General features: G+C 37.8%; 2 protein-coding genes and 1 non-coding gene across 8 annotated transcripts; 2 read left to right on the top strand and 1 right to left on the bottom strand.

Moving 5' to 3' along the window:
* Positions 1-785: 785 nt before the first annotated feature.
* On the top strand, positions 786-120,859 carry LOC131434774 (E3 ubiquitin-protein ligase RNF19B-like). 5 transcript variants are annotated; one of them, XM_058601907.1, is made up of 9 exons: positions 786-897; positions 54,388-55,454; positions 64,450-65,119; positions 74,099-74,380; positions 74,452-74,549; positions 118,312-118,477; positions 118,541-118,715; positions 118,778-119,084; positions 119,152-120,859. In XM_058601907.1, exons 2-9 carry the CDS (start codon positions 55,236-55,238, stop codon positions 119,728-119,730), a joined length of 2,496 nt encoding a protein of 831 aa, XP_058457890.1. In that variant the 5' UTR covers positions 786-897; positions 54,388-55,235; the 3' UTR covers positions 119,731-120,859. The 5 variants fall into 5 exon arrangements, with proteins under 5 accessions (XP_058457890.1, XP_058457880.1, XP_058457908.1 ...); XM_058601897.1 differs by having other exon boundaries at positions 786-1,172; XM_058601925.1 differs by having other exon boundaries at positions 789-1,172; positions 64,450-65,092.
* On the bottom strand, positions 85,195-99,801 carry LOC131434787 (uncharacterized). 2 transcript variants are annotated; one of them, XM_058601936.1, is made up of 7 exons: positions 99,656-99,801; positions 87,225-87,380; positions 86,944-87,150; positions 86,679-86,864; positions 86,489-86,617; positions 85,953-86,425; positions 85,195-85,892 (listed from the first exon to the last, which is right to left on the bottom strand). In XM_058601936.1, exons 2-7 carry the CDS (start codon positions 87,336-87,338, stop codon positions 85,751-85,753), a joined length of 1,251 nt encoding a protein of 416 aa, XP_058457919.1. In that variant the 5' UTR covers positions 87,339-87,380; positions 99,656-99,801; the 3' UTR covers positions 85,195-85,750. The 2 variants fall into 2 exon arrangements, with proteins under 2 accessions (XP_058457919.1, XP_058457928.1); XM_058601945.1 differs by lacking the exon at positions 99,656-99,801 and adding an exon at positions 92,764-93,108.
* LOC131426705 (U6atac minor spliceosomal RNA) lies at positions 109,633-109,761 on the top strand. Its single transcript, XR_009229140.1, has one exon. It is a non-coding gene; the product is annotated as a U6atac minor spliceosomal RNA (small nuclear RNA).
* Positions 120,860-121,201: the final 342 nt, after the last annotated feature.

The following is a 121,201-nucleotide window of genomic DNA, read 5'->3' as shown; positions in this document are numbered from 1 at the left end:
TCGATCAACTGTGTTTCAATTGAAATCTCTATGAAAAACAATGTGACATATGAAATTCATATAGAATCAAGAGGTAACGATATATCTTATCGTTTCATTTCGTGCATCTCAGATAAATGTAACACGATTGCCACTAAATATCAACAGGTTTCATACTAATTTTATGCGTTAAGTGTATGTTTTTTTTATAAATTTCATGTGTTCTAAAAGTAGTGATAGTTCAAATGCTTTGCACATAGCATCATAGCGTGCAAATTATTTTCAGTGTACACTAAGGTCTTTTTTTATGCAGTCTTTTTATGCGGTTTTTGTATGCGACTTTTTTTATTCGAAGTTTTTTTTGCGAATTTTCAGAGTTCTGCGTTTTTTTTATGCGAATTTTCAGAGTTATGCGGTTTTTTATGGCAGTAGTGAGCTACTTATTTCCATTGTATAGTAAATTTGAAATTTACACAGTATTTTGAAAATTTTTTATCGAGCCTGTATATCTGTTATCTGTGACATACAGATCTTTACACATAGCAAAACATTTATCGAATCGAAAAAAAGGAAAATCTCATACAATCTATAAAGAAATCACCAGTTTTTTGCTTGATTTGGGAATGTACATTAAATGGTACCTTCAATGTACTAGAAACAGTGTATAAAAATGAATGAAAATGTTAGCCTAACCGTACATTGGATTCATGAACTAACTCTAAATGTGGCAACACTGACTGCAAACGAGGGAGCCAGTGGTTTTTTCTCCTTTTTCGTCGGTTTCATCAGTTTCAGTTTGCGCTTGCTGTCGTGTAGTCGTAGTCGGTCGGTCGATCGGTCGTATTTGTGCGTAAACCGTAGTTTCGAGTGCCCATTCATGGCCAGATGTGGATGGTTGTAGTCCGCTAGATTCTTCCGGTTAGTACCCATCGCCAACTTTCCGGACCTGATACGAATATTCTGTTGAGATAACCTGCAGGTGCTGAACAGTTCAAAGAAAAGATTTCAGTGGCTCGAATCCGCTGGTTGATGCGTGTGTGTGAGATTTTGTTACGGTTCCGTGGCAGCTTTTCGTGGTGTAGCTTTGAAAGTGTCTCTCTTGTTCAATGGTTTCTGCGATAGTGATTTTGGGAATGGAAATCGAGACACAATTCGGTGCCGCCGATGCTGTGATTTGAAGTAGTTTAAAATTGGTGTGTTAATTTGCATTCTTTATCGCATGATTTGATAATGGGAGTATGAAGATTAAATGAGATTCGACAGATTTGTTCAAATACCAGTACTCTACCGTGCACAAAAGAAAGATGGAGAAAGGTATGACTCAAGTTGACCAGAATGGCACAGAGAAGTACGGATGTGGGAGCAGCAAAAGAAATATAACTAAAAATCTATCACAATCGCTAAATGGCTGATGTGCGAGGCATCTGAGAGATGTGCTCAGCAAAGATCTATTTTTAGTACGCAAACAGGATGAGATTTTATGTACAACGTCGGCCGGAAATATCTAGCGACCAACAATACTTTGAACACATTTTCTTGATGTTTCTGTTCGATATGGCTTTAACTGTTGCCTTCATCACAGCAAGCTGGCAGGTTTTTGTTTGGGTTGTTTGCTAAAACCCAGCCAAAACCGTGGCTACATGATGGCCCCCTTATTCATACAAAAAAAATAATTCGGTTCTCTTTGTTTACGCCCGTACCGTGAGCTCTTGACATTTCCCCTAGGGCTGCAGATCCGAGGCCATCCGTCGTCTACTTGTTACGCTTCTCGATGTGCCGGTTGAAGCCTGCGCCGAATTACGTCGCAAAGACACGTCTTTTATTTTACCACCTTCTCCAGCGGACCTGTCTTATAGATTTTTCATTTCATAAGCTTTGGAATAGAAATGTTCTCGTTTAAAATGATAAAATAATGTTTTCTTCTATTATAACCAAGATCATTTTAGGAATGAGTTAGTAATATTCCTACAAATAAAGAACTTTGCTTGAATGCATAGATGAGTGAAAAATGCACCTGTAGCGGGAATGCCACAATTTTCGATTTTAACCAATTTTTCAACTTAAACATTGAGCTACACGTGATTCGGAACGACGTGTGGATTTTTTGGTATTTGTAAATAACTCGTATTCGAAAGACTTCAAAGAAACAGCAACGAACTTCAGTTTTACTGTGGGTAATGCATAGCTAATGCCCATGAAGGGCCATTCATCGCCAACGAAACAAAATCTGGTTCGCAGCGACTTCTCAACCAGCATCATTCCGACTGAGTATGCATACAAAGAGATGTTGGATATTTTTTCTCCTACTCTGCAGCAGCATCCTACCGAGTCTCCGTATGCAAGCTTTCTGAGTCAAATTTGCATTTAATAACAGCTCAACCAGTTTCGCCAACACTTCGATTACCGCGACTTGCACACGGTAGAAGCTAGGTAATTGAAGTTGTAAATCCGATGTTGCTGTTTTGTTTTTATAATGTTTTAACAGCAAAGATGTGATACGAGATGAGATATTATCGATCCGGTTGAGTAGGTGGTCATGATCGGCACTGTTTCACAATGACTTACGACGGATATTTTTTTCTCGACATCATATACGTTAATTATCTAATGTGTTGACTGGAATGGAGCAAGCTAATTTCTAGGAACTGCTGTTCTTGGCAATTATTTTTCATACGTAGACTGATTTACAAAATTGACAAAGTAACAGCTCGAATAGACGGCAAGAGAAGCGATCAAGTAAAGCGGTTTACAATTGGTAGAGAACACAATGCGCGCTCGGTATGATTAATTCTATGCTGGAACACGCCACCGTCAGTCGATGATCCAAGCTGATTGATGTAATCAATCGAATCCACAAAGCACGAGCCCAGTGAAGAAAGCTGGCGCGTAGTTTTCACACTCACTTCGTTTGCTACCACCGATGGATGAACGTGTGTAGGTACAGACAGAAAAGTAACACAAACAATCGACAAATTAAAACAAACGTGTTATCAACGAATGATTACAAAGCACACCCGGGCAGCAGAGATAGACATACCACTGCCTGCACCCTTAGAGTTTGTTACGAGATGGTTGCGCTTGTTGTTTTTCATTGCGGCTGCCATACTCGACCGAATGACGTGCGGATTGGTGCTTGTAAAATTAGGAATACACGAACCGTGTTCGTTGCATGATCTAGCGATACCAAGTCTGCTGAATCGAGGTCTAGAAAGTCCGGGCCGAGCAAATCTAGCAGAAGATTCCCATTTGAAAATAATTGACAATTTTTGTCGACTCATCAGTGCATTAGCAGTTTTTGTTGAATTACTAGTGCTACCTCGCCTCTCGACATAAACCGCTAAGTAAACGCAAAGTTAATGCTATTTGCAAAACACTGTTTCCACACCGAACGTTCCGATTTTTAGTTCGTCAACAGATAGTATTTTAGTGATAAAGAGGTTATGTTTGATTGCTCATGTAGAGCCGCGATGTGGTATTAGTAGCTTAACACAAACTGCTAAGTCGAATGATGAGTCGAAAACGAAACGTTAAAAGAAGATAATCGTTTCAAAATTTTGCCCAATTGGAAATTGAAGACTACCTAGGAAAAGAAAAAAATTCTACGCTCAAGTAACTGTCACAATGATTTTTTATATTTCTCAGAAGTCTGATGGTGCAATACCATAGTGTTCTGTTTCTAGAGAACTAAATAGACAAGGAATAAATGTTTACGAACACCCGGTGGAAGTTTTTTTGGGTAGATAGAGTGGAAGTAGCTCATTAGAACCAGTGCTGTAAAACTTCATTCAATTCAATTAAAACCGAATGTGTGCACGAGCACTCTACTGCAGTAAACTTCACATTCTGTCGCACCTAATGGACATCATCCCGTCCTTCATTCGTTTCTCTTTCTACCGAAGCTCAGTTGACCCACCGTCAGTTTATCTCTGGAAGTAACAAAATATCTCTTACAATTGAATGAGAGAGCGGCCTTCAAGTGAGGTTCATGTAAGCATTCAAATTGGTTCAAGATAATGGATGAAAGGTAAAATAAATTTTAAAAAAACATTAATTAATTGTTCCCTCTTTCATTTTTCATAACACATCTCAATAATTGAAAACTCAAATGAGAACCGCCTCTCTCTATTTATCATAATGGTCGGAGAGAGTTTTGTGTTATCGAGTTAATGTTTATGCCTATTCATTCACACTTGCTCACTACCCACAGTGAAGACAATCAAACAGGTAGACTACTTGGCACTACAAACTGAGCAAGCGAAACTTCAAGTGCAATTCAATTGACGATGAATGCTGGGAACAAAAGTTAAACGAATGAGAAAGGATATGCAGACAGTCAACGGCCATAAAATATTCGATAGAAATGAAATAGTTTTACCGCACTGATCAGAACCATCATGACGGCTTTCACTACGACTAACGCATGAGATTTTAAAGCATGGCATTGGAAGAACATCTCCCTATACTCTCTTGGAACAAATGTGTAAAATGATAACTCCAATAATCGAAATACACAGAAACCATCTATATACTTTTTGGTTCTTCAATGAAGGGTCTTGTTGGTCTCGTTATTTTGCTACAATAGATGCAAGTAACATATCATACATACAATAAAGCACTATTTTGGACGAATTTTGCTCTATACCACTATTCTTGAAGCGTGCTACAACGGTATGAAGCTATTTTGGCGCATTTTCTTACCCTTACTCGATCAGATGCTCGAAACAAATTTATCACAAATTGAGATATTTATTTCAAATAAAAACTGTTTTAAATTTGGCTGGTTCGCATTGAACAAGTTACAAATAAAAAACGCATAAAAAGAGACTTGAGCATATTCAACAACTTTATTAAAACCTGTCAATTTATGTTTTAAACTGAAAAATCAGAAAGTCCCACCAGAGAATCGATGTTTTTTTTATCAATTGACAGAATGCTTCTATGGGTATATGGTTCCACAGATATACCGGAATAAGTGACGTATATGACATACCGTATTTTTTCTAATTCCTAACCGGGGAAATTGTATTTCCGGAACATAATACCTTCCATTAAATCTGAGTTTTCGAAGACGTTCTAGCCGTCTAGCTGAGAAATCGGTTTGGAGCACACGAGCATCGCTACTTTCGGAACCGGGGTCGAAGATCCGGTATACCGAAAATCAATGTCATGTATAAAAACACGCTCCTGAAAATCAAAAAAAGAAAGGTGAGAAAAGATAGAATATCCTTCAATTTTACCTTCCCATACACAGATTCATCTATGAAGAACTAAAAACCCGAATACGTAGTTGCGTCAGTGCGGGACAGTTACATATCAGATGTTATGAAGTACGCAATTTGCAAGCTGCACCAGTAGCTGGCATGTTTGGATGCAGTCCAAGAACAAATCCTGTGCTTTTGTCCAACTATTTGACAGTGATAAATCTGGATCTTTCAATCTGAAGCTCCGCAAGGGCAAAGCACACAAATGTCCCATGTCATCGGCACGGAAATACACCTTGATTTGCGAGCTCCCGTTTTAGTGGCCTTTTACGACATGGAACAGGAAACCAGAGGGATCAATTCTTAGTTGAAATAATTCCGCCGGATGCCACACGGCTTATCTGTTTGGCGGACTTATGCCACCGGGACAGGTGGACCGTAGTGTTGTTCTTAGCCAGCTGAGAAACGCCACCGACACTACACGGCTATCTAGGCTGCTCAGAAAGAGAAGTTGACATTGGAGATCAATTTCCATTGGTGGCCGAGCAGCTAAAAAATGAGAAAGGCATCATAACACCACTAGGTTTTTATATACCACTTTCTTTATTGTCTTCTATTACAATTAACCTAGCGCACAGACATTGACTATATAACTACACACTTATCTTAACTTGAAATGAGTTTTTTTTCAGCAGCATGGGGCAATCGATGTTATCATTTAGTGAATCGAAAACAAAGAGCCCGTGAAGCATTAAGTACGATTCAGACGGTCCGGCTTCTTCCGTCACCATCACCGGAACGTCAATGTCCGTCACCGTCATTCTGATTCACACGATCCGGTTTCCTATCCGTGTCCGTCATGTCATTTTCTTACACGCAGAATTTGAAGAACTTAGTTTCGCACAATTTTATTCCACTAATACAAAATCTGGGAGCTTTTGAAGCCAATCGATCTGTTGCTTTCCTACCTTTTAATCGAATAAATAACTTCCAAAATTAACTAGAAAGAGGAAAAAACAAAACAATCAGTTCCACTTAACAACGTAACGTATTTTGCAAATCTACTGATAAGTTTAATTACTTATATGTGGTATATTTCGTTTAAGAGTGGGATCTTGACACCGAATACATGCATAACAAACGTCAGCTCAATACCGTAATCATATGAATCGTGCATGTGTGCGATAATCACAGTCCGTCAAATATTCTTTCGGAGAAATGTTGACGGAGCTTGCCGTTGACGGACGTTGACGTTCCGGATCTCTGCTGGATCGTGTGAATGCGCAAAGGGAAAACTCATTTGACTAATTTTGACGGAGGCTGACGTTCCGGTGACGGTGACGGAAGAAGCCGGATCGTCTGAATCGTACATTACTCTTCTGTTTTGCAGAGTGGATAAGTTGGTGAGAAAAAAGTAATAAGCGATTCTCTTTACGTGGCGAAGGTTATCGGCATTACACAAGACAATAGATTCCGACATAATCTGTATCTAAGACAAGACCTGAAAACTGGCTTCTTATTCTTCCTTCCGAGTCACCCTTCTGGTCATTTCGCCCTGTAGAATAAATATTCACTGTCTGTTTACGTATCGGCTACAGTGTTGCCATATTTTCAGATTTTTAATAACATTATGCTGAGAAAAAATATTAATTTAATTTAAATTTTTAGGCTAGGTCTTTGATATGAAATTAACGTGAAAAATATTTTAATGAATGCATTTTTGGTTATTTACGTTTAAAAAAGTTAAATTTGTTTCGCGTTGTTTTTTATCCTCTCCTGTCTTCAAATGAAAAGCTACAAATCGCTTTATTAAAGAATGTTTAAATTGTAAATTCGGTTTTCAAAGGAAGATTCATTATTCGCACAAGTCGAAGACATAGATAGTAATAAATTGTTGTCGACTTTTTCCACCTCAACATATTCATCGCCATATGGCACTTTTATCGATGGAACATTATTAACACTTTCGATTACACTTTTGTTCGCTAAAAAGAGAAACAGCTTGATGCTGATTTTAACTGCTCAGTGCTGCCATTATACATATTTCCTACAGCTGAGGTTGAAAAACCCGTGAATCATTCTCTGAAAAATTTACACATTACACACTAAACTTCATTCGGGGTTTTTTTCGTCTTTTGACGAGTTTAGAACAGCCGAACTACCGAACATTCTACTGATATATCAGCAAAAAAAACATTTGCTGACAGCAGTACCTTAAGGTACCGCTGGGATGAAATGTTAGTTTTACTGAAAAAAATCAGCTAACGAAGATGGAACAGCTGACATCGGTAAACCAATTTAAGTGTGTGGTGAGCTAAAATTATACATTACATAAAAATTGTTTTTTGTCTTCCTCTATTCTTGGCGTCAAAATTTTCTTTTCACAATGTGCGGATAGCAATATCAAAATCAGCTAATCAGAAACTAGTCCATTCTGACAAAAAATTGGAACAAAAATCCAATTGAAAAAGGGGTCGCTAAATCCAAGCCTGTCGAGCTTTGCAATTGCAATTTGATGGTTAATCTTGTCGAATGCAGCAGTGAAATCTGTATAGATGACATCAACTTGAAGCCGGAACAGAATAATGATTTCAGTTTCAAAAATGCATTGATGAGGAAAAAACGATGAACGAAGTGGAACATTGCTGGTGGCCAAGAGAATATCCAGCGTAGACAAAGTTTCTTTGGAGAAAACACTGCTGAAGTAGTTGCGGAATAGATTTCAAACATATTACTTGAAATGACGACAATTCACTGTAAAAATCATTTACGAATAGTACGAAAAGCAGTGATCCGAGATGGCTTCCTTGTGGAGCACCCGATGTAACTCAGGGAGTATTGTTCCAGCTAGTACAGAGCCACTACAATCCGTGGCATACGACAAAATCCAATTAGTTAACCAATTAGGGAGCCCGAATAGCCACAACGAGCTGATGACTTGGAGACCTCTATTTTCCAAACTCATTTCTTCGATGATCTTGCAACTGAGTCTAGTGTTAACGAATATACACCCACGCGTTACATATCGATTTTCGATATCGGTAAATTTGTACTGATTGTTCAACAACACCGGTAAACTGCGTTGTAAATCGAATAAAATAGTTACCTGCTGGACAGTAATTACTGCAACCGGACTTGCCAATCAACATCAATCAGTGGTTCAGTTGGCCACAAAATTCAACCCCGCCTCGAAACCATTTTCCACACAATTGTTTAACCCCCTTCTCGAAAAAGTGCTGGTGCTGGCTGGTAGGTATGGTATGGTATGTACTCCGATGTGCAACGGACTCCGTCAAAAAAAAAACCGGGCAGTTACTCCGGACCATGACCGATCACCGCAACAACGCGAGCGGTGCTAGAGAGGGAAAATAAAAACGGTTCATAACTAATTCTGCGCATGATTTCAAACATAGGGCCACAGGAGCTAACTTAGCTGCCAAACTGCACGGGTTGCAAAGCTTACACAATTCCACCCGCTTTATCGCAGATCATTTCTCCTCCTTCTTCTTGGTTTTTTTTTCACTTTCGACATGGCACTTAGCTGACTCCTTCCAATATTCGACATTGTGGTCGTTTACCAAATGATCTCATCGGTGGCGGTGGGTCCCAGTCTATGTTGTGTGAAAAACGTACCACCTGCCTGAAATTACATTCATTGATTCAGCGATATTTGCGCGTGCCTAAATCGCCAAACACTTTTCGATTAGAAAGAAAAAGAGAGATAGAGAGAGATAATGCAAGCTGTTATGTAACTGATCGGCTCTGATCGATTAATCGATCAAGTGGCGGACCACGAACGGTTCAGTACAAAGTCGGAAAATCATGTGAAAAGCAATTGGAAATTTTCCGAAACGGCATTCAATCCTGAACGGCGTTTTAAAAAATCCGTTGGAACTGCCTTTTTGGTTGTTTATTGAATTTCGACTACGAAGTTGGGATCGAAATAAAATTGCTCCAAGACAGAACGAAACGCACCATCAAGTTCAAAGCTCATCAATTTGTGACGTGAATTGCTTCGTGGTCGAATCAATTTGGCACAAATTGACACTCGCAGTCTTCGTTGTGCAGTTAATTTGAGTCTTTTGTAGTAATAAAACCACTTGTACGAAATAGTAGACTACCAGCTGCCTGCAACGGAATAATCGGACACTGGCTATTAAAATGTACGCAGTTTGGATTTTTACTCTGATCTGGTGTTGATTTTCGTTTATACTGGAAATCAAATTTGTATGATTTCGAGTATTAATGGTACAATACCTGATGCCTGTTGGTACTTCGAAAAGATTTTCTCTCCCATCACCAACCGAGCTATAGAAAATTTCGTTTGTTGCCTCTGGCTCCCATAACTCTTGGTTCTCAGGGTGCAACGCCCAAAGAGATCACATTGCGATCTCTTTAACCTACTGACTTACTAATCACACATAACATAACGAATGCGACTATGCCAAGTACAAGAAAGAAGCATTCATCAGCAAGCAGTTCCATTTTCCCCCTCTCCCGCTCTTCGGTTGCAAATTCCATTGTCTGCAATTCTACAGTATGCACAACAATTCCGCGAAAATATCAAACCCCAGTTCCAGTTCAAGCACCGAACTCCAGTAACCATTCCCAGAGCACCTCTCGCTAGCTAGTAAGCAGCTAATGGCCTTGTCGTGTAATAAGAAGCGCGTAGGTATCAGCCAATAAACACGTCTATAAAAATAGTTCTTTGGAGTGTGCAACCTTGCGGTGGTTTCGTTTTCTTTTCTTTCGCTTTATTTCATTTTTTTCTCGCTTGTTGCTCTAAATCAGTCTGCTTTCCATCAGTCGTCGTCGTCGTTTTTGTTGTTGTCATCATCATGTCGGCTTTCCAGCTTTCCATTGGTTTGGCGGCTGGTTTAACCTTTCTTTGGTGTAAATCCCCTACGCAGCTACGGATTTTAACTGCCCTGCTAGTTTGGTTTGATCAGCTAAAAAACATAAACATAGTCTACATCAAAGAAACGATTCACGAAAACAGAGAATCGGCACTATCGGTTGAGCTGCGTTCACTTGATAAACTGGTAGAAAATATTATTTGGAAATCAATGACCAACTCAAGAAATGTGTAGCAGTTCGTCATCAGGATTCAGAACTAATTGGCTCAAGAGGCACGTTTCCCTAGTCATTCAGAGATTTGTGACTTGCCATGAAGGGCATTGTGAAGTGCGTGAAGAGGGATAACTCCACAAAACAAAACGAAACAAATCGTTTTGCATCCCCGAAACGATGCTGAACGATCCGAAAGTACCAAAATGCACATATAATAAAACCCCCAACCCCCGAGAGGATTTAGAGATTTTACAAAAGCGACACCATTCTGCTTTCCTGGAAGAATGCAGAACGATTCGCAATATGTATGAGCAGAAGTAAATTCGGCACCCAATAAGGGATGCCAAACAATCTGCTACAACCTTTTAAGCTAGAAACAGAAACGATTCATTCACTGCAAGAAGAATTATGAACCCTTTTTCATCAAGACAATGCACCCTGCCACAAGTCGATGAAAACAATGGCGAAATTGAACGAATTGGGTTTTGATCTGCTTCCCCACCCCCATACTAGCCAGATTTAGCCCCCAGTGACTACTGGCTCTTTGCTGATCTTAAAAAAATGCTCCAGGGAAAAAGATTTGGCTCAAATGAGGAGGTCATCGCTGAAACTGAAGCTTATTTTGAAGCGAAAAATAATTTTTTTTATAAACATGGTATTGAAAAATTGGAAAAACGTTGGAACCATTGTATCACCCTAAAAGGTGATTATGTTGATGAATAAAAAAAAATTGCGAAAAAAATGTTGTTTCCATTGTTAGTCTCGGGACTTATTGATCCATGTGTTACTTGTCTTCACTCTTTTTTTTATCTATTCAGACAAAATATGAAAATCGAAATTCAACTAAATGGGCTACCAGAGGAAGTTTTTGCTACATTTTTTTGAATTTTAATTATTAATCGATTCTAGATACCTATTGATTGCTCCGTATCTCCAAGAAGTAGATCTCTCCAACAGTGTCGCTATCGGTGTCTCCTTTGTAAGTGATGACATTTAAGACAGAGGAGTCTTACTAATATTTTCTTTATTATAGTCTAATTCTTTAAAATTTATCTATAAAGTGTACAGACACAGCTTCTGTTTCGTTTGTGTCATCGATGTTGTTTTCACAATCAGCAAGCGAACATACAAACAAACAACAAAACAACGATCATATAACCGAATTCACGTGAGTATGGATCTTTACATTTCTGAAGAACGGTCTCTTCCATTAGATTCGGCACAGCAGGAGGACTCTGAACACAACAGATCCGTTGTTGGCCAGGAAGTGAGGAGCGTTTGCATATTTTTTAGAATTAATAAATTGTAACACGTTAAATTAGAGCACATCTGTACGGGTGCCATTTCAGGTGTTGTTTTGATTCAGTAGTCACTTGCCTATCTATGCGTACGGTAAACAATGTCGGGCGATAACGTTTGCTCCCACCAGCTGTGAAATTCACGCTGAAATAGGATTTTTTTGTGCTGAATTTCCTTCATTATCGCTTTGAGAAAGACAAGGCTCTTAAGCACGCAGTTGAAAAAAGATTCAACTCGCAGGTGGTGCAGGTGGAGCTGATGTGCAGAAGGATTCAGGAATCTGATGCAGCTGTATGAAATATGCTCGGAAGTGAGCGACAATTTCGCGAAAAAGACAGATTTGTAGGGAGCCGAATGGACTAGTAAACTCATATACTGCTTTTACTTTCCGAATATTTCTAAGATAAATGTTTATGGAAAAATCTTCAGATGGATACATCTATTTGTTCATCATTTTCTTAAATTGATGAAAAATTTCACAAAAATCTCAAAATTCAACTCCCTCAAGTATCTTCCCGGCGCCGACTACCGACCAACAGCTGAGTCAGTAATTTGTTTTGATTTGTAAACAATTGCCACTTATGACATAGGCTTGCATTGGAATCGTCACAATTTGCATCCTATTTGAATAGCAGGCGATATTTGCATTCGCATTTACGTTCACCCTTCGATAGCCGATAGAAAAGGCTGTAGCATTTCCATGTGCTGACTGACTGACTGACCAGAAATAAAAATAGAAATAGAGATTTTTTTTCCCACGTAGCGAATGTCCAGCGGCGCCAGCTGGATGCCCACGACATTCGACACCAACCGATACTAGTTCATTGCATTAAATACTCGAGATATGTTGAATGAACTCTCGGACCGTCTGAAGAAAATAAAACCATATTTTGTCATTTTCAACGCGACCACAGATGACGTACGTAGATGTACAGTGCTACAGTTACAAGTACATGATGGTAAACAGCATTTAAGTCTTTTCATGTGATATTCAATAACGCCCCCATAAGGTGTCATATCAGCTGAAAACAGAAACTGAAGTGTAAACCCAAGTAACAATTTTTGTTACGCTAGCTTGTTTGTGACTAGTTTGCAACTAGATATTTGAGTGATTATTACTAATATCTAACCACTTGCATGACTCAAAAAGCGCAGTTTCTACTAGTTGTTAAGTCGGCTAAAAATATGTTGTCGTTACGTTGTAATGCCATACTGAAATAACTTATCTTTTCATAACTTGAAAATAACTTGTTTCCAAGTAAACTAGTTGAAACTTAGTCACCATCGACATTATAAACATTGAATGAATCCAGAATACTTTTCTATCATCAATTAAAAAGCAGAAGAGTACTTTAAGTCACAAACTTGATACAAGGTACAAATTTCACAACGATCCAAAAACTGTCGAGCGGAATTCAATTTTACTTCACTGTTTTTTATGCGCCTTCAATCCAAATCTGTTTATAAAGATATAAAAATTAATCAACAAAATAACCCTATGTTCAGAATGCTCAAAATTATTCCAAGCAGAGTGATTTCTCATCATTTTTAATTCATATATCATGAGAACTATAATATAATCACAATCGATGCTCAATCCCTATATTATTTTCTTCGTGTTTATGACAGTGCATAGAACAAAAATGACTTTTCTGCCTTTCACTATTTTCGGCAAAAAGTAGTTTTAAAATAAGTAATATCCTGGTTTTATTTACGTTTCATACACTTCTTGAGACTCCATATTGTGTTCGCCATATTCAAGCCAACAAAGGTTGTTTTGTGTGCATTTTCGTTTTCATAACGTTGGGAAAACCTACCGATAACTGTCTGAATCAATGAAGAAATTATATGTTATAATCTTTTAATATCTAAGTTATTGCTATATCAATTCACAGTAACGATTCACATATACGTTAACGTATTTATAATGGTTTCGCAACGGAAAATAAACCTATTTTCAACTAGTAGCTAAAAACATAGCTATGATTAAAGATATGTTAGAATCAAGTAATGATAACTTACAAATGATAGTTAGTTTAATGTTTACGTTATAAAGAAACACTGCTGTCACCTTGTTTTAACCAGTATAACATAAAAAACATGTTCGTGCTCTTGTTGCAACACAGTTGGGTTAAGTGGTATCAAAACTAGTTACGGGTTGCTACTATTGAAGTCAAATAAACTTATTTTCAACTAGTGGCTAGAAGCATTGTTGTGATTAAAAATATGTTTGGATTAAGTAACGATAGCTTATAAAATATATTTAATTCAATATGACACAAAGATGTTATGATTGGAAACCTAAATAACTATTTCGTAACTAGTTATGTTATGATGAAACATTGCTGCCACCATGTTTTAACCAGTATAACAAAAAACACATATTCGTGCTCTTGTTGCAACATAGTTTGGACTTTGTCGTATCAGAACTAGTTGCGGATTGCTACTTGGGAAGTGAACAATGCACAAGCATAATATTTTGCTATTTACTCTGATCGGGCTGTAACAGGAATCCGGTAACTTGGACGTGATGGATCGGAAAAAATGCCGCTATCTCTATTCATAGTTATTTTCTGCGGCGATAAAACTTCTCGTTTGCTTCGCCGCAAGCGATGACGCATCGAAAAAGGTTTGTTTGATTTGCGGTAATCTGAAAGAGATAGCAATAGCAAAAATAACCCTGCATGCGTTCCTTCTATCTGCGCTGCACGGTAAACCTAGTGATACATTGTATGATAACTAATCTGCATAACTAACAGTCGGTGTTGAACAGTCGTTCGCACCGCACGCGTATAGCTCTTGGCTCCTGGAATTTTTTTTCTGGCTACCTAGAGTTTCATTGATTCAAGGCTTCAGTCTTTTTCAAGGCTACCTGAATCACTAACTAAGTGACTAAGTGATACAAAGAGTGATATTAGAGTGACTAAGTGATACAAAGAGTGATATTAGAGTGACTAAGAAATTAATCAGCCTTTTTTAAGGCTAGCTAGGAGTCTAATCGAAGACTAATTTAGCCTAGTTAATTTAATTTAAAATTTCATTCATTTCAAAAATGCCTGCGTCCAACCGGAAAGGCAACAAGCCTAAGGCTAAAAATAATTCAATACGGAATAAATCACAATCCGTTATTCAACATTTTTCTAATAACATTCACGATCTTATAGAATCTGAATGTGAAAATAAAAGACAACGGACGGATTTCCCTTCCGTTGATCCTATGCCGTCTAACAATATTTACGAGATTCTTCCTGAATCCGATTGTAGCGACATAGAAGAAAATTCTTCAAAAATTCCCAAAATGGACGCTTGTCGTTCTGGGAAGAAACAACAATCTATGCCACCAGTGACGGTGATGATTTCCGACTTCAAAGCATTCCGTACTGAGCTTTCTACTTTTCTCCCGGAAGTAAAAGTCTCATTTCAAATCGGACGAAGAGGAGAATGTCGAGTCTTGGTGGATGGATTGGAAGATTACGAACGTCTTATTCGATATTTGTCCGAGAAACTTCATAAATTTTATTCATATGATATAAAATCAGACAGACCCTTCAAGGCTGTCTTGAAAGGATTATCAAATGATCAAAGTATTGATGAAATTAAAAATGAATTAAAAGAATTGCTTGGTTTTGCCCCTTCCCAAGTAATACTTATGAAAAAAGAGCGAATGGTACTTCTAAACCACGCTCTGGAATTTCCCATGAACTTTACCTAATACACTTCAATCGAAGTGATGTAAACAATTTGAAAACTTTAGAAAAAGTACGTTTCATTTCCCACATTAAAATTCATTGGGAACATTATAAACGGCATAATCGTATTGCAAACTTAACGCAATGTCGTCGTTGCCAAGGCTTCGGTCATGGAACCAAAAATTGTCATATGGATATACGGTGTTTGAATTGTGGTAAATCGCATTCGAAAGACGTTTGTCCAATGAATGAAACCACTGATAAATTTTCATGTTCAAATTGCAATGGAAATCATAAATCCAATTATTTGAAATGTCCTGTCAGGGAAAAAATTTTAAACGCTCGTTCGCTTCGACAACAAGTCAAATCAACGACCTTAAATTTACAGAACATACCTGATAATCAAAAAACCGTTTCAAATGCCACGCCTAATTCTTTTAAGGCACTGATTTCTTCGAAACAAAAAACAGGTACGCCTGTCAATTTGTCTTCTAACGAAAACAATTTATTGACAGGTAGATCGACCTCGTCATCATCTTCTTCTAATGTCAGTTATGCTGGTATATTAGGTAGAAATCTATCACCTATTTCTTCTAATGTAAATAATCAAAACACAGGACCGCCTTGCAGTTCTTCTTTTAACGAAAACAATTTATTAATAGGTAGCCCGGCCAAATCATCTTCTTCTAATGGCAGTCTACCTACAAATATTCCTTCAATGCCATTCGCTTCTTTAAATGAAGTCGATTTAGGCGATATAACTGAAAATAAAATGATCTACCTACAAGATCAACTCTTCCAAATGATCATCCAAATGAATTCGACTTCATCACTTTTTGAAGCATTTCAAATCGGATGGAAATTTGCAAATAATATTATAATGAATTTAAAATTTAACAGTGATGTTAAATAATTATTTGAATATTTTAAATTGGAACGCTCGATCTTTGAAATCGAGTGAAGATGAATTTTATAATTTTCTCAAAGTTCACAAAATTCATATTGCCATTGTGACAGAAACTTTTCTTAAACCAAATGTAAAATTGAAAAGTAATCCACATTATGTGGTTCATCGATTTGACAGGTTTACTGGAATGGGTGGTGGAGTTGCCATTTTTGTCCAACGGCAAATTAAACATCGAATTTTACCTTCTTTCAATACTAAAGTTATTGAAAGCTTGGGAATCGAAGTTGAAACCATTCATGGAATTTATTTCATCGCTGGAGCATATTTGCCATTCCAATGCACCGGCGAACAATTAAATTTCTTTAAAGGCGATTTGCAAAAACTTACAAGATATCGATCGAAATTTTTCGTAATAGGGGACTTAAATGCTAAGCATGTCCAGTGCAATTGTAGGCAAAATAACAGTAATGGTAAAATACTTCATAATCAACTCTCAGCTGGTTACTTCACAGTTCTTCATCCCAGTAATCCTACTTGTTTCTCTTCCGTGAAAAACCCGTCTACAATTGATCTGGTTCTAACAGATCAAAGTCACATTTGTAGTGAACCGATTACACATGCTGACTTTGACTCAGATCATCTTCCTGTAACATTCAGACTTTCCAACGAAGCTATAATTAATCCAATTAGTTCTATTTTCAACTATCATAGAGCTAATTGGTTGGATTACAGATCTCACATTGAAAATCATGTGGTTCATGAAACTATTTTAGAAAATTCCGCGGACATCGACACAGCAATTGATAATTTGAATCATTATATTATCGAAGCTAGAAATCTTTCAGTTCCCAAAGCTTAAACTAAATTAAATTCTCCTATCATCGATGACAATCTTCAACTGCTCATTCGGTTGAAGAATGTTCGTCGACGACAATATCAACGTTCTCGTGATCCTGCTATGAAAAACATAGTTAAGGATTTACAAAAAGAAATTAAACATAGATTTACTCTTTTGCGAAATGAAAATTTCGCTAAAGAAGTTGAACAAATTAAACCATATTCTAAACCTTTCTGGAAACTTTCCAAGGTTCTTAAGAAACCTCAGAAACCAATTCCTGCTCTCAAGGAAGGAAATCAAATACTTCTTACAAATGGTGAAAAAGCTCAAAAACTAGCTCAGCAGTTCGAGAGTGTCCACAATTTTAATTTAAACGTTGTGAGTCCTATTGAAAATGAAGTCTCACTGAAATATGATCATATTTCAACCCAAGTGTTATCACACGATGACATTATTGAGACGAATTTTGATGAAATTAAATCAATTATTAGGAAACTCAAAAGCATGAAGGCTCCTGGTAATGATGGAATTTTTAATATTCTTATTAAAAATCTTCCCGATGTTGCCTTGAGACTCCTGGTTAAAATTTTCAACAAGTGTTTTTCATTAGCTTACTTCCCAAAAAGATGGAAAAACGCTAAAGTAATTCCTATCCTAAAACCTGATAAAAACCCAGCAGAAACATCAAGTTATCGCCCAATTAGCTTACTTTCTTCTATCAGTAAACTTTTTGAAAAAAATTATCTTGTTGAGAATGATGTCTCATATAAATGAGAATTCAATTTTTTTACCAGAGCAGTTTGGATTTCGTCATGAACATTCAACTACTCATCAACTTGTCAGAGTAACGAACATGATAAAAGCAAATAAATCTTCTGGGTTATCCACTGGAGTTGCTCTTCTAGACATAGAAAAAGCATTCGACAGTGTTTGGCACAAAGGTTTAATAGCAAAAATGTCTGATTTCCAGTTTTCTATTTATTTGATCAAAATGATTCAAAATTATTTAACTGATCGTACTCTTCAGGTTAGCTATCAGAATTGTAAATCTGAATTGCTACCCGTACGAGCCGGTGTTCCGCAGGGTTCGAGTGTAGCTCCAATCTTGTATAATATTTTCACTTCTGATCTTCCAAATCTACCCGTTGGTTGTCAGAAATCGTTATTCTGTGACGACACAAGTCTGTTAGCCACAGGTAGAAATCTAAGAGTGATCTGCAGTCGCCTACAAAGAAGTTTAAATATTTTCAGTGATTATCTGTCAAAATGGAAAATTAAACCAAATGCAGCAAAAACGCAATTAATTATCTTTCCTCACAAGCCAAGAGCTTCGTTTCTTAAACCAAACAATAATCACATTCTCAAATTGAATGGCTTGGAATTGACATGGTCTGATCAAGCTAAATACTTAGGTTTAACGTATGACAAAAAACTCACTTTCAAGGATCACATTGAAGGAATCCAGGCAAAGTGTAATAAATATATTAAATGTTTATATCCTCTTATAAACAGAAATTCTAAGCTCTGTCTAAAAAACAAATTGTTAATTTATAAACAAATTTTCAGACCAGCCATGCTTTATGCGGTACCAATTTGGTCAAGCTGTTGTTCCACCAGGAAGAAAACGCTTCAAAGGATTCAGAATAAAATTCTGAAAATGATTCTGAAGCGTCCTCCCTGGTTTAGTACAAATGAGTTACACAGACTCACAAATATAGAACCATTAGATGTAATGTCACATAATATTATAAGCAAATTCCGACTAAAATCGATGCAATCTTCAATTGAATCGATTCGCTCTCTGTATTAGTTAGTAAGTTAGTATATAAGTTCCTTTTCCCCATTACACAATACAAGTAGGTTTAGAATTTTCCCTACACAAAAATCTCAGAATTGCGGAAGCAAATGATGTCTTCATGGTAATAACCAAATCATATATATATATATATATATATATATATATATATATATATATATATATATATATATATATATATATATATATATATATATATATATATATATATATATATATATATATATATATATATATATATATATATATATATATATATATATTTATATATATATATATATATATATATATATATATATATATATATATATATATATATATATATATATATATATATATATATAACAGGGCTGAAAAGTCACCACTTGTGGCTGAACACCCAATTTAAATCTTAATAATTTAATTTTAACTCATATTCCAATAAATAGTCATTAAAAAAAAAAAAATCTGCATAACTAGCTTGGTGGGTTGGGTTGGCTCTGCTGGGAAATTGTCGCGGTATGTTGTAAATCAAGGATAGCAAAATTTGCTATCCAAGTTGGATGACATTGACAACACCATCGTCCAGCAGACCACGGGGGATCAGTAATCGAAATTGAACGCCACGAGCATACCAAACGCATCAAGGTTTCCTGATTCGGTCGTGTGAAGCCAATCTGCGCCTGTCGTATAATTGGCAAATTTCGAACCGATCCGAGACAGTCAATTCGGAAATGAATTTCATTTTTCGATGCCCACGTAATTCTCATATAGATGTTAATCCGAAGGAAAACATTGCCGGATAGAGCCGATTGTTTTTCGCTGAAAAGAGTGAATAAGAACTGAAGGTGATGTAGGGTAAAGTGTTATAATATGCCCCCCTTAAGAAAACATTGAGATATTTTCAAGTGTATTGATATATTTTCCTCGAGAATGTAAATATTTCATTGCAATACGGATGAGGAACATAATTTTCAATGACTCCAATAGAAAAGATGAGAATTGATTGATATAAACATATTTTCCAAAACGGCCACATTCTTAGTTTTTTCGCTCGCCTCAGACATAATGCCCCAGCAGCCGTAAAATATGTCTCACAACAAATCAGTGGCATGACACACAACAAAAGACATTTTATCCCACAACAATGATGCATTATGCTTCTTGAAATGCCCATAAAGTTACTGTTTTGAGATAATCAGTATGTCAAAGAAATGGCGGATAAAACTTCTATTTACTCGAAGCAAAACCTTACATCGAAAAACTGCCAAATGAAATTTTTAGGTTTTTCATACTTTCCTGCAAACGACAACCACCAAACTTGCATAACAGAAAGATCCTACGAAAAGATAGTGTTAGTGATAAAACTTTGGTTCAGAAAAATCTTCAATGCTTAAGAAAGGAAAGGGGGCATTTTGGCTAGCAGGGGCGCTTTATAAGACTTTCCCCTATGTGTTATATTCTGCCATTCAACTTGTGATGCACTCGTGATCCGATGACAAATTCTCGTCGGCGGCGTCGATGATCTCTTCGATCGAGCAAATTTTTTTTTTAATCAGTCATCAATGGAGGAGGCTTGGGGAGAAATAATAGTCCAAGGGAGCCAAATCCAGAGAAAATGGTGGATGGGGAAACAATTGGAATTCGTTGATTTTAGTCATGTTAACGATGTTCTTGTGTGCCGACGTTTGCTCGGTCGCAAAACTTCACACGGTGCGAGTTGCAATACTGACACTAGTAAGGGCTGAGGCCAGTGTGCTTTGGGGTCATTTAGAGGTCTATTTTCATGCTTCAAATCTGATTTTCTCAGAAACGGTGACGAATATAAAAAAAAACCAACTGACAATCTCTTAGAAAATTAGTTTAGATTATTTTGTGAAAATTCTGAATGTGTGAATGATTCATTGACTTTAGCGGTCGGGAAATTTTTTTTTCTGAAGGAAGAATTGCATAGCTGAAAACGCCGTCTTTCAACTCGTTCATTGACTAGCTCGCCTTCTAATGCATGGATCAAGAATCTATCCTGACAATGTCTAGATAATTTAATTGAGATGCGATTAGTGCATAAAAACATATATGTTGTCGCGATAAAAATGAAGTGAATGCTATTTTTGTGAAGGTAAGTCGCGGGGCCATTGTTGTCTGCCCCAGTTTCCTGGTAATGCAACGAAACATGAGAAAGGAATAAAATCGGCTCAAAGAGGCTGCCAAATAAGTGGTATCTTTATTTTATTTTATGTGATGTAGTCAAACTTGTAACCGAAAATATAAAAACTTTCTTGGCCACCCGGCCCATCGAGAGTCATTTTGCACATTTGCGAGAGAGCATGGAGAGAAATGTAATACGTACACCGTGCCACGTGGTTTTACGTGACCTACTGGCCTCAGCCCTTAAAGTGTGCATTCCAATTAAAAATATTCAAATAATTATTTAACATCACTGTTAAATTTGAGATTCATTATAATATTATTTGCGAATTGCCATCCGATTTGAAATGCTTCAAAAAGTGAAGTCGAATTCATTCGGATGATCATTTGAAAAAGTTGATCTTGTAGGTAGATAATTTTATTTTCAGTAATATCGCCTAAATCAACTTCATTTAAGGAAGCGAATGGCATTGAAGGAATATTTGTAGGTAGACTGCCATTAGAAGAAGATGAACTGCAAGGCGGTCCTGTGTTTTGATTATTTACATTAGAAGAATTAAGTGGTAGATTTCTACCTGTTATACTGGCATAACTGACATTAGAAGAAGATGATCGCGAGGTCGATCTACCTGTCAATAAATTGTTTTCGTTAGACGACGAATTTACAGGCGTACCTGTTTTTTGTTTTGAATTCGAAGAAATAAGTGCCTTAGAAGAATTAGGCGTGGCATTTGTAACGGTTTTTTGATTTTCAGGTATGTTCTGTAATTTTAAGGTCGTTGATTTGACTTGTTGTCGAAGCGAACGAGCGTTTAAAATTTTTTCCCTGACAGGACATTTCAAATAATTGGATTTATGATTTCCATTGCAATTTGAACATAAAAATTTATCAGTGGTTTCATTCATTGGACAAACGTCTTTCGAATGCGATTTACCACAATTCAAACACCGTATATCCATATGACAATTTTTGGTTCCATGACCGAAGCCTTGGCAACGACGACATTGCGTTAAGTTTGCAATACGATTATGCCGTTTATAATGTTCCCAATGAATTTTAATGTGGGAAATGAAACGTACTTTTTCCAAAGTTTTCAAATTGTTTACATCACTTCGATTGAAGTGTATTAGGTAAAGTTCATGGGAAATTCCAGAGCGTGGTTTAGAAGTACCATTCGCTCTTTTTTTCATAAGTATTACTTGGGAAGGGGCAAAACCAAGCAATTCTTTTAGTTCATTTTTAATTTCATCTATACTTTGATCATTTGATAATCCTTTCAAGACAGCCTTGAAGGGTCTGTCTGATTTTATATCATATGAATAAAATTTATGAAGTTTCTCGGACAAATATCGAATAAGACGTTCGTAATCTTCCAATCCATCCACCAAGACTCGACATTCTCCTCTTCGTCCGATTTGAAATGAGACTTTTACTTCCGGTAGAAAAGTAGAAAGCTCAGTACGGAATGCTTTGAAGTCAGAGATCATCACCGTCACTGGTGGCATAGATTGATGTTTCTTCCCAGAACGACAAGCGTCCATTTTGGGAAGTTTTGAAGAATTTTCTTCTATGTCACTACAATCGGATTCAGGAAGAATCTCGTAAATATTGTTAGACGGCATATGATCAGCGGAAGGGAAATCCGTCCGTTGTCTTTAATTTTTACATTCAGATTCAATAAGATCGTGAATGTTATTAGAAAAATGTTGAATAACGGATTGTGATTTATTCCGTATTGAAGTATTTTTAGCCTTAGGCTTGTTGCTTTCCGGTTGGACGCAGGCATTTTTGAAATGAATGGAATTTTGAATTTTGGATAATAGTTCTTGGAAATGCTAGCCTTAAAAAAGGCTGATTAATTTCTTAGTCACTCTAATATCACTCATTGTATAGCCTTGGGAAAGGCTGACTAATTTTTAGTCTTTAAAAAGACTGTTGGTGATTCAAGTAGCCTTGAAAAAGACTGAAGCCTTGAATCAATGAAACTCTAGGTAGCCAGAAAAAATTTCCAGGAGCCAAGAGCTATAAGCGTGCGGTGCGAACGACTGTTCAACACCGAATGGATGTATATTGCAGTATTATTTTTGTTCAGTTGTATCTCCGGGATTTACTTACTGCATTCGCTGCTTAATAAAAGTTTCTAATTCTTGTAACGAAGGTCAAATAAAACACCGTTTGAAATCGGGTTGGCGGTTCAATGCATAAAGCACTAGTCTTAGAAGCCAGCCAGTTGTGGTGTGTCCTACAAGGATTCTTATGTCGCTTTCGCTTGATGCCAAATCTAGCCCTAAGTTTCCACCCTAACTGCTGTCAAACCTGTTTGTTTGAAGCTAGTTTCGAACCTAGTTTTAACGTTGTTGAACTGAAAACCGAAAATCAGTTTCGAACCTGGTTTTTATATCAGGTTTGTTCAAACCCCCGTTGCTAAGTGCGAAACCAACACAGTTTCGTGAAAATTTTTTGTTTGATGAAACTGCCCTTGGTCAGTTTCAGTTTTCTCAAGCGAAAACGACATTAGTGACAGTAAGATCGTAGCACTATGATTCTATACGCTATGAGTCGGCTGCGAGGTCTGTTGAAACAGACGATCAAATGTCACAAAAGGAATGTAATACCAAAATCAAACACCTTTTTTAAAGTCAAAAACGTAGTAATTTGGCAATCACGGAACTGTTCGAGAAAATCTTCCATGGAGAAAAAAGAAACTTTATATATTTTTTTCCATAAATACGTTTATTTCTTAAGGCAGTTTACATAAGTTTTTCTTCGCCGTAGCATCACTTTTACATAATATTCTTATCCTAATTTAATTCTAACATAGTCACAACGTTTTGAATTTATTAAAACATATTCTCTTATAGCTTAAATATCATCTTAGGTAACTCGTCATTAATTATGAAATCTACTCGGAAATATTATTTGAACCAAACGATTAACTTCTATAAATTATAAAATAAGCTGTTATTTTCAGACATTTTGTTGACAATTTCATAAACTGTTTCGAGTTTGTTTGTATCATTACATAATTTTTATTCTAATTTAGCTATTGGTTGAACTCATGGACGCAGCTGGGATCAGAACTAAGTCTTAAAAGGGGTCTTTATTAAATTGAAACTCCAATTTTCTTTATGAAATGATAAATAAGTTTCATGTATGAAAGGTCACGACAAGCAAGAATGTCTCGAACTGGGATATTGGATAGTTTACCTTGGGTACGCAAAGAATTTATTAGTTGAGATCTGACATCACGATACTCCACGCATGTCCAAACGACATGATCAATATCCCGATAACCTTCTCCGCAAGCACAATGATTAGTCTCGGAGAGCCCAATTCGAAGGAGATGTGCATCTAACGTGTAGTGATTGGACATGAGTCTGGACATCACACGAATGAAATCCCTACTCACATCCAGTCCCCTGAACCATGCCTTTGTCGATATTTTCGGAATAATTGAGTGCATCCACCGACCCAGATCATCTCTATCCCAAGATGCTTGCCAGCTGGCAAGTGTTCTTTGGCGAGACGAACTATAGAATTCGTTGAAAGCAATCGGTCGCTCATAAATTTCACCCTCAATAGCACCACGTTTGGCTAAATTATCGGCTCTTTCATTGCCTGGAATGGAGCAATGAGCCGGGACCCAGACTATAGTGATTAGATAATTATTATTCAATATGTCGTTCAGACACTGTTTTATTTTACCCAAGAAAAACGGTTCATTTTTGCCAGCAGCGATTGAGCGAATGGCTTCAATTGCACTCAGACTATCTGTGAAGAGGAAATAATGGTTTGGAGATAATGTGACGATTACACTCAAACTATAATGAACTGCTGCTAGCTCTGCTATATAAACAGATGCAGGTTCTTGAAGCCTAAATGAGGCCGAAACATTATTGTTGAACATACCAAACCCTGTCGCTTCTTCAATTCGCGATCCGTCCGTGTAAAACATTTTCTCAGAGTCAATATGCCTGAACTTACTTGAAAATATTTTTGGGATTTCCGTCGAGCGTAGATGATCCGGGATTCCACGCACTTCACGCTGCATGGATGTATCGAAAAATAAAGTTGAGTCAGGGGCACTTAGGATGCTGACACGGATAGGAATATATCTTGAAGGGTTGATTTCCTGTGACATATGGTTAAAATATACTGTCATAAATTTTGTTTGAGATCGAAGCTCGACTAGTCGTTCGAAATTATTAATTACCATGGGATTCAGCACCTCACATCTTATTAGCAGGCGTGATGAAAGCTCCCAAAATCGATCTTTTAATGGAAGAACTCCCGCCAGAACTTCAAGACTCATTGTATGTGTCGAGTGCATGCAGCCTAAGGCAATTCGCAAACAACGGTACTGAATTCGCTCAAGTTTGATAAAATGAGAGTTTGCAGCGGAACGAAAACAAACGCATTCATATTCCATCACTGAAAGTATCGTTGTTTGATACAATTTTTTTAGATCTTGCGGATGAGAACCCCACCAAGATCCTGTTATTGTTCGAAGAAAATTTACTCTTTGTTGGCATTTCGTTATCAGATACCTAATGTGTCCTCCCCACGTGCATTTGGAATCGAACCACACCCCGAGGTATTTAAAAGTTAAAACCTGTTGGATCATTCTTCCCATCATATGGAGCTGAAGCTGCGCGGGATCATGCTTTCTTGAAAAGACGACTAACTCTGTTTTCTCCGCAGAGAATTCGATACCAAGATGAACAGCCCAAACAGACAAGTTATCTAAGGTATCTTGCAATGGTTTATGCAGATCAATAGCTTTGGGCCCAGTAACTGAAACCACGCCATCATCTGCCAATTGCCTTAGTGTACATGGGGTTACTAGACAGCTGTCAATGTCATTCACGTAAAAATTATAGAGGAGCGGACTGAGGCATGAGCCTTGCGGGAGACCCATGTAGCTAATTCTGAATGTTGCCAAATCGCCATGTGAAAAATACATGCACTTCTCTGACAAAAGGTTGTGCAAATAATTATTTATAACCGCTGGAAGTCCATGTTGGTGGAGCTTGTCTGAAAGAACATCAATGGAAACTGAATCAAATGCTCCTTTAATGTCTAAAAATACAGATGCCATTTGTTGCTTTTGAGCGAAGGCAATTTGGATGTCAGACGAAAGTAATGCAAGGCAATCATTCGTCCCTTTATTTCTACGGAAGCCAAACTGAGTATCTGACAACAAACCGTTCGTCTCGACCCAAGTGTCGAGACGTCGTAGAATAATTTTTTCGAACAATTTTCTGATGCAGGACAACATCGCAATGGGTCTATATGAGTTGTGATTGGAAGCTGGTTTCCCCGGCTTTTGAATGGCGATAACTTTCACTTGTCTCCAGTCAGGCGGAACAATATTTTGCTCAAGAAACTTGTTGAACAATTCCAACAAACGTCTTTTTGCGAGGTTGGGCAGATTCTTCACCAAGTTGAATTTAATTCTGTCCAACCCAGGGGCGTTATTGTTACAAGACAAGAGTTCTATAGAAAATTCCATCATTGAAAATGGGTTATTAATAAAACCATTATTTGGAGGAGATTCCCATATAATGCTTTGCGTAGGAACAGAATCTGGGCAAACTTTCCTAGCAAAGTCAAATATCCATCGGTTCGAGTATTCCTCACTCTCATTGCCCACGTTACGATTCCTCATTCGTCTGGCCGTATTCCAAAGAGTGCTCATTGAGGTTTCTATTGACAAACCTTCGACAAAATGTCTCCAATAGCTACATTTTTTGGCTCGAAGTATGCTCTTGTACTTGGTTTCTAAAACCATAAGTTTTTCAAAATTCTGAGGAGTTCTTTCTCCCCGTTTTAGAAACGTCTTGCAAGCATTTTGTTTTGCGAGTTTAGCCTCTGAGCACTCTTTGTCCCACCAGGGGTTGGGAGGCCTTCTGTTAGTCGTTGGCCCAGGAAACCGTTTAGTTTGGGATTGTTCTGCTGCCTCCAGAATCGAACAAATGAGGAAGTCATATTCTTCAAGTGGAGGGAGCTCTTCCATTGAATTCAAAATACTAGAGATTCTACTTTGGTATTTAATCCAGTCGATATTTTTTGTCAAATCATATGGAATACTAGCTGAATTAGCAATACATTTGTTACAGCTAATTGATATGATGATTGGTAAATGATCGCTACCGTGTAAATCAGGCAATATTTTCCAGGTGCAATCTAGTCGAATTGATGTTGAGCAAAGAGATAGATCTAATGCACTTGGGCGTGCAGGAGGTCTTGGGATCCGTGTCATGCTACCCATATTTAATACCGTCATGCTAAAATTGTCACAAATGTTTTGTATTAAAGATGATCTGCTATCATTGTAAACGGAACCCCATATCATTCCGTGCGAATTTAAATCCCCCAGAATCAATCGTGGAGCAGGAAGGGCTTCAACCATTTCATTAAGCTGTCGCTGTCCAACTTGTGCTTTTGGAGGAATATAAACCGAAGCTATGCAAATATCTTTGCCTTTAATGTTTATTTGGCAAGCAACAACTTCTATACTAGAAATTGAAGGGATGTTTAATCTATAAAAGGAATAGCATTTCTTAATTCCCAAAAGCACTCCACCATACGGAGAGTCTCTATCGAGACGTATATTGTTAAAATCTTTAAAATTTAAAGCTATGTTTGAAGTAAGCCATGTCTCGCATAAAGCAAATACATCACATTTTTGACTATGCAATAAGATTTTAAATGAATCAAGTTTTGGCATGATGCTTCGACAATTCCACTGCAGGACAGTGATTGTATCATTTGCGGCGGGTGATAAATTATCCATCAAAAGATACAAAACCTGAGACAATTGGCCATTGAGCTGATAACTGCTTCAAAAAGGTTCTAGCTATTGGAAGGAATGCCATTATGAGGGTCTTTAAGGGTTCAGATATATTGAATGCTGAGAAAATCCAACAATTTCCGAAAACTTCAGTAATCCTGTTGGTGGCTGTGAAATGGAGCCCACAGGATTATTACCTTTTTCTGTGCTAGATCCTGGATTGGTTTGTGAATTTGACAAACCAGGAGGCACAGTCTTTGGTTTTGACTTTTTTTGTTTAACACGGGGATCTTTTTTTGAAGATGAAACTTTAGGTGTCTTTTTTGGTAATTTGGAAGAAGACTTCTTTCTCTTAACTGACCCTTGGGTAGTGATAAACGAATTACCTTCACTATTTTCGTCAGAGTCAGAGTCCTCTGTTTCCTCTAGATTTGAAAACCCGTTTTCGGTTTCCAAAGGGGGGACATCAATGACCGTTTTAAGCATTTCTGCATATGTGCGCTTAGACAGTGCTTTTAAAGAAAGCTTAATTTTGTCTTTGTGCACTTTAAATGCAGTGCATACTGAAATATCCTCATGAGGACTTTCCCCACAATAAATACATTTTTCAATTTCCTTGTTGCAATCATTATCTTTATGAGGTCCTTCACACTTAATACATTTTGGTTTATTGCTACAGTAAGTAGCTGTGTGTCCGAATTTTTTGCAGTTCGTACAATTCATTACATTTGGAACAAAAAGCCGAACAGGGAGGCGAATTTTATCGACATAGACATGGGACGGCAACGCAGATCCGGCAAATGTCACTCGAAACGAGTCTGATGGGCGATAAACTTTTTTTCCCTCTTCATAAACTACTGAGTACAGTTGTTTGCACTCCAGTATTTTCACACCCTCAAGCATAGAGTTCTTGAAACGACCAACACCATGCTTGAGTAAATCATCTACCGAAAGACTCGCTTCGGTAACAACACCGTCAATTTCGACATCTTTGGAGGGTATGTAAACTTTATACTCTTTAATGAAATGTTCCGAAGAGACAATATCATTCGCGTGTTTCAAATTATTTACCACAACACGAATTTTATCGTTATTTACTTTTATGATCTCTTTGATTGAAGAGTATCGTGATGTCAAACCTTTAGAAATTTGGTAAATGTTTAATGGCTTTGATATACGTCTAAAAAAGACTATCCAAGGCCCAGAAGAGCTCTCCTGATATTTTTTCGTTCGTGGGGGTATAGGATTCATGCTAGGATTTACGTCCATGGATTCATCCATCACATTAAAATTTTTTTAATCAAACTTTAAAATAAAAAATGAAACCAACACTACACAGTACTCAATCAAAAGGAAAAGAAAAAACTTCTACCTTGAAATTGTTGTCTATCTCCGTTGCACTGCCGTGTAGATCCTCGTTGCTCTAGATGTTCTTGTTGGATGCTGATTGTTGGATGTGATGTTACTGCTACCTGACATCCAGCACCACTCGATTTCCGATTTACTTTTGTCTTCGCCAGCTGCAACCAGCGCAGGTCACCGGTGTATACCTGCGTGTTGTATGGCAGTGGAAAGACCGAGTTGTCTTGTCTCCTTCTTCCTTGTGCTCCGCACCGATATGCTTCTGCACCGAAGTGCCTTCGCACCGGTGTGCTTTTGCACTCTCCTGCTTCTGTGTGCCTTTGCACTCTTCTTCTTCAATGTGCCTTTGCACTCTCCTGCTCAGCACTTGTGGCTGTATATTGTGGCCTGGGTAGAGCTTGGGAAACGCCCTTTGTTGTTTCCTTCACCAGCTTGGCCCAGCACTAGGGCTCTCTTATGCAGCACGATTTTACGTTTTAACGGCTGCTGCCAACAGGTCTCTACCTGTAGTTCAACCGTTGTCGTATTTAACGCGTGTAAACTAACCAGCGTTATTAAACTGTACGCTTCTATACACAACCTTCTCGGTTGAACGGCTATTACTGAATACTTTATATTATTTTGCGAAATTTCGATGTGTGACTATATTTTTTTCACCTTCCACCGAGCATAACTTTTTCAATACTGTACGCATCGTGGCGGAACTTTTAACACTGAAATACGTGTACTGCACCAACAGAAGTTCCCAGTAACTTCATTTTCATTGATAAATACCGATGATTTCGCAAGGCATCTGGAGCTGCTAGTTTTAAAGCTAGCTCGAGGGAGCTCTAACTGTATTAGTGAAAGATCATGGCTCTCAACGGTTCAATGGAATTTGACTACAAATTTGGAAAGCTACTACAGTGATAATAGTTAGGTAATTATGAAAAGGAAGTTCAAGAAATTGTCGGGAACTTATCCGAAAATCGTTGGAGCTTTTTTACATTTTTATAAAAGTACACAAACATTTGTTTTTGCTGAAATATTATTTTCTTACGCCAAAACACCTGGCTTCACGCTTCTGTGTAGACCAGAGCTTAAGACTTACTTATTCAAACCACCCCCTTCACCGCTGTTCTGCTGAACAATTTTCCACTTTTCGGCCTGCAAATAGGATCGGAATTTGAACAAACCAGAAATAACTTTACGCTAAATAACTCCACCGAAACATTAGTGATAAATTTTGCGCCTGTCAGTGGCAATCGAAAGCCAAGCCTTCGCTAATAAACAACCATTAATCCATCAAGGCATGCCTTCGAGCAAACCCGAATTTGGCAACGTACCGAATATCGTTCTCCCAGCAAAGCAATCAACTCTCCTCATCAAAGGAGACAGGGACGGAACAACCGTTACTTGTGCATAAATTTCATGTCATATTAAACTTCAGTAAGTTTATGGGTTACGCAAAGAGAACACAAAATAAAACAGAAGCTCTAAATCAACGACCGCAACTTGGAACCTGCAACAGCCCGGTGTGTGGTGTGACAACTATTATGCAACTTATCTGGTAAACATTGCTTTTGTTGGTTTTTTATTTTCGTTGGTTTCATTAAACGATCGCTTGTCGGTGATTTCTACGCGCGTGTATTGGTTCTGCAATCTTCGCTGTTACTTGAATCGCTAAATACCTGCTGTGAGCGGTGAAAACTGTGCACTTAAAACGTGTAATTTTTTTTTCAACATTTGTCTCTATCTATCTCTCGCTCGCTCTGGACGGATGCTGCAATATTGCATCATTAAACAACAAACTCGATGTCGCACTGTTTTGCAGGCTTGTGTGCGTGCAATTTCGGACTCGACACTGATCGAGCATTCGTATAAGAACCACTGGGGTGCTGGACAGAGCAGAGCAGCAAGCTTTCGCCAGTTTGACTCACACCGGGCCCCGCGTGATCGGTGTTGAAAATTGCATACAACTGCTGTTTTGTTTTTTGTTGTTAGTTGGGGCTATTGGCCCGATTGTGGCTACTGGAATAAACAACCGGCGAGAGAGAGAGGCGTTCACAACCCGATGTATTTGAGTTCAAAGCCATCGTACGAATTGCGCATTGTGTTTGCTTAGGCTTTGTTGAAGAATTTGAATTTCGACGAGTCCCAAACTGCTGTTGTTGGTACCTTTTCAGGTTTCGATTGGACTAGATCGATCATATTGTCGAACCTGGGCTGACATTATGCATCTCGAATCGAGTTGCTCGAAACGATTATTTTTGAAGTCGATTCGACTGAACTGAGGCATTACGTATCGCTTTCGACCTCGTGATCGAGATCCTAACAATGTGGTACTAGATTTCGACTGACGCTGCTCGAACTGTCATAACCAGAGATGCCATTTATACAGATTTGTCTGTATTATACAGATTTTTACATGCGCATACAGATTTAATACAGAGTACAGATTTCTTAAATTTAATACAGATTTATACAGATTTCACCAAAAGTATTAAGGAAAAAAATTAAACTATCTATTAGTATTTGAGCTATCTATTAGTATTTGATTGCAATGACGAGATAAACGTTTAGGAATCAACGTACAAATCACTTTTTAAAATATATATTTTTTGTGCAGATATTTAATGAAGAACACTGAAATTCATTTATATTAAAATTTGTAACTAAATTGAACTTAAAAGTTGAACAACTCTTGGCATCATGAAACCCTATTGCCAGACTGACAGTTGTATTACCTGACTTGATGTTGCATATTGGGTTTTGGAAATCCATCTCAACTTATGAAGTGAACATTTTCAAATTATACAAGTTTATGGCACCATAATACAATTGTTGTTGATAGGAAAAAACTATAAAATTTCGTCGATGAATATAATATAAGATATGAAATTTAATCTACCACTCTATAACCATAATCTATTAGAATAACACCTTTAAACATAATTGTATTGTAGAAATTTTATATTATTAGCGAATACAGATAAATACAGATATTTTTTACGAATCAATACAGATTTTCTATGAAAATATCTGGCATCTCTGGTCATAACATACATAGGTAAACAAATATACATTGCAATCATGAAAAAAATTAAACTGAATTATTGTTTGGGTATTTTCGATTACATTTATTCAGTTCAAGTACTGAAAAGAAGCAAACTGCTTGTAATACTGCGGTTTTAAGTTGTCGCACGAAATTAACATGAACACATTTCTGAAATTTAAATCAAGAAGCAGATTCGTTTCCACTCCATTTGAAAACGTAAAGAATTTTTTCAAGCGTGTTCTTGTACACAATTTATCGATGAACTTTTGAAATTATAATAAAAAAATTGTTTGTTTCAAGTCTAATACAATTTACGTCATCCATATGTGTAGTTTTAATCAAAGGCTTTTAGGTTTTGCAGAGCTTTCTTTGTAGTATTTTATCATATTTATTAGGAGATATTGCTTTAGCTAATATACCAGGAGTAACCCATTCTTTGTAGTATTCATAATCCATTTAGGTACTATTGAAAAGTCAAATACACGCTAATAGCACGAGCATATTCTAAATACTTTCAAGGTGTTTGGACAAATTTTTCAATTTACTAGAGTTAGATATATGGGTAAAAACATTATTTGCTCATTGTTATCAAGCGAATAAGCTTTTTCCTACAATCCGTTTGAGCGACGTTTTCTGTCCACAGGATTCCGAAATTTTATTACAAACTACAGTTACTGGGCATAGGTTAGTTTCGACTTACTTTTGTTATTTTAAGTAAACACCACGCAGCTTTCAATTAATATGCTTTCTAAACAGTTCGACTTGTACTTAATATGCCAAACACACAATATATATATATATATATATATATATATATATATATATATATATATATATATATATATATATATATATATATATATATATATATATATATATATATATATATATATATATATATATATAACGATATACAAAACTATGCATTAAAATGAAGATTATCAATACTAATATGTTTACGAAAATCTAAGATGTTATCGATAACTACCTAAATAAAAAAGAAACGTATTCGAAAACTCATAGTCGATAGTAATAAGGCTTTCGACCATTTCTTATCGAGTTCAGTCGTTTACGAGCTCGATTGTTTTGGTTCCATAATGCCAAAACTTCTCGATAATCTAATACTTCTTCGAGTGAAGTCGAACGAAGCTCGATGATCGACTTCGAATCGAGAACCATAATACGAAACGTGGTCGATTCGATAAAATTTCAGTCGAATCGAGATACATAATGCCACCCCTGTTGACCGCCTGTGCCGACTCGATTCAAGGTGATTTATTTTGAGTGAGGTTTTGGTTGCGGCTCATGAAAGGCCTCATACCTATCGAAACCGAAGTGCAATCGAGAGAATGTTTACACTAAAACAAACCGGTTCCCCTTGACGGCAGTTGAGATTTAAAATCGCAGATTTGTTGGGGGAAACATTCGATAAAGCGAGATTACATTGAAATTAGTTTGTTTAAAAAATCAAGTAATAGAATTTAGTACGTGTCTTTTTCTATTTCTTCGTCTTCTCAACTTTTCAGGAATGTTTTTTGATATCAAAAACATGTAAGTTTCAACAAAATATGTTGAATTACCTAACAAAATTTTCAAATTATACCCACTTTTAAAGTTTTTACGAAACATAATCATTTTTTCGAGCAATTTCCGGATACAGGAAATCATAGCAATCGGCCGATACGAATTGTGATCGGAGGCTGGTTTCCCTGGTTTTTTAATGGCGATAACTCTGACTTGTCTCCAGTCATGTGGGACAATATTATCCTCAAGAAGCTTATTGAATAAGCTTAGTTTCTATAATTATCAGGTGTTCCGTTTTTCCTAAACTCGATAAATGATGAAGCCTTCTCGCGTTTAATTCTGAGCACTTTTTATCCCACCAGGGGTTCGGAGGACGTATGCTTGTTTTCGCGCCGGGTACACGTTTCGTCTGAGCTTGAATCGCGGAGTCGAGAATCAAGCCAGCCAAAAACGTGTACTCTTCCTCTGGAGGAAGTTCTTGTGTTGTTTCTAGTTTCTCGGATATCGAATTTGCGTAGCATTTCCAATCAATATTTCGTTTGAGGTCATACGAAACATTGATTGTCTCCGATGGTCTTAATTCGTAGGCGATTGAAATCACAATAGGTAGATGATCGCTACCGTGGGGATCAGGGATCACCTTCCACGTGCAGTCCAACCGTAGCGATGTCGAGCAAAGGGATGAGTCCAGCGCACTTGATCTTGCTGGTGGTGCAGGAATTCGTGTCATTTCTCCCGTATTCAATATTGTCATATTGAAGTTGTCGCAAATATCATGGATCATAGTTGATCTGTTATCGTCGAGAAGACAGCCATTATCAGGCTTTTAAGAGGTTCAGAAATATTGAAAGTAGACATGATCCACAATATCAGAGAATTTAACAAACCCAGTATTTGGTAAATTTTCTGACTGATCTTTAGGGACTTTCGGGGGTTTTGAAGTCCCAGGAAGTGATGGAAATTCTTGCTCGGAATTTAATTTTCCAATGTCTGGAGCTTTTTTCTCTGGTTTTTTGCCATCACAACCAGTTGTTGTAATTTTTCGAGACCCATCAGAGGACATCTTCGAACCCTTACTAGGGAGCTTTTGAGAAGATTTATTTCTTCTCTTTCTGATTAATGAGCTATGAGGGACAGCCGAAGATGTACCTTCGAGGGGGTCATCATATTCGCTCTCGTCAGTTGACAAGTAAGCGTAAGGATTTTCGGTAGGTGGCGTAGCACATTTCAACATTTCCGCAAATGAGCGTTTTGAATGTTGCTTGAGTGAACGCTTGATTTTATCCTTACTCAATTTGTACACGGGACAATCAGAGAGGTCATGCGGCCCCTCCTTACAGTAGAGACACTTTTCATTGTCTCCACTGCAGGCGTTATCCGCATGACTCCCTCCACACTTTATACACCGGTACATTACTAATTATGAAGTCATCCAGCATTCAATGGTGGTGTAATTGTGCGAAATGGTGATCATGTTTTGAGACGAATCGATTAGTAGATAATTAGAAACATGACGAACTGTAAATCTTCAGACGAAAATGTGTCCTAAATTGAAAAGTGAGTTTATTTTAAATGAACAAAACGATCACCGAAGAATTTAAAACCATCTCTTTCGAAGGAAAAGAGTGACAATAGCTCTTATAATCATTATAAAACATTTCACAGTTTGGTTGAGGTAGGTTGTAAAATATTATTCATGTTCAAAGTAATGAGGTGACGGGATGAGATGTAAATAGGATCTCAGATGAAATAGGGAGCCGTTACCCTACATGAAAACTCGAGTCTTTCAGTTTTCGCAGTTTCATTCAATTATCTTCCCTCTCAGTCTGTTTCTCACTGGCAAAGATGAGAAGTAGAAGTGAAATAATTCAAATGATACTCGCGTAAAAACCGTTTAACTACGGCGATCGCGTGAAAAAATCACGTTCTTTTGGAAAATCCGCGTAACTTCGGAAATCCGCGTGAAAAAACTCACGTAACTTCGGAGATCCGCGTAAAAAATCTCGATACTACTAGAATCCGCGTGAAAAAAGCGTAACTTCGTAAATAACTGCGTAAGTTCAGAAATCTGCGTAAACAAAATCGCGTTACTTCCAGAATCAACGCGAAAAAAACGCGTAACTTCGGAAATCTGCGCAAAAACATCGTTTTTTTAGAATTCCGCGCAAAAATTGCGTCACTTCGAAAATACACGTGAAAAAGGTAAAACTTCGGAAATTCTCATTATAAAAACGCGTAACTTCGAAAAACAGTGTTACTTGAAAAAGTCGGGTAAAGAAATCACGTAGCTTCGGGAATCCGCATAAAAAAAACCGCGTAACTTTAGAAATTTACGTCAAAAACTGCGTAAAATATAAAAACTTTGAGAATTTGCAAAAAAAAAATCACGTAACTTCGGAAATTTGAAATAAAAAACCGCGTAGCTACGGAGTGCCGTATAAAAGAACCGCGTTACTTCGAAAATTCGGGTAAAAAATCACGTAACATTGGAAATCTGCTTAAAAAACCGCGTAATATCGGAAATTCACATAAAAAACTACTTCAATACGCAACTCCGCGTTGAAAAAAGAAACTTCGAAAAATTCATACAAAAAGTTGCTTTACTTCGGAATTCCACGGTAAAAAATCGTTACATCGAAAATCCACGTGAAAAAACATGCAACTTCGGAAATTCGTATTGAAAAATCGGAAATTCGCATAAAAACGCGTAGCTTCGGAAATCCGTGTAAAAAAACGCGTAATTTAAAAAACGCGTTATCTAAAATCAGTGTAAAAAAACATGTAGGAAGTCCGCCGTAAAAACCGCGCACCACGGAAATTCGTTGAAAAAAACGTATAACTTCGTAAATCTGCATAAGAAATCGCATTACTTCGAATATCCGCGTGGAAAAACGAGTAACTTCTGAAATTTACATTAAAAACCGCGTATCTATGGAAATCTGTTAGAAAAAATGCGTTACTTCGGAGATCCGTAAAAAGAACGCGTAACGTCAAAAACGCGTTACTTGAAAAATCATGTAAAAAATCGCTTAACTTCGGAAATCCGCGAAGAAAAAACTGAGCAAATTCGAAAATACGTGTAAAAACGTGCTTAATCCACCTAGCAGTGAGATGATACCTTTTTTTATCAATCAGCATGTGTTTTTTGCATGAATATTCTTCGGTGTTTTAGTTCTCATGACATTATTTAAATGACCATTGTTTTACGCAGCAATTTGAGATTTAAATCACTCATTACCCTGTAATGTCGAAACTGCAAATGAGATCGAATTTGAATCTAACAGTGTGACAATCGATACCTATTTTAGATATATATATATAAAAAAAAAGGTACAACGGCGCTACTTCGGAAATTCGCGTAAAAAGAAACAGGATAAAAAAGCGGTGAGATTCGCAGAAATTCGGAAATCCGTGTAAAAAGAAACCGCTTAAAAAGTCAAATAGGATTACTAATCAAAATATTGTCCATTCGATGCAACCGCTTTTCTCATTGTTCGAAATAACACCTTTGGCAACAATGTCGATGAATTATGAGAATAAAGAACGTAATTGTTGTAAGATATTTTAAGATTTAAGTTAATTGAAACAGCTAAATTATTTAGTGTTTAAATTGCGGTGGTAAATTTTATAAAAAAAAGGTTAAACTTTGATCTTCTCACAGTATGAAGCTACTTAAATCAATATTTAGTACGAAAGTTGTTACCTTTCTAGTATGCAGTTTAGATTTCAATTTTAGTCTATAGAATAGTTGATACGGAGAGAATTTGGAGTTCATAAAAAATAGAAGAGAAGAAACTAATTGCTAGTCAATCTAATACGCTAAGACTTAAACTAAAAATTGCGACCCCGTTTTGATCCCGAAGCTGTGCGAAAGTTCAAAGACTATTCAATAAGTTTGTCTTTCAGGTTTTTCCTGTCATCCAAAATGTTTACTTACGTCACTCTATTACTGTTAATAATACTTTTTTTTCTATTTTGCACACATTTCAAGATGTCAAGTCTGCTTAAAAATCGTTTTGCATTTGCCATTTTCTCTGTCGCTCTTGGATGGCAGCGTTTTATAAGTGCCCGGTTAAATAAGCCACTGCAAATGGAGCAAATTGCTGCCACTCGGTTGCCGTCGGTTTGCTTTCTATTCACGGCGTTAATAGTTCTGTTGCTCATTTCCTACTTCGCCGCTATCGCTCAGGTTGAAGAAAATTTCACATTGTTGCTAATTATGGCACGGCCAGTTTCGAGAAACCTCCAGCGTGCTGCCGTCGACGTTTGTGAGGTTATGAGTTATGTTGCATTTTTATTTTGGTTATAAAAACAAAAGATCAACTGGGTATTGGACAGTTGTTGAATTTCTTTACGGGCAGATAATGGAACAGGGCGTCTAAAATACTAATCAACTTTCTCCTTTATCAAGTATTCTCCTTAAGAAAATGTAATTTGAGGTTACATTTCATTTGTTAACAATTGATTCGAATGACATGAGACAGAATTTTCTAGAGAGACCGAATATGAAGAAGAACACAATCGTAACATCCAATATTACATGATGGTTCATGGCATCAGTCTGTTGAACCGTCGTCAATCTCGATTTTACAAGCTTCGACCTAAACCGTCCGCCGTCGTTAATCTAACCTAAATACCAAGCAAACAGAGCTCTGTGCTACACAGAACCGACCGCAGACCGGAACGCAGATAGGCTTTGTTTCCTTTTGTGTCTGCGTCATCAATCTCAGCTAGACGAACTGCCGGGGGTCAACGAGGTGACTGGTATTTTGAGCAGAGAAAAAAAATAATACGAACGAGTACATTCAGATGTGGGTCGACTTATTGACTGATGGAGAAGAATATGTTTATGATTTACAATCACCACCTGATCATTCGATTCCGACACCGACAACTCAAGTAATGCTAATCCTCTTTCCTATTCAAGCTGGTAAAATTGTGAGTAATATTCCTACCAGTTCAATATCAACTATTTAATAAATTGATTCAATTCTAAGTGACATTAAATCGTCAATTTTCCAAAGGCACCGATCAACAATTAACGAATCATTATCAATTTAAGCTCTGCAGTACAACAATTTTGTTTCGTGCATTCCACGTAAAGGTCAATGGTTGACCTTTCACCGAAGGTTATCTTTCAATTAGTAATCAGCTTCCATTTACGGTGTCCACTAGACTGTACGCTATGAAAAGTGCTTCAATTTCAAGGTCACATACCGATATGCGTTTGTAAGTGTAAGTAGCATGACTTCGCACGATAGTCGTCGGTCGGTCGGTCGGTCAATTGCATTCAAAACATTACATTTCAAGGCCAATGCTGTGATTCCCTGCGGGTTCTGTGTGCCTAGCGGTATTCTGATGCTCAAGCTAACGAGAGTGGTTCCATGCAAAGATCGATTTTCGATGGCATAAGTGTTGCTGTTGAATAAATGCTGCACAGGCAATCAACGGTTGCATTCTCATTATGGAAACCATTTTAGAATGTTGGTGGAGATATGCTGTATTGTAACTAGTTGATGTCACTGTGAAGTGAGTACATATACAATACAAATACAATACAAATACAATACAAATACAATACAAATACAATACAAATACAATACAAATACAATACAAATACAATACAAATACAATACAAATACAATACAAATACAATACAAATACAATACAAATACAATACAAATACAATACAAATACAATACAAATACAATACAAATACAATACAAATACAATACAAATACAATACAAATACAATACAAATACAATACAAATACAATACAAATACAATACAAATACAATACAAATACAATACAAATACAATACAAATACAATACAAATACAATACAAATACAATACAAATACAATACAAATACAATACAAATACAATACAAATACAATACAAATACAATACAAATACAATACAAATACAATACAAATACAATACAAATACAATACAAATACAATACAAATACAATACAAATACAATACAAATACAATACAAATACAATACAAATACAATACAAATACAATACAAATACAATACAAATACAATACAAATACAATACAAATACAATACAAATACAATACAAATACAATACAAATACAATACAAATACAATACAAATACAATACAAATACAATACAAATACAATACAAATACAATACAAATACAATACAAATACAATACAAATACAATACAAATACAATACAAATACAATACAAATACAATACAAATACAATACAAATACAATACAAATACAATACAAATACAATACAAATACAATACAAATACAATACAAATACAATACAAATACAATACAAATACAATACAAATACAATACAAATACAATACAAATACAATACAAATACAATACAAATACAATACAAATACAATACAAATACAATACAAATACAATACAAATACAATACAAATACAATACAAATACAATACAAATACAATACAAATACAATACAAATACAATACAAATACAATACAAATACAATACAAATACAATACAAATACAATACAAATACAATACAAATACAATACAAATACAATACAAATACAATACAAATACAATACAAATACAATACAAATACAATACAAATACAATACAAATACAATACAAATACAATACAAATACAATACAAATACAATACAAATACAATACAAATACAATACAAATACAATACAAATACAATACAAATACAATACAAATACAATACAAATACAATACAAATACAATACAAATACAATACAAATACAATACAAATACAATACAAATACAATACAAATACAATACAAATACAATACAAATACAATACAAATACAATACAAATACAATACAAATACAATACAAATACAATACAAATACAATACAAATACAATACAAATACAATACAAATACAATACAAATACAATACAAATACAATACAAATACAATACAAATACAATACAAATACAATACAAATACAATACAAATACAATACAAATACAATACAAATACAATACAAATACAATACAAATACAATACAAATACAATACAAATACAATACAAATACAATACAAATACAATACAAATACAATACAAATACAATACAAATACAATACAAATACAATACAAATACAATACAAATACAATACAAATACAATACAAATACAATACAAATACAATACAAATACAATACAAATACAATACAAATACAATACAAATACAATACAAATACAATACAAATACAATACAAATACAATACAAATACAATACAAATACAATACAAATACAATACAAATACAATACAAATACAATACAAATACAATACAAATACAATACAAATACAATACAAATACAATACAAATACAATACAAATACAATACAAATACAATACAAATACAATACAAATACAATACAAATACAATACAAATACAATACAAATACAATACAAATACAATACAAATACAATACAAATACAATACAAATACAATACAAATACAATACAAATACAATACAAATACAATACAAATACAATACAAATACAATACAAATACAATACAAATACAATACAAATACAATACAAATACAATACAAATACAATACAAATACAATACAAATACAATACAAATACAATACAAATACAATACAAATACAATACAAATACAATACAAATACAATACAAATACAATACAAATACAATACAAATACAATACAAATACAATACAAATACAATACAAATACAATACAAATACAATACAAATACAATACAAATACAATACAAATACAATACAAATACAATACAAATACAATACAAATACAATACAAATACAATACAAATACAATACAAATACAATACAAATACAATACAAATACAATACAAATACAATACAAATACAATACAAATACAATACAAATACAATACAAATACAATACAAATACAATACAAATACAATACAAATACAACAAAACACAGCTCGTGTTCGTATCTCATCCAACGCAAGCGAAAATCGCTTATGGTTAAGTCAACAGAAACTAAGACAATAGAGTTTAGTAAACGTTAGTGAATTCGAAATGGGCAAATACGATTTTCAAAAGCCTGGAACTTGGCATCTGCGACTAAATTCAATTTGTATTGATTTCAAGCGCTACAAAATTAGACTCGCAACAAACGAAATTGAATTCTTTCTAAAGGATTGAATGCATCAAGACGTAAATGATGTATGTGAAATACAATTCAAAAAGGCTAGTAACTTAATGTAGATACAATTGCATTTGCTCCGGTTAACAACGAGGTGCACAGTGACGAGCATGACTACGTGAAATACATAATCCCTGTGTACGTGATGGACAGTTCCATTGAACTGCCTGTCAATGACATTCTCCGCAGTACGGAGAAATTCTTTTCATCAAAAAGGAAGTCATTTGAGGTTAGAGCGATAGGTATCCTTATAAAACGCTGGTTACCTACGAAAATCAGCTGATTACATGTCAGTTTTGTGAAAAACCTGCTTACTTCGGTAAGCCTGCACTGGAACTGCAGAAAAGACATCTTCAACCAAAGTCAACCGTTCAGCATAGGTATCTAACGAACCCAATAGGTTTGGTCTAACAACAACAAAAAAATACAATCACCAACCAGTCTTACTATGCAGAAAGCAACCATTGTGAAACAACACAAACCCGCTTCAACAAACATCGACTCGAACGCTTTAAACAGTACTACGGATGATCAAGAGACGCTCCAAAACAATGACTCCGAATACACCAAAAACAACAACAATAGCAACGACGACGGAGAAATGGATGAATATGCGATTTACGAGCCAACGGTCCCTCAACCTATGTTAAATAAGAACGAGAATAGAATAGATCGGGTCTGCTTAGTTTTTGGGGTCATGAGCCGCATAAAATAATTGTATGAATTAGAAAAAATATACTGCACTTGGTAGATCTAACCAAACTCAGCGATTTCGCAATTTTCTGAACCAAACCACGTTGGACTTTGAACGTTTGTGTCCAAAATAACATGCCTTTTTCGGTTCCCTTCTATAACTACTTGTTTTAATAATAACAACTTTCATACACTGAAAAAAAAACTAGCTTTCCAAGCAATCTCTGCGTAGAATGGCACAGCACCTTAATATCTCTGTCAACGAAAAACACATTCGCCCGTAGACATGTCCTTGTGACCTATTCGCAAAACTTGCGTTAATCTCCTTCGTCGCCATCGACTCGTTCTAGCGGCATTCGTAGTTTACCGGAATGGTCGGCCGGTCGTTCTCCAACGACACCTGTCGCGCACACCTGGCCACTAACAATAACAATCGCTAGGGGCTATTATGCACGCAGTCGGCGCTGAAGCGGCTGCAAATATCTAGTAGTGGTTCGATTTTTTTTTCATCGCTCTACACTTCATTCAACTTTTAGACCTGATCTACCCACAGCTGCTCCTTGATGTTCGTAACCACTTCTATACATATTTACTCTATACGGGTCAGTTCGTCAGGTAAATAGTCGTCAATAAGTGTGTCAAGTTTGATCGAATGCATTTATCGAAAGTTGCGTTCTGTGGTGGATGCACTGTTGAATGCACTGCCCGTAATTCATTTTTAATCATCGATCCCATCCTGTTGGTAATGTTCCTTGATCAAGTGTTGATTATATTGATGCTCAATTGTGTGCTCACCACAGAGGCTATACGAGCACTGGTCAGTGTCCTCGAATTATGCGAAGGCAGTGGCTGGAACATTAGGTCAGTAGATCAGCGATATTAGTGTGAATAAATACCTGGCTATGTAAAACATTAGGTCAGTAGATCAGCGATATTAGTGTGAATAAATACCTGGCTATGTAATATGAAAAAAAAAACGCAGAGCTGACTTCAGCTGCACTAGAACCAATTAAATTATTAAATAGGATGCGTCATCACGCAGCCACACACACACACACACTCACACAGCAGACCATCATTTTATCTGTTGATACGCTACCACCCTGTCTGTGTGACCCTCAAAACGCTCATTTTCCCTTTACGGAGTCATGCACCTTGACAACGGCACAGCCCCAGCAGCGATGGCAGTTTTACTGTAGGGGAAAAAACAACACAAAACGGATGCACGCTCGAGGAAGATGAGGTGAAATTAAATACGCGCACGCGGAAACCAATTTATAGCACGGACCGCCAGCCCCATGGGCCTCCTTCCTTACGATAAGGCTTGCTCTGATGACAGACTGCTGACGATGTTGTTGATGCTGGTGTGCTGCGGCCGCGACGCTGTGACCCTGATATAGTAATGCTCTCTGTATAGTTGCCTCTAGTAGCAGCAGTTCGCACAAAATATACGTGCACCAGTGGTACCAGCGCTAATGAAGGAAGCAATTATTAGCTGCAGAGCAGAACCGTACGATGTAAATAATTATACTTATAAGACAAACCCCCTCGCTGCTTCTGCTCAGATCAAGACATCTGTTCGTACTACGGCATACGGGAAAGCGAGGGGGGAGGGGTCGGAGGTCTTGTCATTCCTAAAAAGCGGCGCGGTAAGACTTCCGAAGAACTTCCGGCAGCCAGTCAGAGTTTTACTGGTCTAGTTTAGTCGCTCGCTTGTTGATAATGGATAAAACATTTTTAACATGTCTGTCGTCTCTGTCAAAATATCTTCTGGATATAACTTTGTATTCGCCAGTTTCGTCACACTTTTCCATTTTACGATAGAGAAGGACACATTAATCAGAGTAAACGGACGAAAAATCTTACTATCTTACTCTATTCGATTCCAAAACCATTCGGCCTATTTCGTTCTCAATCTGCCAACGCGTATTTTGTCTCGTTCGAGCTGATCCCTGTTAGAAATACCTCTCCGACCGAGTATGCTGGCGGTCATTATCATCGACATTGTGTGTGATTCATTTAACAGTGTTAATATGAATCAATTAACTGGAACACAAAAAAGGGCTACTGCGTTAATGTGTTGTACCGTGAGGCCTCCAATAGAGGGGCAAATTCAACCTCATATTAGCGGAGTCAATCCGGCAAGGGTAACAATACTGTTTAGTTGAATAAACTGTGCTAAATGCGTAGATTTAGTGCTTAAGATTGAGTACGAGAACATCAAGTTCAAAAATACCGGTTTTTAAAAAAGATAATGTAACAAAGGTGCGGGTGCCTTCCAGAGTCCTGTGAGAAGGGCCACACTAACTCGATGCCTCTATTTGTCGGGTTGAGACAAGAAGATCTCTTGTAACGTACGACATTCAGGTATCAATTATGTCTACAAACTGTTCACCATAGAACACTCTTCCTTCTTCTTGAAGGATTCCTCGTGATGGGTAATTCGATGCCTTTCAAGCGGGTCAGGGTTATTTCGTTCAAAGCCGTTTCGCCGAAGTACATTTCGCCGAATACCATTTCACCGAATCGTTTCCATTGTCTAAGGGGCGGGCAGGGTCTAACACTTTTGAAAAATCATTTATTATTTTCTTTGTATTTTCTCATAGTAAAACATTTCGAGAGTATTCTGTGAAATTTTCAAGTCTATTCTAACGAAACTCTGAAAGTTATGGACCTTTATCTATGGCTATCTCATTCTGCGAAGAAGCAAGAGTTCGGCGCACTGACCCAAGATTTCTATTTCGATTGAATTCAAACATTGACAAAACCTTCTTTAAATGTTTCATTATAATAAATTATAAAAGAAAAAATATGATTTTTTTGAAGTGTTAGGTCCTACGGGCTCCCTGGAGTAATAAATTGTTTCCATTGATTTTATAGACAACAAACTTTAAACGCGTTTTTCTCGAAAGCAGGTTTTGAAAGTCCGTGTCCATCATCATTCAAAAACTACCGCACCAATTGTTTTCAAATTTTGCACAAACACTTTCTACATATAAAAAACTAGAACCCAACGTTTTCCTTTTCGTTGTTTGTTACTTTGGGGAAATTTTACAGCAACAAAATGGCGGATTTTTTCGTGAAAACTCGTAGTTTTCATTTGGAACAACCACCCAAAATTAAAAAAAAATCAAACAGAAACGTTGGGGTCTAGAAGAACTTCTACTCTATCTATGCTGCTTTGATTTGTTCAATTCTGATTAGTCTGACCTCAGATACAGTGGACACCGCAAATCATGATTTTTTAGAAGCGTTCTCAAAAATACCTCTTCACCGACTTATTTCTCAATATTTTTCCACGAAAAAAATAACAAAATGTTGTTCGAATGATCCATTTTATCATGCAAAACATTTGCACAAATTTTGTTGCACGATAATTCTGAAGAAAATTCTCAAAAATTGTTTTTTTTATCATTTAGACCCCCCCTTTAATATCGTAATTAAAATTTCATGATATTCTATTTATTAGTTTGTGAGTTTTTGTCCTAATAGTGACGCTACTTTTGTTATTTTCAGAACAATGGATCAAAAACAATTTCGTGTTTTAATTTTACACTGCTTCTTGATGGGAAAAACACCGTTCAAGCGAATTCCGACAAAAATCGATGCAATCTCCAATTGAATCGATTCGCTCTCTGTATTAGTTAGTAAGTTAGTATATAAGTTCCTTTTCCCCATTACACAATACAAGTAGGTTTAGAATTTTCCCTACACAAAAATCTCAGAATTGCGGAAGCAAATAATGTCCTCATGGTAATAACCAAATCATATATATAATAGGGCTGAAAAGTCACCACTTGTGGCTGAACACCCAATTTAAATCTTAATAATTTAATTTTAACTCATATTCCAATAAATAGTTATTTTAAAAAAAACCGTTCAAGCGAAGCAATGGCTTGTAAATGGCTGACTTCAAACGTGGTCATAGAGACACGTTGACTAGAAACGAGAACGTATTGATGATTCCGAGCAGTGTTCGGTCATGTTTAATCGTAATAAACCGGAATTTTTGCGTCGATATGTGACAATGGATGAAACATGGATTCATCATTTCACTCCCGAATAAAAACGATCGTCATGTGAGTGGACAGCAACTGATGAACATCGTCGTTATGGCCTCGGTATTTTGAGATGCGCGTGGTGTAATATTTATTGACTATCTTGAGAAAAAAAACCATGAATAATGAATATTATATAGCGTTGTTGGAGCGTTTGAAGGCTGAAATTGCAAAGAAACTACCACATATGGCAAAGAAAGAAATTTTGTTTCATCAAGACAACGCATCGTGTCACAAGTCAATCAAAACAATTGCAAAACTACATGATTTGAACTTTTAATTGCCTCCCACATCCACCGTATTCGCCAGATTTGGCTCCCAGCGATTACTGGCTATTCGCAGACCTGAAAAAAAAATGCTGAAATGCTGCTTTTGAAGTACCATAAAAATCATCTTCACTTTTACTGAAATACAGCACGCATTTATATCTCGTCCAAAATAATCGACACAAAACAACCGACCGAGATGTACTGTGTAAGGTAACGGAATGAGTATATTTTAGCCCGGTGTACATATTTCTGGGTGTAGTCAAAATGAAGTACATCGTGTCTCAGAATTTTAAAAAAATATTCCATTATCTAACATATTTGGTATGAATATGTACTTTATTTTGATTACAACCAAAAACACGAACACCAGGCCAAACTATATATGGCCCGAATACCTCCGTTATCCTAGTATAGTGAACCATAAGACGATCTCGAGAAATCTAAAGATCAAAAGACTATAGTGCAAAACTGGACCTTGGGAGCGAATGCTTCTCGATCTAAAGCAAGTGCATTTGCTTCAATTGAATAAAACTAATAACGTTCTATAAACTCTATTCTACTACATCTATTAGCTAAAGACAACTTTCTGCACTATGTCGAACTTGAAAATATCAAATAGAAGCGAATACATCTCGATCTAAAGCAAGTGCGTTTGCTTCAACTGAATAAAACTAATAACGTTCTATAAACTCTATTCTATTCGGAGTGCAAAACAATTGAAATTTCTAAAGACAAATATCTACATTATGTCGAACTTGAAAATATCAAGCACAACGAACCAGTATTTGGCGAAAATTGTGCCACTGAAATGCGGGTGCATGATCTACCCCTTCAGAAAAGTCACGAATTATCACGTATTATCAATGGACGGATCCAAACCAAAAGCCTTCTCTTCGTTTGTTTACTTTCTCATTCGTAACCAACGAAGAGAAACGCAACTATTGCGTCTTTCCCTTCAGCAAAAGTGAGTATCAATGCCAACGTCACTCGTTTCCCTACGACAAGACGAAACCAAAATATCGTCTGTAGGTGAACACAGTCCAATTTAAACACTGTTTCTTAAATATAATCAAAATGTGAGAAGTCAGGCTCTAAAAAGTGTCGAAAATTCAAAATTATTACACTCCAGAACCGGCACAAAACTCTTTGTACGATTTTCACTGAAAACCGAAAATGAATAAAACGGTAAACGAAAGAACAACAGATAGTTTTGAAACTACTGTTCCGCTTTTGTCATTCGCTGGGCACGGATCTGCTTATTATAATTTGCAAGCGCAGCTGAGAGTGACATTTGTTTTTCGTCATTTTCATATATTTTGAGTCAATAAAAACGACTTTTATTGGCCCCGACCTTCTTCTGAAAAATTTTCCCCGGTCTCCTGAATGCCATACGTTTATTACACATGTTTTCAAAAAAAGTTGATACCTTTTTATGTGACTTTCGGTCAGGATCCAAAGAGTCCATGTAAATAGTTTGTTACCTACGGCAATCACTTAGCGACAATACAACACTCACATCAACTCAACAATGATCTGCAATCAATGTATAATACTACTAGGTGCGTCCGTTACTTTTAAGAACGAACCTAATCGGTTGGAAAAACAACAGAGAAGAAATGGAAACAATAATTCGCAGAATAGAAATAAGAGCAGAAAAGGTTACCAACAAGATCTAGTAAAAAAAACAAAAATATAATTTCTAATACATGAAATGTAAACGCCGATCCTGCTCCGTTTAGCCATTAGACTTTATTTTTTCAACCCGAAAATCGTTTAATAACATCGTCACTAAAAGACCTGCGCAAAAAGAGCATGAAGTAAACACTCGAAAAACATCATAACCGGGTTTTGCTACGTAAATCCGTTTTTGCACTACAAAATACTTAAAGGGGTTGTCAAAAGTAGGAGGCCCTTTTACGATTCGGCATGTTTTAATTTTCGGGATTCTTATAGTTAATACAATACTGAGCGACGTATTTCATGCAACCTTGTACGTCTTATGATTGTTCGGGTCGTAAATCGGAGCAGCGGTCATACTTCGTTTGAATATTATACTATACAACCTTATCAATGACGTCACCTACTATCTGTCCGATAAGACATCATGAAACACTGTTCGCAAAACCGGTGCACTAAAACAACTTTGACAGATAATGAACTGTTGCAATCACACGAAATGGGAAAAGTGTTTACACAAGCAGGAAAGTAGCAAGTGTACAGTTTCTACGTTGGGCGGCTGTGCAAGATATGAGACGACTTTTTCAATCAGCATGTTTAGAAAGTAGTTGCGGACCGCTACAAGTCAATGGGGATTAGCTCCCAACATCGTTTACTTGGGAAACGGGTTTTGCACACACTCACACCGAGTAGTAGTTTTGCATGAGGATACTGGCACCTTAAACCAGCACGAAGACAATCCCCACCCACCGTTCGAACTTTTGGTTTGCAAATAAAGACGAATAATGTTATTCATTCAATTCATGGAATAATAATTTTTTTTCCTGGTACTTGTAGGGAATTTTGCAGATTCAAGAGGAGTTCCAGTTGAAACACATTCACGAGAGATGCAATCAAATGTCTGATAGGAGGGTGTGTATGAAAAGTTAATTACATTAGCACCTAGTAGACGAGCAGATTTTATGTCGTGACAAGCATCCATTGAGAAAAAGATTCATTGCTTGACACAAGGTTATGAAATTACGTTGTTATTAATAATAACACGATGCAAAATGCGGCTCACGCCTGTGGAAATTGAGGTTTCCTACTAACGAATGTGTACTAACATGTTCAATGTGAATCACTTTTATTTCCCTACCCCAGCCTGTGACATAAAAAAGAGGCGAACTGGCATAAAGCTATTGACGTTCTCGCCTTGATTGACTAAATGTCTCGATCGAAGCAACAATTTCCGAACTGGGCCAGGGTAGAATAGAACAAACGAACGAACGAACGATTGCGCCTCCAAGGTTAACCGACTCTTGACACTGGACTAACTTTTTTGTTTTGGTCAATTCCGTCCCCGTCGGTGTGACCCCGCCTTTGCACACACACCATGCGCACTTGTCCGGCCTGTTTGCATCGCGGTGACGCAAAGTTCTGATTGCTGTAAAACATAACAAATCTTTCCCTGTCCTGGGCACACTTTTTCGAATGCTGAGCCGTCACTAACAACTGATTGTATGGTAATTAGGGGTTTTTTCCTGTTTTTTTTTCTTTATCAAATACTCGACTAACTCAACAATCACTAATCGATCATAAACTGTTCATAAAATTACTCGATTAATCGATTAATCGAGTGTGTTATCACTCATTCCTATTTTAAGTTACCTGCGTTTATTCTTTCTTTTTTCCAAGTCGAAACTTGGTCAATAAATGTCTCTTCAAAGTAACAAAAAACGAAAAGGAAAACGTTGGGGTGTGGTATTTCACATGAAGAAAGTGTGTGCCAAATTTGAAAATAATCGGTTAAGTAGTTTCCGAATGACGATGGACGACACGGACTTTCAAAACTTGCTTTCGAGAAAAACGCGTTTATAGTAGTTTACTAGCTGAATAACCCGGCGTTGCTTGGAAATGTTCCGTGAAGGCAAAGCCGCAAAAAAATTTAGAAATGGTCCTGCCCACTGAAAATTCTTAGATCGTAGTGAAACACAACTTAGACGGCAACCCGATTGAACAATACTCCGCACATGTTCAGATTGCGCACGGCCAATGTTCCATCTCAGATCTCAAAATAATCATAATTTTCAAGATATTCTCGTAAAATCGTTTGATTCATTTTGCTAGGAACATTTAAAACGGCTCTCCTTTTATAAATACCTGTTAGGTAACCTCTGAGTCCAAAAAAGTATATGCGCTCGTAATTTACTTGAATTAACGTTCCTCGTCACATCCGATCTACATAACCTTAAGCTTCCATGATAATGAACACTTGCTACTCCCTCCTCGTTATAAAAATTTTTCTGACATCTTTATTTTCACGTAATCGCTCAAGATTTAATCAAGATTATTTTATAATGAAAAGCTGTTTATCACCATAACTTCATTCGTACTATAGAATAACGATTCTTGAGTCGACAGTTTTCTTAATTTACATTAAAAATGCAGATTCATTGCACGATTTCTTCTTCAATTCAGATATATGTTACCTACCTTAGTTAATAATATTTTTAATCCACTTCCCTCTTGTGAATATTTTTGTGACCCTCACATAGTTGTCAGGAATATGTAGTACTGGTCAAGAAGTACCATTTTTTCGTAAAATCCGATCAATTTTACTTTGTAGATTTGTCCACCCTTTTGATCACTTATGCAATGAATATCTGATCACGCCAAGAAATATAAAAAGTACCCTTATTACCACCTCTGAATTGCAAAAAGTACCTGTGTCAAGTTTGGTGATAATTTACCGAGTTGTTATGGAATTATTACGATATATACAAACAATTGGACTGAGAGCTTCTTTAATAGAGACACTTGCTATCTTATCACGCTTGTAAATCTTCTTACGATCATCTTTTAGTTCTAAAAAATATCTATGGCTGTCGAAAAATGTCGATTTCCCAAAATTTCGCCCTCTTGTTAGCAAACACTTACTACAGACCCCACACCTCCACCTCGAAATATCTCTTATAGCAACCTATGATCAACAAGAATTAATTGTGCCAAGTAAGGTAATAATCTATTGAGTTGTTTTGGAGTTATGTTCGAACATTTAATTACCTTTTTCAATGGCACTCATTATATCAACCCCCCACAAACACTCTCAAGACCATATTTGAGTTTGAACAGTATGTATGGTCTTCAAAAAGTATCGATTCTCGTCAAGTTAGAATAATAGTATTTATAAAAAAAAATTAGATAAATTTTATTATGCCCCCACCCTATTAAGGACACTTGTTATACACTCTCCCCCCTGAAAAAATATTCTAATGACCATCTCTGAATACCAAGTAGTACCTGTGCCAAGTTTGATAGCAATCCGTGCAGTAGTTCCGGAGTTATGCCGTTACAAACATTACACCCCCCTTTTCAAAAGGCACCTAACAGTTCGGCTGAAAAGTTCGTATCGTTTAATAGAAACACACATTTTTTGCCAAAATTCGTTTTCATTATTCAACATAATTGCCATCAGAGGCGATACAGCGATTATAGCGATCTTCCAACTTTTCGATACCATTTTTGTAGTACGATTTGTCCTTTGCCTCAAAATAGGCCTCAGTTTCAGCGATTACCTCTTCATTGCTCCTAAATTTTTTACCAGAGAGCATTCTCTTGAGGTCTGAGAACAGGAAAAAGTCATTGGGGGCCAAATCTGGAGAATACGGTGGATGAGGGAGCAATTCGAAGCCCAATTCGTTCAATTTCAGCATGGTTTTCATCGACTTGTGACACGGTGCATTGTCTTGATGAAACAAAACTTTTTTCTTTTTCAAATGAGGCCGTTTTTTTGAAATTTCGTCCTTCAAACGCTCTAATAACGCTATATAATAGTCACTGTTGATGGTTTTTCCCTTTTCAAGGTAGTCGATGAAAATTATACCATGCGAATCCCAAAATACAGACGCCATAACCTTACCGGCCGATTGTTGAGTCTTTCCACGCTTTGGGTTCGGTTCATCGCGTGCAGTCCACTCAGCTGACTGTCGATTGGACTCCGGAGTGAAGTGATGGAGCCATGTTTCGTCCATTGTTATATATCGACGAAAAAAATCGGTTTTATTTCGATATAACAGCTCCAAACACTGCTCAGAATCATAAATTCGTTGTTGTTTTTGATCGATCGCGAACTCACGCGGCACCCATTTTGCACAAAGATTTCTCATATCCAAATATTCGTGAATAATATGTCCAACACGTTCCTTTGATATCTTTAGGGTGTCAGCTATCTCGATCAACTTCACTTTACGGTCATTGAAAATCATTTTGTTTTTTCACGTTTTCATCGGTAACAGCCTCTTTTGGACGTCCACTGCGTTCATCGTCTTCGGTGCTCATATGACCAGTACGAAATTTTGCAAACCACTTACGAATTGTTGCTTCGCCCAGTGCAGAGTCTGGATAACACTCATCAAGCCATTTTTTGGTATCGGCGGCACTTTTTTTCATCAAAAAGTAGTGTTTCATCAACACACGAAATTCCTTTTTTTCCATTTTTTTCACAATAACAAAAGTAGCTTAACTCAAAATGCAATATCTCACAAACTAATAATCAGACAGCTGTTAAATTTATACACGTACCTTTTGAAGGTTGGTACTAACTGAAAATGGTATGGATTTAATTCTAGTGGCGCCCTCGCATAGAAACGATACGAACTTTTCAGCCGATCTGTTATTACACCCTTCCCCACTAATACCCGTATAATCATATCTAAATTGTGCAAAAAGTATCTATGGTCTAATATGATTTTTTTCACAACCCCCTCTATTAAGGACACTTGCTACGCTTCCACCCCCATAAAATACCCTTATGACCATCTCTGAAGAGCAAGAAGAATCTGTGCCAAGTTTGGTGACAATCCGTTCAGTAGTTTCGGAGTTATGCCGTTACAAACATACAAATTTACATCCTTCTTTTTATATAGAAGATCGACTATGATATCGAAGGAAACAATTGAATGTTTTGTCAAATTTTCAAGTCAATCGAAGTAGATCTCTTGGGCCTGTGCGTTGAGCTTTTGTCTCTTCGCAGTATGAGATCAGCGATGCCAGATCTGCAGATTTTTCTGTAAATCTGCAGATTTCGTATGTAGTGCTGCAGACATTTTATGTTGTGCAGACTTTCGCAGATTTTTGAAAATCGAGTTTTTCGCAGACTTTTGTCATTATTTACAGACTTTTAAATTGCCGCGAGCTTTTTTATCATACTTTAAAGAGATATTACTGCCAGCAAGATATACTTGCTGACTGCATTTTTTTCGGATTTACAGACTTTTACGACCCTGTCTGAATATTTTTGAAATTTTTACCTGGCATCTCTATATGAGAGAAGCAAAGATATGATACCATAATATTCAGAGTTTTGTTCCGATAAGCTTGAAAATTACACAGAATATTCTTGAAATGTTTCACTATAAGAAAATATTAATAATTTTTAAAAAGTGTTGACCCTACCCGCCGCTCAAGAAGAACTTGTTACAAACTCTGGAACAAAATATAAACCTAGCTTTCATTTTCATGCACTAATCGTAACATTAATCGAGAAGAATTATTCGATTATTTCGATTAACAAAAACAATCTAATCTAATTTGATTATCCGGGTTAATCATCGATTAATCGATCGATAATCGGACATCTCTAAATAGCAATTATGTGCAATTCAAACGTATTGAGGTACAAAGACACGAATTTCGTTATATTTTCTGTGTTATCACTTTACCCTTTGAACAAGTTGTACCACTGCCACGGACACCGACGACCAGTTGTTCCCTCAAATCAGAAGAGCAATGAGAAATGCATGAATTTTAATCATTTATCAATTTATTTTTATTTTTACTCCAACTAACCGAAACCTTTCTCTCTTCGATCATTTCAGGATTTCTCTTCGCAATTCTCCGGCGGAAGAAAGAGCTCGCATTGCCCAGGTAGCTACCGCACGTCATTCTAGCAGCAGCTGTGTAATCACTCTAGGCCTTTTTTTTGTAGTGGTGTACGCGTTTTCGAATTGACGCAAAGAGCAAGAAGAATAAACAAAATCGTGTGTGATAATCTGCATTTATTCGCGCATTTTCGTTGTGTCTTCAATCAGAAGCGAGAAGAATACGTGTGAGCTGTAGGATTAATTGTCGTTGCGGGGCCAGTGTTTGCGTCGATGCCACTACCACAACTTGCCGGGTTTTTTTTTATTGTTTAGTACGCATGCTGTCGAATCGGATTGCGATGTGAACTGAATTGAAGCAGAGTGGGCACCGGTCGCCAAGGTCGACACTAGTTTGCAGAAGAAGAAAAAAGTCAGTGATTATCACAATACCAGCATATTACCTTTTGCTTCGATGACGGTCAGTTGCGCTAGAGTCTCAGTGGCATGAATGTGTTTAGTGATTCCGGTTCGCACCAATAGTGAGCAAACAATACAAATCTGAGAGTGCATTGTGAAGGTTAGCCCTTTTTGAAAGGCGTTCGATGGTGATTTATTGCTGCTGTTGTTAGTGTTACTTGATCCGAGTTGTGTATATTGCGAGAGAATAACATAAAAGTTGAAGCAATGCCCGCTGCTGTCAATCAGAGAAAGAAAGGTGTTTGAGAAGCTTATTCCGGAAAGCCAGTGATTACAAGATACGTAAAGTTGGCTCTTCTTCAAGCGGGTGCCCCAGGAACAGCTGCTTAATTCAAGTGCAGTATTATAAATGGTTCTGTAGTGCAGCTTAACGAGAAGGCACAAACATGCGCCGAACGAGTCGAAATTCGTTTAATTTTGATTTCTCGCTACGGCGCCTGTTGCTACAGGGAGCACGAGCTGCACGGGGCAGTCCTCCGCTAGGACAGCGACTGTGCGATGTAGAGAAGGGCAGTGGTAGCGGTGGCAGCGGCGGAGGTCCCAGCGCTAGTGGGAGCAAATATGACAAGACCGGATCGTCTAGTGGTGGTGGTGGTGGTTACAAGGTGAGTCATACGATTTCTTTCCTGTTTGTTATGTGGTTTTAACTCGGAAGAAACACGATCTTCGAACTTGAAATGTAGCACTAGAAAATTTTGATTTCAGTTGAACTGTGACTGCAATTTTGTAGTACAAAGTTATTTTGATAGAGAAAAAAACTACTACTTTGCGATAGCAGATCACAAGAACTAGCAACGAACAAAACGGTAACTGTGCATCTTACTAGATTGCCTTGCCCCTATAATTATCTATTCTAATCACCTTAACTCTAATTGCTGGTGGTAATAAAAACAAATAGCGTTATAAATAGGTAATATGCGAATCGTGCACTTGAGCTGCGAATGAACACAGCATTCTAGAGAGAATTTTTTCTCTTAATCGAGTAATAATGATAGCTACAATTATCGTTCCGTCATTATTTTCACACTAGTGTGGATTTCGAGTGTTTGCTATTTGCAAATTTGCTGAATAGCACAAATTTTTCTCACATTAACGATGCTTACAAGGTACAGAGCTTCCCATTGGTTTGCACCCTATTCAATTAAATTCATCAAATGTCGATCATAGATTGCACGAACACTTTCGTCATGACTGTAGTTACAGTAGTTATTAATTACTGCATTTTAAGAATTGTAATCGAAATATCTATTATGAAACAATGTCGTCCCTCACAGATGTTTCGCATTCCTCGCATTTAACGTAAACTGCAAAATTGTAGTGAACTTGCATTTGAGCACGAACCGAATGCTTGTTTAGACAAGAGACATGACTACTGGTCAGATTCAATTGTTCGAGTGAAGTAAAAATGGTTCACCTACACAGAGAACCACCTTTGTGCAACGGCTTGCTCAATTTGCCACACTCACAGATCGCCTGCCACATCAAATGCTGCTTGACAAATTTGTCGATATTGTTCTTTTGGAACATTCTAGGGTGAAACATTATTCTCGGGCCTGGAGTTTAAAGTTTGTATGGGATTTAGTATGGGGAAATTGACTTATTTAAAAAAAAATCACCACAAGATCCGAACTATGGCTCATTCCTGAATATATCTAGCACCACTGCTGCTAGTGATCGTAATACGATGTGACTTTTTGCCTTTCTCATATAGAAAGGCTATGCAATCGCAGTGAAAACCGACTTTACAACCGAGATCCGGAGGGCCGAGTGTCATATACCATTCGACTCAGTTCGTCGAGATCACAAAATGTCTGTTTATGTGTGTATACATGATAAATAATGTCACTCAATTTTCTCAGAGATAGCTGAACCGATTTTCACAAACTTAGATTCATATAAAAGGTCTTAAGATCCCATACAAAGTTCCTGAGTTTCATTTGGATCCGAATTCCGGTTCCGGAATTATAGGGTGATATGTACCAAAAAAAAAGGAAAAAAAGTCACACACGTTTCTCGCAGAGATCGTTGAACTGATTTTCACAAACATAAATTTAAATGAAAGGTCTTTTGGCCTCATACAATTTTCTTGAATTTTATTTGGATCCAACTTCCGGTTCCGAAATTACAAGGAAATATGTGTAAATTTATTAAAAAATGCGCCCTCTATTTTCTCGGTTATTTCTCAACCGATTTTCACGAACTATGAAGCAAATAAAAGTTCTTATAGTTCGTTAAAAAAATCTCGAAAAGTTGATCCAAACCCGACTTCCGGTATTACAGTGCGATTAGTGAAAATTTTCAATTTCATGAGTATTTTTTCACAAGCGACAGCGAAACGATGCCCATATTTTTATAAGACTCCCAGCTAAATTCATCTAGTTGACAAATCTTGTTAGTTAGTGAATATATAAAACTATTTTGGGTCTACTAGTCTCCGGTTTCCGGCTTCCGAAAGCTTCGATAATAGTGAAGAAAAACAGAACTTACTTCCATTTCTCAGCAACGGTTAAGCCGATTTTCACGAATCATGATTCAGATTAAAACTCTCATTGTCTTTAAATATAATGTGCAATTTCATCCTGACCCGACTTCCGGTTCCGAAATTATAGGGCGATGAGTGTCAAAACATTCAAATCGTCATTCAAAATGACGATGCAAAACTAGTACGCGACGGTACGTGTGGCTTTGCTCCGTTCGCAGCGTGCTTTGTTCAATTTCGTATAGCGTGCAACCCTCACATTAAAATTTTTATTTTTCAGGTGAAAAAAATGTAAATTTCTAATTCTTTTATTTAATTTGTACCTACTTGTTAGTGTAATCAAGAGATCGTGATAGCTATGCTTTTCTATAAAGGTTCACTTATTGCCTTTATCATATAGGAAGTATATGCTATCTCTTGAAAAATTGACTAGTGAAAATTGGCCTAAGGACTAAGCAATGTATGTGTCTGTGCGTGTATGTGTGTGAGTATGTGTCAAATAATATCACTCATAAAATCAAACATCTCGTAGACCCATAGGTTGCTATTGAATTTCACACCGTCATTTAGAGCGACGATGCAAAAAAGGATAAAATTCCTCTAGATTAGGCTTAAAACTGATTCAATTCTTTTTAAGTGACAAACCGTGTTCCAAAATTTACTGTAAAGACACAAAAAAGTTATGTAAATTATTTTTGTTTGCATAAATTTACATCGTTCATATATTTTAAACTATATGACATGGAGAGTTTATGTCTTCGGCAAAGTTGTTGGATTTGAGCTTATCTAAAACATTATGGAAGACCCCGAATTTCTTAAAACGAATCTACTTACTAAGTTGCGTAACTGCTAGATATATTAAGAAATGAGTCATAGTTCGGACCTTGTGTCGGTTTTCCTTTAATAACTTTTTCTACAAATCGAAAATTGTTTTTCGATTTTTTAAGGTTTTCTTCCTCGTTAAATTAAACACTGATTTTTAGAGTTTAAAGGTTGGTCTCTAGCCGATTTTTTTATAAAAAGTCTATTTCCCCATACTAAATCCCATACAAACATTAAATTGGTTGGGTAAGAATTGATAAAATTCTGCATAAAACTAGTTTAGAGTGTATTGTTCACATGTGCAAAATTCCTTCACAATCTGTCAAGTGGTTATCGCCGTCTCAATACTCACTCGGCAGATTGAGACGAAATTTTGCATATGCATACATTACACTCTAAACAAATAAATTTTATCCAGAATTTCATATTTTTTTGTTTACGTGAAAAAGTTATAATCAAAGGCAAATGTTGCATTTATTTATTTTTGTTCGAAATAGACTCTTTAATTTATATGGCCGTAACATTTATATGGCTTTGGTTGAGTCAATTTACACTTCTTACAGAGACACAGTCGTACCTATCATTTGCTTATAAAAATTGTGAATTGTTTTGTTTTTTAGATCGATCACGGAGTGAATATGACTAATAGTGCTTAAAATAGACAATAGGTCATTAGGCAGTTTCAAGCTCTCCTATGCCTGGAATTTTGGATTAACTTGAGGCAGTTGGAATGCATATCAATATATCACATTCGTCCAGAGCTGGTGAATTCGAAAAGGAGGACTAATATTATCAGAAATAAGAGAGATCTCATGAACCGTGAAGGAACACGGCTCATAGTCTTCAGCACATTGCAATGATTATGACGGAACGGATACTGCCTACTGATCTGTGGAAGAAACGAAATATTCTAATCAAATATCCCATGATTGGTGGTATGTATGTGTGCATATATTGCAATGTGTATTAACTGAATATTTCTGTTTCCCCTATCCTTTGGCTCAGAAAGGAGAATGGAATCATGTCCTCTTTATCACCTCCGGGAGCCGCAAACAACGTGGACAACATCGTCCAAAATCTGCACACCTAGTAGTTTGATTGCATGTTAGTTACATGTATTGACATTCGTTACTTTCACTCAGTTCCTTATTAATCACTCATCAATCATATCCCACAATGGGTATGCAAAAAATACCAAAAAGAATCGGCAAATATATAAGCAATCAGAGCAGATTAGAAAAAATAGTGTTAATAGACCCATTATTTAGATATCATTTCTAGATAATTAAAGTAATAATCGTATGTACCGCTTCAGACATAAAAGACTATATAGGAAAGCAGGGACAAGACCGAAGCGGATACAATACGAAAGTCTTCGAAGTTTCATCAACGAAGACATTGAAAACATAGAAGCAGTTGGTAGGATGACAAAATACCGATACGATACAAACGCACGACCCAATGATTGACTGGTAAAGCAAATTTCCTGCCCAAATGACACATTTTTTTGTGAACTTGCAATAGAAGATTATCGTATCTTTCGTTGCAAATTGATAACCGTAAAGTAATCTGTCGCTTGTGTTACATGCTGGGGGGTTTCCTCCTTCGTTACTAGTGTTCATTTGGGCACCATAGCCTAGTTCGTCCGGTATGGAAAGCGTAGAGCCCCCACCCTCGACCAGAGTAGCCCATAAAGGGATAAAGAAACCATTCATCATCACTCAGTTATAAACATTTTCTAAAATGTAGTTGTTTTAAAAAGAATGCGAATCTATATTCTTTTATAAAAAAAAACAATGAAATATTCTGGTTTTAAATAGCCTTAACATAATACCCTTTCCATCATAGAGCTAACGTAATGTGCCTCGATAAATATACATTAAGAGATATTTTTCGACACGTACACCTACAGACATTGCTCAACCCAATGAACTGAAATGAATGATATCTGGCTCTCGGATCTCCGGTACTAATTTTTACTAGTCAATATTTTCAAGTGGTTGCATAGTATTTTTATATGGTAACCGAAAATGTGCAGAAGCTAATTTATAGCGTACCGAAAACTATATTGGTTTTCAATTTCAGGGTATTTAAATTAAATTCAAGTGGACTAAAAGAGATTTCAATCATTTTAAATGATTTTTAGAGGAACACATAGGAGTTAAAAAAATTATTTACTATCTGAAAAAGATTATAAATCTGCGTGAATCATAACAATGGTCGGTAAATTGAAAAAAATATATATATTTAAAGTGATTTCGAGTGACTAGGATTGTTTATATGAGAAAGCTCTATTCAAAGTAGCTATGATAAAGCTCTATTCAGTTCGCTTTCACATCTCATCCAAGTCAGTCGATAAAACAAATCCGCTTACGTTCGGGACGAAAGAAACCAAGTACAGTATTGTGTAGTGAACAATAGAACGACCTCGAAAATGAGTGAACCAAACGAACAAAAGCTACCGTCGGTACGAAAGAATACAATTATTGTTGACTTCAAGCATTGCAAAATTCGACCTTCGATACGAGAACTTGAAGGTTTGCTTAAGGAGCAAATGCATCTTGACATTAAACGTGTGCATTTACTTCAATGCAATAAGACAAATAATGTTGTTTACATCCAGTTTTATAAAAAATTGGATGCAATTTAATTCGCAAAAGACAATAATAAAGTGTATTATGTGTAGCACGAGAACATTAGGTACAACATTCCAGTATAAATGGAAGATAGTGCTATAGAAGTGCGTGTGCATGATCTTCCCTCAAGCGTCATCGATCCTTATATTCGTAAAACTATGTCCCAATACGGAGAGATTCTCTCTATCGAAAAAGAAAAGTGGAAGAAATTTTTCCCCGATATTCTAAATAGCGTACGTTTGTTACGCATGCGCTTGAAAAGGCCTATACCTTCTTATGTAACTTTCGGTCAGGATACAAGAATCCCGTGCAAATCACTTGTTACCTATGACAATCAGATGGCCACATGTCAATATTGCCAAAAAGCTGTTCACTACGGTAAGCCATGTGATAAACTGGACAAGGAGACAACTACACCAAAGGACAACGGTGCTTCCTTCACACCAACCCCAAGCAACCCCAGTACATCTGTGACAGCCACCAACAACAGTGAAGTATCTCCTTCAACGAAACCATCCAACGTAACCCCCATAGAACAAAGTACACCAGCTGCAGTTAACAGCTTACCGTCCAACCAACCAGCAACTGCAAACAATGAACAACAAGACGCATCTACAGCAACTAGCAACGAAATCAACAGCAATACCACGGCAATGGATGACGAGACGAATAACGAACAAACTGCCCCTCAAACCTCGCAAGTGGGAAATGGAAGCTCCTCTCCCCCTAGAAAAAGGGTGACAACGAGATCCAATGCAAAAAAAAATTTTAGCTAAAAACTCAGCTCAATCGGCCACGTGAAGCTTGTACGCAAATAGGCCTGAATAAAAATATCTTTTATAAAAAAAGCTCTATTCAAAGTGGGTGCCGTGTTTGCTCACTATTTACCAAAAACGAGAACGTGTTGATGATTCTGAGCAGTGTTTGGCCATGTTTAAACTTAACAAGCCGGAATTTTCGCGTCGATATGTGACAATGGATAAAACATGGATGCATCACTTCATGATCTTCATCTGAGTGGATAGCGACTGGTAAACCTAGTCCAAAGCGTCCGAAAGCACAACAATCGGCTGAAAAGGTTATTACCTCGGTATTTTGGAATGTGCGTGGCGTAATATTTATTGACTATCTTGAGAAAGGAAATACCTTTAACAGTGAATATTATATAGCGTTGTTGGAGCTTTGAAGGCTGAAATTGCAAAGAAACGACCGTGTCACAGGCCAATTAAAATAATGGCAAAACTACATGAATTGAATTTTGAATTGCTTCCACATCCACCGTATTCGCCAGATTGGGCTCCCAGCGACTACTGGCTGTTGGCAGACCTGAAAAAAATGCTAAGAGGCTATCGCTGAAACTGAGGTCTATTATGAGACAAAGATAAATCGTTCTGCAAAAGTGGTATTAAAATGTTAGAGCGGCCCTGGAAGATAACGTTGACGAATAAAGTTAATTTTGAACCAAAGAAATCGTATTCAGTCCATGTGTTTCTAACAGCTTCCAGCTATCAGACATTTGAAAAATAATGGATTTTTAAAACAGTTGAAAGTACAAAAAGAAAAAAAAAACAAAACTACACGAATTGAATTTTGAATTGCTTCCACATCCACCGTATTCATCAGATTTTGCTCTCATCAACTACTGGTTGTTCGCAGACCTGAAAAATTGCTAAGAGGTTATCGCTGAAACTGAGGCCTATTATGAGGCAAAAGATAAAACGTTCCACAAAAGTGGTATTGAAATGTTAGAGCGGTGCTGGAATGATTGCGTTGTTCTTGATGGAGATCACGCTGATGAATAAAATTAATTATGAACCAAAGAAATCGTGTTCTTTTTGTTAGGCCCGGAACTTTTCAGTCCATGTGTTAGAAATTCCAGCTATCAGACATTTGAGAAATAATGGATTTTTGAAACAGTTTAATGTACAAAAAGATCTCCCGAAGAATCTCAAATGATATTTAGAAATCGTACAGTTTTCAAAGAAACTGCTTTACATATGAATATTTTTAAGGTTTCATAAAATATGTTCGGAGAATTCATAAAATACCACATTAAAAAAATTGAAAATATGGAAAAGATAGAAAGTTCTTTCCGCAACATTGAGCGACGGGAGAACTTATCGGTTATTCCACATGATTTTGTTGCGATTACACAGGTTTTAACCTAAAAGTCATTCGACTAGGACCCTAGCTAAGTATGTGAAGTCTGCCCTAAAGAAAATACATATTGTTCTTTGAAATTCAAGGTTAGGTGGATACTTGTTTCATGAATGAAAATAACGGAAGTGATTTTTTCTGAGTTTCTTTCTAGAAAATATCTTGAACTGTTTTGTTCACGAATGATAATGAAATGAACTTTTTCTGATCACAGTTTTCCCAACACTGCACATAACAGAATTTATTTCAATTAGTGTCTGCCTATAAACGATCGGGAAATGTTGCCGAAGGTGAACAGTTACTTGCAAAAATTTCTCAATTGAACTTAAGTGGATTATGAAACTAATGTTAAGAGACGGTATAGTCTTAGTAGTGGTGCCATTACGAGTACTAAGTCGACCTTTAAACCTTCATTAGAGAAAACCGAGCCGAGTAGAGTCTGTACTGAAATTGAAAACTAATTTCGATGATGTTACATTACGGATAATAATTACTGAATGGGTAAAATATCCGGATCGACCTTCGGCGCCAAATGGTAAGCATCGAATTTAATTGAATCATAATTTGATCATGATTTAAAATTATCGTTTCGATTTACTGTCATTCCGACGCAGGACTTCGCTCGAGTGGCTTCATGATCTACCCATGCTTGGGAAGCGATAAACCTGAACCAATTAACCCATATTGTTATTATTAGCTCAGTTCAGAGTGTATTTTCAAACTTAATAATCTCGATCCACAGACAAACGGAACCCGAAGAAATGTTTTCTTTTGAAACCAGTCCCAGTCAATGTAAACATCCAATCTCGTTTGTTTGCTGTTTCATCCCACAAACCTCAGCTTTTCTATGTTTCGTTTGTGCACCGACTGACTGACTGACGGACGGATTGACTGACTAGAAAGCACTCGTGGCATTCATCGGTTGTGACAAATTAATGATCCAGTTCATTATATTTGCCAAGCCTGAAATCACCGTACGGAATGAGCTATTGGCACGTGGTAAAACGTTAATTTGTCTTTGCAGATGTGCAGTTAATCGTGTCGTGCTAGTTTTATGGTTGGATCGTAATGTAACCAGTATATGGAGAGGGCAAGTAGACCGTATATGCAGGTGGTTTCCGATTTTCTCTTTTTATTTTGTTGTTGTTGTTCAGAGTTTGCTATCATTGTAAATCCGTTTCCGAACGTTTTCAGAGAACCTCGTCCAATATTGCATCATCAGATCAGAGTTCAATTTTAGATTTGTTGAATAGATATGTGAAATTGTTGATTTATGATCACCATAACTTGATTTCAGAAGTCAAGTCTACAATTCTGTACAGATTTTTCAGCATACGTACTTTGTTATCTGTCAATCAAAATGTTTCACATCACGGTACTTTAAATTGATTATCTACGTTTCGCTCCACTGACCCTTATTGAACACCTTTGGCCTTTACTGGTTGTAAACACGAACCAATTATTAATGCACTATTTTTTTTTCTCTGTCTCTCTCTCTCCTTACAGCATAATTCCGATTCCACTTCGCAACATTCAGCCAACTCACCGGGCAACCTGGACCGAGGCATCTCCACCTCCAAACTTACGCCAAATAGCTATAAGTCATCGAACAGTCTGCAGAGCAAAAGTACCTCCGGATCCGCCTCCGGGGGTGGCTCCTCCGGTTCCGCTGCCAAATCCACCTCGTCTCCGGAGGAGTGCCCCCTCTGCTACGACACCGTACTGGTCGGCGAGGAGTTCTACTCGCTGCTGAACTGCCGGCACTACGCCTGCCGGGGCTGTCTGGAGAACTACTTGATGATCGAAATCTCCGAAAGCCGAACGGACATCAGCTGCCCGCAGTGTCCGGAATCGATGCACCCGACTGATATCCAAGCGCTGCTGAAGGCGTTCCCCTCTGCCATAACCAAATACGAAGACTTTATGGTGCGTCGTGTACTGCTGGCGGATCCGGACTCCCGCTGGTGTCCGGGGCCGGACTGTAGCTACGCGGTCATTGCGAACGGATGCGCATCCTGTCCGCGGATACGCTGTGAACGGCCCGGCTGTGACGTTCAGTTCTGCTACCACTGCAAGGCCGAGTGGCACCCGGATCAGACGTGCGATGCGGCCCGTGCGTCCAGGCAGAGCCCCACCAGGGCACCGTCCGGTAGTATAAGTCAATATTCACAGCACAGTAAGAGTTGTCTTTGTTTTCCGTTGTCCAGTTGTTCTTTGAGCATGTTTTCTTCTCCGGTGCATCACTTTTCCGCATTATTACTGAGGCATACACATCTTTGTTAGAAGAAAAACAAATCATATACAGTAAGGTCAGCTGTACTCAAAACTTATCCTAACAAAAAGAGGCTTTTGATTTCTGTAAATAAACTTGTTATTTATATCATTTGAAGATTGCACCGATTTTCATGGTAATTTGCTTGTAATATTATTTGGCACCACATCTAACGGTTCTGTATTTGTGGATCTGTGTAACTCATTTGTACTAAAGATGATGATATGTCTGAAGTGCTTCGAAAAGTGATAAAGTCGAATTAATTCGGATGATTCGGATCGTTGGAAATTGTTAAACTTCGTTAAAAGAAGCTAATGACATTGAAGGATTAATGGTAGGTAGTTATCTACCTGTCACGCTAGCGTAACTGTCACCAGATGAAGAAAATGACGGGACAAATTTACCTCAGAGCGTGGCTTAGTAATGCCATTCGATCTTTTTTTTTCATAAGTATTACTTGGGATGGAGCAAAACCAAACAATTCTTTTAGTTCATTTTCAATTTCTTCTGTACTTTGGTCATTTGATAGGCCTTCCAAGAGAGCCTTGAACGGTCTATTGGATTTTATGTCATATGAATAAAATATATGAAATACCGAAGAAGACGTTCGTGATTTCCATCAACCATGACTCCACATTCTTCTCTTCGTCCGATTTGAAATGAGACTTTCACTTCCACAAGGAAAGTAGAAAGCTCAGTACGGAATGCTTCGAAAGTCGGAGATCATCACCGTCACTGGAGGCATAGATTTAAACTTTTTCTCAGAACGACAAGCGTCCATTTTGGGAATTTCTGTGTGCTACATTCAGATTCAGGAAGCATATCGTAAATATTGTTAGACGGCATAGGATTCGTTCATCCGGGGAGTTCGTCCGTTGTCTTTTATTTTGATGTGCAGAATCTGTAAGATCGTCAATGTTGTTAGAAAAATTTTGAAATAACGGGAAGGGAATTGCTCCGTATCAGTTTAAAGGGTGATTTTTTAAGAGGTAAAAAAGCACAAAAAATGAGAAAATTGATGAAGTCTTTTTTTAAATCGATAAAACGATCAATATAATTTAATGTTTGATTATGATTCCATGCAAATGTTAGCCGCTTTAGATGGCTCATGCGCAAGGTCCAATTTTGGCACACTCTTTTCAACATATTGGCCAGAATAATGCCACCGACCTATAATCCACACCAAACAATTACTTTTTTGGGATGCATTGGTAGCTCTTGCAATGCTTCTGGTTGGTCTTCACTCCAGATGCGGCCATTTTGCTTGTTGGCAAAAAATAAGCTTCATCACTGGACACAATTCCCATTCATCATTAAAGTATAGACCAAACGACGATTTATAAAATTATAAACCAAACTGAACAAGTTTAATAATGACACAAGCCACGATTCACGCGTGATATGTCAAAAACAGCCAAAAAGATACCGGAAAAAAAGTACGGGTGTGTAATGTCAGAGACATAACTGGATGTCGTGAATACGAATAAAACTGACGCGATTTCTTTACACTTTCGAATTCCAATTGATAGCTGATCGATTGTGTGAATTGTGAAACCATTGACGTCGATTATTTGCATTTCGGATTTGCATATTTCATTGAAAGATTCTATCAAGATGCTGTACAGGATTCATTTCTACCTTTCAGAAGGACCAAATTGTGCAATTCTCTACGATATTTAGCGCGAAAAGTGCATGACGCAAATCAAATCATTTTGGATTTTCACTAAACTTATGATTTTTACCGTCGATTTGCGAAGAAGTAATCCTAATAGTTCTTTAGATAACATTTAGAGCCATTAGAACAACGACCGATTTTATATAATGTTGTCTACTTTTCGTTTTCTTTCTCTCCAATGCAAACGACCAGAAGCTCTGTTGCATGATGCAATCGCTCTTGTTTGAGTTGAAACTAGCTTTGCGTACAAACCGCAAGACATCCGCTCGCAGTACCACGGTTCCCCTTTTATAACGTTCAGTTGAAGATATCTGCCTGACTACCTCAAAATCGTCGTCCTTGCGCGAAAAACCCAAGCGAAATTAAAAAGTTTTCCGCGTTGTTTTCAAATTTTGAGTTTGTGGTTATCTTGCACTATTCAAAATATTGTCTTAAATTCCTGATCATATTTTTGATGAAATAGTGAAAGAACTATGTTGCTGGCGGTAATACAAGTCGAGATATTCACGATTAAGTTCTGCCCATTCTTCCATATGGCTAATTTTGAAAAGGCGCTTCATAGTAAAGTAAGTCGTATTCACGACAAAGATCACCCTTTATTTCAAGCTTAGGATTGTTGTTTTTCGGTTGGACATACATTAACAAGGCTAAATATTTCTGAAATTGAAATAATACCAGATCTTCATGTTTCATGCAATTTTAAGACATTCGGCATAAAAAAAATTCATTTTTTTAGTATTTTATCAAGATTGAATATTTTTAAGCTCTGATTTTAGATCAATTTAGCTCTGATTTGAGATAGATACTTTTTTTGGGGTGTTTAAACTTTTGAACAACAGGTGAAATAACACCACATGCCCAATACCAAATTTCTAGTGTTTGAAAAACAACTGATCGTGTCAGACGAATTCTAGTTTTCACTAAGCTATGGAGAAAAGACGCATCAGCGCGTTTATGCATAAAAGCAACAGTGAAATTGAATGATTTGCGGTACGGATTGGTCCACGATCCCCCGTATTCTCCAGACCTGTCCCCCAGCGACTATTATCTATTTCCAAATCCCTGAAAAGGTTCCTCCAGGTAAAGAAATTCTCGTCGAATACTGAGGTCATTGCAGAAACGAAAGCCGCTTATTTCCTCGTTTCTTTATACACTGAAGTTTTTTTTATGCGAATTTACGTACCGCATAAAAAAACCGCAAAACTCTGAAAATTCGCATAAAAAAACGCATAACTCTGAAACTTCGCATAAAAAAAACCGCATAACTCTGAAACTTCGCATAAAAAACCGCAGAAGGGAAACCGCATAACTCTGGAACTTCGCATTAAAAAAACCGCATAACTCTGAACATTCGCATAGAAAAAGTCGCGTAAAAAACCGCATGAAAAAAGAGCGCAATAAAAAAAGACCTCCATTCGTATTTTCTCCCCAGTAACTTCCATGAGATTTACGTGAAAATCCTGGCAAGTGAAAATAAATGTTAGTGTACCATTTTTTTGGCAAATACGTACAATATACATACAAACGCATTGATGACGCATTCATTATATTCGTGTTAAGCACCCTCAAACTTACTGTTAGTGAGATCCGTTTGCAAAATGTGGTCCACACTCACTTATGGTTTTGCCGACGACTATCATATATTGATGACCGGTATAAGCATTAACACTCTCTTTGATTTAATGCAACAAGCCCTGCGATCTGTTGAACAATGGTTATGTCAGGTTGGATTATCTGTAAATCCGGGCAAAACATCAATGGTGCTTTTCACTCCTCGTAGGATAATTACAGGAGCTCGTCCGTTGCAGTTCTTTGGTTCAGAGGTCACTGTGGTCGATCAAGTTAAATACGTCGGGGTTATTCTTGACTCAAAACTGAATTGGTCTGCTCACATTGACTTCAGGATTAAAAGAGCTTGCATGGCTTTCGGCCAATGCAGACGAGCTTTTGGAAAATCATGGGGACTCAAACCCAGATATATTCATTGGATCTACACAACTATTATTAGACCAATTTTAGCATATGGATGTCTGGTATGGTGGCAGAAAGGAGAAGTCGCGACAGTTCAGTCAAAGCTAAATCATCTCCAAAGGATCGTCCTAATGGCGATGACAGGAGCATTCACGACAACTCCTACTGCTGCTCTAGAGGCGCTACTGTGCATTAAACCACTACATGTGTTCCTAAAACAAGAAGCATTATCTTGTGCATACCGTCTTAAGGTTACAGGGCTTTGGAACAGTAACCCATTAGATTATGCTATCAGCCACACTCGCTTGTGGTCTCAAATGGTTACGTGGGATGAGTATTTACTCGCTCCTAGTGACCTAACACTCACATGCAGTTTTCCTTTCAAAACATTCAATGTGAGCTATCCTCCTCGTGAGGAATGGTTGTCTGGTTGTCTGGAGCGACAACTTGATGAACACATAGTTTGTTATACGGACGGTTCTCTGTTGAATGGTCGTGCTGGTGCTGGTGTCTACTGTCGTGAAATGAGACTGGAGCAGTCTCATTCACTTGGTAGATACTGTACTGTGTTCCAAGCAGAAATCTACGCGATTCTGTGTGGAGTACAATCGGCACTTCAGCAGAGGATCTGTGGTAAACGTATTTATTTTTGTTCCGACAGTCAGTCATCCTTAAAAGCACTCAGTTTGAATGACTCACGGTCGAATCTAGTGATCGCATGTCGAACTCAAATTGAAGACCTCAGCATTTCAAATGCTGTTTACTTCTTATGGGTACCCGGCCATTCTGGTATTACTGGAAATGAATGGGCTGATGAGTTGGCTAGAGCTGGTGCAACGAATGATTTCGTTGGTCCTGAACCAGCTTTACCACTTTCAACTAGTTGGATGAAGCACAAGATTCGTTCTTGGGCTGCATCCAAACATGCCAGCTACTGGCGCAGCTTGCAAACTTGCGCTCAGACAAAAGCATTTCTACCAGATTTAAATCTGAAAATGTCAAAGTGTCTACTGCATTTCTCCAAGCATCATTGCAGTATTCTGGTCAGAGCTCTGACTGGACATTGCAAACTCAATTATCACATGGATACTATTCAACGTGTTGAGTATTATTCGTGTGATTTGTGTGAATGCGATTACGGTACTTCATATCATCTGATATGTAACTGTCCCGCATTGACGCAACTACGTATCCGGGTTTTTGGTTCTCCATACATGGTTGAGTCTGTGTATGCGGAGCTAAAATTGAAGGATATTCTCTCGTTTCTCACCCAATGTGGTAAGGAGCTATAGTCAGAAGGGTTCATCGTTCTTCCTGGAGTGAATGAATCCCTTCTGTATTCACCTTAAATAGGGTTTAGCAGATTGATTGGCATCCTTTAGGGGGTACCGAATTTACTTCTGCTCGTACATACTGCGAATCGTTCTGCATTCTTCCGGGAGTGCAGAATGGTGTCGCTTTTGTAAGATCTCTAAATCCTCTCGAGGGTTGGAGGTTTTATTAATAGCAGACTGTTCGGGGCCTCGTAGAGGTTCAGAATTTACTTCTGCTTCCACTAAATGTGATCCTCAGCAGATTGTTCAGCATCCCTTAGGGGTGCAGAATTTACTTCTGCTTTTATGTGTTTTTGTGTCGTCAATTTTTCCCATCCTCCTAGTCCAACCCTTACCACTTCCTTTCAATCCTTCCCTCTTATATATCGGGAAAATGATGCTAAAAACAAATTGATGGCAAGGCACAAATCTCCAAATATCAAGGGGAACGTGCCATTTGAGCCAATTTGTTCTGATTCCTGATTCCAGGAAAATTGAGTAGTGAAAATCATAAGGCAAATTTTATGATGCATCGGAAATCACCAAAATCACCATTTCATAAAATTAATATGAAATACATACCTCTGCATTATACATATAATGCATAATGCATCTATCACTATTATAGTTTTCATAATAAGTTAATGTTTGTCATAGACATTTCGCACAATGTTCCTAAAAATTTCGTATGAATTTCATAAGGCGTTTTATTGGAATTCCAATTTTCGTGACTTCATAAGGCGGTCTTATGATTCGCATACGATATTCTTGTGGCTGAAAACCGTACGAAATCATTATGAAGTTCCATATATTTTTTGCCTGAGTGCAGGTGAAACAATTGGCAGCTAAAAAATGTGCGACATCACTGTCAAAATATACTTTGGGTTATATACCTCTTAATTTTCACAACTTCCGTCAGCCTTTTTTTTTGGTACAAACAACCACCGAGAGGTAATATAGAATATTGATTTCGACAATTTACCATTTTGCCCCAGTCTCCCCTAATATAGCCCGAAATCCGGAATTGAAATTGCAATAATACGCAAAGTACTGCTGTGGGCAATAAATAGTAAGACTGTTCATAATTTCAAAATTCGTCTCCCTCAAAGTAATGCCCCTCCAGCCAATACACTTGTGCCAACGTTTTTTTTTTTTCAATCCTCGAAACAGTTGTTAAAGTCAATAACCTTCAATGCGCCTAGCGATTCACGTTTGATGTCTTCAATTGTCTCAAAACGGTTTCCCCGGAGCGGTCGTTTGAGTTTACTGAATAGCCAGAAGTCCCACGGAGCTAAATCAGGTGAATACGGTGGTTGCGGAACGATATTGGTTAATTTTGATGAAAAAATCATAAATAATCAATGCAGTATGCGACTTTCCATTATCGTGGTGTAAAAACCAAGAGTTGTCGGCCCATAATTCCGGCCTGTTTTCACAAATATAGTCGCGCAAATGACGCATAAAACTAAAAAAAAATCTATTTCTTGTTGACAGTTTGACCGGTCGAAAGAAATTCGGAGTGCTGCACCACACCTCGATAGTCGAAAAACACTGTCATGTTGATGGCCGTCCTGGACGTGGTTCGTCGTCAACGTGTTCTCGACCCTTTTTGACCAACTTGTACCAATCAAAAACACTTGCTCGCGACATACAATTATCACCGAAGGCCTTCTGCAACATTATGAACGTTTCGGCACCAAAAATTTGATTCCGCACACAAAAACAATGTTGAATAATTGCACACATTTTTTTGTACCAAAATTCGTTTTTATTATTCAACATAATTGCCATCAGAGGCGATACAGCGATTATAGCGATCTTCCAACTTTTCGATACCATTTTTTTAGTACGATTTGTCCTTTGCCTCAAAATAGGCCTCAGCTTCAGCGAATTTTTTACCAGCGAGCATTCTCTTGAGGTCTGAGAACAGGAAAAAGTCACTGGGGAACAAATCTGGAGAATACGGTGGATGAGGGAGCAATTCGAAGCCCAATTCGTTCAATTTCAGCATGGTTTTCATCGACTTGTGACACGGTGCATTGTCTTGATGAAACAAAACTTTTTTCTTCTTCAAATGAGGCCGTTTTTTTTTAAATTTCGTCCTTCAAACGCTCTAATAACGCTATATAATAGTCACTGTTGATGGTTTTTCCCTTTTCAAGGTAGTCGATGAAAAGTATACCATGCGAATCCCAAAATACAGACGCCATAACCTTACCGGCCGATTGTTGAGTCTTTCCACGCTTTGGGTTCGGTTCATCGCGTGCAGTCCACTCAGCTGACTGTCGATTGGACTCCGGAGTAAAGTGATGGAGCCATGTTTCGTCCATTGTTATATATCGACGAAAAAAATCGGTTTTATTTCGATATAACAGCTCCAAACACTGCTCAGAATCATCAATTCGTTGTTGTTTTTGATCGATTGGGAGCTCACGCGGCACCCATTTTGCACAAAGCTTTCTCATATCCAAATATTCGTGAATAATATGTCCAACACGTTCCTTTGATATCTTTAGGGTGTCAGCTATCTCGATCAACTTCACTTTACGGTCATTGGAAATCATTTTGTGGATTTTTTTCACGTTTTCATCGGTAACAGCCTCTTTTGGACGTCCACTGCGTTCATCGTCTTCGGTGCTCATATGACCAGTACGAAATTTTGCAAACCACTTACGAATTGTTGCTTCGCCCGGCGCAGAGTCTGGATAACACTCATCAAGCCATTTTTTGGTATCGGCGGCACTTTTTTTCATCAAAAAGTAGTGTTTCATCAACACACGAAATTCCTTTTTTCCATTTTTTTTTTCACAATAACAAAAGTTGCTTCACTCAAAATGCAATATCTCACAAACTAATAATCAGACAGCTGTCAAATTTATACACGTATCTTTTGAAGGTTGGTACTAACTGAAAATGGTATGGATTTAATTCTAGTGGCGCCCTCTCATAGAAACGATACGAACTTTTCAGCCGATCTGTTATTTTGACCTTTGGCACAGATGTCACTGACAGTCATACCAACCTAAAAAAAAATAACGACGAAACAAAGCAAGCATGACTTTCCGATGTGAGTAAACATAGCATGTTACTCACGTAATTTGCATCATTTCCAATTACTAATGTGTTGCTTCAACATCTGATGAAGCTTGCTAGAGCTGTGCTGAACAACTTATGCCGTTTTTCATTCAAAAACACTGGTGACGTGGATTGCTCTGGTTTTGCACTTTCGAGCAGAACCAGAGCAATCCACGTCACCAGTGTTTTTCAATGAAAAAAGCCATTAAAGTATCGAAAAAGTACTTTCGACTACCCGAACCAACCATAAATATTCAATCACATTCCATTAGCGACTGGTTCGAAATGTTTTTGTCGACTCTCCTATCGGAGTGACGCACGTACTAATTGATGTAAGTACGTTCGAAGAAGAAAAAAAAACCAATGAATGCCGTTCCTGATACGCTGCTAACTTGGAACGATTAAAACAATTGCCTTTCAAATGACTCAATTATCGCTGGACCCGCCTCACGGCGCTACCGGTCCCGGTGATGCGGTGCGGTCGGCGGATTGAATTATCTCGGCGGAAGAGGGAACCACCCTACTGTAAAGCTTCGTACATTTACGCATATGCATGTAGATCCGATCTATGAATCATACTCATATCGAAATATTCACATACAATTTCCGATTCCAACGCTCTTCGTACTTCGTACTGCCGAAAGTTGATGGTTTCATTTCCCCCGATTCATTGACCTTTCCACTACACAACGCTCATCAACTCTATTTTCAATTCATCTGCTATCAAAAATCTCACCTGTCAACGCAATGTATTGATCAATCCACTGATGCTGTGTGTTACCCCTTCTCGATACGCCATTATAACCGAGCTCTTTTGTTATATCGTTTTTTTTTTCTTTGTTGCTTCAGAGGACGACATCAAGCCATGTCCACGCTGTCAGGTCCTGATAGTCAAGATGGACGACGGGTCCTGTAACCACATGGTCTGTGCCATCTGCGGGTCCGAATTTTGCTGGCTCTGCATGAAGGAGATCAGTGACCTGCACTATCTGAGCCCGTCCGGGTGTACCTTCTGGGGTAAGAAACCCTGGTCCCGGAAGAAGAAGCTACTGTGGCAACTGGGAACGCTGGTGGGTGCACCACTCGGGATCGCTCTGGTGGCCGGGATTGCCGTCCCTGCCATGATTATAGGTTGGTTTGAAATCGTTTTTTTTTCTCTCGATGTCTACAAGATTTAATAATGTTTCCATTTCACGTTTTAGGAATCCCAGTTTGGGTTGGTCGCAAAATACACACACGGTACAAAGCGGCCGGAAAGCACAAGCGAAACTTTGCCGTGCTCGGTGGTGTAACGGCATCGGTAAGTAAACTCATGATAAATTGCTCTGCCCGCATACAACAGCGAGCTGTGATCTGACGGAACGGTAATGGAATGGAAATGAGTAATGAAGATGACTAATTAGTGCGTGCCTACTGTAAAAAGTGTAAAAAGTTTGGTCACATGATTGATTGCTACAATATGATGGAAGGCAACCTAAACTGCATTTATGACAATCAGATTGTTTTTTTTTTTTGTTCACAAGGGATGAATATGAATCTGCTTAGCGCATATATTTCTATCAGAAAGGTTACTAAGCGGGAACGAAGATTCGATGTCAGATAATTTGGTTGATAAGTCGTTTGTTAAGCTTTCGGCACGTGGAACGATAATGACGGCTTGTTAGTCTAATGGACGAGGCTGGGGTAGGCATGCCGATTGATTCTTCTTAGATAAGTTCGTACAATGAGTTCGTACATTATCTATACATTCTCATTCACGGCGATCGATAACAAACGTGAATCACAACAAGTTTACATGGTACATGCACCGTTATACATTTACCGGTCGTTTAGTCGCAGTCGCAGGGCATGATATGAATTCCGGCTGCATATTCATCAAACTTTATGAATTGTTCTCAATGTTATGAATGCTCTAGTTGAGACAATCAGTAATGGAAAAACATTACTCCGAAGGCACAATAAACAACAGTGTACCACTTCCCTGAGAATAAAGAATACTATTTCTATAGATTTCGTAATGATTTTCCCTCAGTTGTTGTGACTCAGAATAATTTTTCAATTCTAAAGAGACAGTTACTTTAGACAACTCTGGGAATGAGCTGTCTGTTGAAAGATAGTGATTTTAGTGTGTCAAAGGAATATATTGGGAGTAATTTCATTTTCTTTGAGAGTGTAAAACAGGGGTTCCCAAACTATTTTGGGTCATGGACCCCTCTACTAAAATTAACTTAGGCCTCAGACCCCCATCAACAAATTCCTGAATTGCGTTTCAATATTGATGTAAAATACTTACGAATTTCTGCGGATGATCAAATAAACACAACTTTTTTTACGTAAATATTTCAAATAACAACTTACATCAAACAACAGGGGATTGATTTTTAGACCTCGTCGACCCCCCATAGTCAGTTCTCGTTTACGTTGACCCCTGCGAAAAGGATATCGACCCCAAGGGGTCTATATCGACCACTTTGGGAACCCCTGGTGTAAAACCAGTACATTCCGTTTCATCTAGTATTTCCATTCAAGAAAGAAATTTAACCACATCGTTCATAAAAGTCTGGGACTAGTAACTAGGAAAACAACGATTCCTGTGAGAAGTTCTATTTTATTCATCAACAGTGCAAAACGAGCTTTTCTAACTATTCTATGCCATGCTTGTAGAATGGTTTGTCCTTGGCTTCAAAATAGACTTCAGTTGCAGCTTGCAGCTGCAGCAGATAACTTTTGTTATTCGAGCCAAATCTTTTTTCCTGGAGCATCTTTTCGAGATCAGCAAAAGCCACTAGTTGATTGGGGCTAGATCTGGGGGAATATAGTGGGTGAGCAAACACATCAAAGCCCAAAAAGTCCTAAAAGTACTGACATTACATTCCTTTTGTGGAATTTGGCCTTTGTTTCAACAGGCTTCGCAGCCGATTCTTTGCGTACAGAATCATTGCATGGCTAGTACTACGATCCTACTGACACTAGTACTACGATCCTACTGACACTACGAATCTATCCAGGTCGGGGCTCGAACATATGGCAACTGGCTTGTAAGATCAGCGCCATATGCATTGAACCGAAGCCCAATTTATTCCAAATGGTCATTGTTTTCATTGAATTTGCGGCACGGTGCATAGTTTTGGTGAAAGATCATTTTTACCTTTTTTTATTCCCACATTTTAACTGATGTTTTGGGTTTGAAACGCGTCGCTTCTCGGCTGGTGCCAAAAAAGTTGAATTGCATTCAAAAACAGCGTCGTGTTGATGTGGCCAAAGAGATGATTTCCAACGCAGATAGTGACCCCACATTCATCGAATGCATCATAACTGGTGATGAGGTGTGGATCTATGAATATGACGTCGAAACCGCACAACAATCGAACGAATGGCGCTTCGTAGGTGAACCGAAACCATCCATTATAAAAATCGCCGCACGAAAAATTTTCAACTTCTTTGTATAGACGCCAAACAAAAACTAATCGTACGATATGCGTCAAAATTTGACAGAATGTGTATAAAAGTGTTGCCAGCGTTGAGAGAATAAAAGTTTACCGATTGGACAAACGCGGGAATTTTAAAATGAAAATTCCGGTTCTTTTTTTATCATAAGGTATGATAGTATGATTGAAAGGCATCATTAAACCACTAGGTGGATTAAAACAGGTTTATATATATATATATATATATATATATATATATATATATATATATATATATATATATATATATATATATATATATATATATATATATATATATATATATATATATATATAAAAACTTTAGAAAAATTTTCCGATGCCCAGAGGGTCGAGTGTCATATACCAATTGATTCAGCTCGACGAACTGAGCAAATGTCCGCGTGTGTGTGTGTGTCTGTATGTGTGTTGTCAACTAAGAGGTCGCAAATGAAAGATCTCCCCGTCACCCAGAACGCTATAAAATGGTTTTGAGATCGGATGTTTACTTTTTGAGTTATACAAAGTTTTATGTCAAAATTTTTAGTTTCTTGACAATATCTGTCATAATTGACCTAGAATATTATTTAAGACTTAGTTTCCGCACGGTTATAGCTATCCAACAAGCCATAGATCGTCAAAATCTGTCCATTTTTAACGGAATTATCGATATTTTTGTGTAAGCGTTTTTCCCCTATTCCAGCAGTAGGAGTTTTGAGCGCTGTATGACAAAGCAACACTTGGGAGCAACGTGAAACACGATTTTTTATACTGTAACATACAATTGTTTCTAAGTACCAAAAAGACTGTGCACAGCATCTTTTTTCATGACTTTTCACCTCCGACCGATTTGAGCATGGTTCATTTTTGGCAACATAATCGTTCGAATATGACATATGTAAACCAGATGATGGCTGCATTTTCGAGTTGAAAGTAATTCTATAATTATATTGATTTAAACTACTTACAGTAATAAATGCTGGAAGAACATAACTCCCATATACCATTCAACTCAGTTCGTCAAGATCAGCAAATACGTGTGCGACAAATAATTTCACTCAATTTTCTCGGAGATAGTTGAACCGTTTTCTACAAACACAGATTCATATGAAAAGTCGTATGCTCCCAAACAAGGTTCCTGAATTACGTTTGGGTCCGACTTCTGGTTCCGGAACTACAGGATGATATGTGAAACAAAATTGTATCTCATTGTTGACTGAACCAATCTATAATTCACATGAAAGTTTGAATAGTCGATAACCAAATAAACTCATTTCAGTTTTAGCGATATTCAGTTTTCGATTCGGAAGGTATTCAAAAATTTAATTCGGACTACGAATTCTCAAAGATGTCTAAACTGATCTTCAAACATATGGAATCAAATGTAAACTATACAGCTTCTCAGGTGAATTTAACTGACTTCGGCTACACTGATTTTCGAATTCCGGTTCCAGTATCGAATCGTTTCTCAAAGCTCGATCGTTTTCTCAAAAAATCGCAAATCGAGTTTCAAAAACAAAAATTCAAACTAAAGGATTTGTAATCCCATACAAAATGAATGAATTTTATCCAATTCTGGAATTACAGAGTGATGAGTTTTTAAAATTCAAACCGATATAGAAGATAACCATCCCAAAAAAGCTTCAAAGTTGGATTCAAAACTATTGCAATTCATTCGTCATATTAGTTTATGGCTATACGAATCCTTTTAGGTTATGCTGGTTCCTGAATACTGGCTCTAGAGGTACCGTAGATAAACTCTAAAGTGGAACTTACTTCAAAATCTCATGGAATATTCAATCAATTGTAACACGTTTAAATTCGATCCGATATGCAGTTCCGACATGACACGGTAATGTCGGAATAACTAAAATCTCAAACTGCGTCTTAAAACGACGGTCATTAAGATAATGTCATGAGAACTAAAACACCAAAGAATATTCATGCAAAAAACACATGCGGATTGATAAAAAAGGTATCATCTCACTGCTAGGTGGATTAAGCACGTTTTTTTTCTTCTTCATATGAGACCACTTTTTTCGATTTAGTTCTTCCAGCTGCCTGTTGTGTTTTCGGACGCTTCGGTGGCTTTCCCCGGCTGCACGATACTCGACTCCGTAGTAGAATGGTTGTTTCGTCTACTGTCACATACCGTTTATTGCCAAACAGCTCTCTGAATCTTTGATATGTTGTTGCTTTGGTTTGACTGTTTAAAATCGTAAAAATCGTAAAAGCACTTCCAGTTGATGTACAGTAAGCAAAACAAAGTCTTGGCATTACATAGAATATTTTGTGGAATATGGCTTTTCTGTTTCAACATACTTCGTAGCGTACATAATCATTGCATGGCACAATCCTATTGATACTAAGAATCCTTCCAGGTCGGGGCTCGAACATACTACTGTGGGCAAAAAGAAGTAAGACTTTTGAACTTATTCGTCGAAATTTTTTTTCCTGGGTTGGTATGACTGTCAGTGACATCTGTGCCAAGTGTCAAAATATTCCAAGCGTCAAAATATTTATTAGTGTTTGCTATACGTCTGTCTGTTTGAAGTATTGAAAATGCAATCGGCAATTTTCACAATGAGTGGAATTATTCATTAATTTTTTTTGTGCGGAATCAAATTTCCAGTGCCGAAACGTTCAGATTGTTGCAAAAGGCCTTCGGTGATGAATTAGTGCTCGAGAATCGACGATTAACAGTCAGAGGCCTTACTGGGTTCGTTGGAATATCAAAAGGAGTGAAACCATTTTGAAACATCATTTGGGTCAAAAAAAAAAAGCGAAAGCACGATTGGTTCCAAAAGTTACTCATTGATTCTTCGAGATTTTTCGCCGAAAATTCAACCAATACTACCGTATTCGTCTGATTTAGCTCCGTGTGACTTCTGGCTATTCAGCAAACTCAAACGACCGCTGTTAGTATGGTCACGTTTAGCATCAGAGTATCAGCAGTAAATCGTTGTTTTTTTTGTGGAGCAGGGTCCGGATAACACACAGCAATTTATCCCACTAAAAACGATGTTTTATCAATACACGGATTTTTTCCATTTTTTTTTTCACAAACGTGAAAGTAACATCACTCATATGTCGGTTGTTTTTTTCTTTGTTGATATTTGACATTTGACACATGTCTTGTGAAGGTTGGTACTTTCGAAAAATAAAGTTTTTTTTTGAAATTATAAGCGTAATCTCGGGGTCAGTCCCGAGATTTTTTGAACGATGTCTTATCACACTGATTTCTTGTAAGATAGGGGCCCGATCTGAGAGCCTTTTTTAGATAAATTCACGAGTTTTGTATATGATCATGATACCTTTTATTTGAATCTAAGTTTATGATAATCGGTTCAGTCATCTCTGAGAAAAGCTAGTGCACATGTTTTCATTTTTTGCACAGATCATCTTGTAATTTCGGAACCGAAATTCGGATTCGAAACAGATTCAGATACTTTGCATGGGACCACAAGGCTTTTCATTTGAATCTATGTTTGTGAGAATTGGTCCAGTACTTTTAAGTACTTTTATCGCATTGGTGACAATTGATTTAATTACTTGTCACAATTTCGCACCTTTGGTGAGCGAGTAGTTCGAATTTTCGCTATGCGCTAGCGAAATTTTTACGAGCTGCTCCTATTGCGTCGTTACCATTTTTACAACTAAATAGAAATTGCCAAAATCAGAAAGCGTGAATCTTACATCTAAACCTACCCAGCTTCTAAATGAGGAATGCTTTTGGTTGACCAGTTAGGAGCTATCATATTTTCTGACCCAGCTGGCATTGTCAGAATCGACATCTCGCGGAAAGGTTTCTGTTGAAACTTCAACCACTGCACTCCAAATAAGTAGTTTATAACATTCGTGATCGAGTTAGTTCTTTTCAAAATATAGGCTAACGGTTAGCAGTTCATCATAAACTGCGAATGCACTGATGAGTCGAAGACGAAACGTAAGAATAAGGTTTATAGATGGTTGAGTGGTAAATTGACGTCTTCCTCTTCTGATGGTAAGGTAACCGTATTCCGTAATCATTTTAGTTTCTCGATCCACTCCTTCCCATGAGAGCTGCCATAGTTATTCAATGCAATGGCTCAAAGCCAAATGAAATGAAAATTTATGTGTTGATTTCAAGTTCCTGAGCCACTGTATAGTAAAGATTCCACATTTTAAACACATTTGTTCAGTTCAAAGTCAAAGATATTAGCACTGTTTACAGTATGTCCAATTGAATATCGAGAAATTATCGAGCGGAATTCTTTCAACAACAAAACTTCAACAGAGAGTTTGAGAGGTAATGAACATCAAAGCTACAGTATGGGAATGTAGTTCCAAATTGAAGATTAAATAGTTTATTGATCTGAAATATGCCAATCATAAACTGAGCTTCGGAATGCGAAAAAAATAGCGAGAAACACGCAAATATTGAATTTTAAACTGTAACTAAACACAATCTTATTGCCTACTGAATTGCAATTATGCTACTGAAATATTGCTGACTTTCTCATTTTCACTCAACAGAAGGATCCGGCAATGGAGAGTCCAAAGTAGAGATGAGCGAAACAGCTCATTTCGAGGAACCGTTCAGAACTCAACAGTTCTACCGAAAGAACTAGTTTGAGTCGTCCATTCGTTCTATAGCAATATTGTATGTTTCTGCAAAAACCATACGAGACCATAATCATATTTCGTTGATAACTAACTATTTAAGAGTGAATGCAGTGACTTTTTCGCATGTATTAAAAGTAGCAGAAGTTCACTTTTTGTGCACTTTTGTATACAATTTCTACAGCATTCCTAAAAACTACGACTATTTCGAAACATCTTGTTATAAATACCCTTTCTTATAAAAATTAAATCACTTTTATTTCTTTTGAGCAGATTCAAGAACTATCGTTCTTTATCAAAGAAATAGTTCACTTGAAATAGTTTTTTTGAACCGTTCGCTAGCGGATTGACCACCTCTACTCCAAAATATAAATTAAATTAGCACAACATTCTTCTAAACTGGGTCACTGTTAATACTATGTTATGAAATTCTTCCAATTGCTCTGTTATCATCTATAGTGGCAAATTCTAGATAATCAAATCAATGTATAATACGCAAAAAGCTGTTCTAGATCGCAAATCGTCAGTAAAGAACTCGTATTAAATTCAAATTTATATTAAAGGAACACTTAAAGAACATTATTTTTCAATCTTCTCTTTCGTATTTCTAAAGTTGCTAGAGCTAGATTCTGTCGATGGCAAAATGATTCTTCCGCCTGTGTGCCTCATGTGCTTACTCCGGACCAAAAGCACGAACGCGAGCACACTTCGGAAACGTGCTTGGTCATGCTAATGCGTCGATTGGTAACTGTTGGTGAAACCCTTATTCATTATTACACATCAGAGAACAGAAAGTGGATTGTAGCCGAAACGAGTGTTCCGTAGCGGCCTAGGAAGTCTCAATGGGTCGGAAGATTTATGGTTCCGGTTTTCTATGATTGTGATAGCAAACTTTGGCTGCGACCGCACATGAAACGAACAAAACCACGAGAGTAATTGTATCGACATAAAAAGAGGCGTCATTCAGAAAAAAATGAAAATGGGATAACATTTCTGTCTTTCGCTAGTAGGTTCCCTTTTCATTTCGCCCAGTGTAATTACTAGGATACAGTTTTAAGTGATTTTGTATTATTTGAATTTGAAACTTGCTCCAGTGGATTTTTCCCGGAGCCCCAGGAAACAGAAACCCAAAACAGTGCTCAACCAGAAAACAAACCGGAAAAAGATTAATTAATGAAGAAGTAAAAATTAAAGTTTGTGAAAAATTTATCACTGAGACGGAACTCTAACCCGCCACTCTTCCTATCCGGGGAAATCATTTCGTCAGCTTAACCACTCTGAATTCGACAAACCACTAAGAAATCATTCCAATTGAAGAACAACCGCACATCCTGCATTCTTGAAAGTTTTTGTCTGTCAAGTCCAGAAATAGGTAACAAGATATGAGATTTTACATAGTACGACTTGGATGAAGCTCTAAATTCGTATTCAGCACTGTAAACCATTAGTTTTTCAAAAGATCAATTTGACTTAGAACTGGTTTAAAAAAAAAGGCGGATATATTTTTGCATGCACATTTTTCCATTTGTTGTAGCTCGCAAGCCTTGAATTGTATACAAAATGGTGTCTGAGCTGAAGTTGCAAGAAATCAACTGGGCACTTCAAAATATTATACACTGAAAAAAGTTGAACGCTTTTTCCAAGAATTAGAAAAGGAACTTGTGGATATTGACGGGTTAGCCTAGTAAAGGTTTAGAATTTACAGTAATTTTGTTTAAATGCCTATTTTTCATTTGAAACGCTTGCCAAAGTTTTCAAGAAGTTTTACCAAAGCCTTGAAATTGTTTTAGCTTTAAATTCATTTTCAAAAACGTACTTAATCCACCTAGCAGTGTGATGATAGCTTTTTTTTATCAATCCGCATGTGTTTTTTGCGTGAATATTTGATGTTTTTAGTTTTCATGAAATTATTTTAATTTTAGTCACTTATGACCTTGTAATTTTGGAACTGCAAGACGAATCGAAGATAGAATTTGTATGAAACCTTGAAATTATTCATTTTAATCTAAACGCATTCAATAGATTAAGCATTCCATGAGATGTAGAAGTAAGTTCCTCTTGAAAGTTTTATTTATGGTGGTTTCAGAAACGGTATTCAGCGACCAGGATAACCCAAAATAACTAAAATGTCCATGAATTAGTATGACGAATGAATTAAAATAGTTTAGAGCCCAACTTTGAAGATTTTTTTTGGTATCGTCATTTTCTATGACGATTTGAATTTTAAAAACTCATCACCCTGTAATTTCAAAATTGGAAGTCGATATCGGATAAAGTTCACCACTTTTGTATGGGACCATAAGTTTATTTAATTTTGAACTCGTGTTGGCCTTCTTTTAGCTTCTCTATTCCCGATACATTTGGACACAGAATTCGAAAATCGGTGTAGTCGAAGTCAGTCAAATTCGCCTAATGGATTGTAAACCATTTCTCCTGAACCGGAAATCGGATCTGATTGAAAAACAAGCAGTTTTTATGGGACCTGGAGACCTTTCATTTGAATATTAGATGGACGAAATCGGTTCAGCTACACGCAAGCAAAATGAGTGACATTATTTCAGTTTCAATACATATATCATCCTGTAGTTCCGGAAAATGAAGTCGGATCCAAATGAAACTCAGAAACATTATATGAGAGCATAGGGCTGTTCATATGAGTAAGTTTTTAGAAATCAGTTAAGCCATCTCCAAGAAAAATTATTGAAATTTCGAGCTGAATCGATTGGTATATGACACTCGGAATTTTATTTTAAGTTTGAGCGAATTCTAAAAACTGAATCGATAATTTTTTAACTATTGAAAATACCTTTAACTTGTTTTCATTGGGTCGTATGAATAAAATGTAGTAAAGTCTGTTGTTTGTAGTATCTTCTCAAAAACAAAGTCCACAGAGTATAACGCGGTTTAATAGGAATAAAAAACAAGTTCGAACATGTAGTTAATGCTACTTCCGGATTTAAGCATTTACTGCATACCGTATCGACGCAGAGCCGGAAAAGCTGGCATAAGCATGCACAAAGCAAGAAACGTACTTACATCTGTAAAAAAGCCACTTTTTTAATTTCCGTACTTCACTTTATCAACAAACATACGAGTAGAAACCTCTAGAGCTACCTACCGAAAACTTGTAGTAAATACTACACCTTGTAGCATGTTTTGACAGGAACGTGATCCACACGTAGCATTTACTACCGAAATTCAAGCATGCTACGTTTTATTCATACGGCCCATTATGTGTATAAATTTTAGAGTTATCAGTCGATTCTCTGTTGCACCCTGACTTCTTTTTTGAATCTGATTTTATAGAATTAACAGTTTCCGAGTTATCGCGATTTGAAGAAAGTGCACACAAAATGTAAATTCCCCTTTTTTAAACCTTAGGCTCAGGAAAGTTGGTTTATCATTCCCAAATAGTACTCAAATTGATTCATCAGAGATGGCTGAACTGATTGGCACTGTGCATATATTCCTATTGGTTTTTATTTGAATCCGTCTTCCGGCAATTCATCATTTTAAGTGACGCCACAAAATTGTACGAACTCTAAGCTATTTGAATTTGTATTTCAAAATCATGCTCAAACTGTCTTGAAATATTTGTTTGTGTAGTAGCTGAAACATTTGACCGAACATTGTCGTGATGCAAAATGTCGTACTCGTTTCTCGTGGTATCGTATGCTGGTCACCTTTCCTTCAACCAATTACTCAGAATGTCGTAACAACGTTTATTCGATACTTTACTCACTTCTAAAAATACTCAAAACAATAAAATTTTCAAATGTGATGAAGTAAAGTTGTTTTCAAATGTCAATGCTTTCAACCATGAATCCGGTAGATTTCCGGTCGGAAATCTTCTGGTGGCTACCGTTGGAAATTTATCTCTAAACGTGATACAGTTAATGATGTTTCTTTTTTTGTATTCTCCTTCAAAAGCATGCTATTTAGTGTGCCATAACATATCCCAAATTTATTTTCTAATGGACCGGGCGATAATAGAAAACTTCTATTTGCAATTTGTAACGCCTAGCTGAAACCAACCTCTTACCATGCTTACAATGCTCAAATGGATGCAACTTGCTTCTTGCTACTGGAGAAAAGGCATATCAATTTGTTGTGATTGACTGATTTTGCTGTTGATTGATTGACTCGATTCACTTACTGAACTACTCTGTCTGGGTTCTAGCTACAAGCACTGGTACTAGCATATCAATTAGGAATATATTTCTTATAATGCAGAAGAGCGCTAACGATTCACTAGAACATCTTAGCCTAGATAGAAATCGGGTTTAAAATTGTCGCTTTGGAATTTGATCAGCAATTTTCACGATTTAATTTAATCCTGGTTTTTCTTTTCACCAACCAGTCAACAAATTGTTAGAATCCTTATGTTGTTCGTTTCTTCGAAACTGTGAATATTTTGAAGCTCACTTGTTACCTAAGACTGTCACCTCTTTGATTACAGACACTCGGTTAAGCTTAACACTCCGTCGTCGTTGAAGTCACGCAGGACGTCCAACAGGCGCTGCTCTGCGACCGGATTCCCAATGGCAATATCTATAGAACCGATGCAAAGCAAGAGCGCTAGAAGTTGCGATTGTCTGCAATGTACAACATCTAGAGGTGTGATCATTCGTTTTTTTTTAAGCAGCAATAGTTACCGATATTCCAGTTCCATTTTATTCCGACTGTAGCCCAGGTCGGCTTCGATATCTACGTCCAACTTTTGACAGTTGCTCTTGAGCAAGGTGTAGTACAAATCCAACAGTCTTGTGCTGTGCTGTCGCCGAATGTGAGACGGAATGGAAGAAATCAGCAGCAGTGCCAAATCGTTTGTCGGACGACTGTAGGTCACCATCTGCCAGTCCAGAATGACGCAGCTATCGGTTCCGTCCGACTCGGCACGGAACAGCAGATTGTTGCACCAGAAGTCAGTATGCGTGATCAGTCCCATCGGTTCGATTGGCTGCAGGAGCGTTTCGATCAGTTCTTTGGTCTTGGGACGGATTTTGTTCAGTGCCTTCAGCTCATTGCCGTAGCCGGATTTGGACTCCAGGAATTTGGTCAACTGTGGCATTCCCTGTTCGACAAGCTGCTGATAGCTCTCGGTGGCCCGAGTCGTTTGGAAAAGAAACTAAATGAAGAGACGGTTACTTGTGTTCTTTGATGACCCCGGCTGAAAAATTATGCTACTCACCGGATACTTTTCATTGACGTCAACTTTCTTTTTTATTTTGATACCTAACGAAAGCACATGGATTGCAACAATAGCCCGAATAGCGGCTTCGGTTTGGCTTACCGTGAGTCCGGATGAAAAATTTGCTCCCTGTAGACCAAAAAAAAAACATTGTTCAGACTTGTTCAGTAACTTGTTTCTTCGCACGAACTTTGTAACCAAGAGAACGCATATCCTCCAGCACCAGAATACTTTCCGGAGGTTCCGGACTGCCCTGGGAAGCCGCGATGGCCGGCGCATATTGAGTGTAGAAACATGTCGGAACCGATACCAACATTCCGGAACCATAGTTTTCGGTGTTATAAAGCTCTTGGAAAGACAGCAGATCGGGTAGTATCTGAAATGATGAATGTAATTCAATCAGTCGTCGAAAGCTTCGTTCCATCATCATCATCATCAAAAGTGAATTCACTAACACTCGTGTAAAATTTAATCTCTCTCAAGTCGAACTGTGCCTCGGTTACAAAAAATCTGCTGAAAGGATCCTGCGGCAACAGTTTTATCACAATATCCAAACTCTTTGTCTCCGGTTGAACGCTCCGGAATTCGTACACCACCGAAACCGATAGAATGTCGCTCAGATTGTTCACCCCATCCTGGCAGCCTTGTTTCACCTTGAAATCCTGCATATAAAAGTTCCTCATTAATAATAATAATCATCATCATCATCATAAACGCCGTTGTTAATTTCACCGACCGTAATCTTGATACCGGATCGCACCTCGTGATGCTTCTTCAGGACCTCAACAAGCCAGTCCTCGTTCATGGGCCAACTGTCGGAGCTTCCCGAGTCCTCCTCCGTGTCGGACATTGTGCTGCTGTCGCTGCGTGTCGGTTGGACGTTGGTAGCAATCTGAAAGCGGAACCAACAAACAAACGAAAAAAAAAATTATTACGAAAGGTAATACGGGGTCGGTCCTCACAGGTCGATTTCGATCAATATCGAATATGTGTGTACGGGGCAATTGAAGGCCACATATTGTGCTCGGATGCTACGGCAGAAAATAAACGAACCATTTCTAGACGAAATTTGCCGGTTCAGTGGCTCTCACTGGCTGACGTCGTCCCACCGTCGTTCGCAAAAGGGGGGAACGTCATTGTAGTCAATAACCCCTTTTTTGTGTTGATGCTTTCCTTTGATATTGGGTGCGGCGTACGACGGTGTCGACAAAGCACTTCGCACAGATGATAGAGCGAGAAAAAATGCCACAGGTCGTTTAGTTTCATTAATGTGCTTTCAGGGATTTGTGGTAATTTTTTTGTTTTCTGGTGGTTCTCAGGCACTCTTGTCTCTCAAATCTAGCTCACTGTTTTGCTTGTGGTTTTACCGTGAATGTTCAGGGTCATTATCATCTGCCATAACCCCTGGTTAACAACCAGCGAATATTGTTTTATCGTCTACAGTTAGGCAATTTTTTTGGTCTTGAGCAAAAGTTTTAATTTTGTTACATAAGGATTTATGTTCTGTTTCAAAAACAAGCGGATGACAAATATGTTGAGCCCTTTTGTCTACGAATCAAAAGTATTTTGTCTATTCGAATGTTGCTTCAAAACCCCCGACAGCTGACTACATTGAGGTTATTTAAGATGGTGTGCAGACATAACAAAACAATCATCATCTCATACATTTAAAATAAATTGAGAGGATGAATATTTTATTGCAGGTGATTTTGTTGGTCCTGCAGTGTGTGTAACTTTCTGGCAGTATGTTGAGTGGAAATGTCAAATCGGAACCTGTTGGGTACATGGTTTAATAGACAGAACAGTGAGTTTTCTTTGTGACATCAGTCCCTTCCGAGTGGTATCTAAGATGTTGTTTATTTGCTTTTCTATTTTTATCTCTTCTGTTTTTGGTATCGCGCAAATCACTCATAAAAACTTTTTTTCATAGTTAGAAATTGTAATATTCAATTTGAATTTTGAAACAACATCATAAAATTCAAAAGGATTCGATATGAGTTTCGTAAAACAAAAGGTTTGGTCATTTGAAAACTCTATTGAAATAAAATTTCGTGCAAATGCTACCAACATGAACCAGCTCTGGTCTTGCTCATTTCGACAAAAGCAAATCAGTAGAAAGAATAATTGCACCCTCGTAGAATGTGCTTCGATGTATTAACCGAGTAATTTTTGCTATTCAGCCATTCTGCTGTTCGTTCGAAATTGATTACTATGTCCTATAATCCAACTCCAAGAGCCCTGTAGTTTATGATTCGGGGTAAAAACAATTACAAATTACATTCGACAAAACGACTATCGACGAAATGGTCCACTCTTATTTTATTTTTTTGGAATTACACAGAAGAAGGGTGCGTATCGTATGAAAAAACGCGAACCTTCGGAAATCTAAGTGAAAAAACGTGTAACTTCGAAAAAAACCGTAACATCGGAAATTCGCGTAAAAAAAAATTCTCATAAAAAGAACCGTGCAAAAAATGTAACATCGGAAATCCATCTAAAAAACTTCGTAAATCCAAGTAAAAAGAAAGTGCATAGCTTCGGAAATCCGTGTGAACAAAAAAAACGTGTAACTTCGAAAATTCACATAGAAAGTACCACGTGACTTCGGAAATCCCAATAAAGAAAACGCGTATCTTCGGAAATCCACTCCGAAAATTCGGGTAAATCACGCACAGCTTCGAAAACTCTTTTGAAAGAGTATGGGTAACTTCGGATATTCGCATAAAAAGAACCGCTTAAAAAAAATCACTCAACTTAAGAAATTCGCATAACTTCGGAAAACAGCGTAAAAATATCTCGTATCTTCGGGAATCCACGTAAAAAACCGCGTAACTTCGGAAATACGCATAAAACAAATGCGTAGTATGGGAAACCCAAAAAAAACGCGTAATTTCGGAAATCCCAAAACCCGCATGTCTTTGGAAATTCGTGTAACTTTGGAAATCCAACTAAAATAATAATAATAATAAGTATTTTCGGAAATCTGCAAAATTTTGGAAAACCACGTGAAAATCTAGGTAACTTCGGAGATCCGTGTGAAAAAAAAACGCGCATCTTCGGATATTCGCAAAAAAGAACCGCGTGAAAAATCCCTTAACTCCATGTTAAAAAATGCATAGCTTCGAAAAACCGTGCAAACAGAAAAAAACGTGTAAATTCGGAAATTTGCATAAAAAGAACCACGTTAAAAATCGCTTCGGAAATCGCATAATTTCGAAAATCCAAGTAAAGAAAACGCGTAACTTCGGAAATCCTTGGAAAACCCGCATAGCTTCGGAAATTCGCATAACGTCGAAAAACCACAAAATCCAAGTAAAAATACTTCGTAAAAATCGCGTATCTTCGGAAATCCATATAACTTTAGAAATCTACGTAAAAATAAATCGTGTATCTTCGGAAATCCGCGTAAAAACGCGTTGCATCGGAAATCCGAGTAACTTCGAGATTTCAACGTAAAAAAAAACGCTTAACTTCGAAAACCTGCATAACTTTGTAGAACCGAGTAAAAAAAAACTACGTAGCCTTGAAATTCCGCGTAAAAATCGCGTATCTACGAAAATGCTAGTAAAATCCGCGTAATTTCGGAAGTACGCGGAAAACCCGCATAGCTTTGGAAATCCAAATAAAAAAACGCGTATCTTTGGAAATCCGCATAACTTCATCCACTTCAAAAATCCGCGTAAAAAATGCACATCTTCGGAAATCCATTTTTAAAAGTACGCGTTACTTCGGGGGAATTCGCATAAAAAGAATCACGTAAAAAATCGCTTAACTTCGAAAATACGGGAAAAAATCACGTAACTTCGGAATTCCGCGTAAAAAAACCTACCGTTTGAATAGCTTTTTTCGGTTTTCAACGATATCAAACTAACTAGAGATTATAAGAAGAGAAAGAATATGAAATTATAGAGCCATAGTACTCAAGGAAGAGGAAGGATGTGAAGAATAAAGTTCTGAAAGTGAGACGTGACAAGGGTCATTTAAGTAAGCAGAAGGCTTCTCGTATCTCAACTTTTACCTTCTACCAGAGCTCGCCTTCGAAAATCCCAGTAAAAAACTCCTAACTTCGAAAATCCGTGGAAAACCCGTATAGCTTCAAAAATTCGCGTAATTTCGGAAAACTGCATAACTTCGGAAACGCAAATGAAAAATAGCATAAAAAGTCATTTCTTCGGAAATCCACATAACTTCAAAAACCCACGTTAAAAACCCATATTTTCGGAAAACCACGTGAGTTTGGAGATTTGCATAGGAAAAACCGCGTAACTTCGAAAATTCGCGTAGCGAAACTGCGTAACTTCGGAAATACATGTAAAACACTCTACGTAAAAAAACGCGAAGCTTCCGAAATCCATGTCAAAAAAACGTAACTTCGGAAATTCACAAAAAAGAACCGCGTGAAATCCGTGTGAACAAAACAAACGTGTAACATCGGAAGTCCGCCTAAAATCCGTGTAACATCGCAAATCCGCAAAAAAAACCTCATGACTTCGGAAATTCGAATAAAAAACCACGTAGCTTCGGAATTCGGCGTAAAAAATAGCGTATCTTCGAAAATCCTAGTAAAAAAACGCGTAAATTTGGAATTCGCATAACTTTGGTAAACCGCGTAACTTTGGAAACCCAAGTAAAAAAATCGCATGAAAACGCATTTCTTCGGAAATTCGTATAACTTCGAAAATCCATGTGAAAGACCCGTAGCTTCGAAAACCGCATAATTTCGTTGGCATTGATTGTTTTTTATTAGAAGAACGTAAACAGTTTCTCTGATTTAGCTGTACAAGTGAGCACAATTTCTTTTTTTTATCTACTTAGTTTAGTGAGAAACATTTCCTTAATTTTTGTATCTATTTTTCAGTCCCTGAAGAAGTCCACATGAGTAGACGAAATGGGTATCCATCCCGAATGTGATGGATACATAGTACGAGAAATGTTCGCTTTTATTTTAAGATTCGACAAATCGTAAAACGTTCAGAAAATGACATATCTGTACGTGCGTTATTCGTACAGCTAGGTCAGGTGTTGTTTTGATTTCAATTCATTTGCCTAACTGTGCGTACAGTAAACTATGCCCGCAATATTCGTTGCTCCCATCAGTTCATTATTAGCGTACAGAATCAGTGCATGGTTATTACTACGATCCTATTAACATTAGGAATCCTTCCAGGTCGGGGCTCAAGCATGCAATAACTGACTCGTAAGGCCAATTCCCAGTGCATTAAACCGTGTACCCGTCATTGACAACTAGTAAAAAAAGTCACTTTTTCGAACGTCCTTTTTGATGTTTGATTGTTAACACATGTGATAATTCTTCCAAATATTTGTTAAGTAGTTGAAAAATATCCTTCATCTTGTGAATCCCTGAAAAAGGTCACAAACTTCGAGTTTGCATCAACAAACTCGAATTAGCTACTTTACTCTAATAAGAGGTGCTACTGTCGGCCCTATCAAACTCCTAAGCGTAAGACAAGTTTGAGCTTTCATGTAATGGTATCGTGTGAATTATACGCAACGATGAACAGTGCAATGAATTTTTCGCTTCAAAACTTTACACAGTTTTTATCTGTAGAATTTCTTGTTCGCATTTTGCGATCCGAACCGACATTGTTTTGATGTCGGAGCAACTGAAAGTTAACATTAGAGCAGTTTGAATTGACTGGATTTTCAACACTTGTTCGTCAAAAACGTTTCCAAAAATATTAGTATTGTAGAGTTTTGGAGTACTCTGCTAAAATAGAAGTAGCATAAGCAAAACATTGAATAATATCTTTGCACAACCGGAGTGTCATTACTAGAGATGCTTGGAGTATGCCAATTCGTCAACCCAAAACTGACCCGTACCCGCTCAAAAATACAAAAAATTCAGATCGGATTTCGAATTCAAATACTCGAAACCAGTCCATCTCTAGTCATTACGGCTTGCTCCTGTTACCAGTTGTAGTCCAGTTCCGACAGATGCAGGAACAAACCCTGTTCTAGAAATGTAAACATGCATCTCAAATGAGTGTTAGATTGTCAGATTAAACATCATCCTGCGAAACAAAATCTAATAAACAAGTGTATCTAATTTCCCAGTATAGAACATTTAAACATTTTTGCGATCTTGACAAGCTTCTGTATGCCAATTTTACGAACCTTTTCAGTCAAATTTTTGGCAAAAAAAATCATTTGACTGCGCTGCTGTAACACTTCTTGAGTTATTTAAGGCCTTTTTTGTACTACATAACCATCTTTACACTTCGTTTTCGGCTGATCAGTTCCGATGTGTTACTTACCAGTTCAACATTTACCGGTAAACAGACGTAATACCAAGGGGAGGACGCTTAGATCAATGTGCCAATCACACATTAACACAATGCGTTGGCGCATTTATCAATATTGGCACTTTCGTTTTCATACAGTTGCACATTTGCGGCACACAAAGGGCTCAGTTTTGACAAGTAACTGTTTCATGGGGAACAGCGTGGCACACTTAGACTCACAGTGTATCACGTGTTTTTTTAAAGGCACAATATAGTTTGTGTTAAGCGACTCTCCCCTTGCGTAATACTTAAATTCTACTTCACTAGCATATTTTTATAGGATTCGCCGAAGCAATGTTCCAAACGAAAACTAGTGTTGACAAATCGGCGGAACCATGAAAATTTTGCTACTTGAATAGAGTTTGAGCTATTTTGATGCCTTTTGACATTTGTTTTTATTTTAGATCCAATAGTTTCAAAAGTTTTAATACATTTTGAATTTTAGTACATGTTTTAGTACAATTAATTCCAACATCTGGTGATTTGGCGGAATTTCGATAAAAATCTGCTAAAACTGATGACGGGTTATTTGACTCAAAGTGGTATTGCAAAAAGTTATTTGACTCAAAGCCATTTCGTTAAATAGGTTTTTTGTTGTAGAATGTTTTAACATTCACACGCCAAACTGAATTGACTCAGCGTAATCCAGATCGAAATCGAAGCTAAGATGTCCGGGTTGGCCCCGATCTCTGCTACGTTTGGCATAAGTATCATTTTTTTTCGGTTAAAAAAACACATTGTTCACCTCAGTGAATATGTCGTGTTTTAAATCCATGTGAATCTTACAACACGACAATGCGCCGTTGCATAACGCTAAACTAGTGACGGGTGCATTGATTTAATTACTATCGCACCCACCGTACTTCTCGGAGCTCGCCCCGTCCGACTATCATCTTTTTTACAACGTTGGGGTACTCAATTTTGTAAAAGTCCGAAGGTTTTTTTTCTTGCTAAGGTTTTAATTTGTCTGCGAGGTAGACGAAATGTGTAGAATTCAAAAGTCTTCAATTGAAGGGGGAACTACCGAATCGAATAGTTTTGTGGCAGGTTTAGCATATTTTTCTAGATTTTTTATTTGTGAACCACTTTAAGTGATGGCATAAAATTTATAACACACTTTACCCTATAATTCCAAAACCAAAAGTCGGACCCAGATGAATCGGTCATGCCATCTTTGAGAAAAGTGTCGGAGTAATTTGAAATTAGGATTTTGACACTAATCACCCTATAAATCCGGAACCGGAAGTCGGATTTAGGTGAAATTCAGAAGTTTTGTAAAAGACCATAAGACCATACATTTGAATGTACAGGGTCCGGCACTCGAAGTGTAACCAATTAAAAAGGCCATAAATTCAGTTTGGAAAATTACTTTTACTTAATTCAAAGTACAAAATGTGTAAAAATAATACAAAATTCAGAATCAATTCACTTTTGCTCGATATGACCACCTTTTGCCTTGACTTGATGACTTGAGAGAGCGAAGGAGTTGCTTCGTTTGGCCGAATGTGACTTGCAGGTATTTTGGCCCACTCGCGGACAATAACTTTTTTCAGCGCCTCGAGACTGGTGTTTCTTTTAGTTCGGACTTTGCTCTCCAAAATGGCCCAAAGAGAATAATCCATTGGATTCGCATCTGGTGAATTCGAGAGCCATTGTGTGGACGTGATGAAGTTCGGAACGTTGTTTTTCAGCCATTCTTGGTTCACTCGAGCTTTGTGAGACGGTGCCGAGTCCTGCTGAAAGGTCCATGGTCTGCCACCGAAATGTTTGTCTGCCCACGGCTTCAAAGCAACCTCCAGAATACTTTCCCGATAATATGTCGCATTTACCTTGACGCCAGGCTCGATGAAAACGATTGGAGAGCGCCCATCTGCGGCTACAGCGGCCCAAACCATTATCTGTTGCGGGTGCTGCCTCCTGTTGGCCAATCGATGACTCAAATTCTCGTATGAACGGTCGGTCAAGTAAACCCTATCGTTTTGAGAGTTTATGAATTGCTCAATTGGAAAAATTTTCTCGTCAGAAAATACAATGTTCGGAAATTGACCGCTTTCGGCCAAACGAAGCAACTCCTTCGCTCTCTCAAGTCATCAAGTCAAGGCAAAAGGTGGTCATATCGAGCAAAAGTGAATTGATTCTGAATTTTGTATTATTTTTACACATTTTGTACTTTTGAATTAAGTAAAAGTAATTTTCCAAACTGAATTTATGGCCTTTTTAATTGGTTACACTTCGAGTGCCGGACCCTGTAAGTAAAAATTGGCCAGGTCATCTCTGAGAAAAATCAGTACGAATATTTTTTTTTGTTACACATTTTACCCCATAACTCCGAAACCGAAAGTCAGATCGAAACAAAATTTAAGAATTTGGTATCGGACTACAAGACCTTTCATTTGAGTCTAAGTTTGTCTAAATCGATCCAGCCATCCAGAAAAGTTAGTTGCAAGAAAAAATATCACATGACATTTTGCGTACTCGACGAACTGAGTCGAATGGTATATGAGACTCGACCCTCCAGGCCTCGGTTTCAAAAGTCGGTTTTCACAGTGATATTGCATCACCTTTCTATATGAGAAATGCCAAAAACGTTTGAATTTACTTATGAATTATATTGCTTATTTTGTTGTGACAAAAAAGAGAAAATTGAGCGATTGAAAGCTAGTTTTGATTATTTAAAAAATCGTTGGTTTTGTCAGCAATCTTACCATAATCGAATTGACTTTCAAAGTCGTCGAAATCTTCCTCCCATCAGATCAGATGAACGTAATGTAAAATACATATTTTTGGACAACAAAATCTAACTGATGAATTTTAAATCTGACAGGATTAAAACGCATTACTCTGAGGACTTTTTTACGCGGATTTTTGGAGTTACGCGGTTTTCTTGTTTTGTCTTAGAAATGCATGAAACGTTGAGATCTGGTGTTATGATAAAATTTTTTTAAGTAAAAAAAAATGAAAATTTTTTTTCAGACAATACTAGATCTTGACTTTTCATGCATTTCTAAGACATATGGCATCAATTTTTTTTCAGTTTTGCGGTTTTATTCTGCGCAGATTTCCGAAGTTACGTGGTCTCAAATTCACTAAGTCCCAAAATCTATTGAAAAAAAAAATTTAGAGATTACACCAGATCTGGACGTTTCATGCATTTCAAAGATGAGCATGAACTTAGCGAGGCACCTTTCGCCGATGATAACACAAATAGGTGAATAGTTTGTTGCTAATTTGTTTGCTTATTAGTTACGGTAAATTTAAATTTGTTGCTCAATATTTCTATTTTTTTTTTTTTTGAGTATTTCGCTAAGTTCATGTGAAGTTAGCAAAGCCCCGCTTCCAAATATGCTTCAGAACAAATCGAAATCCAGTGAATAATGTGTTGTTAATTAGTTACGGTAATTTTGAATTTGTTGCTCAATTTTTTGTTTAGTTTTTTGAGTACTTCGCTAAGTTCATATGAAGTTTGCAAAGTGCTCAAAAATATAAAAAATAGCACTGATGAGCCGAATGCGAAACGCGAAGAAATCGAAACTAAATATGTACTTTACGTACAAACCAAAAACCCTAAAAAAATTAAGCAACCAATTCAAAATTACCGTAAATAATTAGCAACAAATTATTCAGCAGACTTCGATTTGTTTTGAAGCATATTTGGGAGAGAGACTTCGCTAACTTCATATGAACTTAGCGAAATACTAAAAAAAATAGAAAAATTGAGCAACAAATTTAAAATTACCTTAACTAATTAGTAACAAATTATTTATGATTTGTTTTGAAAATATTTTGGAGAAGGGCTTTGCTAACTTCATATGAATTTAGCAAAGTATTCAAAAAAAATTGGGCAGCAAATTAGCAAAATAATTATTCACTGGGCTTCGATTTGTTTTGAGGCATATTTGGAAAGGGGGCTTCGCTAACTTCATATGAACTTAGCGAAGTACTCAAAAAAAAAAATAAAAACAAAATTGAGCAACAAATTCAAAATTACCGTAACTAATTAGCAACAAAAAATAATTCACCTATTTGCGTTATCATCGTCGAGAGGTTCCTCGCTAAGTTCATGCTTAGATTTCTAAGATATTTGACATAAAAAAAATCATAAATTTTGCGTTTTTTTATGTGGATTTCCGAAGTTACGCGGATTTTTGCGTGGTTTTTTTACGCGGTACGTATCCCCCGCGTAAATGAGATCTCAGTGTATAACAATTGAAAAATCAAACAATTATATTTGTATGTTTGTGTGAGTGATTGCTCTTTCTTTGTTCACTCTTTCTCTTATTACATTTCTTCTCGCATTACATTTGAGTAGAACTAGCCATCCCAGTTCATCAGTTAGGACACAAATCGTCATCGGTTTGCATACCGGGCCAACCATTCCGCTCTTCGTCTTGAACTCATCCATTTTCGAAATCACGACCCTAACCGTTCCTAATTATTACAGTAAATCCATGAACGAGGCATAACTCTCGGTGAATTTCAGTAGCCGAAGATGCTTTAGCACACAAAAACTCAGCTGGCGTAAGTAATGATTATCGCAAACTTTGTACACTGTACGCACAGATTGGCAAATGACAGCTGAATCAAAACTACTCGTAGTTTCCGATTATCTCACTAATAAATGATCTTGATGTTCGTGTTGATACGATGATAATCATTTTTATATTAAGTAAGAAGAGATATTGTGTTTTAATCATAATAGTCTTAGTTTAATGTACTTTAAAATATCGCAAAAACCCATACCAAGAGGGAACTGATTGCCTTTTTTTACGTTTGTCCCGTGATTGCAGTTTCCATCCTGCCTTCGAGATAACCTAGTTACTATGGGTGCTTGCGTCATCTCTCCGAAATGCGCCAAACAACAGTTTCCGATTGGGCACAAGCTCTTCTCTCGATATATGGGCCAAGGTCGAGTGAAAATCCTCCTTTTTGTCTGGATCAACGGGTTCTCACTGCTGCCAGCTCTCACTACGGTACGAACACAGTCACTGCATCAGTTTCTTCTGTATCCAAAAAAAAAACAATGTATATCACTTTGTTCGTCTCACAAAACACAAGGTTTCGAGGTTATGCCAATTTCACTCGTCATATTGTAACCCGAATTTAAGATTTAGGACCGTCGGCGGCGGTTCCGGTTCGATGATCTATCTATCGATACGCCTTTTCAGTAGTTTCACCATCATTCAAGCAGAACTTCGTACCACAAGAAGAACCAGTGACCAGCCGATATTCATGAAACAATAGTGGCATTTCCGCTACATTAATTAAAACAAATAGTTTACACTTTTCAGACGAACCCGTTTCGACCCGCAGCAAATTGACTCGTGTGGATCCATCCAAAAAAAAAAACAAAGGCACAGAACAAATAAGATAAATTGGGGCACGAGGGTGCGGGGAAGAACCGGAATTGAATTTAAAATAAAACAACAGGGGCTCCGATGAGCACGAATAACTGAATAATGACGGTAGAGGCGCATCGTGGCGGCCGATAACTGTACACGGCAATAACAAAAAAAATTAGAATTTCAACGCGCACTGACAAGTGAATTATGGGTGTTGCTTTGCAACTGGAAATTGCTGGCATTTTAGGTGCTAAATTGCGATCAGCTTGTCTCGTAATTTGAGGTCATAACCATGTCGACTGAGACTGAGTAATATCAAGTCACTTTTGTGGGAACAACGAACAGCGAAAAAAAATTAATTCCATGAATCTGAAAACTATCAACGAAATCAATATGGGCAAACATTGAACATAGTAGCAAAACACTACAACAACAATAACGAACAAGGTCAGTTCCAGAGGCATAGCTGCTCTCGTACTCTTTGTCTTCGAGCGCAAATAAAAAAGATCCATTCTTCGAAAACATCACGCCACATCCTCGGTACAAACAGCATCACAAACACGCCCTAGGTCACGGGGCTCCCGGCCTTTTCGCGTTAACTTTCCCGTGGATATTTTGAGTTGGTAACTGCGGAGTTGTCCGATTCGTCACAGTTGTCTAGACAACAAATGACTTATCTATCCAACTATCAGTCAACCGTGTCCCACTAATAACGGGCGGTAGTGGTTTTTCTCGGAAGGATCAAAGTCCTGTGTTACATTTCCCGTACAACTCTAACAAGAAATAATTACAGTCCGCCCCAACACGCCCCCTCGTTGGCATTGGTTTGGTGAGCGGAACGGGACACCACATTTGTCATGTTGATCCACTCTTCACGACGGCTGTTTTCCAGTTCAATACAATTTTCAATCATCCCTACTAGTAGCACTACTAGAAAATAAAAAAAAACATACTTCCTTCAAATCCGAACACAGCGACAGCAGCAGAGTAACAGAAAAAGTAATTATCCCTGGTGCCAACTGGTCGACGTCTGGATTGCGTCCTTGCGTCGTTGTTGTTACCTCCCTTCTATCGAGACGACGGTTGTCCAGTTTTTGCTTGATTTGGCCTGTACTAAGGTTTTCTTCGGTGTATACTACGCTAACTACGAAAATAGCATGCACGGATAGTCATCAGTTATACTGTCACAACATATGGATCGCTTTCCTTTCGGAAGGCATTCACTCGGTCGATGGACGGCGGAGGGGGGAAGAATCCGGTACAGTTTCCACGGCACCGCGCCCTTCCCCGAATGTGTGCGTACATCCGCGTCCAACACACCCAACATTGCAATTGGGCTCAACCGAACCGAACCATCGACAAAAAAAAACACATGTAACCTCATTGTGGCTTGCACTCCTCCCCGGAACCCATGTCGGAGAATATCCAATTGCATCAACCCAATTATTATGGGTGGGACCCCATTCCTCACGGGAAATAATCTAACGCATATTTCACCTGACTTCCACCGACAACCCAATACACACCTTTTTTCTCTCTCTCTATCTCTCTCTCTGTCTTCCCTCTACCCGACGACAACCGACGAAATAATTCTGTCAGAAATGGTACTACTTCCCCCGGATGCCACCGGCCACTATTGACACGCGTCCGAACACGACAAGGTTACAGCTGCAACTGATTAAACATGAGCTTGTACGCTAGCTTCTCTCCCACATGTTAGAAAATCTTTCATGGTCGGGTGGATATGGAAAATTGCCATGATTTTCCGTAGTGTTTTCATATACTGCATGTGAGAGATCGCCGGAGTTATGCTGCTGAGAGAATACGAGACCGAAGAGCTGAGAGTTTTCTCCGATTTTCGGTTCGTTTCGTCTCCCAGCAGCATCTGCTCGATGCAGTGCTGCCGAATCATGCCGAATTGATGCTGGTCCTGAGTAAGCAATCCAAAGCTCTCATGTAGTATAAGCAGTGTATCGAAAATAAACTATCCACAAATTTTTGTTTCAAATTATGATAAAAAACGATATTTTATTCAAACTAAAAATTGATCCTTCATTGTACGAGGTTGAACTTGAGCGTAATGAAAACCGGATGAAACTCAAGTTATTCCTTCACGAATTTCCGAACTTTAGATCGAACGCTCTTCGTCAAGTTCCGGACAAGTGTTGCATCGCATTTTTTTGACGCCTTGAGCCCAAACTCCTGCATGTTCCCAGCTGCCTTAGCAGTCTTCTTGAAGACCCTCTTCACGATTGCTCAGTAACGTTCGATAGGTCGAAGCTGAGGGCAATTTGGTGAATTGATATTTTTCTCAACGAAATGTATACCCTTTTCCGCAAGCCAATTGAGAGTGGTTTTTGCATAGCGAGTCGATGCTAAATCCGGCCAAAACAGTGGAGGTGTACTATGCTTCTTATATAAAGGCAGCAATCTCTTCTGGAGACACTCAGATCGATAGATTTCTGCATTTATAGTTCCGGTAGTGTAAAAAATAATTGATTTCAAACCACAGGAACATATTGCTTGCCATACCAGTGCCATTCGACCGAATTTCACCACTTGAATCGACCTGTCCGCATCGCTCACATCCTCCCCAACGACGACAGTAAAATATTGTGAACCTGGAAGGGTTTTTGAGTCCTCCTTTACATAAGTCTCATCGTCAATCAAAACGCATGCATCCGGACACTGCAAAAGACGCGAATACAATTTCCGGGCCCTTGTTGCTGCTCGCTTCTTCTGTTCTACACTTTGTTCCGAGATTATCTGCTTCTTGTAGGTCTTCAGGTGATTTCGTCTCTTGATATGCTGGATCATTCCGACACTCGTTCCTGCTTTTTTGGCTAAATCACGTATTGACATTGATTTGGTCTTCATGATTAGAGAGACCACTTTCTGGTCCAGTTTCAGGTTGGAAGAACCGGGTTTTCTGCCTCTTCCTGGTAGCTCATCCAAAGAGTAGTGTTCCCCAAACTTAGCAATGGTGGTTTTAACACTGGCAGGATGAATTCCAAACCGCTTCGCCAATTTTCGCATAGTAGTACCCTTCTCACCTAGCCATGTGTCCAGAACCTTAATTATCACTTCCTTTTCAATACGCGACATTTTGAAAACGCAGAATTTCAACCGCACAAACAAGTAAACAAACGAAAGCCTACAGCCAAACGCACGGCATGCTGTGATCTGAGCATAAAAAACCATCACAAATCGTGCGTACAACACAAATGTATGAGGATAGCTTATTTTCCATACACTCCTTAGCTTTAGATCAATTATTTATCCCTTGTGATCAATTTCCGAAATGTCAATAACATCTTTAAGGCCATCGTCCAAGTACCATGCGCGCGGGTGGTTTTAGGAAATTTTCGATGGAAATTTTGAAAAATTGCCAAAACCAAAAACATACAGACCTTTGAAATACTTTTATCTATCTACAGGGTGAAAATGGCTGTAAAATTCGGAGTATTTCCCGAGCCTTATCAAAAATAGCTCTGAAAGCTCTGAAAAAAATAATGCGATGACATATTTTTTTTTCAAATAAACCTTATGATGGATACAAAGATTACATTCGGACACATTTTTGGAAAACCTTTTCACGATTTTCATAGAAAATCCACGAATTTCAAAAATTTCCACGAAATCGGTTATATGAAGTTCGTTGATTTTCCATGAACAGCGTGAAAAAGTTTTCCAAAAATGTTTCCGAATGTGATCCTTGTTGCCAGCATAAGGTTTTTTTGAAAAAAAATTTCAATTTTCAGTGCTAATTTTTTCAGTGCTATTTTTTATAAGACTCGAAAAATCCCCCGAATTTTCCAACCATTTTCACCCTGTAGATAGATAAAAGTATTTCAAAGGTCTGTATGTTTTTGGTTTTGTCAAATTTTTCAAAATTTTCATCGAAAATTTCCTAAAACCACCCGCGCGCATGGTACTTGGACGATGGCCTTAAGGTCGGATATTAAAATTCACCGGCTCAAGTGGCACGTCCTCCTGTGAATATTAGAACATTCGTATTTTACCACGTTTTCTTTCTTATCATCCACCTGATGATCGAGTTAAATAGAGTAAGCCGCATTAAAGATCTAGGGCCGAGTGTCCTATACCATGTGTGTGTGTGTGTGTGTGTGTGTGTGTGTGTGTGTGTGTGTGTGTGTGTGTGTGTGCCAAGTAATGTCACTCAATTTTCTCAGAGATGGCTGAACCGATTTACACTAACTTGGATTCAAATTAAAGGTCTTGAGGTCCCATACAAAGTTCTTGAGTTTCATATGGATCTGACTTCCGGTTCCGGAATTACAAGGCAATATGTGAAAATTTATGAAAAAATATGCAATCAATTTTCTCGGAAATTTCTTGACCAATTTTCACAAATTAAGAAGCAAATAAAAGGTCTTGAAATTCTTTAAAAAGTCCCCGAAAAGTTGATCCAAATTCGACTTCCGATTCCGGTGTTGCAGTGCGATTAGTAAAAATTTTCAATTTCATGAGTATTTTTCCGCTAGCTATGGCGAAACGAGGTGCATATTTTTATAAAACTTACTGCTAACACATGTATCAATAAGTCCCGAGACTAACAATGGAAACAACATTTTTTTTGCAATTTTTTTTTAATTCATCAACATAATCACCTTTTAGGGTGAAACAATGGTTCCAACGTTTTTCCAATTTTTCAATACCATGTTTATAAAAAAATTTATCTTTCGCTTCAAAATAAGCTTCAGTTTCAGCGATGACCTCCTCATTTGAGCCAAATCTTTTTCTCTGGAGCATTTTTTTAAGATCAGCAAAGAGCCAGTAGTCACTGGGGGCTAAATCTGGCGAGTATGGGGGGTGGGGAAGCAGATCAAAGCCCAATTCGTTCAATTTCGCTATTGTTTTCATCGACTAGTGGCAGGGTGCATTGTCTTGATGAAAAAGAATTTTTTTTCTCTGCATGTGCGGTCGTTTTTTTTTTGCGATTTCCTCCTTCAAACGCACCAGTAAGTCAATATAATAATCACTGTTTATCGATTTACCTTTTTCGAGGTAGTCAATGAAAATCACGCCACGCGTATCCCAAAAAACTGACGCCATGATTTTGCCAGATGACTGCTGCGTTTTCGGACGCTTCGGACGGCTTTCACCAGCTGTGCGCCACTCAGATGACTGCCGCTTCGACTCTGGAGTGTAGTGATGTATCCATGTTTCGTCCATGGTCACGTAACGACGCAAGAAATCTTTTTTGTTGCGAGTAAATAGCGATAAACTGCTTTCTGAATCATCGACTCGTTGCTGTTTTTGTTCCATCGAAAGCAATTGCGGCACCCACTTGGAAAAACCTTTTTTCATGCTCAATTTTTCATGAAGGATAGTAAATACACTTCCATATGATATCTGTGTCATCTCAGCAATCTCACGGAGCTTCACTTTACGATCTTTCATTATAATTTTTGTCACTTCACTCACATTTTCCGGTGTAACGGCTTCCAAAGGTCTACCCGAGCGTTCCGCGTCATTTGTGTCGGTACGACCACGTTTAAACTCGGCGAACCACCGACAAATCGTTGCTTTTGATGGACAAGAGTCCGGATAACATTTTTCAATCCATTGTTTCGCTTGCACGGTGTTTTTACCCATTAAAAAACAATGTTTTATCAAAACACGAAACTCGGTTTTTTCCATTTTTTTAAACAAACTACAAAACGACTTTACTCCAACCTCGATAACTCAGCTGTTTCTGGTCGGATCGACTTAAAATTTTGACCCGTTTCAAGCAAAGGTTAGTACTCTAGAAAGACGTGGTTACTGGTTTACTACGAGCGCCATCTCTGCTTTAGTCTCGGGACTTATTGATCCATGTGTTAAATTGATCTAGTTGACGGATCTTATTAGTTAGTGAATTTATAAAACTACTTTGAAACTACTAGTCCCCGGTTTCCGCTTCCGAAAGCACCGATAAGAGTGAAGAAAATCTCCAAAAACGGAACTCCCGTCCCGTCGGCTTTGCCATTCACAGCGTGCTTTGTTCAATTTCGTATAGCGTGCAGGGTTGCCACATTAAAATTTATATTTTTCAGGTGAAAAATATGTAAATTTCTAATCCTTTTATTCAATTTGTACCTACTTGTTAGTGTTATAACAAGATCATGATAACGATGCTTTTCAATAAAAGTGCACTTATTGGCTATGTTCTATATAATTCGATACAGTTCATCAAGCTGAGCAATGTCTGTGTGTGTATGTTTCAAATAATGTCACTCATAAGAAAAATCTCGTAGTCCTGTAGGTAGCTATTGAATTTCACACCGTCATTTAGAGCGACGAAGGGTAAAATTCTTCTAGATTTGGCTTAAAACTGATTCAATTCGTAGGCTATATTAGTTACTTACTAAACGAACCGGCTTTGGCTATGCTGGTTCCAAGTTCCTGGTTCCAAAAGTACCATAAGTAGTGGTCAAAACGTTGAATACGAGGCTCACTTTATTCTTTTAGATCGATTAGAGATTTGATCGATTTCCACAAACAGACTCAAATAAAAGTTCCTACAGTCTCATAGGTTGCTGTTCAATTTCATCCGGGTCCGATTTCCGGTTCCAGAACCATTTAGTGCGACGATGCAAAATAAAGAAAAATTCTTATCAACATGACATAACTGTTTAGAATTTGAAAAGGTTATGTTAGTGTTATGTTATGTTAGTTTATACCGAAAGAAAGTTTCTTATTTTATTCAAGATTGAAAAAAAATTCTTCACAAAATCTTCTGGTGATATTTTTGAAAATATAAGTAATATGAGAAAGACATCATTACACCACTAGGTGGATTAAAACAGGTTTTTCTTTTTGTTTATGGTGCGTATCACCTAGTAATTCTGGAACCGGTGGTCTATGGGACCTGAAGACCTTTCATTTGTGAAAATTCGTTCAGCCAGCTCTAAGAAAATCGAGTAATATCACATTTGTCACATACACACAGGCATTTTGTGATCTCGACGAACTGAGTTGAATGATGTATGACACTCGGCTCTCCGTTCAAAAGTATGTTTTACAGTAATTGCACAACTCTTCTCTATGAGAAATGCAAATTGCAGATGAATTGCTAACAGATTTCCGCAATTCAAACCACTTTAACATTTATATTAAATCATGTCAACACATAAATGGCAAGATTCCAAATCTTCTCGAAGTAGAACAGAACAATTATGTTTTTTGAGAAAAGGCAATAACCGTTTTAAAGGCACTCCTGCACATGAAATTCCTGCTTCACGGTTCCGTTCATGATGTAAATGGCGCTAATCAAGCCACCAGAACAGAATAACAGAATAGAACAGAAATTGAGGTCAGCTCATGTGTAAGGTGCACAATAATTTTAGATCACTGTCCTCCCCACCAAAGTTTTTACCATATGATTGATTTAAACTAGTAAACTGTGGAAATTTCATTCAAATTCAGACCGCTTCGTTCCATCAATTGGATTCGTCCGATTTGGCACGCAACACTCGGTGGTGGTAACGAAGAACCGGTCATGAGGCCAGAAGTAATGTTTTCAAATCCCTTTTGACACGGTCTCGTGCAAATGCGTGCAGCTCGAGACCTGCTGGCTTTTCTGGGTTCATGAACTTCATATTTTCTTTGAAATTTAATCCGCAAACTATGCCACGGTTAAAGAAAAACCCAAGTTGAATTATTAACCACAAGTTAATCGAAAGAGTAAGTAAACAATAAGAGGTGATGGATAGGAGAAAACTCATCACATCGTCACATCTTTTCGAGCAGACAGGTATCTTGAAGAAGACCCCGACCGACCCTGCCGGTGGCTGTAGGTCACCTGAACAGACTAGGGCTAGCGATCTTCGTGTTCGTACAAGATGTAAATCCTTTTTTGTTTTTTTACTGAGAGCGAGAAGCGGAAATGTCGTGTCCCAAATGCGGATAGAAAACTCTCCCGGTGTAGGAGGGTTACTACCGAAAACTATCCATGTGCTTCTCGTGGGTTGAATCTACTACTCGCATTTTTCATATAATAGTTGTTACAGTTAATTTAGTAACTTAAGGTTCATGAGGGGTTTGTGTTAAGCGTGCACGAAACACTCTGCATTAAAACAGAGACAATAGTAAATTACTCGCTTGAAGAGCGAAACGGTATAGATTATTATTTTGAATACGCCGGCCGGACGGAGGGGAAAAATGACAAATCAGTTTTTGGGTGAACACGCGAGCGAGAGGACGTGAAAAAAAGAAGGCCGGGAAAGTGTGAAGCAAGCGACTGAAAAAACCGTGACCGCGTGTCCCGGGAGTCCCGAGTGAATGACGTCCTGGTCAGCGATCCTTATCGATGGTTTCGATAAAAATCAACGGACTTGGATGTTGACCCGTTCACAGCAAAAATTGGGAGTAATCACCACGCCAACATCCAGAGTTCCCGTGTCAAGCGTTCCCCGAGTGGTTCCGGCGTCGCTGTGTGATCGCACTGCAGCGGTGTAGCAAGCAGTTTTCGCAGGGCCGTTGTGAATCGGATTCCTGTGCGGAGGCGGTAAAATCCGAAGTGGTGAAGAATCAGTGAGGGGTCAGCGTTTCCCCTGGAAGTGCAATCGTCGCATTATCGTGGATAGCACGAGGGTATCCGGAGAGCCGATTCCGAGGTTTGGCGCTGGAGTCGACAGGCAGAACCAGAAGAAGAAACAGGACGGAAACGACTCCCACTTCGCACGAGGATCACCCGGGAAAGCTACCTGAGGAATTTCGCTGCTGCGGCAAATCTGAACTTCATGGGAAACAGAACGGACAGCGAGACCGCCGAGAAAGACGTGATTTTTGGCAACGTGACGACAACCCAAATGGTGAGTGCACTGCTTTATCTTTGTTATTACCTCTCTTTTAAATGAACCGTCATTATTGTTGATTGGTGGGTTATTATGGCTTTGGGCTGAGAGACTAATGTCCTCCCAACAGGGACCAATGTTTTATAACACTGGCGCCCAACTAAAAATCCCACACGAAAATTTTTTGATTTGTGTATTTGAGCCAAAATTTGTTAGTTTAACGTTCAAGTAAGATTTGTGATATTTTAAGATTTGGTTTGGTTCCGTGATAGTTAATATACATAAGTAGAATGGATTTCACTCATTTGAATGATGAAGAAATCTACTATGAAATGGCATTACGCCACATGGTTAATCTGGGTGCAATGACCCATCGAGTGAAAGTACAACGATTGAATTCAACCGCACATGAAGGATACCGAGAGAATACCTAGCCTTCACAGGCCTGCCGTTTGGTCAGATCGGGAGAAACTGACAGTCGTTTAAACAGCTATGAGTTACACCAGCTACAAAGTTTCACGAAAACACGAGATCGGAAGAAACTACCCATTCCTGGATTGGTGTCGACGTCATGCAAGATCCAGAGCAGTCAGGATTCGTAAATCGGGTAGACAGTTGTAATAGGGGTCGTTATGACAATCCGTACAAAAGTAACGCGATTCTGGGCGCGGTAAAACCCTTGCATTGGGCTCATAACGATCGAGGGACTAAATACCCCTTTTCCTCTACGACAGTCAACCATTTGTTACAAACCAAAAAAGCTATCACAAATACATTGTTTAGTTATATCTTCATTGTTAATTCAAACCTATTTAGCACTAAAATAGGTTAAGAGTTTATTGAATGTTCTGCCGTTACAACAGGACTTTCGTGTTTGGTGCATAAGGACTTACCCGGAGACTGATAGCCATAAGTTAGTTGGCGGTAATCGCGAATTAGCCAGAATTCGCTGGCGTTATTGTATAGATTTGTGGATTTGTGTCATTTAGTTTTGTGAAGCTTGTTCCGTACAGGAACATGTTACGAGCGTTGATTGTCTTAAGCATCACGTTCATAATGCGATGTATAGTCTCCGGGGGACTTCTTTGTGATGTTGGCTCATAAATTTCTCATGATTCGAGCTTTCGCCGATTCATGAGAAATTTTTCTGTAACGGCAATGTTGTGTTACAGTTAATTTAGTAACTTAAGGTTCATGAGGGGTTTGTGTTAAGCGTGCACGAAACACTCTGCATTAAAACAGAGACAATAGTAAATTACTCGCTTGAAGAGCGAAACGGTATAGATTATTATTTTGAATACGCCGGCCGGACGGAGGGGAAAAATGACAAATCAGTTTTTGGGTGAACACGCGAGCGAGAGGACGTGAAAAAAAGAAGGCCGGGAAAGTGTGAAGCAAGCGACTGAAAAAACCGTGACCGCGTGTCCCGGGAGTCCCGAGTGAATGACGTCCTGGTCAGCGATCCTTATCGATGGTTTCGATAAAAATCAACGGACTTGGATGTTGACCCGTTCACAGCAAAAATTGGGAGTAATCACCACGCCAACATCCAGAGTTCCCGTGTCAAGCGTTCCCCGAGTGGTTCCGGCGTCGCTGTGTGATCGCACTGCAGCGGTGTAGCAAGCAGTTTTCGCAGGGCCGTTGTGAATCGGATTCCTGTGCGGAGGCGGTAAAATCCGAAGTGGTGAAGAATCAGTGAGGGGTCAGCGTTTCCCCTGGAAGTGCAATCGTCGCATTATCGTGGATAGCACGAGGGTATCCGGAGAGCCGATTCCGAGGTTTGGCGCTGGAGTCGACAGGCAGAACCAGAAGAAGAAACAGGACGGAAACGACTCCCACTTCGCACGAGGATCACCCGGGAAAGCTACCTGAGGAATTTCGCTGCTGCGGCAAATCTGAACTTCATGGGAAACAGAACGGACAGCGAGACCGCCGAGAAAGACGTGATTTTTGGCAACGTGACGACAACCCAAATGGTGAGTGCACTGCTTTATCTTTGTTATTACCTCTCTTTTAAATGAACCGTCATTATTGTTGATTGGTGGGTTATTATGGCTTTGGGCTGAGAGACTAATGTCCTCTCACACTGACCAAATGTTTTATAACATAGTTTTTAAATGAATATTTCTTGATAGAATATCACCAAACATAACACAGTTCATAACACAGGACATAGGAGAAATAAACTGCTCTGCTCATTCGATGTCCGTTTTTTTTATCCATGAACAGATGTCATCTTCTTTCTTCTCCTTCTTTGCCTGTAACAAGAGGAAAGCAGTTGGGTTAAGCAGACGGTGGCATCTAGGCGGTGGAAGGTAGGAAGTTGGGAAAAAACAAGGGTTCATAACAACACTTAACCAAATCAGAAGCATAGCAATATAGATATGAATATTGCATCGTATTTGACCCTGATCCTTGTTGTTGGTTCGCAATAGGTGATGCTCATCCGGAGACCATTCACTAATGGGTGTACGTTAGACTGGTTCAATTCTGTAGTATTCGCTTCGAAAGCCATTCTTTTTGGTTCCTGTTGAGCCTAAAAATTTATCAGAATTTATCAGACAAATATCGATGCACAAGGCAAAATGTTTAGCTTTTAATTTTGAAGATTTCATGCAAACTTCAAAAAATGAATCACCATTGTTATCGAAACTCATATTCAAACAGGACAAAAACACACGTGAGAATGAATGGGTGTGGACGTGTCTTTTGAAAGGAGAGCAGGTTAGCACTCCCCTTGACAAGGATGGAACATATTCAGGGTCGGAGGCACACACAAATGAATGGGTGTTCACTATTCAATAGTATTCTCATGTTATGTATCATTTTTTCCCTCCTTCTGAGTACGGTTACACTACGGTAATCATGGCACTTCAAAAAACGGCTGAAACAAGACAAAACAAAACGCTAAACTGAAATGGCTTGCACCTGTGTGCACGACTATTGCACTAATAAGCTATTTTGTTGAGTTTCCGTTTTCAAAAAGGCTCCGATGAACAATTCCCCATCTGTATGCAGTCGGTATTTATCACCGTGCACTTCTGTAGCACTCGTATGTAGGATCGTCTAAAGTGGATAACAAACCACTCGACAAACGACGATGCAAGTTGGCGGAATGCACAGCCCTGCTGCTGACTGTCTGAGCATCACGGTGTAGAGACCATGCATCGTAATAATGAATGCATAAATAAATAAATAAATAAATATCATGTTTTGAACTATTGCATGCGATAGGACAAGAGTCATCTACAATCTCATTGCTCGATACTCGATCAGTGCAATTATTATGATGTGTGGCAGTACGCATATCTGTTGCAATGTACGTGTGATTGGAATAAAATACTATTTTGGGGTATGTGTTAAAACATAACACATGGAACAATAAGTCCCGAGACTAAAGCAGAGATTGCGCTCGTAGTAAACCAGTAACCACGTCTTTCTAGAGTACTAACCTTTGCTTGAAACGGGTCAAAATTTTAAGTCGATCCGACCAGAAACAGCTGAGTTATCGAGGTTGGAGTAAAATCGTTTTGTAGTTTGTTTAAAAAATGGAAAAAAAAACCTAGTTTCGTGTTTTGATAAAACATTGTTTTTTAATGGATAAAAACACCGTGCAAGCGAAACAATGGATTGAAAAATGTTATCCGGACTCTTGTCCATCAAAAGCCACGATTTGTCGGTGGTTCGCCGAGTTTAAACGTGGTCGTACCGACACAAATGACGCGGAACGCTCGGGTAGACCTGTGGAAGCCGTTACACCGGAAAATGTGAGTGAAGTGACAAAAATTATAATGAAAGATCGTAAAGTGAAGCTCCGTGAGATTGCTGGGATGACACAGATATCATATGGAAGTGTATTTACTATCCTTCATGAAAAATTTAACATGAAAAAGGTTTTTTCCAAGTGGGTGCCGCGCTTGCTTTCGATGGAACAAAAACAGCAACGAGTCGATGATTCAGAAATTGAACGAATCGGGCTTTGATCTGGTTCCCCACACCCCATACTCGCCAGATTTAGCCCCCAGTGACTACTGGCTCTTTGCTGATCTTAAAAAAAAAATGCTCCAGGGAAAAAGATTTGGCTCAAATGAGAAGGTCATCGTTGAAACTGAAGCTTATTTTGAAACGAAAGATAATTTTTTTGATATAAACATGGTATTGAAAAATTGGAAAAACGTTGGAACCATTGTATCACCCTAAAAAGTGATTATGTTGATGAATAAAAAAAAATTTTGCAAAAAAAATGTTGTTTCCATTGTTAGTCTCGGGACTTATTGATCCATGTGTTACAGCAGTCTTGAACTCAAAACTGGCGAGCTATGGATAAACGAAAGAAGGTTGGGAAGTTGAATTTCACTCGGCTTGTGTGCAGTATCACACACTAATTTAGCACTATTTCACCTGTTCAGTTCTGGAGGAATCCGTACTAATTGGCTCAAATGGCACGTTCCCCTAGTTATTTGTAGATTTCGGCCTTCCTTGGCTTCTCATCATTTTCCTGATGGAAAGAGAAGAATTAACAGTAACATGTGAAGTGGGTGAGGTGGAAAAACAGCACAAAACAAAATGAAATAAATTGTTCTGCATCCACGAAAGGATGCTGAACGTTCTGCAGGTACCAAAATGCACACTAATAAGACTTCGAAATAACACTTGAAACCGAACGGATTCATTCACTCCAGGAAGGACGATGAACTTCTCTGACTATTACTCCTTACCATATTGGGTGAGAAACGATAGAAAATCCTTCAATTTTAGCTTACCATACACAGATTCAACCATGTATGGAGAATCAGAAAACCGAAAACGTAGTTGCGTCAATGCGGTACGGTTATATGTCAGATGCCATGAACTTACACATCAAAACAAATTTAATAATACTGGTGACCTCATACGATGTATAATTCTTATCTGTCAAATGACGAAAATTTGTAATGACTTAATGTTAGATTAGATTGAATTTTATTGGTTCTCTACTGTAACTTGCATTCTGCTAGTAGGTACGACTGTATGAATTTAAATGCACCATTTACCAACCAAACAGATGTATGCTTCTGTGGCTCAGTCGATTAACAGTCGTACTTGCGATTCAATGATTCTCGGTTCAAGTCGCGGCGGTTTCAACGAATTTCATGTTTTGGAGTTGTAGACACAATATTAAATGTTCTTTCACGTGAATTTGCGTGAACTGCGACGCTCCATTTATGTGCATCTAATAAGATGTAAAATCACAGGGATTTTTTTTAAGTGTGTACACAATCGCACTTACACAAATCACAAAAATAGTACTCAGCATGTGATGGTTGAGTTTGCAATGTCCCCAGTCAGAGCTCTGACCAGAATTCCACAAAATGATGCTTGGAAAAATGCAATACACATTTGAACATTTTCAGACTCAAATCTGGTAAAAATGCTGTTGTCTGAGCGCAGGTTTGCAAGCTGCACCAGTAGTTGGCATGTTTGACAGCAACCCAAGAACGAATCCTGTGAATTTGTGGTTTTGATAAATCATAAATGGAATGTCCTTATGTCTGAACTTCGAACCAATCTAATCGCGGGGTTTAAAATTCGATTGAGCACATTTTATTATTTTCAATCTTTTTAATATCTATATCTCTGTAAAAGAATGCTAATTTGCATGCATGGTTTAACCCATTACGAAAGTTCTTATTTATGTATTCAGCCTAAAAATGAGAACAGTATAATATTAGATCTAAAATGGTTTTATTGTTTTTTGCCTTTCTCTATAGAAATGTATTAGAATTGCTGGAAAAACCGACTTTCGAACGGAGCCTCGGAGACCCATAGTGTTATATACCATTCGACTCAGTTCGACGAGATCGGAAAATGTCTGTGTGTGTATGTATGTATGTATGTATGTGTGTGTGTGTGTGTGTGTGTGTGTGTGTGTGTGTGTGTGTGTGTGTGTGTGTGTGTGTGTGTGTGTGTGTGTGTGTGTGTGTGTGTGCACTTTTCGAAGATATTTGAACGCGCTCAATTTTCTCAGAGATGGCTGAACCGATTTTAACAAACTTGGGCTCGTTTGAAAGCTACTGTCGAGCCATTGATCAAGTTCGAAGATCAAATGGTTGTGACTTTCGGTTCCAGATATATGATGGAAATAAGTGACGTAACCGACAAAACACATTGATTTTTACCGCTCTTATATATATATATATATATATATATATATATATATATATATATATATATATATATATATATATATATATATATATATATATATATATATATATATATATATATATATATATATATATATATATATATATATAAGGGTGCCAAAATTTTGGGATCAACTCTATTTTCGTAAAGTTCTAGTGCTCAAAAGGTTAAGCACCTCGAAAAAAACCTTCATGCAAAATTTGACCTAAATCGGACATGCTTAAGGGGTGCTGCCCGGTGGTAAAAGTTTGACAATTTTCGATCTTGAAAAAGCACCATAGAGGGGAGTACATGAAATTTCCAAAATCGAAATTTTTTTTTGATGCCGAAACTCTTAAAACTGCATGAAACATCGAAATTTAGTGTCATCTCAAAAAAATTTTTTTTTGAAAAAATCAACTTTCTGGGACTTTCATATTTTTTATAGTCCCAAAAAGTCAACTTTTTCAAAAAAATTTTTTTTCGAGATGACACTAAATCTCGACGTTTCATGCAATTCTAAGCCTTTTGGCATCAAAAATTTTTTTTCGATTTCGAAAATTTCATGTACTCCCCCCTATGGTGATTTTTCAAGATATATGAAAATTCCACTAAGTGGACTAAGAAGGCTTTTTTTAGATTAGCATCACTGATTACAAATAGGCAACGTAAATGTCAAGCACTAGTTTGGAAAAATGATGCTGACTGTGTGACATAAACACTGAAGCATGCTTTTGTGAACTACTCGAATCAATCTGAATCAATTGGTGACAAAATTACTATCCAAAATTATTTAGTAAAAGTATGAAACATATTTTCATGAGACTGTTATGAAAGAAGAGAAAGGCATTATCACACCACTAGGTGGATTAAGAAGGATTTTTTTTTTCAAAATATTCCCCTAGATGATCAATACACAATTTAGCATATCCTTGAACTAATTTTCATAACATTTTTTCCACTCTTCTTGAGGTACCCCCAAGAAGAGTGGAATTTGGAACGCTTCAACAGCTTCTTCAGGAGTATTGAATCGCTCTCCATGCAGTTTATTCTTTACGGAAGGGAACAAATAGAAGTCGTTAGGTGCCAAGTTAGGACTATAAGGCGGGTGGCCCATCAATTCGACGTTTTGAGTGCTCAAATATTCGTGATGAAGAATGATTTTTGCGTCATGCGTGTGTTTTCCTTATTTCACGAAAAACTTTCGGCAAACAAATGGTGGTAGATCAATCAGACGGTCTTACGATCCTCTTAAGGTAAAGGTAGCGATATGACCGTTTATATCGAGAAAACAAGCCAGCATTATCTTTGTAGTGCTTTGAGCGCGAACAACTTTTGTTGAATGTGGTACTTCTTGGAACTGCTGTTTAGTTGCGGGCTCATATGAGTAAATCCATGTTTCGTCACCTGTGTATGTTAGATGTTATACACCAAATTTGAAGCAGCACGATTGATTTTTTTTTTCAGTATTGCTTTGCACCAATCGACACGAGTCTTTTTTGGGCGATTGTCAAATTATCCTACGTGAACAAATTGTTTTCACGACTACGGTAAGTCACATACTCCATTATCCGAGTTTTTACACAGCATCAATGTTTTCTGAAAGAACAACTGATTATGGACGACCTTCCTTGAATTCATCGGCAAGCGAACTACGACTACGAATAAATTCTTTCTAACAGTTTTTTTACAGTCGCCTAGGATGGTGCTATACTGCCAAAAGTCGTACTAAGTTCTTCTATCAACTTACTTTTGGCAGTATAGTACCATCCTATGCGACTGTAAAAAACTGGTAGAACGAATTCAATTCACTCTTGTCTTGATAATCCACGACGAAAATCGCAATAGATCATTGCACGAAATAGTTCACGATTCAATTCTATTTTATTGCTAAGGTAAATTCACTGTAAACAAAATAAAAAATGCTCAAATGATAGGATGTTACGAAGATGGTATTTGGTTAGAAATGTCAAATTTTATGATGGAAACGTAAAATCCACCGTGTTGACAACCCTAAATACATAAATAGAAAAATACGTATAATCCGGGGGTTTTAAGGTAGCGCTTCGCCGTGGTCAGGTCGAAGCGAGACAACTCAATGCTTCCTCTTGCTTTGTCGCCGAAATTTCACCCTAAATTGCAAATTTCTCCAATAAGGAGTGTATCGAAAATAAGCTATCCACATACATTTGTGTTGTACGCATGTATTTGTGATGGTTTTTTATACTCAGATCACAGCGTTTGGCTGTCAGCGTTCGTTTGTTTACTTGTTTGTGCGTTTGAAATTTTGCGTTTTCAAAATGTCGCGTATTGAAAAGGAAGTGATAATTAAGGTTCTGGACACATGGCTAGGTGAGAAGGGTATTAACAGATCGGCTGAAAAGTTCATATCGTTTCTATGAGAGGGCGCCACTAGAATTAAATCCATACCATTTTCAGTTAGTACCAACCTTCAAAAGATACGTGTATAAATTTGACAGCTGTCTGATTATTAGTTTGTGAGATATTGCATTTTGAGTGAAGCTACTTTTGTTATTGTGAAAAAAATGGAAAAAAAGGAATTTCGTGTGTGGATGAAATACTACTTTTTGATGAAAATAAATGCCGCCGATACCAAAAAATGGCTTGATGAGTGTTATCCAGACACTACACCGGGCGAAGCAACAATTCGTAAGTGGTTTGCAAAATTTCGTACTGGTCATATGAGCACCGAAGACGATGAACGCAGTGGACGTCCAAAAGAGGCTGTTACCGATGAAAACGTGAAAAAAATCCACAAAATGATTTTCAATGACCGTAAAGTGAAGTTGATCGAGATAGCTGACACCCTAAAGATATCAAAGGAACGTGTTGGACATATTATTCACGAATATTTGGATATGAGAAAGCTTTGTGCAAAATGGGTGCCGCGTGAGCTCACAATCGATCAAAAACAACAACGAAACACCATGCTGAAATTGAACGAATTGGGCTTCGAATTGCTCCCTCATCCACCGTATTCTCCAGATTTGGCCCCCAGTGACTTTTTCCTGTTCTCAGACCTCAAGAGAATGCTCGCTGGTAAAAAAATTAGAAGCAATGAAGAGGTAATCGCTGAAACGGAGGCCTATTTTGAGGCAAAGGACAAATCGTACTACAAAAATGGTATCGAAAAGTTGGAAGATCGCTATAATCGCTGTATCGCCTCTGATGGCAATTATGTTGAATAATAAAAACGAATTTTGGCAAAAAAATGTGTGTTTCTATTAAACGATACGAACTTCTCAGCCGAACTGTTACTATGCTAAAATTGGCGAAGCGGTTTGGAATTCATCCTGCCAGTGTTGAAACCATCATTGATAAGTTTGGGGAACACTATTCTTTGGATGAGCTACCAGGAAGAGGCAGAAAACCCGGTTCTTCCAACCCGAAACTGGACCAGAAAGTGGTATCTCTAATCATGAAGAACAAATCAATGTCAATACGTGATTTAGCCAAAAAAAGCAGGAACGAGTGTCGGAATGATCTAGCATATCAAGAGGCGAAATCACATGAAGACCTACAAGAAGCAGAAAATCTCGGAACAAAGTGTATAACAAAAGAAGCGAGCAGCAACAAGGGCCCGAAACTTGTATTTGCGTCTTTTGCAGTGTGCGTTTTGAAGGACGATGAGACTTATGTAAAGGAGGACCCTCAGTTGGATAAACGTATACTGAAGGCCTTCGAGCAAAAGAAGGAGGTTTCAGTTCGGGATGTGGCCAAAAAAGTGGGCACTTCGAAGTCAAATGTTCTTCGTGCTAAAGAACGTTTGAATCTTCGAACCTATAAGAAGCAGAAACAACCAAAACGTAGCCCGAAACAAGAAGCATCGATCAGGCCGAGGGTTCGAAAGCTGATTCTTGCTGGAAATTTGAACTGCATAATCATAGACGACGAAACCTACGTGAAACTCGATTACAAATCCTTGCCGGGACCACAATATTATACAAGTGTTAAACCAGTCCGAGACAGCGATTGAAGTCGAAAAATTTGGTAAGAAAGCTATGGTCTGGCAAACAATTTGTAGCTGCAGTAAGATTTCGAAACCCTTCATCACCACTGCTTCAATGAACAGCGAAATATACATCGAGGAATGTTTACAAAAACGACTTCTATCCATGATTCAAAGCTACAAGGATCCTGTTGTCTGCTGGCCAGATCTTGCTTCTTGCCACTACTCGAAATCAACGGTAGGATGGTATACTACCAAAAACGTCACTTTTGTCCCAAAAGACATGAATCCACCAAATTGCCCACAACTTCGACCAATTGAGGAATTTTGGGCACTAACGAAAGCACATCTTAGGAAACATGTCTCGGACAGCCGAAACCATTCAACAGTTCGAAAAAGATTGGAGAAAATGTCAAAACTTGTCGCCAAGAAGTCTGTACGGAATTTAATGAGGAACGTTCGCAAGTAGGTGCGCCAGCTAGCCTACAATGGCTAAGTAGCAAATGTTGAGAATAATATTCTGTTGTTGTAGTCCAATATTATCAGTATATGGAATAAAATTTGAATATCTAACACTTGTGAATTATTTACAGCGAAATCAAAGTGCGTCCATACTTTCTGGGACAGTCTTTAAAAATACATATTAAAAAAAGTGTTGATTTAAGGCAGTGTACGAGAAAAAAGACTTCAGCGTAGTACAACACATTTCAATAGGATTTGTCTCATTTTGACTTTGTCCTTTTTCAAGAGACAGTCTAGATCGATTTTGGAAAAGTAGACTACGTAAAGTGGCTTTTGGTGATAAATTCTGCATGGCCAGAATGTTTCATTAAAATCTGAAAGAGTGCTGCTAAATCCGAACATGACACATCGCAAAATTTGTTGAAACTGAAATCTCTGAGATCTAGCCCAAGGATGACCTATTTGTCACTTACCCACTTCATCGGAGAATGTACATGTACTTAATTGAGTTCCCACTGAAGCATAAGTAATAAGCAGCATCTTGACAACATTCCATATAGGTTCACGGTTCATTACTCGGTAGCTACGATGCAAAGGGCTCGTTCTGTTCCTGTTCCCCCCCGGTGTTGTGAGCAGTGAATGCGATAAATCATGTTAAAACTCATATCCCGCTGGACAAAGTTCGTCAGATTACACATTAAATAAATTATTCATGAGCAGATCTAATTCTAACAACTTTTTCACGTAATAATTTTTTTTTCGTTCTCTCTTCAACGAATTATAGGTTATAGTGTCCCCAGTACTGGCCGGACTAGCTGTCGCCATCGGAGTTCCCATTTTGCTATTCTACGTGTACGGAGTAGTACCCGTTTCCCTGTGCCGCGCTGGCTGTGGCGAGGGAACAAAGTTTGAGTTTGACGAAGAAGAGGACAACGGTTCACGAAATCATGGTGAGTCTATGCGGAGCTCTCGTTTACCTGTCAGCTGATTGATTTTTCCTCCCCGCTTTGCAGATGCAACCAGTGTGGACGCTGTGTCCCGAATCGGAGCCACCAGTATAGGCGAGGTTAGCCTTAGTGTGGCCAGTGGCAGCCATCTGGGAGTGAGCAGTCAGCATTCCAATTTCGGCGTAACGACAAATCCTTCCACCCGAGAATCGACAACCGCCCTTGCGGGTAGTATAACTGGGTAGGTAACGGTGCTTTTATCGGTTGAGACTAAATGGTACAAGCTGGCACATTCTATTGCAGCCATCGTCTGGAAGTACAGGCTGACATAAGCACTTCGGAAACGGCATCCGCTGTAACGTGTGTTAGTGAAAAATCCGGAAACACACTGAACGACACCGCCTCGACAAAAGCCCTGGCAGGGTCCATTCTCAGCTATCGGGCTCACCAGATGACAACGGATTCGGCGTGTTTCAGTGCATCCGAAGATGGGGCCTCGGAACGGGTACGGTTCGATAACACAGTTTGTTACGTGATCGACGGACGTAGCGTTGATGGTGGCAACAAAAAAGACTCCTGTGATATCTGGTACACAGTCCCGTTGGATCAGGTAAGCCGTAATGAATGTGTTAAGTGTTAGAAACCGATTTATCATTCCGTAAATTGCTTGTGTTCAGGACACAGCAGCGGACAAGGCAAGTCTGGGCAGTGGGCGGTCGTTCCGCAGTTCGGAACGGTCATTTAGGGACGATTTCGATTCGACCAGTCTTTCCTCATCGCACAACACTACCAGTACCAGTCATCATAGTCACAGTGCCGTCGGTACTAATCCAGCGGGAGCTACCAGCACTACGGGAAACACGGTCGCTCCGGCCACCAAGCATCAACGAATCAACGCATTTGGCACACGTATTCCGAAGTTGGGATCGGTGGTACATCAGCACAGGACTCTTTCGATGGAAAGTAACTCAGGTTCGTATAATATTCCGGAAAACGTAAGTCTTGAGCAGGAACTAGAGGAACAGGATCAGCAGCAGCAGCAGCAGCAACAGCAGCAACCTTCTTCCTCGGCAACACCGGCGCCCAAGCCACAACCACCGATAGCAAACCTAGAACAACAAACATCACCGAAGCTGGATGAAATAAGGCGAGAACCTAAATCGAGAACCCATATTCTAAGGAATCTATTTTTCGCACAAACCGGACCTGCTGTTGGTCATGGAGACCCTCAACAGGGAGATTTTACTCAAACATAATAAGTAAAAGCAACGTTGCGTGAAACAATGCAACGCCGATGAGTTGGCCATTTGTAGGTTATGCTAGCTTCATGTACCCTAGCTAGTTTTTAACCATTTCCTCATATATGTATGTTCATACTGCGACTGGCGACTGCGTACTACAAGTACAATCAAATCAACGTCAACGCTCATGCGAACACAAGTACCAAAAATTAGCCACTTAGATTCTTGTCCATATCGACGTTCATTTTTGTGTTCAGAATTTCAATTTTTCATGGTCAAAATTGTTCGCATGTGACTGAAGTAAGTGTGTTTCTGAAACTCATCGCCACATTTTAGAAGTAACTGAAAAATACATAACATATTGGAGACGATCCGATAATCAGTAGAAAGGGGAGTTCATTGCAAATGGCAATGTGATTATACGCTGACAACAAACGAGTTAGTATACTTACAAAACAGAACTTGTATTTATGATGGCAACTGATAACATTTACAAAAAAAAATTAGAAGCAGACATTAGTTATCGAAAAAAAAACGTTTAATAAATAAGACTGCTAGTAGACAACAAAACAAACAAAAAAAAACAAAAGGATATAAAACGTACAAGCACCAGGACGTGCACTGGTTGATATGAATTTACGTTACGAAGTAATGATCCGAAATAAATGAATTTGTACGTAATTTCTATGATAACAGAAGACAGAACTAACTTCTCAAATGTATACCCTCGTAGGCCAAAAATACATGAAAAGAAGAAACTAGTGTATTTTCTATACCGCATGCAAGCAAATCCAACATAACTGATGCATTATTCCTAATGAGGACTTGAATCGAAAACTAAAGGAAAGCTCCTCCTCATTTATTCAATAGCTTAAAATGGAACGTAGCAAAATATTGTTAAAGCGCGCTCTGAAGTGCACATATTTGTTGGAATCAAAGCATGTTGAATGCTGAAATTTACCGAGAATAAGATAATGAGTTTAACTTTGTACGTTTGTTTTTTTATTTTCCTTTTTATACTTCTCCGATATCGGATGAGGAATGTTGACAACCGAACAGTGAACACAGACTGGGACAGACTTTGGAACCCCAAATTAAATGAATTCATAAGTGATATAATAATACAAGCATGCTCTTGGATTGATTTGTGGTCTATGATAACAATGATGATGACAGTCCCTTCAGCGTTAATGTTTTGTCTGCCGGTGTATTCGAATCCTTGGCTAAACGAAAAAAAAGGGTTGTGTCTAAAAGTAAGCTTTCAACATAATACATCGTTATTGATGGCGTTATCATTGTCAAATCCATATCAGCTCTTTTTCAAAGAAGGGCGAATCTAACATTGACAGCAAATGGAGAAAAATATCGATGGATGTTTCGACTTTGGTTTCCATTCCTGTTCAGAAATTCACCCTTATTCTGAATAACGTCGTATCGTTTTTTTCCCTCGTATTTCATTTGTATTCCCCATAACGCTAGCAAAATC

Source organism: Malaya genurostris, chromosome 1 (genome assembly GCF_030247185.1).
Source record: "Malaya genurostris strain Urasoe2022 chromosome 1, Malgen_1.1, whole genome shotgun sequence".
Lineage (NCBI taxonomy): Eukaryota > Metazoa > Arthropoda > Insecta > Diptera > Culicidae > Malaya > Malaya genurostris.
Note: the sequence above shows the minus strand (reverse complement) of the source record. Positions and strands in the feature narration are given on the sequence as shown.

What these genes read in the sequence shown, in the direction of transcription:
- LOC131434774 (XM_058601907.1), top strand. Translation starts at nt 55,236, where the DNA reads ATGCGCCGAACGAGTCGAAATTCGTTTAATTTTGATTTCTCGCTACGG. An exon ending in CGTCCCTGCCATGATTATAG is followed by an intron (nt 74,381 to 74,451) that starts GTTGGTTTGAAA and finishes TTCACGTTTTAG; the next exon opens with GAATCCCAGTTTGGGTTGGT. An exon ending in CTTGCGGGTAGTATAACTGG is followed by an intron (nt 118,716 to 118,777) that starts GTAGGTAACGGT and finishes ATTCTATTGCAG; the next exon opens with CCATCGTCTGGAAGTACAGG.
- LOC131434787 (XM_058601936.1), bottom strand. Translation starts at nt 87,338, where the DNA reads ATGTCCGACACGGAGGAGGACTCGGGAAGCTCCGACAGTTGGCCCATG. An exon ending in TGCGTTCTCTTGGTTACAAA is followed by an intron (nt 86,618 to 86,678) that starts GTTCGTGCGAAG and finishes TTTGGTCTACAG; the next exon opens with GGAGCAAATTTTTCATCCGG. An exon ending in ACGTCAATGAAAAGTATCCG is followed by an intron (nt 86,426 to 86,488) that starts GTGAGTAGCATA and finishes CTCTTCATTTAG; the next exon opens with TTTCTTTTCCAAACGACTCG.